A 144,179-nucleotide genomic window follows, 5' to 3' on the forward strand; every position below is an offset into this window, starting at 1 on the left:
AATAGGTAGGCAGCAAGGAAAGCTGAGGAAAGCTGAAGAAAACTAAAATGATTAATTGAAGGAACAAATTTAAGCTCCATCCTCATTGTTTATAGTGCACATGACCCCAATTTATAAGAACCACTTATATAATTTACACTCTTAATTTCACAAATCCTCAGAGAATTTGCCTGTATGACTAAACCAATGTATTATTGTTTATGGATACTCAGTTCCAGTGTGGAAATTAATCACTTTAGAGTTAGTTTGCAAACACATTCTTTGTCCGTTGTAGAATAACCTCCACAGACGACTAGTGCAAAGTGGCTTCTGTAATATATATTCTCTGCTTACCTTACGGCACGCTGTTTTTTCTATCCGAGCAAGTCTACAGTTACCTGCACCTCAACTCCTAACAAAACAGTCCAGCATACATTAGCAACAGCCACTAATATCCTCTTGCATGCTTCAGTTGTTCTTGCACTATCCTTTGGCAAGAAGTTGCAGAAGTCATTAGATCAAGGCAGTTTCTGAAATTATGGACCTTATATAGCTCCACAATTATGAAACTTGGGCAGCTCTAGGAAATTACTCAGTAATATCTCTTTTAATACATATTTTTATACTGATATTAATAACTTCAAAGTAATTGGATGAATACTACTGTAAACGAGAATGATAGAAAAAATAATTTTCTTGTTCTCTGAATTTTATTGTTCATTCAGTTTTTCAAAAGAAGAATTATATAACCTCTAAAATAAACAAATAAAAATCCTGTACTAGAGTTGGGGTTTTTTTATTTAATTTTAATATATCATTACATATCATAAGGTTTTTCTGGCATTTTTTTCTTTATATTTTCCATGTGATCTTTTTTCACAGGAGTGAGGGCAATTCAGTTAATGAATTACTTAGATGTTTTTTATGCTCTTTAAAAAAATACTTTTCTATAATATTTTTATGTAAAAATTTTATGTATAATGACATTAAACACAGACATTTCAAAATATAATAAGCACCAAAGACAAAATGTTTGTGAAGGACTTGATCTTCAGCTTCAGAGTGTATTTGTATATAATGCATTTCCTGGTTCTGCTTATGGCTTATGTGTGCAAGATTTGAACAAACTCTTGTGACTCAAAATAGAGTTCCACCTGATACAAACATAGTCCATCATTAGAGAAGAAAGGTATAGTCATGGGAGTGTATAATGCTTAGAGAAACTGTATAGGTCTCAAGAAGGCAATAATTTAAACCAGTTAAAAGCTGCCTACTTTATAGACTTTTTTGAACAATAAGAATTTGCAGGTTTCCTGCCTAAGATTAATATATTCTCGATGTATACACAAAAGACAAACAGACAATGTTCTATGAAGCAGCTGAGATTATAAAAAAAAGCCAGATTCCTATTAAATATCAACATAGATTTTAGAAATGTAAAGAAAATTTTTACTTATGTTTCAGTAGAAAAGTGTATGGAAACATGAAGCAGAAAGCTTTGAATGTGTGATCAAATAAAAGCACTTCAACTTTGAATCTATAGAACATTAAAATGTGGTTATTAGAAACATAATTTTTAATTACAATCAGATTATTTTAAAGTGAGTAGACAACAGTTTCCTATAATGTTAAATATCAACATTTAAATTCTAAGTACTTTTTAAAAAGTGCTAATATGCATTTTGTCAAGTATAGACAGACACAAATACAGCTTTGAAAAAGATGTTAAAATTACTTCCGTAGAAAATGTATAGAAAATATATCTATACTGCAGCCTACATGAATCTTCTAGAACTTAGAGAATGTAAATGTAGTAAGTCAGTCTGGCTTTTGTATTTTTTTCTATTTATTTAACATCATGGTTACGCATTGCCTATTATATAGGTAAAAATTGGAAAGAAGTAGACAGGTATGTCTACTAGGAAGGATTATATTTAATTGCAGGTTGCTAAACGCAGAAATCCATGGAGGCACTGTAGCAAGAATTGACAGAAATCATACTAACTCATAGCTGGTGCAGAGACTTAACTGACACTTTCTGGGTCAATAAAGTGTATTTTGTCATGATTTTTGTGAAAATAACAAATAATTAAACCTACTTTTTCTGTATCACTATAGAAATAAGAAGAGATGGACCTCAAGAGGTCATCTGAGCCATTCTCAATCATAGTCCATTGTCAGCAGTATCAAGTGGGTCTGCCCAAAATAGCATACACTGTAATAGAAGTAGTTAGTACCTTGTAAGTTATTTAATGTATTATTCTCTTAAACTACAGTTTCTGCAATAGTAATGAACCTATACGAATAGTCTATCTTTACTATAAATTACTGATATCACAATTGTTTAGCGCACACTGCTGTGCTACCGTCCACTAAAATTTGAATGCTATAAGAGAATGCGTATTGTTTCTGTTACATGGATGAAATCATATTGATCCCCCTCAAATAGAATCGTATCATTGACTTCAACAGAAATGGCAGCTAGTTTTGACTGTGTTCTTCATGTCCTAGCATTTATTCTCTTGTGTAGCAAATAATATTAGGTAATTTTAACTGGTAGATGGAAATTTAAATTGGTGCAGGCCACAGGAAGAAAGAAAAACAAACAACAAATCCTAAAAAAAATATTTTAAGAAGCAAAATACAATAAACAATGTTAAAAAACCACAAACAGATAAGCTTCAAGAAGCTGTTTGTCAGCCCTAAAGTGTGATGATGGACCATTCTTTCCAGTTCATATATGTAAAAAAGTTCTCCTTACTTTTTTTAAACTATCTTTTCAAAGTTCCAAAACATTTTAGAAGCTCATTAGTCCTGCACTGCTCACCAGCTGCTGTCGTCTCCAACATCAGATGGACAAACCACCAGCTGACATAATAAGATGATATTACATAATGCATTATGAGATGATGTGAATAGTGTATTATGCCCATTGGAAGATAATACCTACCCTTGTTGAAGACATAAAACATCTGATGCATGCTATAAAAGTAGCCATAAGTCTTTCTCTTCACATAGATGTCTATGTAATGTGAAATTCTACAAGCTACTGAGGCAATAATGATAGACACCCCATAGATTTCCCTATTCATATTCAGTAAGAGAAACGAGCAAGGCTAGTAAAGCTGATTCCCAGAAGGACAATGTGCTTCTGAAACACAGATTTTCTCAATGTGCTGTGTATGTTTCTGTAGTAATGGGGATTTTTCAGGTTTCTTTGTGTGGGCAGATCACATCTTGTTCACTTATTGCTAACATTGAAAAGTGCACTTCTAATTTATTTTTATTCTTATTTCACAATTATATAAGTCAATGATTGATAGGAGGAAAATATGGAAAACTGACCTTTGATACAAAAACTTCAAAGAAGGCTTATGCTTCTTTGATCATGGAAAATTTTTAAGGTAAAACATTGATCCTGTGGTATGCAATTTCATTTAATTTCTGTGAGAGAATTCTTTTTCACTGTTCTTTGCCCAAAATAGACATTGCACAGTCGCATCACTACCATATTGTCTTTGTATAATCTCTTTCTTCTCTCATTTTTTTTTGGACACTGACTGCCTAATTAGATTCATGAGGCCTTAATATTTTCAATTTTAGATGTCAAAAACGTGCTGCCAAATAAAGCAGGCTAGAGATTAGGCTTCAGCACACAACACCTCATAACTAGTGTGATTTCTTTATTTTTTACTTACTATGACAATATTTAAGTTTGAGAAAATATTTAAGATATGAGAAAAAGTTGAATTTGGACTGCTGCTTCTAGAAAAGGAGGCTGAGGGGAGACCTCATTGCTCTCTACAACTACCTGAAAGGAGGTTGTGGGGAGGAGGGTGCTGGGCTCTTCTCCCAAGGGACAGGGGACAGGACGAGAGGGAATGGCCTCAAGCTCCACCAGGGGAGGTTCAGGCTGGACATTAGGAAAAAATTTTCACAGAGAGGGTCATTGGGCACTGGCAGAGGCTGCCCAGGGAGGGGGTTGATTCCCCTTCCCTGGAGGGGCTTAAGGGACGGGTGGATGAGGTGCTGAGGGACATGGGTTAGTGATTGATGGGAATGGTTGGACTCGATGATCCGGTGGGTCTCTTCCAACCTGGTGATTCTATGATTCTATGAATAGGGTAAGTGACCCTAAACTGACCAAAAGAATATTCCATCCCACATACATCATATTTAGTATAAGACTGAGAGATTAAGAGGATCTCGCTCTCTTCTGCAGTGGCTGACATTCAGTGAGGACATTGTTTGTCTGGTTGCCTCTGATCCTGAATCTGTGTATTCCTGAATTGATTTCCTGAGTTGAGCTCCCTCCTGCCCGTGGATCCATCCCCTCATGTCTGCTATGCAGCATTTGTGGTGATTTATAGTCACTGAGGGGTGGGCTGGGAGCGTGATCTCATACATTTGTTTACATTTATCATTTCGGTTGTCATTATTATAATTTCATTAAAACTGTAATTCTAGTTATCAACCTGTAAGTCTTTTTCCTCTCATTTCCCTCTCCTCTTTCCCTGCGGGGCTAGAGGTAAAGGGATTTTGGAGGCTCAGCTGCATGGTTTTAGCTGCTGAGTTTGGCTGGGTGGGAGCAAACCATGACACAGAAAAGGTGTGTGCTGTTATTTAGTATAATTTAGGCAGTTAAGCATTGAGAAAGTCTGAAGACATAACAATTAAATGCATTGTGCATGTGAAGCATATTCTTCTTAAGAAAAAATACAAAGAAGACAAAAGAGAGAAGACACTTTCGTTTAGCAGTGGGAGTGTCTTAGGGAGAATAAAGCAGTCTCTAGAACAGGTATATGCTTGCAAGATAGAGAAACATAAGAATTGATCCCAGAATTTTCCTGTCTGCCAAGTCCTCCTTTGATTTTAATTAACACAAGATATAGTTCTCGTGCTCACTCACACTAGGAAGAAAAATTGATGGTAACTCTTCCAAAGAAGTTTGAATAGAGATGAACAGAATCCATGAAAACAAGTTCTTCAAATTCTGGGATCTTAACAGGTTCTGAAATAGGTCAGGGAATTTTCTCAAAACTAATGAGACTAATTTACTGATGCTTCTCTGACTGTAATTTCCACAAAACTATTTCATGAATCTTGGAATATCTTCAGTTTTATGGTATCCTTGTTAGCCTGCCAAGAGATGTGGTGTTTAAAACATAAGGCTTCTAACTGATCTTCAGCTTCTTGTTATCAGCTAGAAAATGACAATCTGGTTAAAATTAAATTGATTCATAAACCTGTCTCCACATGAAGGAGAGAAAGGGGCTGCTAGAGGAGTAGGCTGAGTAGGCATCGTGGCATCAGCATGTGTGCTGTGCTGCAAACTGTGGACAGTCCATGCTAGGGTATGATTATCCTGAAGAATGCAACCCATCATAAGGACCCATGCTGGAGCAGGGTGAAAGTGTGAAGAGGAAGGAGCAGCAGTGAAAACTTGTTATGAACTGAGCACAACCCCCGCTCCCCATCACCTTGCACCACTTGGGTGGAAGGTAGAGGAGTCAGGGATGAAGGACGGAGGTCAAGCCTGGATGGAAGGATATGGTGGTGCTTTGGGTTTTGTCTTTGTTTCTCGCCATCTGAATTAGCAAAACTTTAAATTCATTTTCCCTAAGTGCATTACTATTTTTTTCTGTAATAGAAATTGGTAAATGATCTCTCTGTATTTATCTTGAATTATTTCACCCTGTCCCATTGAAGAGGATTGAGGGAGCAGCTGGATGGCTGTCTGGCAGCCCGCCAAGGTCAACCACCACATCATATGTTTACTTGTCAATCTTCAAACTCTTTGTTTCCTTGAAGGGAGCCAGATGACAAGACTCATCTGTATAAGTAAAAAGAAGAGTTAGACAGGAGGAGACAAATGTACAGAGGCAATTTAAGGTGGACAGCAATGTTAGTTGCCATCCAAAATAACAGATTTTTCTTTTTTCAAATGTTATTCAGAGGCAAGTAGAAACTATGAACTTCATAGGGGCAGATTTTCATCAGCGCAAATCATCATATTTCTTCTTCTGTAAAGCCTATACCAATTTGTGACAGATAAAGATGTATCACGCCTTGAAATGATCTTGCAGTCTGAAGTAGCTGAGAAAAATCTGTCTTTTAGGATAGTAAAAGAGACTGTCTAATGTTTACTGTCTGATTTGTTTTGTTTTTTTTTTTTTCAAAGGGTTTCACTATGCCCAGCATTTCAGAAATAAGAACATATTTTTGAAATCCTAAAGGTACTGTTAAATTTCCAGAGGATTCAACAAAGACTCAGCCATGAACAAGAGAGGCGACAGTGAAGGACGTGGATGTGTAAAGCAGTGTATGGATATTTATAACTTGGATCTCTAATGCATAACTAGAATCTAACTTCCCTATTGATCATGAAAGTTTTGACACAACTTGCTCTTTGCCTAGTGCCTTTTTCCTGTAATTTTTCAATATTTCTATGCTTTCTTATTTTCTGCTCCAGATGTTCTGTTTTTTTAATCTACTCGTCTCCCTCCCACCCTCATTACTTTTTAATACTATTATTTTACAAGCCTTTCCAAATCCAGCAGTTAAGACATATGGCTTTCAAATTAATTTCCAATGGATTTGTTTCAAGCAAGACAAAATGAGTGTGTCCATTCTTGAATGATTAGGCATGATATTTTTCCGTTTTCCAGCAATTTCTTTGTGAAATATCCAAAGAACATTAAGAAGTAGATCAAAGTTCCTGATAACAAAGACAAATTAAGGAGCCCACAACAAACTACGAAAAGGCTCCAGACTTGAAGAATCTTGTTCCAGACCTCATATCTAGTAAAAGCCTGACCCTGTCAGACGTTCTGCTCAGTTACCATGAGAAATGTTAATATTAGAAAAAGCCCTCTTAAGTACCATACATCCTTTACATGAAAGTATGAAGTCTGGAGGTATTGTACAGAACATCACTTATCACATGTTAACTAGATCATAATTAAATCATGTTTATATACAGAAAATATTAACAACACAGTATGAAATCATTAAAATGATGTTTTAAAATAAATTGAATTTAAAAAAGAGATTTCTGTCTAATTAAGCTTTTCCATTGTGTGGTGTGATTCTTCCCCTAAACAATAAAGATAAATCTACGGTTTTTTGAAACATAAATTTCCTGGTCTCTTTTGCAGCACCTTGTATCAATAACCTGCAATGTAATCCAGCTGCAGCTGGCTGATTTTGGATTATTCTCCCTGTGGCAGGGAAATCTTTAGTGCTGCTAAACCCGAGAACGTGTTCAGAACACAAAGCCCCTGACCCTGAGACAGACTTCTCTCCCTGAGATAAGAAAAAGAGGGGAATGCTTCTTTGTACATCTTGACAAAACTGTTAGCTTTGTGGATAGATTTTTAGAGCCACAGTGTGCTGCAAGGAGACAAATGTAAGTTGAGAATCAGAGCAGGTACCTGTGTCTCTGATTTCACCCTTCTCACCCATAGTGACAAGGGAGGCTTTGATGTAAGTCTCGGCAGCAGGGAGGATGCCAAGAAAGCTCAACACTCTGATGCCATCTTATACACCTCTAAAACTACTTTGAGGTGCAGAGGAGAGTCTATTGCACTTCTGCTCCTCTGTGGACCTTGTGACACATGTATGGCATCAGACAAGCATACAAGGGTAATATTCAATTCCACACAGGATAGTCTGCACTACAGACACAACTTCACTGTATCATTTAAGTGCTGAGCAAATACTTTAGCAATGCCAGGACTTAAGCTAATATTCTTCTCAAGATAACAATGTCACATGTAAAAATCTGACTGTCCTTCCGAAGGGTATGTTTGTAAGTAGGACAGAACAACATACACATAAGATGTTTTCCTATGTGTTTCTCTGTTTCTTAGTCCTCCATCCTTCACTTGACACGCCCTCCTTTTCGGTGTTCTAGCTCTCATTCTCCTTTGACTTATATCAATTTATACTGAAAGCAAAGGGGATTTTATTAAGCTTTATTTCTGAGTTGTATGATCAAGAGCAATATCTAGACTGCAGAATAAGATTGTCCAACTCTACTCCACACTGGTGCAATCCCACCTTGAGTACTCTGTGCTCTTTTGGGTGCTACAGTATAAAAAAGATACTGGAGTGTTCAGAGGAGGGAAACAGTGTTGGTGGAGCGTCTGCAGGAGAAGTTGTATGACCTCCAACTCAGGTCATTCTGTGATTCGGTGAGTGTAACCAACCAGTCAATTCCTTATCAACAAAATGGTCCATCCATCAAATCCATATCTTTCCAATTTATAGACAAGAATGTCATCAGGGACAGTGTTGAATATTTTACGCAATCCAGGTAGATGATGTCAGTTACTCTTCACTTACCCACCAGTGCTGTAGATCCATCATAGGCAGCTAACAGATCTGTCAGGAATGATTTGCCCTCAGTGAAGCCAGGCTGGTTGTCACCAATCACTTCTTAATTTTCTATGTTCCTCAGCAGAGTTTCCAGCAGGATTTGCTCCATAATCATGCAGGGCACAGAGGTGTGAATAACTGGCCTGTAGTTCCCCAGGTCTTCCTTTTCTCCTTTTTAAAAAATATGAGTTATTTTTCCCCTTTTCCAGTCAGTGGGAACTCTACTGGACTACCATGACTTCTCAAATACGATGCAAAGTGGCTTTGCAGCTTCCTCTGCCAGTTTCCCCAGGGCCTATGGATGCGTGACATCAGTTTCCATGGAATTGTAAACCTCCAGCTTCCTTAGATGGACTCGCATCTGATCTTATCATATAGTGGGGGGCTCTTTGATATCCCAGGCCCTGCCTTGGCTTTCTATGACTTGGTTGTGGCTTGAGCCCTTGCCAGGGAAGGCTGAGGCAAAAAAGTCATTGAGCAACTACCTCAGCCTTCTCCATATCCTGCGTAATTAGGTCTCTCATTTCCTTCCAGTGAGGGTCCGTGTTCTCCCTGGTCTTCCTTTCATTACCAACGTCCTTATCGAAGCTTTTCTTGTTGCCCTTGATGTTCATGACTTAATTCTATCAGGGCTTTAGCTTTCTTAGCCTAATGCCTATCTGCTTGGATAATTTCTCTGTATTGCCTGACATATAGCAGGATGTCTGAGTTCTCTTCAAGACAGTAAAGAATAACACCGGTACAATGCCTATTGTCAATTTCTGTTAGTATAAAAATCTGAGGTGCCTTTTTTTTCTGAGATGGCCTCATTCAATTTCATCTCATTTATTTTTTTATCTGCTCGGAGTATAGATTGAAATATAGACTTAAAAAAATATAAAGGTGTTAGGTTTGTGTAGAGACATTGTATTTCCTATTTCTATTAGTTCTTCCAATGTTTTTACTTTGTCTTTTTTTGTAGAAGCTCCATAAGACATTATAGAATGCTGAAAAAAAAATGTTAGCAAAAAGTCCTTGGCTTAATTCAAAGCTGAACAAAAACTTTCCAGAAGAAAAGCAAAGCAGAAACCAAGCAGAACTTTACTGATGTAATTGATTTCAACTAGACTTTTCTAATTTACATAAATGAAATCTGCCCAGTATTTTTTTTTCTATTTTTTTATAATGCAGGGTATATTTTTTGTCCAGAGCTCCTTCTGATATATTTGTGGGAATCCTCAAAGTCCTCTGGGAGTAAAATCTGAAATGAATTCACTTATCTGAGAAAAAATATACCACTGATATCATTGCCTAGAGAAATATTAGGAAAAACAAATAAATCACAATAGCAGAATCATTCCAAAGGGGAAAGACACTCCAGACACATAGTGTTTTCTTGCATATACAGTATATTAGAGATGCAAGTTACCTCAAGGCCTTCAATTGATTTGATCTTTCTGCGGTTAGTTTAACTCAATACTTCAAGGTCCTTGCTTCTTTATTTTGTTGTTCTTTGCTTTTTTTTGTTATGTTTTTATTTTGAAACATTATGATGAGAAGCACTGTTTTGAGCATCATATGAATACACAGGAATACATAGTGGCACTTGCATTTTCATATGACCTTGTTATTCCCTGGTTTAAATTGTTCTTTGATCACTTATTTTCCTCCCCATCCTCTCTCCTCTCCTGTTTATCTTATAAACATATATTTAAGGCTTCTGGAAAAACAGAATGCAAAAAATTACCTACTATGCTAAAATAAGTGACAATATTCAGGATTCTTGTGATTTTAAGTCAATTATTAGAAATGAAATCTGTGATCAGCTTCTTATGAGTAACACACTGAGCAACTTTCTTAGAGAATGGGAAGGACAGCAATTGACTGAAAAAGCACTTGGTTTCTCTTTGCAACTCTGTGATTTTTGACTGCTAGTCTCTTGCATGGACATAAGATACACCGTAGATTCATCTTAACTACATTGACCATCATGATACTTTTCCAATAATTGGGGTGTGTCTTTATTTAAAGATGGATGTAGAATGAGATGCTGAAGTAGCTTTTCTCCTGCCATCTAAGGAAACTTTACAGTGTGAGGCCAGAACAGTTTTTCCTTAGCTTTTTTTTTTGCTTTTAGTTTTGGCAAGATGTCACCAGTTGCCAATCAGATAGAACCCTATGCAGCTTTTCTGGAAACAAGAAAAAGTAATTAGTACATTTCTGTTGCATTCATTTAGCTGTCATATAAAGTATTAGAGGTTATAGGGTATTAGAGGTCTCTAAACTGTATTGAGTTTGTGTGCCGATGTTTTAGTAGTGTCCAATAGAGCCAATTCCAGCGTGGTCCAAGCTGGGTAAACTGCAGGCCAAAGCTGAGCTGGTCAGTGACAGTGGTAGCACCTCTACGGTAACATATTTAACAAGGGGGGAAAAAACCCTTCTGCAGATCAGGAGCCAGAAAAATAGTGAGAATATGTGAGAGAAGCAACTCTATAGACACCAAGGTCAGTGAGGAAGGAGTGGGACAATGGGGTCCAGGCAAAAGAGCAAAGATTCCCCTGCAGACCATGGAGGACAAAGATGCTCATATGCCACGATCTATTATCTTACTTTCTTTCTCCCTGTTTTGAATGACTGCAGATTAGAGAAACCTGAGTGATTATTTTCATTTTATTTTCTCTGACCTTTCCCTCTCTTTCCTATTACAGATTTTATAATTCTCTCTTGAACTTATTTTTTAAATTTCTACTTCCCTTTCTCTTACTCATTTCCATTTGTTATGCTATTCTCATTCCATTTTTTAACTCTTTTTGTATTACCTTATGTAACTTATACCCACACACATATCCCTTACTTTTTTTTCTGGACAAGAACATTTTCTCTTATGCTTCCTTTTGTCCATCAGCTAAAAGAGGCATTTTAACTTGAACATCAAAGAGCTGGAAGCATCAGAAAGTGCTCCCCTCCCCCTTTCCCTACTCCCCCGTGCCTACTGTCTATACTAGGTTTTTTTTTACAGAACACAAGGTAAAGCATTAGCTGGTAGAGTGGATTAACATCGGCTATGGTTGGATGGTTTCTCTTAACAGGCCTTTCTCTTCCTATTGCCTGTTTCTCTAGCTCAGTAAGAACAAGAAACCTTGCTCCCCTTATTTCTACCCCTTTTGCTCAGTATGATATCTGTGTCTTATTGCAAGGAGTAGACCACCCGTAGTATAGTTTCTCCGTGCAATCGCAAAACTAATTTTGCACATTGTCCTTGATTCAGCTTCTCTATCTTGATTTTAGCCTGTTCAGGATTCTGTTTTGTGTATTTGACATCCAAGAATTCCTGTGTTCCCTGTTCAACTCTATAACTAGAATTGTGCCACCGCTCTTTATCTCCACATCTTCCTCCCCTCCATGGAGATGTGTGGTAGGATTAAGAGGAGGATGAGTTAGGAATCAATGTCTCTCCCTAATTCACCTCTAAAAAGAAGAGTATTAACTCCAGGTACTCCTGCTCTTGCTGAAGTTGAGCTGATACACAGTAGGAGGGACTGTGAATGGCAGCTCCCATCTCAAACCAAAGTTTGCTTTTTGCCCTTTCCTCCCCCTTCCTCCTCATCCAAAAATGATGAATAAATGAAACCCTGTCACTCTGAAAAGTGTGTGCAGTTTCAAAGTTTGTCTTCTACACATGCAAATAAGATGGAAATGTAAATATATACAAGGCTTTGAAAACATGAAGTCCTCTGCAAGCAATAAGTATGATTATGACTATTAGTGACCCTAAGTACTGCATCATTTTAAGGCAGAACTGAGACTAGTGCACGTATCTAAAGGAATTGAGCCTAGATTTGAAGCTCTGCTTTAACTAAGTCAATTTCACACCTGCTCCCTTTGTCAGTCCATATGTTTGTCATCAATGAAAAATCCTCTCCACATGAGCATTTGCAGTGGGAATGATTATGACACATTTCATTATCTTCAGTAAATTTGATGATTCAGTCCTTGAAATGCTGAATACCCCACACAGGTCTTGTTCGCATTGCAGACTTTGCTCAGTTATAGCATAATTGAGCTGAATTCATCATAGACAGCCCATACTTCAAACTCTTCTGCAGAAAGGGAAGTTTTCAGACATAGTTCAGAGTGTAGAGGGATTATTTTTTCCCAAATCCAAATCAGAAAAGTACCCATTTTGATACCACTTAAAGTCAGTAGAATTGAACAATTTGACTAAGTAATAAATGAGTCCTTATTTATTCATGATTTCTTAAGTTTCTTGGAATTTCTGAAGGTATATATTGACTATTTGTTTTCAACATCCAGAAGATTCCCTTCTTGATTGAGTCTATTTCTGTTGTACCTTGGGATATTTATTGCCTTGTTTGTTCCTGTTCGAGAATGATAATTGCACCTGACAAAATTTTTACTCAATTATGAAACACTTTCTGGTTAAAACACATCTAGGGCTTCTGTGTAATGGAGCTAAATGGTTTTGAATCAAAGTAAACAGCCTTTTCCTGCATTTCATTGTTCATTTTCTCCAGCAAAGGTCATAATTCTATATTTTTATGGTGTTTCAGAAAGCTAGAGTTCTACCTGGGGTTACTGCACACAACCATCTAAGAAGCAGCTGTTCATAGTTTCCACCCTCTTAGCAGAAATAATACGATACATATCCTTGGCATAGTGAACATTTAGTACATACTCTTATAAAGCATTAGAAATCATGAACAGAATAACATACAAAATAAAATTTTAACAAATGCTGTTTTATTGTGTTAATTTTCCTCACACAATTTTTTCCTTTGTAAGTGGAAAAAAATCACACAGATGTAAGTTTTAAACTCAAGGTTTAAATCTGTTTAAACACATTTCTTACTGATCTTTCAGAGGAGACTTGACAGTCTCTGGAGTGTGACCACAACACATAGGGCATGTGTCACCTTTTGACACTTGCTGGGTTGATTCCTTCCAGTGAGATATCTTGAGGAATTCCTATTTCACAGTTCTCAGTGGAGTTTAGAGATGAGAGAGTGGCCAGTGCCAAAGGCAGGAGCAGAACTTTATGTTTCAAGTGAATTTTTACATAGGAATGCATACATGCATAAATTTATAAGTGCCTCCAGATGGTTAAGTCTTCAGATAATTGCACAGATAACTACAGAAAAATAAAGTAAAGATAGAGTATTCACTCACTTTTGGCAGAAGCTGCCAGCAAGCAATTATGAAATGGCTTAAAAATAAAAGGAGGAGATTACTTGTTTAGGTTTTAATTTTAGGGGTTGTATTTTTGGTTTTTTTGTCTTACAAGTATGAAGGAGTCTCCAGACAAGAAGGGTCCAAGGAAACAGCTGATTATTTCCTGCTTGCAGAAAATAGTTGCTTTATATTTATGTTAACTTTTCCACCTTAAATATTATGTGACACAAACACTGAAAAAAAGACTTCTTTTTATTTAGAGGAATATTAACCACAACAATCGAAGCAATATGATTCAGTTTGGGTCTTGGCTGAGACAGAGAAAGAGAAGTGATTTTAAAGGAAACTTTCAGCCTTTGAACAGCAACTTGTTTATCACAAGATCTGCAGTGATTTGAACTGGTTTTCAAGAACGTGCATTCTTTTCTCAAGCATCAGTAAGTAAAACAAGGAGTGACGTCTCATGTGAAGCAATATTGTCTTGCAGAAATCCAGGGTCTCTCCATCAGATCTTGATTTATAAAGTAAGTGAAACAGCAGTAGTTCCAACCCCCATATCACAAAAACCAAAACCAACCAAACAAAAACAACAAAAGAAACCTAATTAAGAAATTGAATGAAACCATCAAAAAAGAGTTGTTCTGCCTACTTTGATAGGTGACTGCAGATAGTTCAGATTCCATTAAGAATGTCAGTTCTTCTTATTAGCCCTTCCTCTGCCAGTGAGGCTTACCAGAAAATAATACATTTAAATACAGACTCAAGGCAAAGAGAAGAAATGCATGATTTGTAATGATCTGCATGACTTAGCTTATGAAGAAATAATTTTGTTCACAATTCTATGTCTCCAATGACATTTCCACTGAACAAAGTTCCCAGAACACTCCTGACTTTTTTTAGAGAATTTTAGGTAAAACGGTATTACCATTTTCATGAGTAGACATACTATTTTCTTTATTGCTTTTTATTTACTTCTTGAAAAAGATTAAAGTTATGCCAGGTCTAGGAAAGACATAAAGTATAATTAATATGGCCCAAAAAACCCAGTGAAAATACAGCTAGGGAAAGCTAAAAGAGAATTATATCATCAGAACTGAAATTGTTAGATGGGATGGGAGGAGGAAGAATGTTAGTTCTATATGTAAACTACTCCCATGCCAAACCCATTAATCTGTCTTAGTTTCCATTTTATAAATGCAGCAAAAGTGTTTCATGGGAAGCAAAGAAAGGAGGATTTCGGTTTTATATGTATGTTCAGAGTTGCCATGGAATTAAATGCACTTAAGGACCCCTCAGGTGCACACACTTAACTCTTAATAACTGTAATTTATTGACATCTTGTAGGAATGCATCTCCATTATGAAAGCTGAAAAGTTTGTTGAAGGGTTAGTGTTTTAATTCCAGAAATCTTCTATAGTTTTCCTTCTTAAAACTCATTGTGATGATATTTAAAGCTTACTAATTATAAAGTCCTTTTTTACTAATTTTTAATTTATTTGTCAATTTTTTTGATAAAATTAATCATGATCAATTGACTTCGCAATAATGACGTTGTGATAAGTGCTTATAGAGAATTTACAGTGTAAAATCAGCTCCAAAGGGATCTAAACAAGCTGGATCAATGGGCTGAGACCAATGGCATGAGGTTTAACAAGATTATTGGAAAGACAAATTCAGGCTCTTCGCCACCATTCATGCTATTGTAATAAGAGGCAATATACATAAATTGAAAGAAGAAATGTGTTTTTCATGAAGACAGTCAGGCAGTGAAGCCATGCCCAGAAAGGCTGTGTCCTTGCTGTTCTTTAAGGTTTCCAAAACCTGACTGTGTAAGGCTCTAAGCAACCTCATCTGACCTCACATGTGGCCATGCTCAGAGCTATCAGCTGGACTAGTTGTCCATTGAACCTAATTATACTCTGCTCCAATGACAAAAAGCAGGGATAGACTTTTTGTAGATTGATCCATTAGGTTATGCAACATTTTTCACAGATAATATTCCAGAAACCCCAATCCTGGGACATTTTACCATAATATAATATTCTAGCCTTTAAAGAAAGCATCTGATTTTCAAGCAGCATTCCCCAGAAGTCATTTGCAAAGTGTGTTTCAGGTGCCTTTTTGTTCACTAAGCCTGAAATATGGATTTTATTTAATTTTAGCTCTCTGATCTTGATGTAGTTCTTATAATAGCCTAAAAAAAGTAATGCAAGCAAGCTTAATCTAAAGCTAATTTATTGTTTGTGAAATGGGGTTGGAATTAGATGATCTTTAAGGTCCCTTCCAACTCAAATCATTCTAAGATTCTATGAATTCTGCTAGCAGTTGTTAGTCTGTCTTTACTGAACCTAAAAGGGACCAGCAAATGCATTTAATTTAAGCAGGGAAAAAATGCAAGGGGTTGGGTGAAGAGAAAAGAAAATAAATTAGGCTTGTCTTGTCACAGTCTTCTGTAGTAATTTCACTTAGTGAAAATTTGAGTTGCAGTTCTTCAATTAAATGGAAACCCATTCTGATAGAAGACCTACAACATTAAGAAATATTTAATTCATATATACAATAAATTGTGGCATTTCTTTTAGCACTTTCCAATTGTCTCCTGCCATTACACAGGAACCTATTCAAATGGATTACCAAAGGTAACATCAAGGTCAAGGAAACAAATTCTGCACACTCCTCCTGAACATCCCATTGATTTCCACGTTGCAGCTAAATTTCTCATTTATAGTTTTAATTCATTGTGTTTAAAAAAAAAATAGAGACCTGAAGATAGTTTAGTAAATCAATGCAGAGCCTTTTATTCCTTGCCAAACTCTCTGGACTGCAGATTGATTCCTTTGGGATTAAATTGTCACAAATGCCTTTCTTCTTATTGCAATAAATCAGACCCTCATAGTTCATTCATGCAGCATTGCCTTAGTTTTACTATGAAACTACATAGTCCTTTAAAAATTACATTTTCCTTTTTTATTTGTAATATACAAACTAAATTATTGATGTGTTATTTCCTTTCTAAGCAATTCATGGGTTTGGTTTGGTTTATTGTGGTTTTTTTTTAGTTCAGCTAGGTATAAATTTATAACTTAAGATATGACAAAGTAGAAAATATTTAAAGTTACAGCACGTTTGTCGCAAAGCACTCATTTTAACAAGGAATTAGGAAAAAACTCAGTGAACAAGGTCTTTCAGGTTGTTCCGTTTATTCTTCTAACTTTTCAAAATTAACGTCTATAATCAGACAGTACACTGTAGTAGACAGTACACAGTAGAAATAAACTAAATACTAGAGCTGCTATTACACAATCTGCTTTTAGTACAACATGTCTGATAATGCACCGTGTCTGAATCACATTGCATCAAAACTTTCCTGGCACCTTTACAGCTGTTTGTTGCTCTATCTTCTTCATCCCTGTAACTTTGTGAGTGATGGTCATATACAGAGTTGCAGCCTTGAGTAAGAACTGGCTTTGCTGACTTCTCCAGAGAGCATGTGGAACTTGTTTTTTTACAAGTGAGACAAAGGAACTACTATATCATTGTTGAGATCTACTATGGACTTTATCCAGAAAAGGACAATACAAAAGATACATAACCACAAATGCAGATGTTTTGATTTTTTAGGACCCAAGTTGACTATGTGCACTAAGATCTTGTAGAACACAAATATGTTAAAACATTTTTTAACATGTTTGATTATAATAGCATTGAATTTTCAAAAAGATTTTGAAGTGGTACTTTATGTGTTATATGTATTATTTTATATATTGGAGCTTTACAGTTTATATGTAATACTATACATACTATTTATTCAAGATTAAATAAATTTTGTAAAATTATTTCTTCTGTGACTTGTTTCAAAAAGTTTATAGGAATGCAGCATGCAAGATACTAAACTCTTCTCCAGTGACAGAGCTAAATTCTGCAATAAAAAAAGGCTGTTTCTGTGAGTCAAATTGTCAAACCAGTGAGTCAAATTGTCACACTCTTTTGGTCTGCTACAGCTTACAGTGGTTATTTATGGTTTTCATCTAAGCCCTTTAACTTAGTACTAACCTTCTGCATGCTCAGCAGGATCCCAAACTCCACGCTATTGTGAACACTGCAACCAAGTTTATCACTCTTATATTACAAATCACGTTTTCTTGGTCTGTTAGTAGCAAGTCCAGCAGTGCCTCATTCTTGGTTGACACATCTAACATTTGTGTGAGGAATCAGTCATCTATGTATTCCAGAAACTTGATGGATGACGTTTGAACTCCTATATATTTCTTTCAACAAATGTCAGGGTAGTTGAATCATGCATAAGAACCAGATTCTGTTGACTCTAAGCTTGTTTAAGTAACCCATGTATTGTTTATTTGACCTTAGCGTCTTCGTTTGAAGGTTAGTAGCAGATGCCTAGTATAAGATCACCCCTTGGACAATTCCTGCTCTTGACCCAGAGATATTCAATAAGGCTTCCACTACCATCACAGTTGACCTCTATGCATCAAGCTTCTCCTTAAGACAGACTGTGATGAATCCTCCTCTCTTACCTGTCTTTATGAAACAGCCCGTAGCAATGCATTGTGATCCTCTAGTCGTGTGTGTTGTCCTACCATGTTTCACCTAATCCTATGATACCATAACTGTCTGACAGGACACAGAACTCCTGTTCCCCTGCATATTCCCTAGGTTACTTACATCGGTAAAAATACACTTGATTTGATTTGTCTTCTGGTTCTTATCTTGGGAGGTAGCTAAGGATTACTTGTCATTGTTCTGCTTGGCCTGGTTTATTCCTCAGCTAAATACAATTGTAGAATCATATAATCATTGAATCACCAAGTTGGAGAAGAGTTCTTGGATCATAGAGTCTAACCATTCCTATCTGCCACTAAACCATGTCAAAGACTTCACTGAAGTCCAAGAAGGACCTTGTCTTCTGAGTCCTTTAAAGTCTTCCTTATCAAGTTGACCAGAAGGTCAGACTGCCGCATTGCCTTGGTAGGGCCCAATTTCTTGTAGCTTCTGATGATTTCTGTTGCTCATACTTGGAGTCTCTGTCTGCTGAAATAGTTTTTCAGATGGTGAAGATTATCCTGTCAGAAAGTGCTCACAGTTTCAGAATTACCGTGTTTCATTGCAAAGTTTTTCTTTTATGCCTAGATGAACTTTCACATCAATGCAATCGCTGAGCTTTGGGAAACTCTTTCTTTAACGTCTCCTAAAAGCACCTGTGATCACAAGAGAAAGGTTGTTTTAAGAAATGATTACCTTTGTTCTAGTCCTTGTTCCTTGTTAATGCTTTGTGAGAGTGGATTCATTTTGTGCCATCTTCTACCCTCGTTAGAGTTTGCCAGTTGGGAAAAAGAGCTAGGAAACAAGTACATTTTAGCTTGTAAGTTACACAAAAAAGGCAACGGTCAAGTGGTCCCATAATGTATGCCAAACTGTTGAAGATAAATGCATGCAAAGGTTCTTAGAAATCATGTACTTAGTGTTCAAATCACCATGGGTCTTATTTTTGGATGCTGGTCTTTTTCAGCAATAAAACATAACTCAGTAAATCTGAGACATGCAAAAGACCAAATAGAAAATCTAAATAAAAAAAGAAAATATTAAAAGATTGAATGAGCGTGCGAGAGTAATATGGACTCAAAAATACACATATAACTGTAAAAATATTTCTTTACTCTTACTATCTGGCATTAATAGCTGAATAATTTTCCTTACAAGTATATAGTTAGCATAACAGGATTCCATTTTTTAAGTAGACATACCAAGAACTAGTGACATACAGTATTAAAAAAGTAATAACAAAAAGAAAACAGTAATTATACTCGAATATGAGCATTATATCTGTTCACTTCATTTGGTTTGCAAGTTAGAAAACATCAAGAAGAATCATATTTTGGAAATCAAGACATCTTCCTCAACAGAACGAGACTTTTAGCTTGGGATTCTCATAGACATTGTTCTTTATGCCATTAAACATACTTATCTGTAAGTGGTTGAAGAGTGAGTTGTAAAAAAAGGTATGTGACAGATACTGTAAATAGCAAGAGAGAATTTAACTAAGGTGTTTAATGTTTAACTAAAGCCTCCTATATTATATATTCAGGCTTTCTATTTCCAGTGAAATAAAAAGATTGTGTAAATTCAGCATGAGTGTTTTATGTCAGAAGAGAGTGTCTGGGCTGGAAGGAAGAACAGAAGAAATTCTGAGGAACAATGCCATGAGGACAAAGCTACATGTCCTGATGGCTGAAGAAAATGAAGATAAAAAGGATACAGTGAAATAGTAAAGTAAAACTTGAGGAGCAGCTGAGTGTGGGAAATAAGGCTGAATGTGGGAATAAAAGATTAGTGTGGGAATGAGGCTGAATGTGGGGAGAAATGGGACTGGGTGCTTCCACCTCTCTTCTCTCCCCCTATCCCAGGTAACCTCCAAAAAGATATATTCTAATTCAGAACATGTCATATGCAGCTTACAACTTATATTTTCTCTGCAGGCTCATACTTCCTTTATGGAATGAAAAGTACAGCTCGATTAGTTTAATTTCTATGAAACATATTAGAAAGGCAAGAAGGAAGACTCAGAGAACTACAGGATGGTCAGATTCATCTCAGTTATTAGGAAGATGATGGAACATCTAATCCTGGAAACCATTTCCACGCACATAAAGGACAAGAAAGTCAGCAGGATTCAGAAAGGGGAAGTCATGCACCATTTGAGGTGGTTTGGACTAGATGACCCTTAAAGGTCCCTTCCAACCCAAACTATTCTACTCTTCTATGATTCTGTGACTTTATGATTCTATATTCTTATTAAATGAAACTAACGTTCTAAAGTAAGTTATCCACACTTACATAAAATGATGCTTATCTTGCTCAAGAGAACATGAAATGAAAAACTAGCCCAGAAAACTATCACTTTGTTTTAACTTAGTCCCTCTAGTCTGAAATTTCCCACTGAAGCCAATCAGTCAGAACTGTTCTCATATGAGAACTTAATGAATACTGAATATGAGCCTCAATTTTATTTACAATATACCTTTTCAAAAAGATGCAGCTCTGCTTGAAATGAGCTGTTGTCATCGTAAAATACAGACACTGGCATGAAAATTACTGACCAAACTGATTTGCCTTTCATTTCTTGCACAAAAATTTCCATAAAGAAGTGATGGAAATCCCTGAAACCAACCGTGCTACCAAACTTCATCAAGGTAGTTTCCTACTGTAGGATAATGACAAATAAATGAAGCCCCTCAGAGAAGCATATTGAAATATACTCAAAATACTGGCACCACTTTCTTTAATATCTAGGAAAAGAAAAAAAAAAAGAAATAAAAGGAAAGCAAGAGCTCTTCACCTTCTCTTGGTATCATTACTCACCTCCAGTGAAGATGGGAACTCATATGTCACATAAGAGTGAGACGATTACCTTCCAAATACCTTCCTGTGGTGCTTCTAACACAATGAATTTTCACAACACAAGGTTATGCCTAAGTGGTATGGCTGAGCTCTGGATTAATTTCCTGCAAGAGTTCTAAAGTGAGAGAATCTCATTTGTGGAATTTATCATGAGTTTCCCATACACCTTCTAAAAGATGTAATTTCCCATCTGATTATGTCTAAGAAGAACTTCCCAGATGTATAAAGCAAAAATGTCACATCTTAATAATCATGTAAAGCTCAGTTACATGATATAGCAGTAAAGAATTACTTAAATGTTGCTTGTACAGGCTTTGTCTGGACACAAATAGGTTGTTGTTGGCTACTTGGTTGGTTGACAAGACTGTTCTTTCCTAGATAGGTGCACCATTGCTTCATTGCTGTACACAAAGTTTTGGGTGCTATAAATAGCAATGTTTATCCCCAGTAAAACCATGCAGATGTAAAGAGATTAATGAATTTTATAGAAGCTGTCTCATTTTTAATTGTTTATTTAGGTTGGCCAATTTTCCATGTACTATTAGAATGCCAAAGACCAGATTCCTTGTTGAAATGTATACCAGAAATTGTGATCAAACAAGGATTACATAGAAAAAGTTGACAGCTCTAATCCCACTGATTTCAGGAAATTAGAAAACTTGGTACTACTATGCATAATATGAATAACTCACCTTAGTCCAAAATTAATTGTTTATATCTTCTGCTTAGAAAATGACATACGGACATCGACCTGAAGAAATAATGTGAAAGGATGTGTAACAATAAAAGGAAATGAATGTGGTAATCATGTAAGATATGACTTATTTATGTTCTACATTTAATTCTTCTGCTTCCCTACACTCCATCCTTGTCTTCTCAGTGCATATTGAAGAGACTGGCATGTGTTGTATACAGCAGATGGACGTGTCATGGCATACACAAATTCTCAGTGCAGTTCTGGCACACACACTTTCTGCTGATTTTGCTAGCTAGCAAGGACTCAAGCAGCAGCTGTTTCACAGGAAACGTTCACTGTCACTATATTAAAAATAATTATGTCAGTATGAATTAATTAAACCAAATAACTGAATCAACCTTAGATTAAGCTGGATGAATGTTTTTTTTTATGCATTTCCACACTTTGTCTTTTTGGTTTTTTTAAATGGAAGATGTATTAGCAAAAGGAAGACATTCAGTTCTTATCCTGAACCCTCTACTAATATACTTATCCAACAACTTATTCTCTCAGTAGATTGTAACATTTGTTTGGTGACAGAAAAAAGTGATACCTGACATGAAGATTTCATCATCAAATGCAATATACCCACGTGTATTTAAACTTGAAATTCATTCCCATTGTGATTCTTCACTTCAACATGTCAGGTTTTGACCCTTAGTTTGAGTCTATTACATTGATAATTGTCCAGATAATTGGCAGTCATATAGGATCTTCTTGTAAGTAACAGATAGTAATATGCCAAGTGAGACTACTGATTCTTGTTGAATAATATCTCCTTATTAACTACATACATTTCATCTTTAATTTAATACTGAAAACCAACAGCTCAAAAGCAAATAATGAAAATGATAACGCAAGTACCATGAATTTGAGACTAAAGCATTTCAGCAGCTCAGCATTAAAAATATTGCTATTAGTGGGTGTCATTTCTGTAGATTCTGAGGGGTTTGCAGGTTTGTTACCTGGAGAACTACTGATTACCTTATTGGAGAGAGTATTTAGTGCAACTGATACTCTCTTCTGCTCTCCCATGATAGGATTAAGCTCGTAGCTCTTATTGGAATTTGACCTAGTGACCTCTCCCTTCTTTATGCACAGCATGTACTGTTACCTGTGTAAGGATCTGCTAGCAAGTCTTGTTCTTTGTCACATTAAACCCCAAATGAAAAAGCCCACTGCGTAGATTTGTCTTTGTGGAGCCTGCTTTTATTTTAGTTCTGTACAGGCAGGTCTCTCAGGTTTGGATGTGACATTTTTTTATGTTGAGGACGCTTCACATCATGTATTCCTTTATGGAATACATATACTCAATATGTGTCTTTTCTTACAGAGTCATATGGATAAGAATGTGATTATTGATTTGCTTTAGAACAGTGATTATAAAAAATAATTTCTGAGCCGCACAAACTGCATCATACATTTTAGTTCCATATTTCATCTGTGAATACAAATTTCTTCCTTTTTAGATGACTCTCCACTTAAAAGATTTGCCAATACTTTGCTGTCTTGTTTATTCCTACCTTAAGTGAAATTATAAGATATCGTAATATTTCTAATTTATTTTTTAATATGAACATCTGTTCATTTGACACAAATTACTGGGCTGCCTTTTTGTAAAGTTATGCAAAAGTAATTGCATTGATTAGCACTAGCAGAATAGATACTTCTCACCTAAATTAACATGATCATTGGAAACACATTAGCACAAAGACCAAAAGATGGAAGAGGGTAGTTCAGTAGGACTTAGTAGAGCAATAACTTGATTTGCAGTCCTAAACTTGACCTGATTCAATGATTGACCTGACTTTGAAGAGGATAGAGGAAGCAGGTGCGTGCAGACTGGGAAAGGGGAGAAATAAAAATCAATTATCACAGGTCAAAAGTAAATTATTCTCTGTAATTAATAGGACATGTTATTGTTATCCCAATCATAGAATTGTAGAATCATAGAATCACCAGGTTGGAAAAGACCCACTGGATCATCGAGTCCAACCATTCCCATCAATCACTAACCCATGTCCCTCAGCAGCTCATCCACCCATCCCTTAAACCCTCCAGGGAATGTGACTCAACCCCCTCCCTGGGCAGCCTGTTCCAGTGCCCAATGACCCTTTCCATGAATATTTTTTTCCTAATATTCAGTCTAAACCTCCCCTGGTAGAGCTTGAGGCCATTCCCTCTTGTCCTGTCCCCTGTCACTTGGGAGAAGAGCCCAGCTCCCTCCTCTCCACAACCTCCTTTCAGGTAGTTGGAGAGAGCAATGAGGTCTCCCCTCAGCCTCCTCTTCTCCAGGCTAAACACCCCCAGCTCTCTCAGCTGCTCCTCATAAGGCCTGTTCTCCAGCCCCTTCACCAGCCTCGTTGCTCTTCTCTGGACTCGCTCCAGAGCCTCAACATCCTTCTTGTGGTGAGGGGCCCAGAACTGAACACAGGATTCGAGGAGCGGTCTCACCAGTGCCGAGTACAGAGGGAGAAGAACCTCCCTGGCCCTGCTGGTCACGCCGTTTCTGATCCAAGCCAAGATGCCATTGGCCTTCTTGGCCACCTGGGCCACTGCTGGCTCGTGGTCAGTTGCTGTCAACCAACACCCCCAGGTCCTTCTCCTCCAGGTAGTTTCCAGCCAGACTTCTCCTAGTCTGTAGCTGCTCAGGGTTGTTGTGCCCCAAGTGCAGGACCCAGCATTTGGCCTTGTTAAACCTCATCCCTTTGGACTCAGCCCAGCGGTCCAGCCTGTTCAGATCCCTTTGGAGCCTCCCGACCCTCCAGCAGATCCACACTTCCACCCAGCTTAGTGTCGTCCGCAAACTTGCTAAGGGTGCACTCGATGCCTTCATCCAGGTCATTGATGAAGACATTGAACAGGGCTGGACCCAGCACTGAGCCCTGGGGAACCCCACTTGTCACTGGCCTCCAGCTGGATTTCACTCCATCTCCCACCACTCTCTGGGCCCTCCAGCCAACCAGTTTTCCACCCAGGAGAGTGTGCGCCTGTCCAGGCCAGAGGCTGACAATTTCCCAAGCAGAATGCTGTGAGAAACTGTGTCAAAGGCTTTGCTGAAGTCCAGGAAGATCCATCCACAGCCTTTCCCTCATCCCGCAGCCGAGTCACTTTGTCATAGAAGGCGATCAGGTTAGTCTGGCAAGACCTGCCTTTTGTGAACCCATGTTGACTGGGCCTGATCACCCGGTTCTCTTGCATGTGCTTCATGATCGCACTCAAGATCACCTGTTCCATGACTTTCCCTGGCACTGAGGTCAGACTGACAGGCCTGGAGTTCCCTGGATCCTCCCTGTGACCCTTCTTGTAGATGGGCACAACATCAGCCTCCAGTCCAGTGGGACTTCCCCAGTCTTCCAGGGCTGCTGGAAGATGATGGAAAGGGGTTTGGCCAGCACATCCGCCAGCTCCTTCAATACCCTAGGGTGAATCCCGTCCGGCCCCATAGACTTGTGGGTGTCTAGCTGGGCAATCACTTTGCTTGGTATGGTATTTTTATAGCGAATCTTTGGATTTTTTCATCCTTTTTTCTTTTTGGACAGAATGAAGAATGTCACCATAGGTGAAGTGACTCCCTCACACTTTACCAGTTTTCTCTTACAAATCCTTTTTCTAGGTCTTGATTGTACAGCAACATTGCAGGCACTATTGCAATTGTACTAGTAATTTGCCTTGGAGTTATAATTTTATTTATGTCAACTGGTGTACAACTGAACTACTAATGTAGTTCCCTTCTCTAAGAGTGATTCAGAGTTTCAAGAAGGCTTTGCAAGGAAGATTTATGCCTTATGACAAAGGACACCATCTTTTCCTAGGAGTTCTGTAAGCATAACTAAGTGTTGCAGCATTAAAGATAAATAAAAATACAGCTAGGTAGGCCCAAGTGTAATGACAGCTACATCTCTCAAGAAATAAATTACCCAAATGACATGGCGTACTATGTGAAATGAATAAGAGAAAATATATATCAATAAATCATCTGTAGTTCAAAAGGCATTATGATACACATCTAGCTGAAAGGAAATTCTGAGTAGTATCTGACAGACTATCTTTTACTCTCATTCATTGCCAGCTGGTTTTATGTTCTTTCACAAGAAAACAGTTCATCTTACGGCAGGAGAATGAGTTAGTGAAAAAGTAAATAGCATTAGAGAGAAGTAAAGATATGAAGAAGTTTATTCCTAGCCCTGCAAGACTCTTCACGCATAACCTCTGAAAAATTCCTTAATTGTTCCATGCGTCAGTGTGTCACTAAAATTCTTACCTATGATCTATGGATGACTATGATAAATTAATATTGTCAAGATTGCCAATGTCATCCACAGTTAAGTTCACTTTCAGTGAGGACATTCTTACAGCTTTTCTTGCTTTTTCCAATTTTTTTTTTGTTATTTTTTAAATTCCTAATTATAAGCTTGTAATTTGGTTGGGTTTGTCAGTTTTATCTAACAGTGACTTGTGCAATCCTTGATTAATAAGTTTTTGGGGAAGTAATATATATTGTCCTAGTTTTAAACCATTTAGAACCATTATCTTGTATAGTATTGGAAATACTACAAATTTCATGTTTTTGGCCTGTAGTAAAATCTGTTTCCAAACGAATATATTTGTTACCCAAGAGACTATTGCCACCCTTTTCCTGTGATCCTTGCTGCAACTTTTCAAATAAAAGGTCAGACAATGGGTCTGTATCTCATTTAATGCAACTCAGAGTAATACCACTGATTTTAATATAACTGTAGAGTTATTGAGTTGCCAGAGACTTAGGAAAAAAAATAAATCCATTGATGTAATTCAAAATATCTACGCAAAATAGTCCAGAAACACAAACCAACGTTTTCAATAGGAAACATTTGATAAATCCAGTAATCTGATACAAACTGACCATTTCAGATTAAGAAAAAAAACACATGAACCAAAATCCAGATTAAAATAGCCTGGTTCTCAAAAAGTAGTTTTTAGAACTATCTCTGGAGAAATAATTTGAAAAGTATCTCTACGGTGATTGATTGCAACAGAATAGGAAAACAATTCTCTAGTTTGCAAATGCTTTTTAATAAAGAATATCTGGGAACTCACGAGCACATCACTCCATCCCTTGATAGTCCCATCACATCAGTAAGGATAAGAAAAGGGAATGCAATGGTATCATCTATTTAAAATCCAGCTGTGTCAGTTGTGTGTACATAGTAAATCTACCAATGTAAACTTCAGTTTATAGGTTAGACTCTTATCATATTTAATTCTCTGATGTTTCTGAGAAAATATTGCAGCTACTCCAACTTTGGCAAAATGTTACAGACGGAATTTTCCTCTCACTAAGTGGCCTCAGCATGTCAGTTGTATCCTGAAGGGAATACACTGGCTCCCTGTCAAACATCAAATTGATTTTCAAATTGCTTTGATGGCTTATAAGGTAGTTTGAGAAGTCTGTATTTATCAGAATTGCTTTCTCTGCATGAGCCCAGCCTCTCTTTGAGATCATAAACAGCAAGTAAATTGGCAAGTCTGGAATGTACTATAGGGCAAAATCTCAGGAAAACCTATTTAGCTGTTTTACAACTCAAATATGTAAATTGATTCTCTGACCAGGGTCTGTAATGTGACTTGATCCATTCATAAGTAGCATTCCAGACACCTGTGAATGTTGAGCAGTATTTCTGTCTTTGCATCCATGTAATCACCTAGATCAGGACACCAGCACTGCCCTTCCAACACCCATTTGAGAGAAGGAATCTGGTTTGAAGTATGTCTCAGCTGAAAAGGAAAGGATGTGTTGAAATTTCTGTGCTTAAAGTTGATCTATGAGTGTAGAGAGAACTTTATATCATGTCAGTAGGAAAGCTGTAACCAGTGCACACACACCGTACAGTCTTCTATATACATTCACACTTTTGTGTGTGCGGATGCTAAGCTGTATGGACCCAGCAAAACAAGATTTGATGGCTCAAAGCAGGTGATGCCCTCCAGCATCCAAGGGCAAGACCAGAAGAGGTGGAGAGCATGTCTAGGGAAAAGGGGCATGCATGAACCTGTTACCTGTCCTTTCCCTGCCTGATCTGGTGAGGAGTGGAGACAGAGAGCTTAAAAATCCCCAGGAAAGCCTGAAATATGGTCTCATCTGATCTTGTCCTGCGCCTTGTCTTGTGTGTGTTGTCTGGTGTCTTGTGTCTGTGTTGTGCGTGGATGCCAACTGTCTTCTGGACCTGCTGCTCAAAGAAATGCATGTTGCTACATTCAGAGTTCCTAAGGTGCTGACTATCTCTCATCTTTCCCATTTCTTTTGTAACTATTTCTTTCTTTTCTCCTTTCCTCTCTTTCCTCCTTTCCTCTCTTTCCTCCTTTCCTCTCTTTCCTCACTTTTCCCCTTTTTGCTCTTTCTCTCCCTATTCCCTTTGCGACACATGCAGCTGCAGTTGGCTGTAGCTGGCAGTTTTGATTTCAGGTTTGATTCCAGGAAGCATTAGGTCTCTCCCTGCTGTTTTCCTGGTTTGGTCAAGCAGATTCTTACGATGCTGCCAGTTGTTGCTGAGTGACGGGCTGCTCCAGGAACTTTCCACCGCTGCGGGTTTTGTTGTTGATGCTCTGTCACGTACGGGTTTGTTCATTTGAATCCAGTGTTTTAAGGACATGTATCTCGTTTAGAAAAAGTATTGTTTACACCCTCCTCTTGAGTGATTTTGGATCTCTCTGGCTCTGTGCCAGGATAAAGAGCTCATTTTCTTTTATACAGTGGGGTTGTGACATAAGCCCAGAGCAAAAGATGACCCTGCTCTAAATAAAATCCGTTTTGGTACCCTTCAACCCACAGGCCTAAAGGCAAAGTCAATAATTTTAAATCTTAAGCACATTTGAGTGAGGAACTGAGCAGATATTTCCTGCTTCAAAAAATTCCCAAATAAAAGTCTTTGTAATTTAATTTTAACATTGTTGTAGAAAATGAACAGCTATACTCCTTTATTTTGTTGTTCTAGAAATTCTTGGTAGAATAATAAATGAAAAAAAATAAATTCTGAGATTTTGAAAAAAAATCCAGAGTCTAGCAGCACTTTCTGAGCGTATTTCTCCCTTTCGATGGGAAAAGGTTGTAAGGAGGAGATCTGCCAAGCTTTTATCAAATCAATTACTCTGCTTAAGACGTGAGAGGACCCCAGCTTCTTTCAATATAACGATGAAATTCTGTGGCTAGTATTATTTTTCATTCATCTCTATCTATTACTGATCACCGATATTTAATATCTTTTGTCTACAAAATTCATGCCCATAAATTGAACAGGATTTGGAATTAAATTAGACACTAACTTTACCTGCTTTAAACTGTTATCCCTATGTTTCCAACTTCTGAAATTAAGAGAACGAATTTTGATGTGAAGAGCTGATGTCATCTGTTGCTTAAAGGATTATGAGGTGAGTTAGAGACATGCAAAAAAGAAAACCAGAAAAGAAGATTTGTTCAGTTTGGATATATATTTGAATTTTTTTCCTATAATAGGATCCATCTCTACTCTGCTTTCATTTTCATGGCACTGTAATTCAGGAGAACCCCAGAATGTACAAAATGAGATTAATTTATTCTCTCATTATTACAACTCGTCTTCTGTGTGTGTGAGAGAGAAAATATAATTTTTCAAATTTCATGGGGTTTTTTTAAAAAGGTTTATCTTACACTAACATTTTATTTAATTTTTTGAAAATAACTCTCATCAATTGCAAGCTATCAGAACCGTGTTTTCTAAGGCAGCTTAGAAATCTGTTTCCATAGAAAATACGACAAGTTATTTTACGGTATGCAAAACAAAATTATGAAAGCAAAGAGCATTCTCAGTTGAAATGACCTATTTGTAGATAAGATAGAGTTAAATAGTGAGAACTGCATAAAATAAAAAAAGGTTTTCACATACTGGAGAAAAAATCAAGGTATTGTAGAATTCAATCAAATCTAGTCTAATTCAATATTTTTTTTGCCAGGCTATGATGTACAATGTAGTCTTTTTCTGACTATCCCCAGCTATGCAAAGGTTTTGAGGAATACAATTTGCCTGTTTTTCTCTGACTGACTTTTGTTTCATCAAAATAAATTGTGAGCTTTCATTATATATTTTTTTAATAGTTACCACAATAAGTCGATCTCAGATGAAGGAGCTCAATAAATATGACAAATATTTTTCAGTGTTTCAAATGAAAGATCTTGCTGACAATGTGAAATTCCTTTTAAATTGTATTTTTTAAATAAAAATTACAAATATTCATGCTGACATTTTCAATATGACTATCAATGTCCTTCATTAAAATTATTTGAAGTGCTTTGAACTTTAAAATAAGGCGAGGTGGCTGCAATTTCAATGAAATTAGTCTGTATGATTTCTTAACAAGCTTCTTCAAAATTCAAAAAAAGTGGGTTTTTTTTCTGTTAAAGAACATAAAACCCAATTAAAATATCAGAGAAGTGTTTAAATTAGATAAAAATAACAATAAGCATTTTTGACAACTTCCTGAAGTAAAAATATGTGAAAAATTTAAAGCTTATATACTTCTCAACTGAATTTTCTTGCATGTAAAATATTTTAAAATTGTGATTCATATTCTTTGATTACTACAGATGTTTTGTTTTAGCCTTTAACAACACAAGGATTTGGTGTGTAGTAAGATATATCTGTGGCATATTACCAGTTTTTCTTGGCAAATATAGAATTCCCTATTTGTTTACATGTATTGCCCCCAGAGTACTGCAGATGTAACCCCTATAGTCATAATTAAAACCTATTTATTTGTTCAAGACACTGTCAGTCAGTTCCACCTGCTGCATATATAAAGATAAAGCATAAGCACGTTAAATGAAAATCAGACAATTTATTGTGTAATGATGTGCCCATTGACCTGGTGGGCACGCAGGTCAAGTATATGATGAAAAAAGGGTGAAAGTAGTTATGTTCACTCATAGTGCTACAAAGTAATTAGTAAACATTATGAACAGATTGAGTCTAATTCTTCAAGTTTGTTGTTTGATTTGGACAAATTGTAACCTTGGAAACAGCTTCTGTACTTTTTTAAAATAAGTCTTCACAGCGAGTATCCATTAATCTATTTATTCTTTTTTATTTTATTTTTTGCTCAGCTAGCAATCATGTTAGTTAGGAACAGCAGTTGCAGAAAGCAAATCAGAATGAGTAAATGCACATGTATTTTATAATACACTAGACAACAACAGCAAAGTGTTTTGGAGATGTTATTGCTGTACCTCTGCAATTAGTTTCACTTAAAATAGTTATTCTGTAGTTTTTTTGTTTTATAAAGCATAAAAAGCTCTCAGCTGAGATTAGTCTCTTCTTTTGAGAGAGAACATACAAGTATATAGAAGAAATTATTCATACTCAGTGAACATGAATCCAACCTTGTATATGGAAAAACAAATGCAAGAAGTAACAAAAGGACTTGACAAAGTATATAGAAGATTTGTCTCTAAATAAGACCTAAAGCAACGCTCCAAGCTCCAGCATGAAGTTTTGTGCCACACTGAGGGACAACTTTGGGTAATAGAAAGTAAAACACTTCATTATTTTTTTGTAGAAATAAAAGGGAATCTGAAACTACCCGGGTGAGATAAACAGGACTTTCATCAGGTTAATAAGATTTGTCTTCTGCTTCTGTGTGCTAGAAAAGCAGTAAATCAATGTATCAGCCAGAAATAGGATCCAGATTTATAGACTCTCTGTCCTTACCTTCTAAACTACGGTGTGACATCCATGTAAGATAACGCAATATAATATTTTCATAAGCGTGGGTTATAACCTGTGGGCTCAGAAGTTCATTTCCACAGCCTACTGAGGTAGCTGGTAAGACCTTTTTTCTCCTAACTAGCTCTGATTTCAGTGGAAGGTACTCAACATTTTACAAGAATGAAACTAGAAAGATAAGCCTATAGGGCACAACTCCATATGACATAAATCAGCGTTGTTCCAGTAGAACTGTCCTGATTTATACCTACTGAACTACAGTCTCATAAAAGTTCCTAACAAGGTAGTAGGTATTTCTTAAAATTAATGAAAACTTGTCAGACTTCAATATCTATAATTTATTGTGATAAAGTATGTTTTGGGGAAGTCTCTTCAGTATAGACACCTACATGCTTGATTTATAATGCCAAAGTAAAGCTCTCGAAGTTGAAAACCTCATGATAAGTATTTGAAATGTATTTAAATATCTAACAATAAAATGATTTAATTAAACTTAAATAACTCATAAAAACCCTAAAATGATAGATCTATGAATGAGAGGAGGCAGGTCACTTCAGCGTCTATTCTTTCAACAGCATGAATTTAATATGACAAAAATACTTTGAATTCTGGCGTTTTTGCCCCTGGATATCATTGATTTATTATTTCTTCTTCCATCTTCATCTACAACAGGATCTTCACCAATATAACCTAAAAGCATCTTAACAACAAGATTTACTTTTCTTCTCAAAATATATTTCCCAAACTGTTCCCTCATAGATATCAAACTTTAGTGAAGAATAAAGATATTCTGGTTTATCATATCTCCTGTCACATCTGTTTTCAGTAATACTGTCAGCCATATATATATTGTGTATATATATAGTTATAGATATATATAATTTTTTAAATATTTTTTTTACTTTTTGCAGCCAACTTTCTTCAGGAATTCAGTAGAAGTATGTGTGTCACTCCAAGTGTCTTATTCCCAGACTATGATGAAGAGGAGATACCATCCGTGCAATCTAGAGCCTTGGATGATGAGGGAAAAAGCCCTGCAGCACTGGCAAAGGTGGAAGAACCACAGGTGCTCTCACTGCATGGCAGCTCTTCAGTCCTGTTGTCCATTCAACAGAACACTCAGAAGACTACACAGCTGGCTTTATAGCACTTGTCAATACCACAGCCCTGTGAAAGGAGAAGAGGATGGAGGCGGGGAGCTACATCTTCTTTTTTTTTTAACTATTCGGACTATTTTTGAGTGTTGAAAGATGAATACTTTTCTCTTACTGATTTTTAAAATTTTTCTCAAAAACTTCCTTAACTATTAGGCTAATTTTCTTAAAGCTACAACTGAAAGTGTTTTTGAAAGGAACACAAAGAGCCAAGAAATATGAATTTCTGCAATAGATTTTGATTAAAACCCCATATTTTATTTTCTTTGTGTTGCTTTGTTCTTCCTTTCTGAACAAATCAACCCAGGTCCAGATGACGCACAGTCTCACTTTTCCCATTTTCTCAGAGCTTTCTGTTTTGACAAGTGTCAAAACTTCTGCCCATCACTTCCTAACAACAAAAACCAACACAAGGTATATGTTTCATATAATATATGCCAAAATAAATATTTTCAGAAAAATATTATTCATCTAGCAATGCAAGTACAAGTAACTCTGTTTTCATAAGCAGGTTTCTATGATTCTATGATTCCCTATCCTGAAAAGGGTTAAAATAGTGATAAACAGTTAGAAAAGACTTCTTTTTCACATTGCTGTACTTTTTCGGTGTTTCTTGAGGATGGCAGAGAGACTTAAAGACCCAGGAGCAGCCCCTCAGTGTGAGATGGCGTCCAGTAAAGAACATGAAGAGTTAGGGTGTGTTATTCAGGAAAACACTACAAGATATCGAGAAGACTATTTTTATTGCACATAATTTTCTGTGAACAGCTGCAGCCTCTGAAGCAATCCAGAACTGGGACTGGGGAAAACGAGGGGCCGGGGGTGGAGGGGCAGGGATAGGGAGTGAGGGGGAGAATGATGCTTAATGCTCCAGATTTTTTTTTTTTGCTGAAAATCTGTAAATTTCAATCTGTACCTGTTGATCTGAACTAGAGGAGGTTACAGAACCGTCTCACTATAAATATGTGCTCTGCAGCAAAAGATACATGAAGCAGCAGCAAAGTTTTAATAATCTTACACATAACTATTGTAGATTGCAGAAAAGCACTATACTGATACCCCTCAGAAAATGTTTCAAAAATAGTGGTATATATTTACCTTCAGAGAGTTAATTATCCAGGCTTTTATTACTCTTTTACAATGAGTATTTCTTTAAATATCTCAGTCAATTTCTATTTTACAAAATAGAAGAAAATTAATTGCACTAAAATTTAAACAAAAATGTCTTCTCTTGATGCAAATCTTTAAAGTCTTAGGAAATACTTATTTGTTATAACTGTCTATAATCAAAATATAAAAATAGCTAAAAATGCCCTATTGCCACAAAAACAAGGAAGCATTAAATTTCAGATACTGAACAGCATGGACGAGTAGAAGAAAAATATTATATACCTTTTAAATTTATTCTCAGTAAACGTTCATTGTAGAAGTGTTAAAGTGGATTAGCAGTATATTAAAATATCCTTTGAAAATATTATATAACAAGGTTTTGTCCTTGCAGTCCTAAAATACATTAATAATGCTTACATCTGGAGGAAGAACATAGACAATTTTACTGATACAGTACTTATTTCTCAGAAAATACTATATGCATGTGTATCATCCCTAAAAATACACGAATATTATTTTTTCCTGCCATAGATGGACATCACCTGCTCATTAATTCAGAATAACACATGGCAGTTCATGGAATTATGTTTGAGGGTGACATATCTAGGACATTTTTGAAAACCATAGTATTACCAGCAGTGTAGGCGTATGTAAAACGCTATGAAGGTTGAAAATCCCCATTTCAGGCATAACACAGGTCATAAAATTTCCTGGATAAATAATGAAAAGTAAGATTTTTCTCTGGATATGTACACTTGTTTCTTTCTCCCATCAAAGAATGTGTAAATATTTGATGACAAAAGACAGAACATGCAACTCTACTTTCATGTACTCTGGTAATAAAACCTCCCTTGACTTTATTTGGGCTGGCTTTCATGGCACATATAAGAAATTAATTTAACTTATAATTTATTACAAAGATTATACTGCAGCTACATCAAAATACATCAAAATACAATCACAATACACTTTCTGTTTCTTGGGTTTAGTTTAGGTTTTAGATGCTTTCTAAAATCCTAAACTGTAGTTGTTATTTTCTTCATCATAGCAGCAGATGTCTTTCAGATATCTTGCAGTCTCCTATATCCGTAGTTCTGAGTAAACATTCCTAGTTTCTGATGTAGTTTCTGAGGAAGGTCAATTGCCTTGAAACAGAAGAAACAAAGGCCAGTCGCTTTACCCAAAGAGTAAGCTGCAGTGAGGAAATATCTGTAAATAGAGGAAATCCCTTAACAAAGTTAAAAAGGATGATAAATCAGGTTAAAAATAGGTATGAAAGAAATCTGGACACCTGTAAATTCACAGGCCTCACACAATGCACTCATAAAAGCACTTTCAATAAGCTTTGAATGATGAGTGGGAGAATCCTTTAATAAATCAAGGCTCAAAGGTATTTTTTGAGTTTTAAGGGGCCTAAAAAAATATCTGTATTGGTTTATCTAGCATGCTTTGTTACTATACTTAACAATATATGAGTTCTTGCATATGTTATCACTCTGAGTGGATATTTTTTTTATGTAAGTTTATAGTTTAGATAGGCTGGAATGAGATATCTAATTTTATTTTATTGTTGAAGATCCTCAGATCCTGAAAGTAAGTCTGGATTTCATGAAGCCGTGCAAATTTATACCAGCTAAGACATAACCTATTGGCACTAAAATCCTGCTTCCTTCATGTTTCCATATACTGTGGAGTGAAGAAGTTTAACTTGTCATTTTCTGGTTCATTAACTTTTTGGAGAGAGAATTTTGAATGCTGTCAGACATAAATTTACAAGCCAAGAAAAAATTTTAACTCTATAAATAAACATTTTGATTAGCAGAATATTTTTCAGAATGTGCTTTCTAAATAGCACTGGGATACTGTTACTGAGGTATAGGGATGATAGAGGAAAATTTCTCTTTGTTTTCTTCAATAAAATGTTTGCATTCGCCAGAGTCAAATTTGTTTAACACTTGTGGAACAACAATTTGATACGATGGCTATTAGGCTACAAATAGCTTCCTATTTTGATTCTGTGATTTTTGAAAGACAAGTATAATGAAGAGAATAATGAAATCTTACCGCATCAATTTTACTATTCAAATAATGTTATAGAAACTTATGAATTTTTCACAGGTATCTGGCATTCCATCTAATTTATCCTAGTGTTACCTGCTGACTTGTAAACTGCAACAGCATTATGCATCTGCATCTACACACACTTTCTTTCTGACAACAATTAAAATTGGCATGTAGAGATGAACTCCTGTAACCGACAGGCTGAGATACTAGCCAAGGGGGGATACATTTGGGTAGTCCCTGGGCTGAAACACTGCTGGTCGGTCAGTCTTGGAAATTATTGGCAATCTCATAGCCCACATCTAGCAGCTGAGAGTGAGCTGTGCCAGCCTGTGGCAGGCTTCAATTGGTTTAGGAAAGCTTTCAGTGTAATTGTCATTTTTAACACTGGAAAGTGCTTAGATGCCATTGAGACAAGTGTGATAGAAACTGTGTAAGTAGAAAAGAGCCAGCAGAGTCCTAGAAAAGGCATTCTGCCCTTGCTATCCCCCACTACTTTGAACTGACTGAACAGAAAGTTTAAAGAAACAGAACAAGTGATACATCCCATCAAGTTCAAAGCATTATGAGAACATCGTTAGGGAATTGCTCTGATTCTTTCTGCTGTGCCTCATCATGTATTGGGAGGGAGGCCAAGACGTGACAGAAGTTCCCCAGATCAGGTGGCTGCAGGATGGGACAGTTTCCATGTTCCTGACACTGGAAACGGCAAGAAGCAAAAGGAGCAGATTACACTTATTCAAGCTCTTTGTGTTATGAGTATCTTCATTCTGGACAGGACAAAAAAATCATCATATTCTCAATGTTTTACGTGCTTCAGTGCAAAATCCTTCAAACTAGCATGGAAGTAGAAAAGCCATTCCAATCATGCTGGATATTATGAGATTAATATGATATTTTAGATTTTTTTAACAGCAAACCAATCAACCTACCATCCAGATACCTCTGTGGCATTTTCATTGTACCAAGGTGATTGCATGTTGATAGAAAAAGATTGTCCAGCCATCACCCGAAAGCCCAGAAGTGCTAAGGCATGATATTAGAAAACATTCTGGATAAGTATGAACTTATTTCATTGCTCAGTGACACAGCACTAAATAGAATGAATACAAGAGAGAATTGTGTGAAAGGTTTTCTGCAGCAAAGTATCTGGAAGAAGTTGTTCTTGTGTATAAACTATTTATTTTAAACAGCCAAATTGGAAACACGGGAAAGAGGATTTATTCTGAGCTGATGATAAAGTAATTGCTCTGCTTTTTGCAAATAATATAACACACACGCTTTTGTACCCACACAAAGGAGGAACACTAGTAGCTGTCAAACAGAATTGTGTGTAATGCCTTTCAGTCTCACTTGCCCCAGTGCTTTCCTTGCAGAAAGGCAAACCCAGTTAGGTTACACGGGTTATTAAATCTGTAGGTATTAAATCTGCATACAGTCTTTGCACACGCTTATCTTTAAGTAGCAAATTCTGCTTACGTGATCCTCAGATCAGAAGCTGGACTTTTCCTTTCCTAACCTAAAAATTAAGTACCCAATCTGGGGTACTGCTCATTATTATTTAAGAAAAATAACAGAGAAACCCAAATTTTCTTATTAGCTTCCTGTACAGGATAGGATCAAGTTAGAGATCACAGAGGCAAACTGGATGCTCAAATCATAGAATCATAGAATCACAGAATGGTTTGGGCTGGAAGGGACATTAATGATCACCTAGTTCAAATCCCTCTGCCAAGGGCAATGACACCTTCCTCTAGATCAGGTTGCTCAAAGCCTCATCCAATCGGACTGAACTCCACCAGGTATGGTGCATCCATGACTTCTCTGGACAACTTATTCCAGTGCCTCATCACCCTTGCTTTAGCAGGGGCTTTGGACTAGATCTCCAGAGATCCCTTTCCACACCAATCATTCTGTCATTCTGTGATTCTATCTTCATTAAAACACCTAGTGAATTACTTACAAATTCACATTATTAAAATAAATTATTAAAAACCCACGAGTATTCCTTTTTAGCATATTTTCTTCTCTGCTAAGTGAAGGGTAAATAATGAGCATCTGAAGCACAGGGAATACCCTGAACTGTTATTAAGACTGCAGACAGCAGTAGGGTCATTTTAGATCTGTTCAATAAGAATAAAGCTCTTCCTTTGTACACATAATGCTCTGCCATGTATTTACACAATAAATATAGAAGAAGAAATGTTTTACTCAAACATCTCATTCATAAAATAACAATTCAGATGCATCTGCTTATGCTTCCTCATTTAGTAAATATGATGCATTCTGGTGACTTGTGCAGATATAGCACATATGAAATAGCACCTGTGGTGTTCCCATGTTTTAGTGATTTACATAAAAGGACATGATTTGTTGCTGCATAACGCTGAAATTGTTCTAATGCAACTCCAAGTAAATATGCTCCTTTCTGAATTTCTGTAAGATTATGGTTCATTTCCGTAAGATATACTTCATGCAAATAAGGCTAATGATGTTCACTTATTTAGTAACAGCTTTTTCTGATTTCAGGAGTAATTGCTGTAAACCACTTAATGTAGATTGGTCATTTGGTGTATATTTGATGAAAACAAAATGTCTATGCTAATGAATATGTAATTGGTAGTCTTCATCTGTATTCTCTCATAGGAGGTACCTGAGATGTTTGTTTTCTGGTTTTTTTTTATTGAACAAAGTGGATCAATGAAGATTAAATTAGCCACAGGAAAAAACTTAAAAAAAAAAATCCCATAAATTACATCACACTGCTCCTGGCCAGTCTTGACTGCTTTTGGTCCACTGCTGCTCATCAAGCTAAATACAGTGTCATGGAACTCATTCATTGGAAAGTTAAAGAGTGAGTCTAATATTTCAAATTTTATTCAAGCTACTGGTACAAGGATAACCGTCTCTATGTTCAGAGCAAGACTAAAAATGTGCTGTAGATAGTGGAACCTACACACTAAAAACCTGAATGTTTTTGTGGCAGGTAAAGATTCACTAACAGAATATGGTCCAAGCTCTCTTAGTTGATTTGGAGGTTTTTTTTGTTTGTTAGATTTTCTGACCTCACTATACTGTTTTTTTTCACCGAAGAGAGTTGTTCTTAACTTAGATATTTCTCAATGGTGGAAAGAAGCTCTGATCTTCTATTGAAAATTCTGTGGGATTATATGGCCAAAACTTTCTGCTAAAGATTTAAAAAGCTTAAAAATCTCCAAAGAAGGGATGTAACTTTCAGTGCATTTTTTCCATAAACTTCCACCACATTATTTTCTCTTTGCTAACTTTTCTACACTTTTTGTAGTGGATAATTGAGCCCTTTCCCTCATATGATTCTCTTAAGGAAAAAAATACCAAAATATAATTTAAATATTAATATAAAGCAACGATGTTAACATTGCTCTAATTTCTCTTCTGTTATGTTCCAAATGTTTATCATCCCTTCAAATAGAGATATAAAAGTCCTCCTTTTTTTCAGTAGTAATTTGAAACCAAATATTTATAAGGGAAGACCTTAATACCCTATATTACTATAAATTTAGAAAGATACTTGCCATTCCACAGTTCTATTAATAACTAGTATTTCATTTGGAATTATATTGCAAAAATACTTAAAATGCATATAAATGTACTTGCGTGGTTAATATTGTTCATGGGTGAAGTCCTCAGGTTTATGAGGAGTGTAAAAGAGCAAATTATTTTAGAAGGATTCTGAAGATTAAGTCTTCAATAAAAAAAAAAAAAAGACTTAAGACTTTGAAAGCATAAAATGTGATCTTCATTTAGAAGCCCTAATTCTTTGGACATTTTACTGGTTTTCCACATTTGAATAATAGCTCTCTAATGTCTTCAAAATTCTTGTTCCACCCTGAAATTCACTGCTGAGTTTATGTTCTGGTGAAATCTTTACTACCAGGAGTCTTTTTTGTCATTCAAGAAAGACTGTTCCTGTTCACAGCTGTCAGCTAGACCCTACAAGTAGCACAATGAAGGATGTGTCCTTGGGTTTCCTGAATTATGGAATATACTTACTTTCTTTCAAATCAAAAGGGTTGCTATTGAGGATTTCTCTTTGTAAGATATTCTTTTGAATAAGTAAATGGTTGAATTAAACATCTGTCAAAGGCACAGACTTTTCTCAGGTAGACTCTCAAACAGATCCTAGGAAATCATTCGTTTTGGAAATTGAAAGCAAATCCTATGGGGAAAAATATCTATAGCAATTACATAATCAGAAACTATGCAAAACATCATTAAAAGAAAAAAATACCAAGCCTCTCTTGGAATCCAGTTTATTTTGTAAACCCTGCTGATTTTCATGCTGGGTAGAAATACATGGGTAAAATACCTAGAAGAGTCAGATGACTCAAAATGGCTTAGCATTTAGTGAAGACAAAAATAAAACAAATAAACTTGAAAAGAAAACTGGAAGATCAATTTTCTGTGAGCATTAAATTGCAATTATTTTTTAAGTATAAACTCAGAAAAGAAAGCATAATAAATAACAACAGATTATTAAGAACAGTGACAGGACAGCATGATTATAGTCTTTTGAAAACTGATTTCCTGCATTTTCTGTTGGAAGAAAGAAACCATAATTTTTTTGCCAATAGACTGGGAAACAGCAATTTTCAGACATATGACACTAAACCTCTTGATAAGAAAAAAACCGTTCTGAATGAAGATGAGAAGTTACATCATAGTATTTTATAATTTTGGGGTGATTCATTAAACATGTGTATATACCACATATAATTGAATAAAAAATATTGCTACACAGATAATAGAAAAAAAGTCTTGTTATTCCTGTTATTATTTTCCAAAGAACTGATGAATAGGTATGAAATTATACAAAATGCTTTGAACAAATCTCCGTTAAATGTTGACCTATCCTGGGTTATTTTTTCCACCCCCAATACATTACAGGCAAACATTCCAGATAGAAATGGACCTTGTTAACAAATATCGTTTTACTATTTTTTATGGTAATTAGGAGCTATGGCTCTCACTTCATGACAACTAGGAACTTATAATTAACTTTGTTGAAGTGGAAACTCATGATGAAATCAATCAAAGGAACGTGAGTTCTATTAAATCATGAGGTACTGTTGAATCTCTGCTTCTCAGCTTTATCTGCCTTGTAAAGTATGTTTGGCTTGAATTCATCAAATCTGATTTCATCTACATGTCATCATTCCACATCAACTGAGGGGTTATGAATGCAACATTCCTACATTTCTATCCTGTTAATTCCATTTCCATGCAAATAAAGCATAGTTTAGAGAACTTGTGATGATCTATCAGGTTTTTTTTCCATTTGATAGATTTAAATAGAGTTTTTGTTCAATCAACATACTTTTCATTAATGTGCTGGACCTGAGAAATTCAGAGAGCATTTGTTGAGACATTGGCAAGGAAATTGTCTTTGGGAAAAGATGATGGGAGTGAAGATGAGAGGGACAGAGTTCTAAGCTCACTTCTACATTTCACACGTACTGTCCCAGGGTCTCAGGTGCCTGCAGCAGAGTGCAGAGGGTTCTCAGATATCTTGTGCCATAGGAGAGAGTCTGGTTAACTTATAAATTTTCACACAACAGACAATTCAGCCAGCCTTGGGGATATCTCATAGAATAAGTTTTCCTTTTGTCCGAGCTATGATGCCATGAGGCATTTTCTAGCTGTTAGTGTGTGGTAAAATCCCTACATTTTTATCCAGTAATGAAAGGAGTGTCATATGAAGTGGTAGAAATATTCCAAGACTTAATCGTTATGGGGAAAACCAAGTTTGTTTCAAGTTGAGAGGCATTAACTTCAAATTACCAAGTGTTGTCTAAATTTTTTAGATGATAATGTGTTTCAGCTACACAACGTTTAGCACATCTGAACTGGATGGAGATATGTAGCCAAGAGCCTTTGAACAGTTAAAAATTACATGCTATTATCTTGAATTTTTGCTATCACAATACAGACTTTTGATGAAGATGTGTAATGCATCTAAGAGGTTAGTCTGCAAATATCAGTGTAGCATAAAAATGTAGGAACTTCAGCACAAACACTGCAAGTAATTTGTCAAAGGCCACCTAGCAAGCCAGGCAGATCCAGAACTAAAAATCAAATATGCCTACAAATCTTTATTTCCCTTTCTAAGGGAAAGCATTTTCCTCTGATGTCCTTTTCTAGTCAAGTAATGTACTCCTCATTAATTTTAAATAAAAGATAAAATCTCTATGTCGCTTCACACTGTGGCACAAAAGAAAGCATTAATAAAATACAATCTAGAAAGGGAACATAACATTAAAAGTAATGTTTCAGCCACAGGGGCTTCTTTGAGATGTAGCAAAATATTGAACAACATTAGATTAGTGTTCCTTCTAATCTTTTAATTTCGTTCCCCCCCCCATAACTAGTTAAATTCCAAATTCAAAGGGTTTAGGATTTGGTCTCCTGAGTCCAAAAAAGAATTATGATTCTATTGATAATACTACACCTCTAGCCTTCTCAAAAACAGTTTTAGTTTACGTTTATGTATTTCTACCCATAAATCACTTCCATCTTTTATCTCAGTTTTTATTCATTCACCCCTGGGAAAAGAACATAAGCATACACTGAAATTTGAAATCAATTCAGTGTTTGTTTGCTTATTTTGTTGGGTTTTGGAGTCCTTTTTGTCTTCTTCATTTTGTTTCCAGTGAAACTGGTAGCAGGGTACACTGTTGGAATAAAGTAAGACAAAGTGCTATAACAGACACAAGATAGCAGCTCTTATTTTAAAAAGTTAAATGTCGTACACCTAGCTCTACCTGGAAAAAAAGTCAATGAAAATTGAATGTAACTGAAAACAAGAAAACATTGCCTGGCTATGGTTTATTCAGATGTATTTACCACCCCTTCCCCTCTGCCATGGTCTCATTCTTCTTCAGATTTTTGAAATACACCCATATGGATTATTAGTTTGTTTATGAAAGTCAGATCGATGTTACCTTCAAGATTATGCTTGAGGTCAAGTTTACATTTACCAACTCTGACTGGAGAAATAAGGCTTAAGTGACAGACTTAGGGAAAAACTCCAGCCACAGAGCAGAGAACACAGAAGAGTAATTTTGTATGAAACCAAACAATTTTTTTTCAGTCCTGCTAAATGAGTCATACCTCATCACCATGGTTAAGTCATTATGCACCTATTATGCCTTGTAGCCTTGTTACACGACCAGTTTCAAGCAGAAGAATCCCATAAAATTCTGGTGTTAATGCCTCAAGATGCTACAGATCATATATATGTGGAGCATTTTATCAGTTAAGTTTACACCTCTGAGATATAGATAGTCTGATACAGACAAAGAAATTGTAAATCTCAGTGGAAGTTTTGTCCTCTCTTTTTGTCTAACTCTATTCAGGCTTGAAACCCACATGATGAGAGGCCTATTTCCCATATTTTGTATCATTTTGGAGATGTGTGAAGAGGATTTTTCTCTTCACAAACAACTGAAGACAAATCACCTTTTCTCCTAAAATCTGTGTTGACAAAGTTCTGAGGAGAGCTTGAAGAATGAGAAGGCAGCAAAGTGGCATCTCTACAAAGAGACAGAGTCTCTAAATGATCAAACCAAATCCTGGTAGTGGTAATGCATAATCTGATTCACAGAATAACCTCTGTCAAGGAGACTAGATAAATTTGCCTGTCTCAAACTATTTTTTCCCCTTGGAGACTGGAATTTGGATTAAGAAATCTGTAATAACTGTATGCTACTTATTTCTCTATCAGTTTGGAAAGCCTGAATTCTCATATGTACCAGTATTGCTGAAAGTAAATTTTTTTTTTCCAAACATAACTTATTTTCATAGGGAAAGATGCACATACTCCTCCTGGTCTCTAATGATGCACTACTACGTAAACCCCAGGAAGCGAGACTGTACTTGCAAATCTTTAGCTTTCTTCTTGCTCCAGTTTTGCTAGATTTCATTTGTTCTCAGAATATAATCGAGGTCTGGATCAAAGGACAAGACCACTCCTAGCAGAACATGTGACAAAAAAGGCTCAGAAGATAGATCCAGCATTTTGTCTCCTTGTTTCCCTGAAGGCCAGAGTTTGTTGGTGTTTTTTCTTTTTTTAATGCTGTTAGCATGTGAAGTTGTTGAAGCAGATATTGTCATTTGGATTACAATTTCTTTACTAGTAAGTACACTAGGAACTCAGCCACGGCTGGTCTTATAGGAGCTATGATAATGCATTTTAAAGTGCATGTATAAAATGGAAATTTATCTCTGCACATGTATCATACAACTGCTGCTGCTGCTGAGAACAAACTTAATTGCATACAGATTGAGAACAGAATGTTGAAGGTAATACCAAAAGCATATTAGGTCTCACAGCTCTGTAACTGCAACACATGCTTTTTTCTCTAAAAGAAAAAAAATAGTATGGGTTCAAGTTTGGTGTGGTGAGTGTCAACTGGCTGATTCTGCAAATAAGAAGATAAACAGTTTTCCTGATTTTATTATTTGTTTTGTTTTTTTTTTTGCAAAGTTGGAGAAAAAAGGAAGATTTTTTTTTCTTTCAATTAAACTGTACTATAAAACCATGGAAATAATATTAAAGGAAAAAAGCACAAGAATTTTAACAGGACAATGTTGAATATACTGAAGAGTAAATTTAGGTTTAGATTCATCACAACATAACCTCAAGTTTTAAAAGTCTATCTTAGTGGAGAAAACCAGTAAGTAGTAAGTCAGAGAAGATAAACAGCTGAAAGTGAAGTAAATAAAATAATCTCTTTAGGTCTACTAGAGTGTTTGCAATAGTGGTTATTACTGTATTATTCGAGAGCTGTGTTCACTCTTTAAACTGATTTCTTTACAATGAATAAAAGAAGCAAAAGCAGCAGGAAAGAATCCTAGAGTCAAAGAAGAGTCTACTACTGAAAATGTACTAATGATAGTAGACAAGTGGGCTTTTCACATGTTGAATAATTAGTTCTTGTATAGCTACAGAGAGCATATTTCAGGTGGCATAATCTCTCTCATTTAGAAGCCATTTCAGACATTCATGGAATAAAAAAGACAGAAAACACTGAAAAAAAAAAAAGATATTTTTGAGTTCCACATTAAATTTTTTCTTTGATTTGTGTACTAGATTTCATCAGTCAGAAGTTTTTTCATTTTGCTTCCTCTAAACATCAGATACATATGTGCCACCAGGCATATGAAATTCAAGCTATATATTCTCTAACTTCTAAAAAATTCCAAGCACTATGCAGTAAACTGATAGTTCTGCCAACCACAAAAATAGTTTTTTAATAACTGTTTTACTTTTTAAGGAGATGCATAAAAAAATACCGTGACTTAAAAAATAACACATGTACCTAAAAACCACTTGAACTGAGAAAAAATGGAGAGGAGAGGCAATAATACATGACATTTTATTCCTAAAATAGTTATATTATTAGTAATTGCATGCTAATTTCAGAGATGCCAATGAAGTTATCATTAGAGTAATAGCTACTGCAGCTTACAAGTGTCAGGAGTTATTTACTGGAAGCCAAGAGAGGAAAAAAACCAACAAAACCCCCCACCCTCCACCCACTTACTTCCAGACAAAAAACCCTCTCTCTGTCCTCATTATTTGTGATGATTGATAGGCAAAAAATGGAGCACTTTAAAAAAATAATTTTAATAGAAGCCAGCATTTGATACGAAAAGTGATCGCTGACAAGCCTTCCATCAAATTAATTATCTGAAATTAATAAATAAACTACTGGAAATTGCCCAGCTTCTCTGTAGATTAGTGATGCCACCGCTTGGTTCTCATCCTTAGAATTTGGTGCTAACAATTTACTGCCAATATGAATTTGAAACCTAGTCTGAAAAATCAATGCCTTTAAAAATGACTGCAAAGATATTTAAATGAATACCAAGCTAGAGACAATCATTTTATTCCTTTGAAATCCCAGATAATTTCCCAGAATTCTGTTAAGCTTGAGATACCATACTTCTACAGTCTAGCTAGTACAGAAAAGTGCACTCTAAATGTACTAGTTTTTACATTATGCAAACAAATCGTACAATAATTTAATAATTTAATAATTTAATAATTTAATATTGGCTGTTGCGGGAACTACCAGGTCCTGGTGAGTCTCTCCACTGCCAGGTACTTCCCGGCCTCAGGAAAAATCCCCGTGCACCAAGATCTGCCAAGATCTGCTGCTCTGCTGTGGATCAGGGAGCTCCCTCCAGCAACTCTCTGCTAATGGCAGTTTTCTCATCAGCGGCTCCCACGAGATGCTTTGTGTTTGGGGAATAGTCCAAAATATGTTTCTGTAGAAAACACAGCCAAGGCTTTTTCATATAGAACATAGATGTAGAAAATTAACCCTGCCATGGTTTCTCCTCCTGCAGGTTTCTCCTCCCTTCCCTCCTCACAAACAAGTATGCTTAGTTTATGAAGTCTATTGCTTCATAGGATGAGGCTGATAACAAACTGCTGTTTTGTGGGGTAGGAATGTGTATCTGCATTCCTTATGATAATCCCTCCTCAGAGCAAGGTGATTCACGTAAGCTTCAACTTCATAGCAATGAGTAGGATGAGATGGGTACTTCTTGCCACTCCTAAGCTCTGTGTCCTTTAAGAGAAAGCTCAAACCACATCCCCTTTTGTTCTCCCCTCCCTTTTTTCTTAAGAATCCTTTCTTTATTCTTTTTTTAGAGTTTAAAGGTCCATTTCAGAAGTTTGCAGTGTTGTTGGAAGCAGTTAACTCACAAAGTACTAATCCTTGTTCCCCCTAGAAGCAGCTCTTTTGAATTTTACCTCTAAGAGTATAATAATCTTGCAGAATAAGTCAGGTCTTGGTTAATATTAGAATCTCAGAATCATAGAATCGTTTGGATGGAAAAGACCTTTGAGGTTAAGTCCAGCCATACCTGTCTACTACTAAACTATATCCCTGACCACTTCATCTACCCATTTCTTAAATACCTCCAGGGCTGGTGACTCAACCACCTCATTGAACATCCTTTCCAGTGCCCAACAACGTTTCCAGTGAATAAATTTTTCCTAATGTCTAATCTGAACCTCCGCTGGGACAACTCGAGGCTATTTCCTCATATCCTATTCCCTATGACTTAGGAAAAGAGACCAATATCCGCCTTGCTACAGCGTCCTTCCAGGTAGTTGTAGACAGTGATAAGGTCTCTCCTCAGCTAGACTTTTTCTCTAGGCTAAACCATCCCAGTTCCCTCAGCTGCTCCTCATACGATTTGTGCTCCAGCCCCTTCACCAGAGAGATAGACTCATACAGATAAGCTGCAAACAAGCCTGATTTGTTTAACAGTGGATGATGCATTAACAGTCATGTGTGATTCAACAGAAAAAACACTTGGAAAAGAAAATAACTGAGATATTAACATTTTAAAGCCTATTTTGAAATGAATCCTCTAAGAAAGAATAAGAATTGTTAGCAGAATTGGTTTATGAGAAGCTGAAAAAGGAAGATATAGAATAAAGTTATTTTATAAGAGAATAGTGTATTTCTAACCATAGCATTCAGCTGATAACTGACATAAATATTAAAACCTAAAGTTAAAAATCCCATCCTGCTGCCACTGAAAAGTTAATCACAGTGTGCAGCTAATCCTGGGTATCAGGATTTTCCCACCAATAAGCATTATGGTATATAAAGTAGACTCTATAGTAGCACGTCGATGCTTTACATGCTAAGGCTTGAACCCGTATGAACCATCTTGAGTTGAAAAAAAAAAGAAAAAAGAAAATGAAAAAGAACCACAATAATCAGCATTTGAGTTAATATAGGAGCATGAAAGGATGTGTATAATCATCTACTTAGTGGAAGCTGCTTGTGCAGTAATTCTCAGTAAGCACTGGCTCTTCAGGCCTCTTGTAAAGCAATAAGAATTCAGTACTTAAACAGATGAAAAACTATTTTCTGCAATCAGCAGAATAAATAAATAAATTAAGGCAGCAGCCAGCATACCTAGCTGTAGTTCATTAAGGTTGTTTCAATAAGTTCAGTTGATGAAAGCTTCTGATGCTGCGAAGAGCATCCTGAAACAATGAAGATGTATTAGAGCAGCGGTTCAAAAACCAAGAACTTAGTCCTACAGCTTTAACCTGATGTTTTACGATGAGGTGCGGAAGCCTAATAGGCAATTGGTAAGGTTTTTAATAAAGTTTTTAGGTTAGTCCAGCAGTGCAGAATAATACTAATATAAAAGTGTTATGCAAACGTTTTTAGAATTTTTTCAACATAAAACAGTCTGTAAAAGTGCTCAGAGTTAAAGCATATGAGTAGAGTCTTAATGAGCCCATGTGTTTCTACAGACACTCAGAATATCCAGCAGTGCAACTGCTTAGTGATTCTTTTCCCATCCATTAGTCTAAGCAAACCTGCGTGAAACTTTACCACCAGTAAATAGCTCCAAACTTAAAAAAAAAACAACACACCATAAATGTTCCCATAATGACATTAATTTAAGGGATTTTCTAATATGGTTTCTCAATGTATGCATGACTGATTGCTCTGAGTGGAGAATCCTATTTCAGTACAAAGAAAAATGCCTTTGAAGAAAATCAGTAGACACTTTTTTATTTTCTACTTGTTTTGCATAGGAGAGGGTAAAGCAGACACAGGGGCTTCAGCATATCAGTTTCAGGTAGTAGGGATTTAGAATATGTGTTGTAAATTGAATAATTACCTTTTTTTATGAGGAAGCATGCAGTAAAAAAAGGCATCTGAGACCTGAAGAAGGCAGTTTTTGATAGCAAAAACATCACATTGAGCTGGACTGTTGCCTGGAATGTACTCAAAGATTAACTTAAAAACTTGGGGTGTAGGTAGCATTGAAGAAAATAGTTGTTCTATCAAAAAATGTTTTCCTGTATTTACACTGTTGCCATGTATGTATTTTTGACAGCTCAGAGGATGGATCGAGATGTAGTTTCACTTTAAAACAATCACAGAACAAAATTGTCATTTGTATCTCAGATTCAACTTTAAATCTTATCTTATTGGCTTTTCAAGATCTGTAAAAGATATTTTTGTTTCTTTCTTTGTTTTTACTTGTTTCTTTCTTTGTTTTTACAGCTACAGTGAAATATTTATAACCTTCCACACCAAATGAAAAAGATAATGGAAAGCATCTCTGTTGTCCTAGGCCTCTGCAGTAGCAGGAATGTTGTTAGATGTCTATAAGGATATTTTGCACCCAGCAAAGGGAAAATAAAGTTCCAAATTCTTCTTTTATGACAGCTTAAGCTGTAGAACTTTTAATGAAATCCATTTCTGATTGCATTTCAAACTGCGTTCCACAGTGGCATTTCTACCTGCTTCTCAGGTTTTTGGTTCCCTCCTGCTCTTTTCCTTTTCGTCTCAACAGGAACATCAAGAAAATGCTTAGAGCCAAAAGCACACTACTCTCTGAATCCTACAAGCTAGTACATTAATAAGGAGGAGAAACCTGGATAGCTAAAATAGTTTTAGATTTGCTGTCTAATCATCAGGTCCTTCTTGTCTCTACCAGTTTCCAATAACAATGGGAAATAAACATTACAATCCTGTTCAATAATTATTGCAGACTGATCGTGTATTGTTGGGTGGGTGGATATTTTTTAGTTAATCTGAACCATCTAGTACATAGGAGCCTTTATACAGCAGAAGGTTGAGGAACTTTTCAGCTGGGGGCAAAGATCAAGGAACCAAAACATGTGGTGGACAGTCAGGAATTTTGTATTGCAATGTACCCTGAAGAAATAGCAAGGATGAAAATACATTTCTGGCAAATACTTGCAATTTGTAATAGGTTTAAGGTTGGTTACTCTTTCTCTGGTCACTCTGACCCACAGAAAGCTTAGGATTGCTCTCTTCTTTCAGAGCATGAGCATAAACCAAGGAAAAAAAAAAGTAGAAAGGCAAAAAGTTGATTACATAGTACTTTAACTGTATACAAATTGAACTATGATTTTTAACAAGTGAACTATGAATTTTAACAAGTTAAATAATAACTTTAATCAGACCAACGGTAAATTCTTACCTTCGAATATAAGAGTTTCTTTATAACACTATATTATGACTATGAAATTACTGTATATTCAAGCAACCTACTCTGCAACTTGGCTACAGATAATTGGTCTAATTGGTTAGTAGTCAATAGTGATTCCCTTAAACATTTCAACTTTCTTTTATTTCATTTCCTTTTGCTTCTCCACAATTAACTGTGAATCTTAGTCATAGACTGTTATTTACACAGTTGCTACATTAACTAAACTTTCTTTTAAGGCACAACAGAGCTAAGATGGATCTAGAAATGTTGCATATCAAGGAGAAAACAATATAAAGCATTCCCCTGAGCTGTAGCCTTACCTTGTTTTGGTTTTTTTTAAAGCTACTCATGCACTTTCAGTCCAGTTTATATTGGGAAAAAGCACCATAAACAAGAAACTAGCAGCTGCATTACTTTCGCCTGGTTTGACAATGGTCACATGTAAAAATTACTTGAAAGTGACCTACATAACCAGAACAGACTAACTCAAGCAAATGTAACATTTTTATTTTAAATGACTTTATTATTCACCAAGAAAACACAAGCAGAGATGGAAAAAATTAACTGTAGGCCAGGGAGCTGGGCAGTAGACTGAATATTTCAGGATCTACAATTTGTTTCCAGCACAGGAGCTGACCAGCTACATGAATCTTTTGACCTCCCTTGGCATCTTTCTCCACGTGTCCTGAAATTCATGATTGCAAAATAGTTATATCCACAAGGGGCTGACTCAGAAACCTGTAGATGTTAGTAGAATACTGTACAACAAAAATAATCACTCAAGACTGATAGAAACTATTGCCAAATACAATTTATTAGTATTTTTTTAAAAAATAAACCCAAATGTATTGAAAGCAAGAAGGCAAAGCAGAATCCTTCATCAGGCTGAGAGAAGCAGATGGAGCTTTGGGGGTGATTCATCCATCAGTGAGTTAGGGTCCTTAGTGACATGAAAGAGATAAACTAGCAGAAGTTCTTTGCTGTGGAAGGTCTACCGTGTGTAGGTTTGCCTCATAAGGAAGGATGCCTCTCTAATTTTGTGGTCTTCGATAGTGTTTAGCCTTCTTTAAACTTCCAGGATGTCAGAGGAAGTGGAAACACAGGATGGGAAAGAAGCTGAATTAACTTACATCAATTTTCAGGTGTCTAAGATGGTGTGAGATGAACTGCAGTGGATGCAAATGCTTTTAGAAGTGAACTAGAATGTTTTTATGTTCAGTGACAGCAAAACCAGGTTAAGATATTTGTGAGAATAAGCTGCTTTGATGACAGAAACTTGGATAAAGTATTACTTAATTCACTGTAATCTTTAAGAATTCTCATAAAATATTTGTAAACACATTTTAATTTTGAATTTAAGGAAATTGGCATTTGTAACCAATGAAATTAGGTTCACTAAATATATAATGAAATGTGTGCATATTGAGTTAGACTACTGAAATTATAAAAAGAGATGATCAAGAGATGATAACTCCTTTTATCACCTATTTTACATGTTGGCCACGTTGTCTGGCCTTTCTAAAGAGTTTCTAAGTATAGAATAAATAAGAAAGTGTTACTATTATTTCTTATTATTGTTTATAACAAGAAAATGCTTTGATAATAATTACTGCTGGAACTACCTTTGCATTAGTGTTTAAAGGAATGTATGACTTTCAGGAACAACATTAGTGCAATTAGGGCTAAGTCTTATTGGCAGGTCATATTATTTTTGCAGCTAGAATATCCTTGTCCTGTTTAATTACTCTACTGGATAAGTGCCCAGTATAATAGCACCTTTTTTTAAAGAGCTATTTCCAGAATGAACATTTATTTTGGTTTGCTATTACATTTTATCCATTTTCTGTTCTCCAGTCTTCAAGGCCATCCAAATCTTTCTAATATCTCAGGTAGCCCCACAATTAATCATGGAGGATATTTTTGACATTTGTAAGTCCAAGATACAGAGTCAGTATATAAAAAAATTCTTCTTTCTGTTCCTAAGCTACTAAATCAGTTCTTCAAGATGCGCCTTTTAAAATCTTTTTTCAGAGGCATTTGTGATGGTAGAGATTAATTAACTCATAACAATGTCAAAAAGATACATAATATATCTGTGGATAGGTTTGGATTCTTTTAAGCTTTAATCCAACAATTCCTGTTGTATCCTTTCAGTTAGACATACGTTTCTAGATGTTATTGTTTTTCTACAAATCAATACTGCTCAAACCTTCACATGCAGAATCTTCTTTAAAATATAGATTTTAATATTATTAAAGCATTACCTAAATGACCCAAGACTCCATAAAACCTATCCCTGAACACTTCCAGGGGGGGACATCTACAACTTCCACAATGTGCTCCAGTGCTTCACAACTCTCATGGTGAAGAAATTCTTCCTAATATCTAGTCTAAATATTCCCCCTTCCAATTTAAAGGAAGGAAATTTGAAATAAATTCCAAATTTATTTCCATTCACACAGCCACACTTATCCAGCTTATCCATGTCCCTCTGGATGACATCACGTCATTCTGGTGTGACAACTGCACCACTCAGCTTGGTATCATCTGCAAACTTGCTGAGGATGCACTGGATCTCGCTTTCTTTATCATTGATGGAGATTACTATCTATTTCTTGTGGGTAAAGTGTTTCATGCTGGTCTAAGTCATCACTCTGGATGTGTATTTTACCATTCTGTGTGCTGGATTCAAATCTTACTGTTCCTTGGGCTCTGTGCATGAAACATAAGGAAGATATAGACCTGTACAAGAAGAATTATTTTTTTCTGGCTAAATATGAAAGCATCCAAATTAATTCTGCAAAATGTGTCAACTTTTTAAATAAATGATAATCCACTCTATTTTTCTTTATAAAATACAGGCTTACCAATTTTCTGCTCGAGAAATCCTACAGAATTTACTAATAACTACTGACTTTCTTCATATAACTTCTATTCTATTTGTTCATATTCTGGATCAAGGGTAAGATGTATTCTTTTTCAGAATGTAAAATGATACAATCTCCTTCAACTTCTACTCCTCAGAAAGCATATATTAGATCTGACTTTGAAGCATAAAATGCACATCTTCTTTTCAAAAATATTTTACTCTCATCTGACAGGGTTACTCCATACAGCTAAGAATGAGTGTTAAAACAACCACATTTCCAATGCAAATTTTGAAAGCAAAGCTAGGAGTGTAATGACAGTATCTGTGAGAAAATGTAGTAGGAAAATTATGTGAATTAAAGACTAAAATTCCTCAGTGGTAAGCAGGATTGCTTCTCAGTGTTATGATAATAAAAAACCTACATCATGATATACAAAACTAAACTCAAATTAAAACATTTTATTTTTGGTGAGCTGATAAGCAAAATACTCTATTTCAGTCACAACAATAAGTCTTCATCTGCAAAGTGCTATCAAATTATTTTGTTCTTTTGTTTTTAACTTCAAATATCTGAATATTAAGCATTTATTAATGCACACATACTCTTTATTTCCTTGGCTTTTCAATGATAAAACCCATTACACAACACTGAATACCTATCAGGAGGGACTGAACGAAGCAGCTAAGCTTCTCTCAGGTATTTTACCAGTTCTTAACCTGTCTCATTGCCATGTTACAGAAAAAGAAATAGACGGGAACATCTCTTCAAAACATTCATACAGGAAAACACTGTTTATGATCATACTTCGTAAGTCAATAAGTCTCCCTTACATTCCCTAAGGCAGACCATGCACAGCTGAATATATATTTACTATTTGGTGTTATACTTGCACTTTTCACCTTAGCCAATAATACAGCTAATTCTAGCTACTAAACATTTTTTTAAACAGAAGCAATGGAAGATTCTCTTGGGAAACACATTCCACAATTTAATAGATATAGTCATAAAGAATTCTAGCTTATAACTTATCCTTCATTAATTTCATACTATTAATTATTGTGATATTGCCTATGTATTTAATTTTGGCTTGCTCAGAATGTTTGTTTTCTTCAGCAGACACTCCTACAAAACCTTTTTGCAGGCATTATTCAGCTATATTAAGTACAGTGCATTAAAAGAAGTGTGAAGGTACTAGGCCAGTTCAGTGGTTCAGTGATTCTTTTCTCACATGGGGAAATAAATTGACAGGTTTGACTTAGATTGAAGAGCAGGAATCTAATAAGATGTGGTCCAGTAACAGCTAAGAATAACTTCTTTAGAGCAAAGCATTCCCTTTCTCTACTGTGCAAACATGGTCTTATGCCTTTTCAGCTAAAGATAATTTAACATCCATTGTATACCATGGTTCTTCTTCATACAGTGGTTACTGACAATGGCATAAATTGATTACAAAACCTACGTGATGGTGGTATGCACTGCTTACAAAATTATTTATTGTTAAAGTTCTTTACAGTAAAAAGAGGAAATTGTAGGTGCAAATACAGTGGAGCGTTCAAGGCAATTTTCCAACATGCGTGGACAAAAACTCTGTTATGAGAAAGGATCAGACACTGTAATCCTTTTGTGCTAAACACAAGCATGAGGTATTCTATTAATGCCACTGGGACCATCTGTGGAATAAGGATTTGTTTAGGGTATAACTCACATAAATCTCTAGACCTAATCCTAAAAACGTACTTTGCACCATCCCCAACAACAAATGCATGTATAGTTATTCTCTCTCTGTTGCTCTCCAGGGAGCTAATTCCTATTATGTAAAATATTATCTCAAAAAAAAAAAGTTTTTTTGCCTTGTGTGTTTGATAGTCAATGAAAACAAACGTGAGAGTCATTTTGTTAGGAATGGTTGGACTCGATGATCCGGTGGGTCTCTTCCAACCTGGTTATTCTATGATTCTAATGCAGTGTTTTAATCTCTGCATCTTTTAAAGCTATTTTGTAGCTCCTCATTCATGATGGCTCCCTAGCATGAGACTGGTGAAAACCAGTTTTTCCGTATGAAACAGATGTTACTTCATCTGCACCTGGTCAGATGGCACATCCCTCTCTGCTCTCCCTATATTTTTCCAGATACAAATATCATGAATAATATTTCAAAGCTTACCGGACCTCACCTTGGAAATCTCTCCTGATTTTCAAACCCCTCCACATCTTTTATTTTTACCTGACAGGAATTTAAACTCTGCACTGGCCCCTTTCAACTAAGCCTGCATGCCTTGGTTTTCCTCAAAGAAGAGCAAATGTAGCAAACATTGCAGAGCCTGCATGTTGCTTTCTTTTTATTGCTTGTTGTGGGGTTTTGTTTGTGCTTTTCTTTTTTTTTTCTTTGCATAAGCTTTGTCTGGCTCTCTGGAATTCCATACGTAAAAGCTGGCATCTGGATAGAGAAAATTATACCACATATTAAGGGTTTTTTAATAGCTTTTGGCCATGGAAATTTGTCAGTCGATTACATGATGCAATTTCTTTAAATTAAGTATTTGACAGAAGACAGCTGAATGAAAAACAGGCAGATTGCTTTTTCCAGACAGGCCATTTTAAACATATATAATAACTCTCAGAGCGAGAAATGCTGCTGGGTAGTGCAAGTAAGAGTTAAAAAAAATATTCTGAGGCAGCTTTATATTCATTATGCAATGTTTAGAAAAAAATACAGTGAGAAATTAATTTTGAAATCTGAGTTGAGTCTCGCAAAGTGATTCAGAATCATTTTCAGAAGTGGATTAACACTAAAGCATTTTATTATCTTATTATCTAATTTTACACATGAAGTTTTATAACTATCATCTTAGCATTTTAAAGATTCTTAATATTGTTATAATAAAACTGACTACTGTAGATAATTTTATATTCCATAATAAAAAAATAAATCTGTGCTGGCAAATCAGTCATCCTTTAAACTCTTAATACAAGGAAAAATGCCTGCATTCTTATAGTATTTTTTTCTAAATATAGTAATATGTAATATGGTTGACTGCAGTATTTATGTTGGATATTGATTCTAACTTGAACTGGTTTCTTTTTTTCCTGTCTTATTTGCTGAATTAAGTATTGGTTTATACATTTTCCAATAGCCCCATTAAAAACTAAAGTGGTAGCAAGTTCTTGCTGATGTTGTAATGGGTCTTTATTTTTACACCAGTAGGAAAATACATTTGTTTTAGCTTTATCATCCTAAGAACAATAAATAGATGAATCTCTGAATTCTTCTAACAATTGTATTGGGATATCTAGTGTCTACAACTTCACATCGATATATTTGTATAACAAAGTGTACAAATTTGTATGTTTAACTTTGGTTAATGAATATATTCAATTGCAACAGTAAAAGTCTGAGTTTTGGAACAGTTTAAAGCTTATGGATGACAGAATATTTACAACATGCATTTATGGCTGCTATTCCTTCTAGGACCTAGATTTTCAGTATCCAGATGGGGACCTAGGTCTCCAAAGCAGCATAGTTTGCATTTGGACACCTAAATAGCCACAAGATTCTCAAACAGGAGTCTCCATCCCCTCATCTCACCTCTGGTGTGATTTTTCAAAAGATCTCTATATCCAAGACTTTTCAGAAAGAAACCTAGGGCTTTTTTTTTTGTTATGTTTGTGAGGGATGATCTCATTTTAAAAAACCCACAGTCATTCTTTGTTGCTGCTACTTAGAAGAAAGATAAACAAAAGAGCAATTAATCCCCCACACTCGTACGGGAAGTGTACATGCCTGCAAGCTCTTTAAAGTGAGGTCCCCAGTCTGGAAGGTGGTCATAGCTCTGATCTGCATCCGAAACGTTTGAACCTAAAGAGCTGAGAGATCCTGCCAAAGAGCCAGTGCCCTCGAACGCGTAGGTCTGAAGAGAGTCATATGGAGGAGCACTGGGATCTGTATCTGCTTCTTCGAGCTTTTCTGAAATGAATTGCCTGAAGATTGTGCTGTCGGGGCCAACCTGCAGAGACTGCCTGTAGAGGCTGTGGATTTCTGAGGTGATCTTCTTCCGAGGTTTGTGTGCTCGCAGGACAGTGCGGGTCCTCAGGGCTGAAATGTCAAAGGCTTCTGTGTCCTCTTCGCCACCTCCTTCATCATCGTACCTGACAATGTTTTCTCTGAATTCTTCTATTTTCTCTGAAGAGAGAGACTTCTTCCTCTGATGCTTTATGGCTACAGTTACCAAAAAGAACACTGATGGAGAGGAGGGGAGAGGAGAGGAGAGGAGAGGAGAGGAGAGGAGAGGAGAGGAGAGGAGAGGAGAGGAGAGGAGAGGAGAGGAGAGGAGAGGAGAGGAGAGGAGAGGAGAGGAGAGGAGAGGAGAGGAGAGGAGAGGAGAGGAGAGGAGAGGAGAGGAGAGGAGAGGAGAGGAGAGGAGAGGAGAGGAGAGGAGAGGAGAGGAGAGGAGAGGAGAGGAGAGGAGAGGAGAGGAGAGGAGAGGAGAGGAGAGGAGAGGAGAGGAGAGGAGAGGAGAGGAGAGGAGAGGAGAGGAGAGGAGAGGAGAGGAGAGGAGAGGAGAGGAGAGGAGAGGAGAGGAGAGGAGAGGAGAGGAGAGGAGAGGAGAGGAGAGGAGAGGAGAGGAGAGGGAAAAAAATAATGATTCTTAGTATCAATGGTATTGCAAAGTGAAACTATCTTAACAAATTTATAGAGATGTAATTTTATGAATTTTACAGTTTTGAGATGAGCATAATATATGGGAGAGTAGAAAAGAAGAAAGTTCTTCACTTAGATAGACTTCATATAGAAAAAAAATTGCTTAAAATTGTTTTGTATTTCTTTCAGTGTTGTAAGAGTTTAAAAATACTATTAGTATGTTGATTCTCACTAACAAATACACAGAGAGAATAATTTTCAGTGATTTTTTTGTTTCTTAAGGCAATCTAATTTCTGTTATTATAATGTCTTTCATTTCAGGCATTATATTTGAGTGGCTAGATATTATGCTATTGTTTTCTTTGTTTGATTCTGATTATATTTATCTTTATTTTTTTTTAATGCTGTTGAAAAACAAATTATGCCAGGTTTCCACAATTTAGAATGGCAATTTGATATCACTCTGCTTAGTGAAATTCTGATTTTTATCTTCATTTTCTTGTTTCAGAGTTATTTGCAATGTCATTAGTGGAAAAAATGTTTTTACTAGCATAATTCATCAATAGCTTTGTGGTATTTTTAGATATCACATTTTATGAAATACATGGGAATATGGCATAATGTGGTATGCCATATTATTACACAAGCAACACAAATTTGGAAGTTTTTCTTGGTTGCCAGATCTGAGTGGTTGGTTTTGAGTACCGTGTGCCAGCTATTCATCACCCCTTTCAGGGGTACAAGCACAACTCCTGTGCATTGAAAACAATCATAAATCCACATTTCACATGCACAAGCTTCTGAATGTAATAGAGGTCAATTTGGTGCCCTGTGAGAGGAAAAAAATGAGATGCCTAATGTTTGGGGAAAAGGCTGTCTGGAGATACAATCCTATTAGTTGATAGAGAAATTACTTTTTTGGTTCTGGATTTGCTTTCTGAGAGTATAAGCTTCTCTTTTTCTTTTCTTCTTTTGTATTGGTCTTACCTCTCCATTTGGCATACATAAGGCAGAATAAGTAGAGTGCTAACCCTTCTAATATATTCTTATACTAGCCAATTTCCTTGTTTAATGCTGTCCTCAGTTTTCCCTGGGATCAATATGGACTTTAGACCAATACAGACTAGCAGGATCATGCCTCAACTAATATCAACTTTTAGGACATTGTGTTAGAATTCAGATTTTCCTGAAAAATGAGGGTGGAAGTTGGGGAAGAATTACAGTTAATAAAAATGATGATAAATTTGCCTTATTGCATTTTTTCCTCAATAGCACTGTACTTTCAGTCTTCCAGTAGAGGGAACATCTTTGTCACTTAATCACTCTTACTGTAAAAAGAAAAAACAGTCATTTCTGTTACTCGTACTTACCTAGGATTATTAGTATGCAAGCCAAAATAGCAACTAAAGCTTCTGTGCTGAGGCCAATGTTGTACAGGAAAGCTCCATATCGACAGTAGAAGGTGTTAACTTCGATATCGCAGTCACAGACAGTGACAGTAAGAGTATTTGTGCTTGTTAGTGGTGGCATTCCATTATCCAGAATTAAGATTGGCAAGTAGAAATAAAACTGTTCTTGCCTCCTGAATCCACTTTTTACTGTGAAAATTCCAGCTGTGTTATCTAGAAGATAAATTATTACGCATGAAATGCATTTATAATTTTTTAAAAACAACTGTAAGGCTCCAGTGGAATCTGAGCTATTTAAAAATAATGGTACGGTGCAAAGCTACATATTGACAAGGTTAAGAAAGGTAAAATCAGGCCCTGACATGAGGTGGAAATTTTCAGTCAATTGTGAATAATTGCATTAATTTTTGACATATGTCTTCCAGGGGCTATAATAAAATTTGACTTAGGAGCTCTCTTTTTAATGTTAAGAGCTAAAAAAATCCCACTGTGTTCAGTACTTGACACCTGCCCAGGCTAACTAATTGATTCTTAAAATGGTTCTATGTAACCAGCTAGTACTAATCCAGCAGTTCAGAGATAAAATACAGATAGTTTACTAATCAAAAAGCTTCAAAAGTGTGACTGGCAGCACAGAGCAAAAACAGGTGGCAAGGAAAAGAAGAGAAAGCAAAGAAAAAGTCCACTAAAACAGTCTTTTATTTCTTTCCCTGACTCAAAAACTGGAGCTAACTGAGCTCTTACTGTCTAAATAAGGGAAAAAATTGCTGGAGGCTCTCCCCTTGCTTTGTACTTGAATAATGGTATTTAGAAATTAGATCTGTACAAAACTCAGTAAGCAGCTTAAATTCAGCTCCTGCTGCATTTCACCTAATTCAAATATGAACCTTAGAATGCTGCAAAACAAATTAGCTTTGCCTAAATCTGTGTATAATGGAAAGAAGAAAAATCTATAAATATCTACGTCACAATTTTATATTTTGGCAGGTGAATTACTGTGTGTGTGCACTCTGTCCCAATGTGCCTTGCCATTTCTGTGAAATGGAGGAGACAGGGAGAGGCTGAGGGCAGACCCTACCATGTTATATAAAGCTGTTTTTTTCCCCATCAATAGCCACCAAAAGGGACTGGATGCATTGCCCTGCACGTAGCTCTGCCTCGACTTTGTAGAATGAGCTGAGGAAAGAAAGTCTTGGGGCTTGCACACAGTTTGACCTTAACGTAACAAGTTATCTCTTCCTGGCACTGAGTGAGAGGTTAATGAAGCTGGGAAATGAAACATATTAATGCATTAACTAACTTTGGAGATATTGAGATAAGTAGTTTGCATTTAACAGTCTGAACTTTCCAAAACTTATTTCCATTGATTTATTCACCTAGCCAGAACATTCAAATAATTAGCAAAGTCAATAAGAGCAATGTGCACTTTAGCTGAATCTAAAGAAGCTCCTCTTCTTAGAGTCAGCAGACTGACTGTAAGTGGCCATCTCCCTGCATTTCCATCAGATATTATGTGTTCACCTCAAATAGATTCTGTTTGATATCCCTCTATATCACTCTTTGTATGAGTTTCAATCAATATTAAATCTGAATGACAATAAAACACACTGAGAAGACATTTAGTGATGTGTTAATTAGTGTATGCAGTTTAAAATATACTAGGAAATAAAATTATATTTTATTTATCAGTGTTTATAATTTTGCTTATGCTGAAGTGCTGAAGTAGCAGATATTTAACAGCAGTCTACTCTTTCTGGCAGTCTTGTTTCCCAGACAAATAGATAATTTTATCGGAAAGTTGTTGTTTCCCACCATATCCAACATTAAGAAAATAAATTTTAATTAATAACAGTGTATTGTTCATTTCAGATTTTTTTTCTTTGACATAAAACTTTTTTTTTTTGCTGTCTGTTACTTGGCTGAAAATGTAAAATAAACTGCTTAGTATTACTGAATGGCTGTTTGAAATGCAACTCATGACACGTTCATATCTTATAACAGCAATTTCTATTTAAGTGGAAATTTTTATAAAATTGCATGCTTTGAGGATCACCAGAAGCATAAATCTATTATTAGGATAGTATTAAAGAGCTACAGCAATGACATCACCTTGATTATCTTTGACAGTAAAATGTGAGTTGTTTGTGGCCTCCTGAGCCAATGAGAAATAAAAATGCTGCTCTTCTGCTGAGTCATCTTGATCCACTGCACTGATGCTTTGAATTAGCTGGAAACAGATAAACAGAATTGTTTAACAATAAAAGTATTTACTTTTAAAACAATAAAAACATATCAAGTATATTAAACTGTTGATATGAGATGTAATTGTGAATATGTCTTGAATGCATGCTGTGCAATGACAAATAGGCACCTCCCACACTCAAACAGTATAATTGAGACTCATATTCTGCAAATATTCTACTTTGATTTTTCATCTGTTTGAAGAGGCAGACATTAAAATCTTGGAAAAGATTTTCGTGTCTAAAAGACAAGGGGTAAATGAAGTTTCCATAAAAGAAAAAAGTAACCATGTATATAGTGTTTTGTCCTTGATAAAGGTGAAAAGTACAGCATTCTACATGTGAACAAATCCCTCTATGCAAAATCCATTTCCTTCAGACCCACAGAAATACTGACCTCAATTCACTGAATATTGTTACTCTGGTAAGTAAGATATGGTGACAAATTCATGTGCTGAATTTTTGATTCTGCATATTGTAATAGATTGGTTATGGAACTTCTTGACTACTTTTTCTCAAGAAATCAGAATAACCTTCATTTACAGATGTGTCAAACCAGGCAGTCAGAAAAAAAAAATAACAGTTGTAATTCCAAGTAATATTTGTTGCTTTTATCAGTAATATTTAATGACCTAGTCATCAGCATGTATTATTGAGTATCCTCGTCGATCAGGAGGAAAGTAAACTGAGGGAAGCTCACTGACTTTTAGAAAAGTATCCAATTTGAACTTGGTCTCTCTTTTATCAGTCATCTCGTAGCTTGTAGATATTTGTACCCAAAAGACTGGAAGCCTCAGCTTTCCCAAAACCAGACAGTATCTGGATGCTGTATCTGAGTGCTTTAAAAGCAAAGCAGTAAGTCAATGGAAGTAACTACAGAATTCCATTCGTACCTTTGAAAACTCTTTCTTAATGAAACCATTTTTCGGTCAAAGGTCTAAGAGTCTGGCATACATTCTTTTTCTTTTCAAGCAAACTCTTTGATGAAATCATCACAGCAGAGCGCAAAATGTGGCTCAACCCCAGAAGCTTTCTTAGCACTCTGCCCTATTTATATTTATTTCAATCCGTGTTTTCTCTCTATGGAAAAATGAAAATCCTTGAGATTTATTTTTTTTGTTGGCACTAATGAGAGGAGTGATTGTTCAGTGATATACCTGGTGACAGTGCAGAAAGGATGAAGCTTCTTAAGGAAATTTCCTCAAAGCAAACGAAATAGATAAGGTGATCCAAATACAGGTATAGGCATGAAGGTCAAGGAATCAGTGAAGAGCAGTAACTGATCCCTAATATTAACTAATAATAAATCATAGAATTCATTTATATAAGGGAGTATAGTTCTCAGAATATGCTCAATATGAACAACAGTAGAGAACAAAACTATATATCCAGTCTAAAATATGAACAATGACACATTTTTATGATAATACTATGCCATATAACTGAAAAAATGTAAAAAGATTCTACTGCCCTTTGCTGATGATTTTCTAGTAAAATCTGCATGGCTGCAGCTGAGAAAAAGCTTTCTATGGATGTGCATTTGTGCATACAATTCAGGGACTCTCAAGCTAGACACACGTACAGTGGTAGAGTAATCTACAAAGATAGCATAGCTACATCTAACTTTTTAAAAATTATTTTTTAGTTTAGTTACTTAGCAGAGAATTGCTTACCTAACTACAAAAAAAAAAAGTTTAATGTTATATGTTAATTTGATTTTTATACTTCCAGTGTTTATTCTGGTTAATGGTTACTTAACCAGATATTAGTAATATCTTTAGAAAGTATATTTGTAGCAGTCTATTATGTTTGAAAAATCATAAAATTATTACTGTTGTGAATTAGATACTGTTTTAATATTTCCTCACTGACTTATACTAGTTCACATACAGAATGTATTTGTCCATATAAATTTTACCTGTATGTGATCCTATCTTTATAATTCTGAGTAGAATGTATCTAGCTGGGAAAAAAACCCACCTTCCCTTGTTTTGGTTTGTACTGTGCTCTTCTACACAAACCTAAGATTCATGTGGGTATTCTAGGTGTATTCACATACCTTTAAGGCTTCATCCTAGAAGCAGGAAAATACTGAGAACATAAGATAAACCATTATTGCGTATATATTACTGTATCACTTCCACTAAGATTCAGCAAAACCCAGATGATTCTATAAAATATTCAGAAAGCAATTGGCAGCTCTGATTTTCCTGACTTTAAAGGAAAAATCAACCAGAGAGAAGGAAACACTTTTTTTTCTGGTTTCCTAGGCTTTGGTTCATAACCTAGGAGCTTCTAGCCTTTTGCTGGGGAAACTGGCACTACAGACTGAAAAAACAGCTCTTACTGCTTGTGAGACAAGTTTTAAAAAACACCTATATTTTAGTGTGTAAACAAAGAAAATAGAGTGAACGATGTGTTGTTTTTGCAAGTTTAGAACAGTTTAAATTTAATTGCTGTAAAATTTCTTATTTCAGGCCTCATTAATCTAGAAGTTTAATAATCCCGCAGTCCACTTAAAATGTGCATTTCTTTAAAACTGAGTTAAATTCACTCAGTTTCTCTGGAAAAATAATCAGTTCATAATGAGTGGGCCTCATTTACCTTCTCTTTCCAAGCAGACTGAGATCACTTCTGGAAACATCGAAGGCTTTGATCAAAGGATAGAAAAAGATGTGGCCTGGAATAGTCAACTTACCCATCCACCTAACTAGTGAGCAATTTCAAGAAATAAAAACCACCAGTGGTGGATTCTAAGATATTGGCATCAGCTCTAACCTGTCAGTGATTTATTATATCAGGGAGGGGGTTGAGTCCCCATCCCTGGAGGGGTTTAGGGATGGGTGGACGAGGTGCTGAGGGACATGGGTTAGTGATTGATGGGAATGGTTGGACTCGATGATCCAGTGGGTCTCTTCCAACCTGGTGATTCTATGATTCTATATTGTGTAGAAGGGAATTTCTGTAAACCATTCTGAACTGAATGTCTAGCTTAATGTTTGTCTTGCAAATAACAAGCTATGGGGTATGGAGCAGCTGACTGCCTGGTAGTCTTGATGGAAATTCTGAACATTTATTTCCTTCCACCCCAAGCAGCCTCACTGAATTAGAATTATGGAGATGTCCAGGAGGAAGAAGAAAGATTCTCTGTTACAGTCCTTTCTGCTTCCAAGGGCTTTGTCTCTACCAGGTTGATATTATGGAATAGATTATCCATCTGAAAAAGCATCAGCACCACTAATTGCTATACTACAGTACTCTGAGTCTATAATTTGAGCTCTTTTCTGCATGATCCCATATCCAGCTAAAGACTTACTGTTCCTGTGAGGAAGATGGAAGGAAATAACAACAGTTTTGCCACCTTTCTTTGCTTTACTTGCTTTTGTTTTGTTTTTCTCTGATGTCCTTCAATAGGAGCTCTGCATCGTTTTATAGCACGTAAAAGATCTGATCATCCACCTGGTTTGGGATTACAGAACAGTTGTTTGTTTGTTTGTTTTTTTCTTGTATCTTAATAATGTTTGATGACCATCAGGATTTAGTGGAGGTAAAAATTTAAATAGTCATTACTATAGTCACCAGGATTTTCAAGGTGGACCTTCTACCTCAAGACCAAGATTCTCCTTTTGACTATTTCTGTTTCTTTTTTTTGAAACACAAATCAGCACAACATTGATCTGATTTCTCTGCGTCTACTGTTAGATGTTTCTGCTCATCTATAAAAAAATAGTGTACATCTTAGCAAAAGAATGATTTCTTTTGCTCATACCATGCACCTAGTTTCCTTTTTTTTCTGTTTGTTTGTATATACTCTTCTTAACTCTCCCATTCTGCTATGAGGTAGTGTTATTGAATCACAGTCCATATAAAACAGAAAAAGGAATTTTCCATGGGCCACTGTGCCCACTGCTTCAAAATGTCAAACTTGCACTCAGTGCATCTGCAGATGTAGCTTAGAGTAAAGGTCTTACAGAATATTTGGTGTTTTCACAGCTTCGCCACATTTTTATAGTATAAAGAATGCCCTCACTACTTTTTTCCTTTTTAACTTTAAAAAAAATTCTCAGATGCCTTTTGTAAATGATGAAGAGAACACAGAAGGGTGAAATAATAAGCATTGGCTTATTTACCCATCACTGTAATTTCTCTAATATCAAAAATCATTTAAAGTCATGATTTGCTGGAAAGGATCTGTTTTAGCAAACTCCTTATTTTTGTCATTAATTGTATACCACTAAAATTGCTTTAAACATTACTTATCTTTTCTTCTGTCAACATTTAATTCAGTGGAGAAGCAATATCCAATGGCTAATTTTTAGTTTCCCTGAAACAGATGATTATTTTCTTACAAACTAAGTAGTGAGTAAATCAGTTTGGGTTGGTTTTTTGTTTTTGTTTTTTTTTTTTTCTTATCTCTGACTCAAAGTTCCCTGTAAACATAGTCACTTCTTTGGATTTAATCAAAATTACTAAACAACCAGCAACATCAAAGTCACTTCATGCATGATCCCCAAATTACAGGAACATAGAGTTGCCAGAATAAATATGCAGTAGAAAAAACTGGATTAATTCTGAATGTAGATGTATCCAGTGTGGCCTATCTTCAGCTGAAATGTTTCCTGCGTGATGTGAAGAAAGATCAATATCCACAAAAAAAGGTTGAAATTACTTCACATAAAAATAGATACGTTCTGGATAGTCAGCTTACTCACACATAATCTAAGACATTTGATATAACTTACTTCACATTTTCAAGTTTCTGTTTCAGTCTGAGTTAATTTATTAATGCCTTGGGAATTAAACTGAGATATCTCCAGTATTACCATTGAGACAGGTTTGATCCATTTTTTGTCCTGATTATTTTTATAAAATATTGCTTCTAGAATTCAAAATTTTGTGGTTACTCTACACACACAGAAAGGATAATTATAAACAATACTGCATTGTGGTCATCATTTACTGTATCTAAACACAGTTGTAAAATAAAAAGATCCAATTAAAGAAGAATCCTGGGTTTGGAAGTCTAATTAATATTGTTCTATTCAATTTCATACTAGCTATAGCTGTAGGAAGATAGAATTCTATTCTTCACAACAACTTTTGTGTTTCAGTTATTTTGGAAATGCACTTAATACAGGTGGTGCAGTGAAAGTGGTTATTCAATGTGTGAGAGAAAACTTTAGCTATATTTAGTATACAGCTGACTTGGATTATAGGGTAGTACGGAACCGCAACATGAAATGGATAGTGAAAAATCCATTCAAAATGTCTAATAATGATGAATAGATTTCAAATGATGTTAAAAAACCTATCTATCTTCTTTACTTCCATCTTTATTGTCCAATTTCAAATTACAATCCCACAGGATGAAATGTAGTCCTTTTGTCTGAGTGTTTTCCAGACACAAGGCTAAACATGTCTGAAACTTTCACAAAACCACCATACAGGGACACGAAGGTCAACACTCATTGAATAAAAGCAGCCAAATAGTTTTTAATATTTTTTTCAGAAAATCTAAAACTTCAAAACAAGCATTCTTTCCCAGATTAATGCTACTGTTAGCATTAATCTGTTAGCTCTGAGTTTTGATCATTATGACAAAAATTATTTTATTCATGATGTGTTTCACACTCTATATCTTAGCCTAGTATGCTCTAAGGCAATGTAAACATAACTTATTTGCCACATGATTCTATGTTATTTTTATTGTAAACCAGGCAGACACCAGAATAAAGTAATCAAAATAAGAAAATAATTTTTTTGACATTATCCTTCCTTCTGCAGTGTTTTTCCCTCCTTCCTTTCACCCAGACACTCTAAGCTGCGAGATGCAAATTTATTTTGGCATATCCCATGAAAGTAGGTACAAGTCAGCTGAGATGAGGGAAGCAAATGACTTTGAGAGGTGCAGAATGTCTCTGAGGATAACTCTCAGCATATTTTTTTCAGCTAGCTAGATAGATAGAGATAGCTACTTTAGAATCTAAAATGTGGTAGAATTTCTATATAAGCTATTTCTATATCAGGTTTGATCTCAACTCATAACACGTAAGTATATTGCTTGGCTGTTTGGAATTGAGATTGTATCTTCAGCAAGTTTGCTGTTGATATAAAACTGGCAGGAATGGTTGATAAGCTGGAAGGCTCTGCTGCCGTTCAGTGAGACACGGATAGGCTGGAAAGTTGAGTGGAGAGGAACCTAATGAAGTTCAACGAAGGCAAGCATAGGGTTCTGCACCTCAGGAGGAATAAACCCCTACACCTGTGCAGGTTAGGGGTTGACCTGCTGGAAATCAGCTCTGTAAAGAAGGAGCTGGGAGACCTGGAGCATCTGGGAGACAATAAGTTGATGATGAGCCAGCAATGTGCCCTTGTGGCCAAGAAGGCCAATGGTGTCCTGGGGTGCATCAAGAGGATTGTAGCAAACGGGTCAAGCAGGGGTTATCTGCCCCCTCTACTCTGCCCTAGTGAGGCCACATCTTGAGTACTGTGTCCAGTTCTGGGGTCTCCATTTCAAGAAAGACAAGGAACTACAGGAGAGAGTCCATCAGCAGGCCACAAAAATGAGCAGGGGACTGGAACATCCTATGAGGAACTGCTGAGTGAGCTTGGTTTGTTTAACCTGGAAAAGAGAAGGCTGAGAGCGGATCTTATCGATGCTTACAAATATCTAAGGGGCAGATGTCAAGAGGATGAGGCCACTTTCTTCTCAGTGGTGCCCAGTGACAAGACAAGGGGCAGTGTGTACAAACTGGAATACCAGAAGTTCCATCTTAACAAGAGGAAAAACTTCTTTACCGTGAGGGTGATGGGGCACTAGAACAGGCTGCCCAGAGAGATTGTGAAACCTCCTTCTCTGGAGTTATTCAAGACCTGCCAGGACATATTCCTGTGCAACCTACTCTAGGTAAATCTACTTTAGCAAAAGGCTTGGACTAGGTGATCTCCAGATCTCCTTCCAATCGTGACCATTCTATGATTCTATTAAATGATTGAAGAAATATGGCTAAGATAAAAAGTTACATAACGTCCTGATTAAGACCTTCAACTACTTAATCTGATTCTTCTGAAAAATAAATTTTGTTATTCAGTGGACAGCCAAGTCTTCTATAAAATCATTTTTTGAACCTTTTGGCTTCTTGCTGAGGAGAATAAAATACCTTTTCTTTCTCAGTATGAAGTAAAAAAAAAATCAAAGAAGAACGTTGAAGGTGATATATTAGCTTTCAATTTTGTTTCAAATCATGAACACTGAATAAGATATCATAAACATTGACTGTGATAATTATGCACTTTAGTGTAATTTGCCGTTGTTCTTCCTAAGATAATTTGTTGATGAGATTATTTAACACTACAGTCATGATTTCCAAAGGCTACATTAAAGATGCCTGTGGCTCTAAAAAACCTATAGCAATGAAATAAAGGTTAAAAAAATCCAAATCAACCTAAAGCAACTACTTGTCTGCCTGTAAAGTGGGGAAAATAACCTGCTTATTCCTCATTCAGATATTACAATCTTAACCATGAACAATTCTGAATTTTATGCTGAAAAAGTTTATTATTATTATTGTTACTAGTAATATTCTTTACACTTTAATATTTTCTCCAGCAATTTTGAAAATACTTTGCGTGTATATCGTTATTTTGTTAGTGAAGCACAGCCATTAATGGGCTAGTACACAGACATTGTTTATCAGTAAGAAACTATGGAATAATATAAACCTTGGGAAATAAATCACTCGAGTTTTTTTGTATTCTACACAAGTCCAAGACACAGATTAAAAATATCCATTGTATAAGCTTCCATATTTAAGTCACGGTGTCTCAAAACCGAGGAATGTGAAGTGGAATTTGACTTAATGCCTGCACTTTGATCTGTCAATGAGTTGCCCAAAGACCAAAATAAACGGCTTGCTCCAAGCTCCTCTGAGCCAGAGGTAACCTTTACAGAGTGGAAGACAACCAAACACATAACAAACAAACCAGCTGCTGATACAGGAATACATAAATGTATGTAAGGAAATACAAAGAAATCACTTTTGCTCAAAGAAAGCTTTATTCAACTGTGAACTAATCAAGGTCAAAGTACTCCAAGCTGGTGTAAAAAGGAAGGCTCTGTGATTCAGAAATCAAAACATAGCAAAATGTTTGAATGGAACCATCACAGAAATCCCAAAGGCCTCTTTCTTGTGACCAAAGAATTCTTTAAAGTGGTGAAAACACATATAGATTTTTCTGTCTAAAGCTTTTTTTGTTGCTTAGTTCCTACTTTTTTAATTTTTTAAAGCTTTGGATATCCTTTTTTTTTTTTGCTTTTTGCAGTTTTCTTTTAGAATCCTGTGTGGAATCTAGCAGCACATTTATTACATAGTTAGGAGCTTAGGCTGTAGAACTGGATCACTTAAAAAAAATAAATAAAGCTGTAGAGGAAAGTGGGTGGAGGAAAATGGAGAGTCAGCAGTGTTCTTGGAGGGTACTGACTGATGTGACTCCATTCACGTGGGGAATGAGTGGGAAATGAAAAATCTTTCCAGGGACAGTTACTTAATATGACAATTCTATAAGTTTCCAGCTATGGCAGGTGTTGCAAGGGATATAACTTCAAGATCTTTTGCTGAACATGACAGGGTTTTAATTTAGTTCACAATAAGTGATTTCTAACTGAAAAACACCATGAATCTACTTGGAATATGTCTAAGTCTGGTTCTTCCAGACTACATTATGCTGTCGCTGTAAATATCAGGCCTAGTTTTAAATTCTGTGAGATAAACACAAATCAAATCTGTGGGGGTTTTTCAAAAGTTTCTGTCTGTACTTCCCTATTACCTGTTCTAGCAGGCAAACAAGGAGAAGTAATGATTTCTTTTAAAGGGGGAAAATACATATCAGTCTTCTGAAATCTATATTTCAACCTATATCTATATCAACAGAACTAACCTTGGAAATAGACAGCAGACAGTATGTACTCACAACACCAAAATGGGCAGTATTGAAAAATAACAACATCTTGAACCAAATCTTCATTGTAATTAGAAAATTGATGGCTAACTTCTTCAGACTTACCTGGCCAGGAACTGCATTTTCACAGACAAATGTTTCATAATATTTAGCAAATTCTGGTGCGTGATCGTTAACATTGAGAACTTGGATATACACTTTTGCTTCTGATTTTTTTTCAGGATTTCCTAATGGTTTAAAAAAAAAAAAGTCAGAAATCAAAAATTGTAATCTACTATGGACATTAGAAAAATTTCACTTACATTCCACAGAGAAGAAAATAGGCACTGAGACCTACTGACATCTACCCTCACCACAAGAAGGATGTTGAGGCTCTGGAGCGAGTCCAGAGAAGAGCAACAAAGCTGGTGAGGGGGCTGGAGAACAGGCCTTATGAGGAGCGGCTGAGAGAGCTGGGGGTGTTTAGCCTGGAGAAGAGGAGGCTGAGGGGAGACCTCATTGCTCTCTACAACTACCTGAAAGGAGGTTGTGGAGAGGAGGGAGCTGGGCTCTTCTCCCAAGTGACAGGGGACAGGACAAGAGGGAATGGCCTCAAGCTCCGCCAGGGGAGGTTTAGGCTGGACATTAGGAAAAAATTCTTCAAAGAAAGGGTCACTGGGCACTGGCAGAGGCTGCCCAGGGAGGGGGTTGAGTCCCCTTCCCTGGAGGGGTTTAAGGGCCGGGTGGACGAGGTGCTGAGGGACATGGGTTAGTGATTGATGGGAATGGTTGGACTCGATGATCTGGTGGGTCTCTTCCAACCTGGTTATTCTATGTTTCTATGATTTTATGTTAATACTTTTTAATGAATTCAAATATATCCTGTACATATTTAAAAAAAAAAGGAATTTCTTTTCTTTTCTGAAGTTCTGTTTAAAAAAGGTGATAGGGGTTTGGCTTTGCTTTTGCTTTTTTACCAATCCAGCACATAGTTATAATAGTACATCTTTAAATATATAAGGATATTTCACATAAATACTTGGATTTGTTCACTCCCATTTACCAAAGTGAAAACTGATTTAGATGTAAAAAATAAAATATGACCTGAAGAAATTAGATGAGGTTTTGTTCACTCAGAACAACTTACTGTACTACTCATGTATAAGTGCACATGGTGGAGAGTCTGCTCCTCTAAGGGTATTTGGTCAAGGTCTTATTCAATTCAACAAGAGTTATTAAGAAAAGGAGGAATCCATAAACAAATGCATACAGGGACACAAATCTAAAGGACAAATGATAAGGGGGGTAGTAGTGGTGGTGACGAGAACCAAACCTTCTCAGACACACTAACTGATGAGGGCAAATGAGACTGTGAGAAAATTTATTTCTGTGAGGTTATCAGATTGGGAATTGTCAATTGGGAAGCAGAGGGAGAAAAAGGGGAAAATAGGAACATTTCCTTTGGCAAAAGGAAAGTCCCTAAGGCATTTTCTTTAACTAGTCAAATGTATTTTTAAGAGAAAATTGAAACATAGTCCATTCTGCCTCACTGCAAATTTTATGGGTTTGTTTGGTTATTCTATTACTTATTTAATGTGTAATTCTCTAGTTGCTTGGAGCCAACTTTTGTATTTTTGGCATCTTATGGAATGTATACTGATAGCTTTGAGTCTTTTGCCAAAGGAAATGTCAGGAGAAGCTACTACCACAGAGAAAAAAGGCTAGATGCTCTACCATTTCTCATTGCTATTCCTCCTGCGTAATCATGAGAGCCGTGCTAATTTACTGAAGCTTATGATCTGTCAGTCATCTCAAAAATACTTCTTTTAGGAATGATATTTCTCTTGTTGAATTCCAACATCCTTAATAATGTAATAGGCAGTGAAACAGTGCTCAGTTTATTTTTAAAATAAATATAGAAAGTAGCACACAGATTTTTTAGAAATAATACTGAGAGTGTAGGCCTTACTTAACCTAAAATTAGACTTAAGTCAGAATTGGATATGCAGAGATTTGGTTGGATTGGCATTGAAAGAGAAACCTTTGGTGTCTTCAACCATATACAAAGTGGCCTGGGAAGGATCTAGCTACCTTGGTCTATTCATAACTTGCTTGTTTATAAGATTCATGAATACTATATTGGCTTTAAATCCTACCCCTTGCTTGCACATTTATACAGCACTTTTCATCCTACAGCTATTGTTCACATCTGTTTTCTTTCATTACATAACACTAGTTTTGGGGCTTTTATTTAAATAACCTTGTTTCTATTCCTTTACTGTATCTGGGCTGCTGTGTTTTGGTTGTTTTTTTCTTTGTTTTCCCTCAGCATCTAGTTAACTGAAAAGGAAGGGCATTTCTCACATTTCTGTTGGAAGATAACAGTACTAAAGGGTTTTTTTTTTCTGAAATCACAAATTTGGGACGTAGGAACACTCTCAAAATCAGTGTCTGATAAATATTTATCAAAGATTTAAGGTGAAGCAGAGTGACTCCTTTGCTTGCAATTTAGGAAGATGGTAGGCAACACTTATTTTTGCATTTATACCTTACATGGGAAAATAGCTCTCAGAGCTTGATTGTTACTACTGTACTTGTATCCTACATTAGTCTAAAGATCTTTTAAAGAGCAGAAAAACTCTTTGTCATAATCTCCATGAGAGAGGACAGAACTTGAAAAACAAAGTCTGAGGGAGCAATATATCAAGTGCAATAGGCTGGAGCAACGCAAAGAAGGAAGTTTATGCTTAAATAATTAGGGAAGAAATCGTTAACTTGCTTAATTTGGAGCTGTGTGAAAAGAAAAGTGGTGACCATCTCTAAAGACAAAGCAGAACTCAATACTCGCAAGGGATTAAAGAAATCTTGACATTGTGATCATCCAGTAAAAGGAAAATTGCAGTAATAACAACAATAACAATAATAATAATAACAATTACGCTAAAGCAAATTTCTTTACTTCCTAAAGGAAATGGACATTTATTTTTAAATAGAGGACTAATCTACACATTTAGAAGTCTGTCAACAAAAGAACAAAAGTATATATAATCAAAGTGGAGTGACAAATATTGAATTAATTATATGATCCGTGACTGAAAACTTTAAAGAGCTGTTAAGTTCTTTAGTTGTGTAGTACATCTGGAACCCACTACAAAAGGACCTCTGCAAGACTCATTGAGTAAATGACCATTGTCTGTTGGGGGTAAGTTTTCTTATGACAGATAGTGCTTTTTTCCAATGGATGTGCAGAAAAATGAGGATCAAAGTATGCTAAAGCCAGATGCTATCATTGAAAATTTTTGTTGGTTGTTTGTAGTTGAATAGAGAGAAAGATGAAGCAGATAGTCATCTTCTAAATTAATTAACTGGCAATCATCATCTAACTCAGTAGATCAGTGTTAAGTAAAGCTGATGATTTGAAGATTTCTTCCTCTGGCCTCAAGGTCCGCCAGGGGAGGTTCAGGCTGGACATTAGGAAAAAATATTTCATGGCAAGGGTCATTGGGCACTGACAGAGGCTGCCCAGGGAGGGGGTTGAGTCACCTTCCCTGGAGGGGTTTAAGAGACGGGTCGACGAGGTGGTGAGGGACATGGGTTAGTGACTGATGGGAATGGTTGGACTCAATGATCCCATGGGTCTCTTCCAACCTGGTTGTTCTATGATTCTATAATTCATGAATGGTTAACATGCTGTCATTTATGCATCAGCCTTGTGCTAGGTGGAAGCTGACTGATTACAACCAAGTAAAAACTGTTCAAAGGAAACTATTTCTCTTGACCTAGAACTTTCTTAGGAATAATGTGGAATAAGACTCAAAAGACTGCATGTTCGAACTGCTCACATTTAAGGCTCAATGAATTAAATCTACTTCTGGGTACCTTTAAAACATGCTATCTTAATGGCATGAGGATAAGATGACCCATATCACAAGTCTGCATTAACAGAGACAAGCTTCTCTTACTAATCTCTGACTCCTGTCATTGCAACAGAGGCAAAAGTCTTGTCCCCTCTGTGAATACTACAACATCAATAGACCCCAAAGGAGGGTAGTGTTGTAATGCATTTTCAATATCTGTTTAAGCTGCAATGAGTATCTTGTGAGGATGAACACTAATGGCATTTTGATTCGTCTTCAGCGAGCCACAATGCCATCCACCAAATGTTTCATACACACAGTGTATCTTACAACTATATTTCAAGGAAGAAAATGTGACTCGTTCCTATTTTACATTGTTTCAGGTATGCCCAGACCAAGGTGACCTAACTTCAATGCTTCTGAATATGGTGTTATAGACACTGACCTTATCATCATTAAAGAAATAAAGAATACGAATACATGGACAATGACGACTTGGCTTCTCAACAATAATTTTCATTATTTTAAAAGAATCACTTGCTTTTTCTGCAGGAAACATTTATTCATTTGTAACATTCGATTCTTTCTTATTTTATTGTTTAACTAAACAGAAAAGTTCAGATCAAAGTAATCCTGCTGTGTTTCCATAGCACTATTCAAGACATGAAAAAATATGCCAGAGATCAATTTTACCAACACCTGCCAGCTGCCCAACAACAAGAAACGTAAAATACATTCATGTTTAAACCTCACAGAGAAGCTGAAAAAGACTACATTATCAATCCCCAAACACAAAATAAAGACTGCAATAAAAATGTCTACTGACTATCTTCTTAAACTTCTAACATTAATTTTCTATATACATGCAGGGAGTGATTCCTTTTGGGAAGAGTGCAGTTTATGACTGCGTGTTTTAACACGGTCTTAGGCAATAAATACTGTTTAACTGAGATTCAGGATTAAAAATACATGCTAAAAGGGTTTGGCAAAACCTATCTGATTTATTGATTGGATTCTAGTTTCATATGGTTTTTTTCTCTTTCTTGATGATATATGTGATTAGTTCTTAAACAAATATCAATAATTGTGTTAAACTGCCTTATAAATCATTTCCTGTTAATTTTCTAGAGTGTTTTCCCAGAGTTAGGGCAACCAGATCACCAAAAGCACAAACCGAGGTGATTTGAATTTGACTTTCAAACAAAACTGACAGTTGAAATCTATATAAAGGATGCTTCCCAGATTTAATTGTCACTGAAGAGAAGTTTAGCTGATTTGGGCCTTACATTCAGAATTAATTTGAGCCACAGATTTCTGACTGGTGTTAAATTAGACCCTGGCTAATTTCACACTAGTCAAAAATCTGGTGTGAAATTAACCAGGGTCTAATTTAACATAAGATCTCGCACTGCAGGAGTAATTCATATGCTTCAGTGTAACTTGAAAGTGTTATAGTCTTGATCCTATTACAATTTCCTTTCTTTTTTTTTTTTTCATAAGGTCATCTTTTATGAAGGAGCACAAGACCTTGGAGCTCAAATACATTCTGCTTCTATTTAGCTAATCACTTTAATAATGCTCCTTAATGTAGCAAGCAACCGCAATATAATGAGAAAAAAGCATGTATTCTCCACTTAAAATAAGGCACATTCAGAGGATAATTACAGTTCATAGTATATAAAACATAGCATTCCTTAAATTTCTCACTCACTTATTTCTGTGGCTTTAACAGTTATGTTGTGCCAAGAAGCTATCTCTCGGTCCAGAGGTTTAGTTGTAATGATTGTTCCATTGTGTTCATTGATGCTGAACAATCTCTTTAAATGTGTGCCATGGACAATAGAGTACCTGCATCAAAAGAAGTAGAGAGATTCCCTAATGCCAAAATGGTCCATCAGAGGCAGACATCGAAAGCTATTTTCATGTGAGAAAACAGAGCTGTGCATATATACATATAAATGTGTGCTGCAACTATTCGGAAATCATGAAAAACGTACACTCATAAACATTTAAAATTCACTGCTGCCAAGATCAAAGCTCTTCTTTTTATAAAACTAAATATGTCTCAGATCTATATTAATGTGAACTGAATGTGAAATGCATTATTCATTCTTACTTCTAAGTCAGGCACAGAGCAGGTGAACGTCTTTGTTGAAAAGAAACAGCAAAAGTGCCACTTCTGAAATGAGTAACACTAACAGCTCAGTGGAGGTATAATGGCAAATCTATTTTATCATTGCTGACATGCTCTGATGTCAAGGGAACGGGCATTAGAAAGGAAGACAGACAACTATCTGTAATGAGAGGACACCTAGGCAGAATACAAAATTACAATGCAGGAGACGATTGCAAATGAGCCCAGTGTTGTTGAGCCTTTACTGAAAAGGCTCCAGATGCTATGTCCATATGTGGACATGCACATGCACAGGTAAATACATACATACCATTCTGTTAAAGTATAACCACTGGTCACAGGCCAGACACTGGACTGAAAAAGACACCAAAGATATTGGTTCAAATAGAAAGGATATTTACTAATATTTTCATGTCATATGAAAAAAAGATCATATGTCACAGTTCCTAATAGAGTCTATTTCATGGAAATAAAACCTGTTTGAAGAGTTAAAAGGTTATCGCTGCTCCATCTTAGAATTCCTACATGCAAATATTTCCGCTTTTATTGAACCTTCAATTGTGCTTGACAAATTCTTTCTAGCTCCTGTTGGCACATAGGATTCCAGCTCATCTTAGGTACCAGCAGTTGGATGACTCTCTAACTTGTTGTTTATTATTGTCTGGGATAGAATTAATATTCATGGTAGCTTGGATGAGGCTGTGTTTTGGATTGGTGCTAAAAACAGTGTTGATAATACAGGGATGTTTTAGTTACTGCTAAGCAATGCTCATACAGCATCAAGGCCTTTTTTGCTTCTCACACCACCCCGCTTGTGAGTAGGCTGGAGTGCACAAGAAATTGGAAGGGGATACAGCGGGGACAGCTGATTTGCCAAAGAGATATCCCATATCATACTACTTAACGCTCAGCAATAAAATTGAGAGGGGTTGCTGTTGATCAGAGACTGGCTGGGTATCAGTCAGATAGTGGTAAAAAATTGTTTGGGATTCTTTTGCATCACTTGTTTTTCTTGGGGTTTGATTGTGGGTTTTTTGTTTTTTTTTTGTCTTTGGTGTTTTCTTTGTTTCTTCTTCATTTTTTAATTATTAAGTTGTCTTTATCTCATGCTTCTACCTTTCTGATTCTCTCCTGTGTCCCAATAGGTAAGGGAGTAAGCGAAGGGCTCTGTGGTCCTTCTCTACTCACCAGGGTTAAACCTTGATGCCTTGAATATCCTACGCTATCACAATGAAAGCACGATTAACCGTAATTATGAACCAAAGTAATGAACAGAAATAGCCTTCAGAAATCCTAACTATATATGTATCTGAGATCTGTTCATATTTGAAGTTAGGTACCTGACAGGGGAATCATCGTTGTCCGGATCTCTAGCAGTTACAATGCCCACCAGTGAGCCACTCACAGCCCCTTCAGCAATCTCCATCACGTAGTTCTCCAAGGTGAAAACTGGAGGTTCATCAACATCTTCCACATTGATTTTGACAATGGTTTTGTCTTCGAATGGTCCTTCTTTCAGAAAATTGTCATCAATATACCTGTTTACAACTTTTGCTTCAATACTGTATCTCCTTTTGCTCTCATAATCCACTGTCTGTTTAGAAAGAGAGTGAGATGTGGAATATTTTTTTTTCACATTTGGGTTAAAGGTAGTTAAATAAGTAGTGTGAGATAAAAGACAAAACAATACTATGCTTCGTTTGGGAATGTTTTAAAAGTACTTATTTTTCAGATTTCTTTTTTATATTAGAAACACTTTAAAATTAAACTGTTCTATGCTGTTATCTTCTTATATAAATAGACTAGCTTTAACGTTACAGTTTAGCAGAACTGTAAAAGAAGTTTCCCCACTGAGTGTTAGCCTGACAAAAAATAACTTCCTCTATTAGTACTTGTATTTCCAATTTACATAAAACATTAGTGAACACTATTGTTTACTGTTACACAGATAATATGTGTCAGTTACTCGGAAAGGGTTAAGATGAGTATATCAAAATTTAGTCTTTAAAGGAAATAAATTCTGGAAGACAAAAACAATGAAAAAAATAAATACTAAATAAATACTAAAGAAATACTAAATAAATACCTTCCTGAATTGCAATAAATCCAAATAGAAAAAAATAAATAAACAAGCAAAAAAAACCCACAAAAAATTCCAACATACCAAACAAATTTATAGCATTCAGTTTCAGATTTCACTAGATTACCAAACGCCATCATCATTTCAGATGATGACTCAGATAACTCAGTAATATTCCTATGTGATTATATATAATCACATATAATAATAATAAAACAGACTGTATCAAAGCCTCTCAAAGATCTTAATTCATAAACTGATTATCTTTTCTGCTGTATTTAGTATCTTTTCAAAACTACATCATAACAAGAACTCTACTGCCTATCAAATATTGTAGTAGATCCTGGCTTCAGTTAAGTTTAACAGGAAGGGTTGGAAGTAAGGAAATACTGTGTACAATTTATTGATAAAGATTTACAGATGATACACAGAAGAAATGGAACATTTTCTCACAGTGGGATACAGTGTGTTGCACAGCTAAGAACAGCATTAAGTTACTTTGACTGACCCTATTGTATTCAGCAATAACAGGAATGAAATAATGTAAACAGAAAGAAAACTGTATTTTTTTCTATTCCCCTAATATTCCAATCAAATCATAAAGCCTGAAGAAAGAAAAAAATAGAATCCAAAGCAATAGGACTTTTTTAAACATCCAACTTGATTGAGGAGGGTTTTTTTTCCAGCATCTATTGTTGGTTTTTTAGAAAGCTTCTGAAATCTCACCTCTTTTAACAAGATAATTCCTTCTTGAGTCTCATTGTTAGTAATGATGTTGAAAACATCTGAGCTGTCTCCTTCAATGAAGTAATTCATGGCTGCATTCTTCCCTATGTCTCTGTCTTCTGCAAAGAGTTTGCCTATGGTGGTGCCCACAGGAGCATCTTCAGAGATGTTCATATAGTAGAGTCCTAAAGAAACAAATACCGGCACAATTTAGTGATCTGCGTTGGTTAATAGCTACTCTAGTTATAATGGCCTGAGGGTCTCAGAAAGTTGTGGAAAGCCCCCAGCTTTTATTTTATTAGAGCAGTGGATCTAATCCAGTGACGAGTAGACCTTGGGGGTGGGGCACGTTAAAATAAAATGTGGAGAGCAGCAATTCCCAACTGCATCTTATTAGTTCTTCCCAACAGCTCAGACAGCAGCTCCCATACCTGCTAGAAGGTCCCTGGAAAGAGAAGGTCACATCATTTGCCAAAAAGCTTACAGTACACATCAGCAAAAAAAATGAATATAGGAAATAACGAAAGAAGGTGAGTGAAAATTATACTAAATATACTGTTGCCCAGATTTACAGGTCTAGGCAGAGCAAACTGTACAGAAAGCAGTTTAGTAAGTCATTTTTCTCCAAAATCTAATCATAAAACCAGCAGGCTTGAAATCTTTTGTTAGGTTTTCCTTTCCTCTTAATTTCTGAGCTTTTATTTGGGATATTTTTAAAATTTTATTTTTTATTTAAATCTTTATCTTGAAAACAAAGCACAGACCTGATCTGAAAAGACCTACCAGAGAAACTGAGAGCTATAGTAGACCTGCATTTCCTCAAGACTTCAACTACCATAAGTGGCCAATACTCACGCTGTTGAAATTTAGGTGGATTATCATTGACATCTGAGAGGTTGATGGTAACAGTGGCAGTTGCTGAAAATGCCCCTGTTTGCCCAACCATATCTTTGGCTTGGATGATGACCAAATACTGATCTTTTGTTTCTCTATCCATTTGGGAAGCCATTCTGATGACCCCTAAAAAATGAAAATGTAATAACATATAATGGTACCATTTTCCCCCAACATCTGACCATTTAATATAGGTTTAAAATGCATCATTGGACACAGTTGTGAATTTGCAATCTAAACTGCACACAGCATAACTGTTCTGATGCTGGAAATTTGCTAAATAGTTAATTTTCTAGATAGAAAGAATTTCACCTTCCTATAGGAAAGAAAAAAATGTTGGTTTTTTTTTTTAAACATCTAGGAAGTATGAAAAAATGTACAATTACAGGATATTATCAGTTGATCTTTGCTTTAAAATTAAAAAAGACATTTTTGCTTGCATTCATTTTATATTAGTTTATGAATGTTTTCAATTTTTAAGTTCATTTATAGTACCTGACTTTGGCTCCACAGAGAAATAGGGCTGTCCCTGAAGTAGACTGTAAAGCAGACGGGCACTGTTCCCATAAGAAGGATCATCACCATCTGTAGCTGTTACCTGTGTAACTGAAGTACCTCAAGATAAAAATAAAATAGATGTTTATTTTCTTCTTCTATAAATTGTCCCATAATTACAAAACATAAACTCTTTAAAAATCAGTTATCTTAACAGTTATGTCAGCAAACAGTCCTGAAAATTAACAGAAGCAAATGGTACCTTCTAAAGTTTATCTTTAAAAAAGGGAAAATATTTTGTGAACAACTATTCTTGTTGCATTCAAATTTAAAATTAAAATTAAAATAAATGGCATATGACTTTTCAGTACTATATTTATGTTTCTTAAAATACTGCACATTTTATGCTCTTTTCCCTAATTTCTGATATATGAACGGAGCACAGTAAATAGTTTGTCCTTCTCTTGCATATTCTTTGAAGCATCTTATGGAAGTTTCCCACGGGAATAGAAAAACATTGCCAATATATTGCAGCAAAAAGTGTAACAGCATAATATCTGATAATATTTTTTATCCTTAAGTCTTTAAAGAACCTGTCCCAGTGCAAGAATAACGAGAGAATCCCCAGTGCAAAAGCCCAGCAGAATCAATCTGCAGAGCTTGATTTATTCTCAGGATGGAAGTTGGTTATATTCTAGATGCAAGATTGACATCAATCTCATGGCACCGTCAGTGATGACTGTCCTTTAAAAGAAAATATTCACAATATCATCATTTTGTAAAATAATCACTATTTTTGTCTTTTTTTTCCTCACCTAGGTTCTGTGTATGAACACAAATATGACTTCTCATGAGGAACAGCAGGAAATCAAGCTACTTTCTAAAACTTTCTGGCATACGTTCACATGGTTGCACCTGCTTACCAATATAGATGTATATTATGCTGGAGGAGACAAGAAGAAGAAACGATGGAGTGCAAGGAGTTAGACCAGAAACACTTTTTTTTAATTTTAATGACAAAGTCAAAGTTGTTATTTCTTTCTAAGAAAACAAATATATTAATTTCTGATTTTTCTAAAAGTTCAGAACTTTTGGTTTGTATTTGTTTTGGTTATTTTAAATAGAAATGAAGAATATTTTCTAACATAAGGATATGCTGGATTAAGTATTTTGATTATTAAAAAAAATGGGGTTTGCATTTTCTGTCAATTTATTGAGCAGCACTTCCAGTGATTCCATAGTGCCTGTTTGTCTTTTCTCACAGTGGAGGTATGCTGAAATATTATTAGTTGCCACCAACTTTTTGAGTTGTATGTCCTTCGAAACATACCTACAATACCAAACTTCTGACATTCAGGTGTGCATTAGGTCTGCACATAGATGTATAGACATAAGATAAAACAAAATGAGAAATAAAATGACATATTCGGGGTCATTCATTTAATCAGGGCGCATATATGTTTCAGAAATAACAGTATTCTTTAATAAAACTGAAAGACAAAGGAAAACTTCAGCTACACAACTGTTAACTTCTTATCAGCTGTAGACTGTGGAAACTGTTCTAATACAGAAAATTAATAATCTAAGACAATTTATCATGACTAGAATGCAGTTACTTAAAAAAAAATGTAGTGCTAGCTAAGAAGGGATCTAGAACTATGAATGATCCCATAGGCAGAGTCTGTTATAGATGCTGCTTTCTAGTAAATAAAGCTAAGTGCCCACAGCGATGGAAATGGACTTGTTTACAGCACCATATTTAATAAATCAGGAATAAAATCCAACTTATATAGGACTTCAGCATTATTATTACAGCTGTTTTCATCTCAGTCATTTAAAGGTAGTTTTTTTTTCTGCACAGTTTCTAACCATTAGAAAGAAATATTGAATCTAAACCAGCATCTGTTTTTTTTCTCTAAGCCCCAGCATAATTTTCTACTTGCCTGTAAAGAGAAGGCTATGATTTGTTATGTTTTTTTGGATGAAAGTTTCATGATCATTATATGAACCTCTACATTAAATATGAACTATGTAGTAAGCAGAAGAAAAATACTGTCCTGGATTTAGAATATTTTTTTTTTAATTTTTTAATTTTTTACTGCCCTGAAGCCTGCATTTTGTTATGCATTTAACCTTCAGGAAACAAACAAACAAACAATAAAACTATTTGCTGAATAGACTCATGTTTACTTAGACACTGGTATTTGAGTGACAGAAATTACAATGCTTGCACAATTTTTTTTTCCTGTTTGTTAGCTTTATTTAGGGAAAACTATATTTTTCTGATTGCTGTATAAGTTTTTTCGTTATTTCTGCAGCCTTGTATTTTTGCCTTCCTCCGGCAAAACATGGTCATGCTATTTATGTATTGGCTATTAGGTAAATTATAGGACCTTCATATGGCAAATAGTTATTGATTTTCTAACTAGAGCTTGAAATCTATAAAAACATTAAGTCCTGATATATTATTGCATCTGACACTCAACCGTCCCATCAGGTAAACTGCATTTGTACAAACTTAACAGCTGTATGGAAGACACTTAATATAAAACTGTACTGCTTGAGGGAAAGAAAACAGTCCAGCATTCTCAGAATGGAGTCCATTTACTGACATGATTTTCATTTACTCTGACACTTGCATATAATATCCTAATAAAATTTAGTACTGAAGATAAAAGAGAACTAAGGAAGAGGTAAAATGTATTCTGTTTTCCTGGCACATTCGTGTGCATATATTGATATCTGTACCTAACATTGGACGAGACTGTTTGTATCATTTTTCTGTGGGTCTCTGAGGCAAGTAGCTGTCTGTGAATTATTCTCTCTTTACTTTCTTAGTTCCAGACTAACTGTTGAGTAACAGTGAAATGCTTTCCCAAGTATTGATCACACCTTCTCAGCCTGTTTTCTGTGTGAAAACTACTAGGAGATCTGGGGTCCAGCATCAGTGATCTGAACTGCTGCTAGACAGCTCTGAAACAGAGCAAAGGCCAAGTTTATCTACTGAATTGTATTGTGTAAACTATTTCTGATCTCCATCCCTTATTATGCAACAGGATGTTCTGTTTTACTGGCAGAAAAGCACTGGTAGAGCAAACCCGTATGATATCAATGCTAAAAAATTTAGTCAGTTAATCTTTCTATCTACTGTGAGGTTAGAAATTTCCTTGTAAGGATTAATGCACCCTGAAACTGGTTTCACCTCAGAAGTACAGTCTCTACCCTTTGAGAAGCAAGGTAAGTAAGTGCAGAAGAGTCTTCATAGTGTGTGGCTCGGCAGTTTCATGTGCTTGAGCTGACTGCTATTAAGATATATACTATTATATAACATTCCACTTATATTCTGTTATGCCTTATATACACATTAGCATGCCAGGAGTGTAGTAGTGTCTGTGTGGAAGAAGTAGGTGAAAGAATGATCTTTGAAATATCTATGGTATTATGTTAGAGAGGTCAAACAGCGAAGCAGCAATACAGAAAATATTTCAAGATCCATAAGACAAGACTTAGATTCATTGGATAATGGCAAACTGAGTTTACTACTTCAACTATCTTGTGTCTAACAGAGGAGGCACATAGGGTTCTGGTGTTGCTTCTAATTATTATTTTTTTATTATTTTAATTTAATTTATCTCTTAATTTTACTGCAATATTTTGTTATTATCTTACAGGAAGATCACAAAATAAATTAAGATGTTTGCAGTTTTATTAATCTTATGCTGAAGTGATATGGTATTTTAGGAATTTAAATATATAGAGGATGATGTGGGAGCCTGAATAAAGATTGTTGAGCTTTTCATTTTTAGGGTGTCAATTTATAGAAAATTCAGGTCAATATAGATTGAAACTTCTCATCTGTCAACTGCTTTCTGATGATTTCAGGTGAGAAAGAGGTACATGGGAAAAAAAATACTACTGTTGATTTTGACCATAAGTACCATCTCACCTAATATTTTTATTTTGTTTTCCATGGAGCCATAATTAAGACAGAAGCTTATCTTTAAGACAGGGGGATAAAATAAAGAGAATCCAAAAGTCTGTTCTTTATAAAATAAAGTCTGTTCTCTGTTATAAGTCTATGTGAGTATTAATCAAGCCTTATAAACTCTCAGTTACTTCAAAGCTATTATAAGACACCAAGTTCTTCAAAAACAATGCTTTACTGGAGGGAGAGGGAGAATAAAAAAAAAGGAAAAAGAGCATTCTCAAAGTCCTAAATCTGTATAATCCCAGACAAAAATTTCCCAGATAATTCTAGGAAATTAACTGTACCTATTATTACCCTAAGCACATGAAAAGTTATGCAAAGGTCCTTAACAAGGCACCTGTCTTCTCATCTACATATTTGAGTGAAGGAGCAAGATTAAAGGTCTAGAATCACCCTCTGAACGAGCAACAATTCATGTTAGAAAAAGCTGTTTGACCAAGAGTTTAGATGCAGAAGACTTGACACAAATAAGTTGGTCTGTATGGAAGAAAGTGACAGTGAAGAAGAAATCATACACCCCAAAGTTGTTTCCCTGGTGGAAGGTGATATAGCCAGGGTGACTAGGAAATAAGTTGATTAAATGGATGTCTTTTGTAGCTGTTTCTGACAGTGATGGTGATCTGCTTCCTGGCAAAAATTACAGTACAAACCACACTTTTTATTAAACTCCAGGTACAAATATCTTTTTCTTGCAACCGCTCTCCAGGCTGGCAGAAGATGATAAAGTTTACAGCTCCCTGTGAAAGATTCACAGAGACTGCCCTAAAAGTCAAATGGGTAAATGTTTAATGAAACATAGTTTTTATTATCTTTTACGATCTCTGATGCTATCAAGTTAATGACCTCGTTAATTGATACAGTTTTAAGTAGCAAAATATTTAAATTTCTCTTCAATAATACTTGCAGCAGAAACAACCAAAATGGATAGGTTTAGGAATTAAAAACCTTGCTGGGGTTCTTTCTGTAAGATTTAAAAATGCAGTTTTCCTTTCATTTTGAAGATAGTTATTTGGAGATAATATTTGTAACATGTTTGGGTTTGTCAGCTGCATTCATACTTTTTTCAGGATTTAAATGCCTATGTATACTTTATGTATGCATATGTGTGTGTACACATATAAGTATCCACGCACCTATGTTTATTGGATGTTAACTTTGCTTCATATTTGTTCTGTTAAGTTTCCAGATACGTGACAGAATCTATTATAAGTGCAATGGAGAATCTATTATAAGCGGAAAGAAGAGGTGCAAGAATAAAATTGATCTTCTTGATAGATAGAATACAGTTTATGTGCTTAGGAAATTGGAAAATGGTCCTTCACTGCACATCATCTAATCCAAACAAAGAGAAGCTGACTGATGGGAAAGAGGCTGGGCTATATGGATAGGGAGGCATCATGAATGGAGTGGGGACACCCATCGTGTCAGCCCAACATCAGTTTCATACCATTGCTGTTCTGAGCCCATTATAGGAAGGAAAGTATCCCTGTCTCTGAGTTGAAATTGTAAGTGCCTGTGGTGTGAATGTGACTCTTTTCCAGTTACAGTACAATATAATGTATACTACACAGGCTATAATAAAGACGTACTGTTTAGAATCATAGAATAACCAGGTTGGAAGAGATCCACTGGATCATCGAGTCCAAAAATTGTTAATTGTTAAACAGAATCAGAGTAGGCTAAAGAATGCTGTTAAGCAAGATTCAGTTCAACCAACCTTATATTCATGACCTTGAAAGAGTCAACTGAGCTCAGAGGACTTCAAAGTTTTGTACTTTATGCTTTTCTTTCAGACTGGTAGAACCTTGAAGAGTTGACAGGTTGTAACAAAAATCATACACCAAATATGTTTTCTAGAGACTACGGTGCTACACTGATTGAAAAAGTAGTGAAATCTGTCAGCCCCAAATCTCCTCTGCAGTGTCAACTGGCTATAGTCCTCCACCCATTGCAAATGGTAATGTTATATTTTTAAACAAGTACTAATTTCAAGGCTGAGTCACTGACAGGAAAGGCAACGCTCTATAATCACTAAAAGCATGTATCTGGATTCTATAAATGCACCTGGATATGTGTAGGTACCTAAATATTTAAAGGCAAGAATGTTAAGTACAGGTATTCACAGTTTCAGTTTAAGCGTTTGCAAATTTTCAAGCTTTTAAAACAGTTTTCTTCCTTCACACTGAAAGGCTGTCCATACAATATGCTATTAAGATTTTATATCAACATAGTTATCTAGAAAAAAAGTCAGGGAAAAAAATAGTTTGATTCACAGCATGCTATACCTTCAGGTGACATCTCTGGAACAGTGGCCACATAAGGTCCATCCAAGAACTGTGGTTCATGATCATTGACATCTCGAACCTTGATAATAAATTCTGATTCAGGTTCAACAGGAAGATCAGTGTTCCTGTTAACTGCTTGTGCTCTTAGAGTGTAGAAGGGTTTCTTTTCTCGATCCAGCTTTTGTGTCACGTAAATTTTGCCGTCATTTTCATCAATGACAAAAATGCTTCCAGCTCCCTCCCCAGTCAAAATGTATTTTAGGTTGTCACCATGCTTGTCTAAATCTGATTTCAGCTGCAAGTACAAACCAGAAAAACAAGACATATTTTGGGAGGAATAGAATCTTGGAATATTCATTTTAGACTTCTTTTCATTCTATGGTGAACCACATTACTAGTGATCCTTCTTGAACACTAATATTTAAGAGCGTACTGTCACATTTTCAGCCAATCATGTCTCAGTTTTAAAGTACTTATATAACAGACATATTAATATATGAGAAACATGAAAAAGAAATGCTTCAGCCACTTTAAAGTCAAGAGAATATATGTAAGTACCTGCTTTAAATCATTGCTTTATTAACTCCCATAAACTTCTGCTGAAAATGATGCAAAGGCCATTAATCATTATCAGTTTTTTTATTAGTGTGAATTATAAGTTTGCTCTGTAGGTTTTATATAGTTTTTGTACTCAGCAATACTAAGTGTAAATATGAGAGAGACAGTGGTGTTCTACTTCTGTTGAAATATTAAAAAGATGAAAAGCCATTCTGTAGTAGAAGTCTGTATTATTTATTCTGAAATAAATGGATAGACATTTTCCATTTCCGTTCAAGATGATCTGTATCTTCTGTTCTTTCTAAGATGAACTTTATGATGATGATTTGATTTCTCTGATGAGGATGAGCCCTGGAGACCATTGCAGTCCTGCTGCATTTGTTCATGCCAGTAGAATAGTTCTGTTAACAACGTGTAACTGTACGTTTTAATACCAGTAACTTTATTTCTTAACATGTCAAGTATCTAAAGTTGAATTTCATGGGAACAGAAATTTCTATTGTGTCATTAATCCTCTAATTTGCACTTTATTTACTTTGGAATAGAACAAAAAATGTCAAAATCTCTAAGAGCCAGGAGAATAACTGAAAAATCCTGTGTTTAAACAAATATATATATTCACCCTGCTTCTTCTACAAAGCAGCAGGTTTTAATGCAAATAATACATCTACCTGCTTTGCTTCATGCTTGTTGACTGTACAGCTCAGTGTAGGATATGAGGTCACAGAACAGGAAAGAAATAACTACGCAGTGCACAGGACACTTTTCTCTATTGGATCTACTCAACATATTTTGTGATATCTTGTGAAACTGCAAAAATCTGTTTAGCTTTTCTTTGAAACAGTGTCTGTGCCTTTTGAATATTTTCGTGATACATAATTATTTGTATTCATCAAATGGATAGTTTATCCGGAACGTGACTGGGATACTCCTCTGGCATATGAGGAACAGTTTGGAGTTCGTGTTCTGAATTCTGTCAAGAGTACTTAAACCCTAAATTATACAGGGTTAATTTTCTTGAGAGTACAAAAGAGAGAATTTTCAAGGCTATGGAGTTCAGAGCCATTTGAAAAACAATCATCAGAAAGTCAAATGTTTTCAATATAAGTCATTGTGTGCAAAACATGGGGCAGGTTCACCCATTTATGTATGGTCTGGTCAAACAAATATCTGAATTTGACATCTGGGTAAGAGGCATCACAGACTCTTGTTGATCCACTAATTTTGATTTCCTTCTCATGAACGCCAGGGCATGGGAAAAGTGATAAGTATTTAGAACTTGAACCTAAGATGGGACTCAGATGTGGTCACAGAGTGCATCAAACTCTTAGAGACTGGAAGCATGCCTTGGGTGGGCTCTTTAGATACAATCTGTGTTGTACCACCTCGTTCAGAATCATTAATTCCCAAAGGAATTGGACCATCTTAAATGAGAATTCTCTTGTAGATGACATTTGCTGACAATGCATACTGAAGGTTCTTAGCTTATCTGTTCTATTAAGATAGACACAAAGGAATAAACAGTTTTTTTGCTGTAGGTGAGAACTCTGACTTTCATTTATCTGTCATTGCATTGATGATGGACACACTACTTTTTTGTAAACATTTTAAAGGAAAAGGATTCATGAGTCTATGTTAAATGACATTTGAAGATTGAGATCTCGATGTGACTGAGAAAAGAAGATTATACGGAATAGTGACTTAAAAACAAAGACGGTCTATATTTTTTTGAAGAACTTTCCTTGAGGATCTTATATACTAAAAATTCATGTGTTGATCGTGGGCTGTTACTTTATTAACTGAAAGTGGAATATACTCTACTCAATAAAAAGTAATTATGTCTGATTAGATAATGTTTAGACTGCAATAAATTAATCATAATATTCAATAAAAATTCCTCATAGTTTACCTGTGAGAAATACAAAAGCAAGATTATACATTTTTTTCTAAAACTATATGAAAATACATGACATGTATGAAGTTTCTTTTACAATAAATACTTTTCTAGCAATGGGAAAAGTAAAAATAATTAAAAAATTAGTATGATATGCTTGTTCATTCAGAAGTGAGATATCACACTTCCATAATAGTTAACTTTGAAAGGGCTGTGAAAAAGTAACTAATGAATTTTAAGCACTTCACCCTTTGGGCCCAATTAAATTTTAGTGCTTGTTAATTAGTAATTAAACTTATTTTAGTTTATTCATTTAGAAAGTGCCTTAAAGAAAACAAAAGAAAACTAGATCTCAAGATTAAAATTACTTCGACTTAAATAAAAATAAATAATAATAAAAACAATAATAAGCAGAGAGAGAAGAAAGGGGCAAATAAATTCTCTTTAAGACAATTATCTTGAATCACATTTTTAAAAGAGTGTTAAAAATAATTGCTCTTCCTGCTAAACCTACATTAATCTAATGAAGCATGCAGATCCCTGTAGTTTCTCAGTGGTAAAAGGGTTTATTATTAATCTGCTTCTTTAAAAATTAATGAGGGGTAAATCAGCTGCTACTTACTGCAAGAGAAAATCATGCTAAATTCTGTTTGTAAACTACACTGTACTCAGTATGGTTACTTTGACGAATTGTCAAAAACAGCACAAGCAAATTGCCCAATGTCAATAAATGAGTCCCTAACTTTCATTCAGAAGACAGAAAGGAAACTTTCTGCTTGATACCTGCACCTACTGCACAGGGAACTAGTTTTAGTAACAGAGCGAATATAGAGTTTTTTCACAGCAAACCTAGGTGAAGGCAAGTCCTTGGTACAGTTGTGGCCTCAACTCTTTGAGTTTTCTGAAGCTAAAGTGAAGTCACAGGAAAGCAGAGATATACCACCTAATTATAGTTCCCTGAGCTCCTCTACTTTTCTGATGTCTCTAAGTCACAGAGAAGCTGGGTCTTCCAACTTAAGGTGGTAAGCTGGTAACAAACATATTAAATCCAAATTTGTACCATCATTTAATCATTACATCATACCTGTCCAACATACAGAGGCGCCACTGGAATTTGTTCCTCGGTTACAAAAAGTGGTTCCCATACCCAGCCACGTTTCACTCTTCGATCCGCTGTGAAAGTCCGATGTGTATTTTGAGCACTGTGGTTCTGGACTCTCAGAGAGCAAGGACAAAGCTGAAACAACATCAGCACAAGCGAGAGAAATGTGGAGCAATTCATGTTGAACTTTTTCTTTCAATCAATTTTCATCTGTGGAAGAGAATAAAAAAAGAATAAAAACCCAAAACTTTGTCAAAACACTGCTTTTGTCTTTCTACTTTTACGTATCGATTCTATGCTAATATAAGAGCTGATTTGCAGTTTTAAAACCTCCTTCTCTGCCTAAGAGGCAAGAGCTGAAAAAAAGTCTGTCATGATTAAAATATAAATACTTTTAGAGACTTTGGCATGAAAGTCAAGGGTTCAATTTTCCTTTAGGAATATCCTGCACAGGGACATTCTATACAAAAAAAAGAAAATCATCCTTCAATTAATTCATCTCCCATATTAAGCCGGGTAATTGTTTTGTGTAGCCTAGGAATAATTTGATTGGGATAATTGTATGTTTCTGCTCAGACAGAGCTCGGTTTGAGCTGCAGTTGCAGAACAGCCTGAAGGCTCAACATGTAGCCTTGGTGGCCCTGATGACTGACAGATGAAACAGAGTAGTGTAGATATTTTTTCTAACTTTTCCTTTCCCTCACCCTTTTTCCCAGCTCAGTAAAATGCACATAAAAATGTCAAAAGTGGTAGAGTACCATGAAGAAGCAGCAAAAATGTACAACTTTCATATTCCTGGTCAACAGAAATTGTCCAAACTGATTTTATCTCCTCTGACTTTCTTGCCTTCAATTAAACAAAGGGCAAATTCAAATGCATCTTGAACATGTTTCTGCAGCTAGTGTCATTGGAAGAAAAAGTATTCTTTCATAAAACAAAGGTTTTACACAAACTATATGCTATTACTGAATTTTCAGTTCCTTTTGGTACAACAAATGAAACACGATGCTCAGTTAATAATGGCCATCTATAAGACAAAAAGTAACATTTTGAAAATCCTTATCACACTTCTTTAAAGTCTTAAAGTTGAGGAATAACATTTTATCCTTGAGAAGAGGAGGCTTAGTGGAGACCTTATAGCTCTCTACAGCTACCTGAAAGGAGGTTGTAGAGAGGAGGGAGCTGGGCTCTTCTCCCAAGTGGCAGGGGACAGGACAAGAGGGAATGGCCTCAAGCTGCACCAGGGGTGGTTCAGACTGGATATCAGAAAAAAAAAAATCACAGAAAGGGTCACTGGGCGCTGGAACAAGCTGCCCAGGGAGGTGATTGAGTCACCATCCCTGGAGGTATCTAAAGGACGAGTAGGCAAGGTGCTCAGGGACATGGTTAGTGGCAGATAGGAATGGTCAGACTTGACCCAAGAGGTCTTTTCCAACCTAGCGATTCTATTTTATGTAGGAGCAGTTTGGTTTATGAATTTATCATGTGTCAGCCAGTTTGTGCCACGCACTGGAAAAAAGTATTTACCTGTATTTAGTTAAGGCCAGAAAAATCCATGAGTACTTTATCTGTTCAGGATAAACTGTGAAGTTATGTATTTTAAGTTTGTGATTTAAGTAATAATAATATAAACCCCGTTCCTTATACAAAGGGAAATGCCGTAATTGCTTAAACAGACACACAGGTCATATAGACAACCGTTTATTTCATCCTAGCAATTGTACTCATCATTCAATATTTTTCTGCTAAAATGTAATCTACATATATATATTTGCTAAGAAAAAGATAAAGCAGTTCTTATAGTAAGACATAGAACTCTAGATGTTAAAAGTAGGTTCCAATTCCTTAACATTGTTTGGTTTTTAACTGTAAAGCTAAAACAGTGCAAGACCAGACTTGAATGGAAGGAATGTGGCTTAGGTATTCTCTCGTTTCAGTTTTCTGTCGCAAATGACTTATTTTCCTAGAGCTGCAAGAACAATATTTGTGACATGGAACACAAGGCCAACAAAGCTCAACGTGGCTGTCAGATAAAGCTTGAGTGAAGTTTAGAAGGCGTAAAGGCCTTGGAGACTCTCTCTGTAGAACTGGTGTATTTAACACTAAGCAGTAATTTGCACAGAAACCAGTCTTGAAAATTAACTTTCTTTTTTTTTTTTTTTTCCACAGAACACAGTAAAGGAAAGACTAGTCAAAATATGAAAGCTTAATGTCAAAGAGACCTTTCAGAGGAATCACAAGGAAAATTATTTCAGTCACTGTTTAAATGAGGAGACAGGTGTTCAGTCTGGGCCACAGCAAATGCTTCTGGCTACCTATTATCTGGTGTTTTGGCCACTTCTTCTGACAGTTCCTACCGTAGCCACCAACAATAAACAGCTTAGAGAGCATAATTAATATTTTGCCCCATTTCAATGCCCTCTTTACTAGATTATGCTAATAACCTATGATACATGGATTCAAGTGTCACATCTCATACAAATTGCAGGGGAATAAACATTTTTAGATTTTGGCATGTTGCACAGTGCTATATGTATAAAAGGACTTTAACTTGAAAATACAAACAGCAGGCCAGTTATTGTACAAACCCATAAAGTTATCTAATTGAACTGAGAGTATATGTATTTCTGGTTTTCTCTTTGCTACATCAGACATACTCGTCTTTACTTTCAGTATCTTTGAAAGCATATTTAACTCCAACATCTTCCTTCTTATTTGGCAATGAGACCACTGCTTCTAGCCTCTGGCCAGCACATCTTGCCTTTCTTTATAAATTCACTTGTTCCCTTGTGAAACAATCACCTTCTTTCTGTTCCATAGACTCACTCTGAGAAGAAGCTCTTGTAAAATATCCAGAAAGTAATTTCTTACTCCTTCCCCTATTTCTCTCCTTTCCTTAAAAAAAAAAAAATCTAAAATTTAGTGTTAATTACTTAAAGTAAAAACAAAGTATTCACAGCGTTTATGGTGATTCTGTGCTGAATCTGCTGCCTATCACAGTGACTAGCACTGTCTTGTAATTCCCTTGTAATCCTCTGTCTTTTCCCATCCATTGTCTTTTATTTTACACTCAATTTGTAAGGTCTTTGTAAATGAAGTGACCTTGTACTTTGTGTTATAATATGTGGCAGAAGGGAGGATTGTAAAAACGCAGAGCTTTTAGGTGCTATAATAATATGCACTAATTTTTAATAGAATAAAAAAAAGACAAATATATTTTCAGAGATGAGCAAATGAGCTTTCACTAATAATTTCCCAAGGGAACAAGAGAAATGGGGATCATTGTTCTGCTCCTGTCCTGTTCTTCAGGAAGTGCATCTCTACTCTTTCTCACTTGCACTGGATTGCAATAATAAAGACTGATACTTAAAACAGAGTAATGAGAATATCTATTGCAGTTGTAATAAGCAGGCTGCAGCTTTTAAAGCAGAATCTTCCTTTTTTATGCAATGAAAATCACAAGTTACCTGTAGACTAGGAACAGATTCACCTTCTTAGCACAAAGTGGCCAAGTCCTTTGTTAGGTTTGTTCTATAACCATGACCAAGTGACATATTATCATCATTTGAAACAGGATATTATTTTTAGGTCTGCTGGTATTCCAACTTGGGTTTGAAGTCCCTTTTTTTTTAACTATAGTAATTTATTGTAAAAAATAGCCACAGCATTACACTACAAAACAATACCTGTTATTGTCTAGCATTGCAAGAATAGCAACAGGAAGAATAACAAGTTTGAAAAATACAGCCTCTGGGATACAGTGAATTTATCTATTTGTTGGTGGAAAAATAAAAAACTAAGGGTGAACAAATCAACAGCTTCTAAAGAATTAAAAAAATCCCAAACAACAGATTACAGTGAAGGGGAGAATAAGTTCTCTTCTGAATAAACACAATAAGAACGTGATTTCATTAAAAACCCCTCATGATTTAAATAAAGACTTTTAATTAAGAAGTAACAAAACACTGGTAACAAGGGTCATGGTAGATACCCCTTTTACAGGAGACCATTAGAACCATCCTGTATATATACTTTATTCAACTTTACAGCAGGATTTTAAAGCAGTGACTTCTGAGAAAAACAAACTCTGTCCTTGGAAGTACTTAGCAGAATCAAAAATGCTAGACTGAAAGACATACATTTTGTGGAATTTGGTGTCATCCTTGCCTGTTTCAATAACACCAAGCAAACAACAACATGGAAAAATTAATCTAAGTCAATCTAATTCATTAATATGCAGCTGAAACATATTTCTTATCTCAAAACCAGACCTAACGTGGTGTTGTTTTAGAAATATTTTTTTCTAGTGTATTATAGTGCTGCTTCTCTTTTTTCTTCCAGAAAAGACTCATTTTCATTGACCAGTTTGGATTTCATAGAATATGGTAGACACCTAGGTTATACTGTTTCTAGAATTCCCAAAAGATTAACCATATAGATTTCACCTGTTTTAATTAATGTATATATTTTGAGATTATATTTTTTAATTTATATAGAATATTGAATAGTGAAAATTTGACTTTATTTTGCTATTTGAACTTCATTTTTTACTGAGTATCAGAATTTTCCTATGCCACAAATACACATTGTGGGAATGACTCGTTGAGTGATATATTGTGAATGGGTAACTTTTATACTATTCCTGCTGTAGCTCAGTTCACCTTTTGTATAAGGCTCCTCAGATTATGTTTATCTTCCTGATGTCTTTTATTTATGGTTAGTTTAGAATTATATATTATGTGAATTTTAGCTAATATTTGTATTGAGTCCAAATATTTTTTGGTTTTCTGATCTTTCACACACTGCTTTTTTTTTAAGTAAATTTAGACTCTTACAACTACCAAGTATGCTAAATGTAATTATACTGTGGCTATCAGAACTAACATCTGAAATGTAATAATGTCTTCATTCAATCACTTAGAGTGATGTCAACAATAATCTTGTTAATATGTTGCACAACTATTTTAAAACCTACTGCTTAATCTTGAGCAGTTTAGGTTTTAACACGTGTCTTGGTGTGACATTTGACTGAAATATATTGCCTGGTAGTGCATATTAACACAATAAGGTGCATGTGTCTCAACTACTCAACAAGCCCTTCGCTTCCATGGATAGCAATTGCTTAGAGGTTATGAATATGATAGAAATTTCACTTAATTCTACTTGTTACACTTTTTCTTCATTTTGTAAATAGACAATTGTAACATCAGGAAAGGCCTTCAAACTATTGTGTAGAGTTGCCAGAGTAATTATCTCTTGGCTACACATACACAAAATAGCTTTAGAGAAATTAATTTGTTGGCTGATTAACGCCTTTAAACCTGTGGATTTTAATCAGTGTAGAACTGACTGACTAGAAATTCTGTCATTCTGTCATTCTGTCATTGTTTCATAATTGTTTGCTGATTGTCTTTCTGGGTAGTATATTAGCACATGTTACCTGAACCCAGTAGTTTACGAGAATATCTGTGGCACTGTTGAAAAAACCCAGATGCCATTTCAGGAAACAAAAAACAGTCTTCAAATCATGACAAGTAGTAGCCATAAATCTAGTAGCCATACTAGAGATTCAAAAAATCTTTTACAGTATCCAACTCTGATATATATCTCTTCAAATCTTACGTCTCCTATTAAAAAGCTAGAGGAACTGTAGGGAAAAGTAGGAATTTGTTTTAAATTAGGGGAATATGGGTCAAAGCTGAAGGATGAGATTTCCTGCAGTAACTGAAGAAATAAGTGGAAGAGTTGTTTCCCATATATCCCACAAGCCAAAGGAAAGAGTATAGAGGATAGGGTGACATACTCTCTGCTTCACAACCTTACACAACAGTATGGTCATTCCATACCCTTTGTGGAGCTACATTCATCATCAAAAGATATGAATAAACCAACACAGAAGAGAGCATTTTTCTGCATTAAAGCTACTGACTATTGGTGTTATTCTGTTCTGTTTGAACTTTGTCATATAAAACTGGCTGCACAAGATCTATTTCCTAATGATTGTCAGCATACAATATGACATAACCAGTCTCTTGCTTGCCTTTTTCAGCCCTGACCCCTCAGTATTTTTAGAACTGAGAAATTGGTTGCTGATCTGCAGTATGCTGGAGATATATGTAGCTGGAATCAGCTCAATATTTCTTTATCTGATTCAGCAGTCCTATGTTTGATATCCTTTAAGTAACTGCTGCCACTGGGGTGACAAAAAAAAAGATTCTCATGATTTTGGAAACATGAAATCATTCTTTTACACTCTGTTATCAATCATACTACACAGAGCAGGATGTGCAGCCTCAGACACTTCAGTCATACCCAAGGCAGAAGGAGACCCAAGTCTTCTCATTGCAATCGCTTTGAGCTAATTAAGAAACAGCCTGGTAAAAATGATACAATCCATTTAAAAAGTCTCTGATTTTTTAAAAAAAGAGTCAAGCACACTGTTCCCATGAACAATAGAGTATTTGGGGAATGATAACCTTCTCATGGATAAGACTTTGCCAGATTGCTCTTGTTCTGCACCAGTGACCTTTGGGGCAGCTGATAAAGTAAATACTGCATAGGGGTGGAGCCAAAGGCAATCTGATATTGCTGAAAATTTTCCCTATGTGTGCTTGTGGTTTTTTCAGCTGAAACTAATATAATTACATCTGGAACATCAGAAAGTAATAAAGAAAAAAAAATTGTTTCTGAATTTACTGAAATCCCCCAAAGGGACCAGCAGGTATCACTGAGTGTTACAGTGACATACACACAAGTCTCCAGCAAATTCCAGAGAGGTATTTGAATTTCTAGGTTTTCTCCCAGGTTGGTGTAGCATCATGTCTTCTTTTGGAAGCATAGGTTTTCCACTTGTTATTAACTGAAGAACATAAGTTATTGGGTGAATAGTTTAATAGACAAGAGGCACAGATACTCCTACTTCACCTAAGTGTAAGGAAGCAAAAGAAGCAAAACAAATTATGTAGGAATATCTACACATTGGTAAAATGATTATTATATTTAGTTTTTTTTTTTTTTCACAGACTATTCTGCCATATAGATACATCCTACCTCAGTCAAAATGCTTCCTATCTAAATAAAAAACTTAACATTGTGAAATAATACGTCAAATTTCCAACGAAAAAATAAATCTAGTAAACACATGCTGAGATGCCAAAATATTGAGTTATGGCAGTAGTTGTGGTACACTGCACTTTCTACACTAAAAATAAGTAATTGTTTAGTTTTAATTGTAGCTTCCCATAACTTTTATTATGGTTATTTATTTTTAAAATAGTTTGCGCTAAAGTATGACTAAACCCATGTCTTTTAGCATAAATATTTTGCTGATTAAAAAGACATGTGTGCAGTAAAACCAGAAATTCTTCCCTTCTGGCATCTGTTTGTTATTACATAGAAGTAGCAAGTCCAATTACAAGATGTTTGATTCACTGGGAAAAACCTGCTGGAATATTTTTGGCTCTGCAAGACACCACTCTACTGAAGAACCACTCGTCAGGATAATGATGTAAAGGACCACATTCTGTGAATCATACTTGAATCTGTTTGCCAAATGATTTTCAGGAAGGCACTTCATGAAATGCTCCAAAACTCTCATTAGGATTCAGGTTCCATTTTTTGCTTTCATATATAATTATTCTTTGCATACATTAAATCTAATAGCAGAATGAACTTACCTTTCCCATGGTTTTTTAGGAGATTTAATTCCTCCAAATATGGAGGAATTTCAAGGATGAAAAGAAGCTTATTCATTTCAGTTGAGCAGGTGCTTTTTGCTATAATTTGGCTTATTGTTAAACTACTGGGTTTGGTTTTAGAGTCAATTTTCCACAGAATATTAGGTAAATCAGAAATACCCTTAAATTAAATCATCCAGTCTATGTCAACAGGAAACTGAACCAAAATCAGATTCAAAAGCTTATATTTGAAGAAATTAGTCAGGGATCAGATGTAAAGTAAATAAATAATTGTAAAAATAGTCTTTTACAAGTAGATAAAGAAACCATAATTTCACATTAAAAAAATATGTATTTTCATCAACTCACTTTGTGCTCTGTTCATAATAAAGCACACTAAGGTAAATAAAGGAAGGAACAGTTTTAACATTATTAAGATGTCATTATAAACTAGACAATTTGGTCTACTACATAATATAATATAAAGATACAATTTATATTCATGATCATTGTCTCTTGTATACATAAATACAGGCACTCTATGCACTATCACAGTGGGAAAATTTCTAGCTATTATATGCTGCCTTGAACATCCACAAATATTTCTATTAAAATGTTGCCTTTTTAACATACTTTTGTCTCACATCCTATAAATTTTGGCCATTCTTCAAGTGTCTTACATTATTTTAAAACAGAGAACTAAAAAAACCCCAAACAGTGAGAGCAGTGGAGAATTGGATTGAAAATTCAGTATTGCTTAAGACTTCAAATCAGCCCCCAAAATTCAGCTGATGTTATTTCAAGTAATTGTTGTTGTTAATTGATAAAAATTCTTTTCTTCTGTACTAATACTCTTGGTGGAATAAAGCCAGACATCTAATTCTCTTTGAAGCTGGTGAAATATTTTGTTATCTTTCCATATTTTCTGGTTTTTTTTGTTTGTTCCTTTCTTTGTTTTGTTTGGTTTTTTCCAACCAGTTTTTACCTTACTACAACGTGATTCTTCCTGTTCCTAGCCTACATGGAATTCTCCTTTCTCACTGAGAACTTGAAGCACTGAGAGTCCCTCACCACCTTTTTTCCTATTCTTAATTTAAATACTGTTTTCCAGTTTGCATGTAAGGTTGATGAATTGCCTACTCAGTCATAAATTCTGTTCTCACCACAGTAACTCATCTGTAATAACAGTTTATTGCATCTTTATCCAAGTTTTTTACCTCTGTTTAATCCTTGTGCATCATTATCCTTTGTTACCTGTGTGAGCATCTATTGCTTCTCTGTTCAATGTTATCTCTCATTCAGACCTCTCTGTACAGATTTCTTCTGATGTTTTACTTCATAGAAACATATTGTAAAATAGAAATTGTGCTGCATTATATTGTGGAGCCAGAGTGCCTGTGAGTCATTCAGAGGGTAGTTTTGCTTATTCTAAGAACACTTACAAGCTTTGCAGCTTTAGCCTTTTTATCCCCAGCTAAGCAGGTATCCTCAGTATTTTATATAATTACTAAAGTGTTAAAATGCACAATCAAGCTTAATATTTTTATACTTTATTATCTACTTTTTTTTCACTCAAAGAAGTTTCTTGAACTAAGAAGCAACAGGGGACAAGAGGCAGAAATAGGAGGGGTTCACACTATGAGTAAAGCCTGGCTAGGATGACTTTAATAGGGTAGGAATCATGATGAGTGTTAAAATGACAAGGACTGAGAGACTAGACAAGCTCAGCATTTAAAATGCAAGACTTGATTTTCCTGCAATGATTAGGAAAGAACGAAGCCAGCTGTGGACTCTGATCTTCACTAGAAAGGCGCATCAAGTATGCTGGGCAAGGGGTCTTTCTGCCCATGGGGAATATTTAACAAGATGAATTGTGTCCTGGACTGTGCACGCTGTTGTAAATACGTTGCTTCTCTCTAGACATGCTCCAGGACTTTCTTATAATGAGGGGTCCAAAACTCAATACAGGATTCAGGTGCAGCCTCACCGGTGCTGAATACCTGGAGAGAATCACTTCTCTGGTCCTACTGGCCACACCATTTCTCCTACAAGCAAAGATGCTATTAGCTTTCTTGACCACCTGAGCACACTGTTGTCTCATGTGCAGTTGGCTGTCAATGAACATCTCCAGGTTCTTCTCTGCCAGGCAGCTTTCCAGCCACTCTTCCCCAAGCCTGTAGTGCTACACGGGGGTTTTGTGTCCCAAGTACAGGGACACCTGGTCTTGCTAAACCTCATCCCATTGGGCTCAGCCCATCAATCCAGCTTGATCAGATCCCTCTGCAGAGTCTCTCTACGCCTCAGCAGATCAACACGTCCTCCCAGTTTAGTGTCATCTGAAGAAATTACAGTTCTAAGTCCATTGAAATGAGTGGATATTTTCAAGTCAATTCTTGGCCTTGGACTTCACCATCAGCATCCCTGCTTTACAGGCATTTCCTTTCCTTTGTAGGCTTGAGAGCGTTCTGTGGTTCCTACACAGCCAAATGCATAACTTCAATGCACATAAACTTATGAATATGCATGAGCTCTCAAAGACGCAGTGATTCACTGAATCAGATTCCTTAAATTTGCCCCTAAAATAAGTCCTTATAAATGAAATTACTGAAATAATTTTCTATCTCACTCCTTTAAAGCTATTTTTTCCACACAATTCCCCTTTTTTCAGGCGTCTGTCATTAATTTAATTTATTGCAAGCCAGCTGAAACTGGGAAGTCCATAAAGTTGCCATAGTAACTGAATGGACAAAGATTTAATTCACTAGTTTATATAAGTTAGAACTAATATCCTGCGCACAGTAATAGTCTTAAATTATTTAGGTCCATAAAGTCCACTATTAATGGACTATATATATATTTCATAAATAGGTGCCAGCTCCTTATTTAGTGAAATATGGGCTTTGATTTCCCCGTGCTGTCTCAAAAATAGTTGTTGGATAGTAAGCCAATCAAGAAGTCAAGGGGAATGAAAAGGAACAAGAAACTGGGCTATGGTAACTGTAGTGATTCCCATGTTAAGAGAGGCTATAGGTTATGTATTAATTTACTAAGTGTTAATTTCAATAGAATTCCCCAAACTGACCTGTAAAACTCCGTAAAAGCCATGTAAATTTATCAGTAACAGAGCACAGAACACTCTGGGTCTGGAGTCTATTGTTATTGATATTGTTCCCAGCACACAGATGTAATTTGCAGTGACATATTTCAGGGAACAAGAATGGTGTGGAAGAGCAAGACTGAAGGAGAAATCTCATGAAAAATGTGTTATGAATCTCAGAATTTTGTCATGGGCAGCATGATTTATTTGTGGGTACTGTATTCTCCTGAATTATAAATAAGAGTGCAGCATAGTCAATATGCTGAGTGGGGTCAAGACGTGACACCCAAATAAAGCAACAGAAAATAATTACATATTTTCTTAGTTCATTTCCCTGCTTCTCTGCTTCTTGATCACACACTGAATTAGTTTAAATTACTGAAATTATTTTGAATTTATTGGAAAACACCCAGTGGCTCTGAGAACAATTACAGTCTTCTTCTTCTGTCTCCTTAATTTTATCCTTCTCCCTCACACCTTTTGCTTTATGCAACATTAAGCAATTGGGCAGATTAAATTTTAAACCAGGCCTGCTGCACTGCAACTTTCCTAAATAACATTGGTAACTATTATAAATATAAACTTTGCGAACTTTGCACTAGTAAACACATAGGGACATTTTAATCATTGAATCTACCTCTAACTTCAACATGTAAAGGACAAATTCTATATAATTTAATTCCCTAGATTAATGAATCTCTTCTTCATGAGATTCCTGAATGCATCACTTAGTCATTTTAATTCTTCAAGTGTGCAAAGGACAGCCCAGATAGGAATTGCCACTATAGCTTTATTGTATTTTATGTTCCTTTTTTTCATTATTTTCTTACATTTTAATTCTAGTGCCAGCTTTCAGCAGGATATTGAACCTGAATGTTTCCCCTGTACACTTCATTCAAAGAGCAGTCTGACACGTATATTTCTTCTTGGTTGGAATTCCACTGCTTATCATACTATCAGACTATATCATTAGGTTTAAACTTTGTGTCATGCCAGTTGTCTCCCATCATTCTGGGTGGTTTGAGTCCTTTACAGATTCTTGTCCAAGGCTTGTAAACACTAGATAAATGGCATAAGAGGCAATGGGATGTTGAGAGCTATTCAGAGAAATAAAAAGAAGACAGTTAACCAAAGTGAAAGAAAACAGGGAACAGTTAGATATGCCACTACAGTAAGTTTCTTTTGTTGTCCCATACAATAATAAAAGGGTTGGGGTGTTTTTTTTGTGATTATAGGCAAGTTTTACTTTGTCCAAGGAGCTCTCATGAGCTGTGAGATAACACAGGGAGATTCCTTAATGACAGGTTTCCACTCATCTCCCTTTTCCAGCCTCCACTAACATTCACTGCATTTTGAGTTTTTGAAGGTCTCTTACAGAATTATTTTTTTTATTAGAAGATGTCATATTAATCAGGACTTCTTATATAAATCTAGTTTTTTTATGAAGGTTTTTTTAGTTACTTTTTTCCTCCCTCAAACCCTATTGAGTATATGAAATTTTTATTTTGCACACTATGGGCTATTTAACCTTCAACAGTAAGTGTTAATTTTAAATAAAATGTCTATCCTCTGGACAAACAGAATTAAACGGGCACTTTACAGATCAGTGCCTAAATCCCAGAAATATATGTAACTGTTTTCACAAAGGACGTCCTCTGTTAATGCAATGAATGGAAGGGTATTTTCCCGCATAGGGTATTTGGAAAATACAGAGTTGTTTTCATTTACAAAATTCATTCAGTGATGCATCAGGATTTCACTAGTGTTTTGTTTAAAAAAACTAAGTATTTAGACAACTGGTTGAAAATTTGTGTAGAGATAAACTGGAGTTGTTCCCTTGTCGCACAGTTTTGCTGTAAAAACATCAACAAAGCACTACAAATATTTCAGTCCTGAGTTCTTGCTTACCAAGTTGTTATTACCAACAACTGTCAACAGGAAAGCACATCCCTTACATTTTCCCTCTCATTTTTCTTCAAATTATTTTGTGACCTCCTTGCCCTTCACTGAAATATGACTCAAAATGTACGTTGCTAATGCTGATTATGTTATTACACTACTTCACACTCTCAGTTGTGTGGTAACAAAGGAGAGGAAACAGAGACAGGATAGTAATGTGGTGTCTTAAGCACTGCACAGAAGTCCTCCTTTCTGGGACAGGGTCAGGCTGCTATCTACGCTGAGACCATTAACATAGCAACATGAAAACAAAACAAAAATTCTCCAATAGAGAGAAAATAAAATTTTCCTAACAAATTAATAGAAGAGTTTCAAACTTTCTCAGTAGAACAGGAAAATAAGCTCTACCCTGTAGAGTAACTAAGAAATCTAATGTGTTAACTCTACTCATTGCTGAAATAGTGTCAAGAAGGATGAGGTAAAATTAAAAGAATCAGATATATGACACATTCACACACAAACTCCAAAAGAAAAGAGGTAACATGCCAGCTAGAACAGGGAGTGGATAAGGGATTTTATATTTTCTGAAATCGCCTTTTGGGATGTTTTGTCATTTTCTCCAATTGATATCAGATGAGTTTTACAGACTGTGTACAAAAATATTTAAATATTGTAGTTAAATAATAAATAAATAGAACAGCGCTACTGTTTAAAATTGCTATTTGCTTAAAAAGAAAATATTTTACCCTGTGGAAATTGTTCAGTTCTGAGCTGTTTCAAAGTTGAAAAATTCCACACTGATCAAATTCTCTGAAATGTCTCAATGGAATATCTTTCTCTGTTTGAGAGAATCAGAAGCTAAAAATAAAAAGCTACTTCATAGAATTCCAGTTGATTCATATAAACAGGAAAAGGAGGCATACTTATCCCGGGATGAATCATGCCACTTGATTTATTTTTTTTTTAAAGTATTAAAATCACACTGGATATTGAAAAAATTTGTGGCTAGAATCAAATAAAAACCATGTAGGCTTTGTGAAAAGGTAATCTTAAAGCAAAATATGACCTATTATCATTATTCTCGCAATTCAATCTATTTGGATTTACAATACCACATTTGTAGAAATAACTGATTCAATATACAGCCACATTATTCATCTGCAATGAAAGCACTTCAATTTGAAGATCACTTCCTCCACTGGCTCTCAGTAGAACATTGTTCTGTATTAAAAATTCAGTTCTTTTTGTGCTAAATGGTAAATGAATTGTAAGAAGAGCCCTTTTTGCCTTCTCAGAGGACTACCTTGCTATTCTACATTCCTCCTGAAGGATAGTTCATTGTTCATATTTTATAGCTTAACATAAGTTTTTCCCCTAGCTCTGTGACTTTAGGCTGTCTTTTATTTCTCTAATAACACTAGCCACTTTGCCACCCCTGGTCAACACTTCTTGCTTGTTGTTTGAACAGAGAGATTGTATGCTATGAATTGAAAAAATTAAAAGCAAAACCAGATATGTTATTTATTACTTGTACAATATAGGAGAAGGTTTGTTAGGATAAAATTCCTGGTAAGGTAGGAAAGTGACTGAGATGCTTACGGAATGTTTATGGCTTCAGCTTCGTAGTAAAGAAGGCACTGTATCTTTACAAAGTTAAGCTTAACTTAGAATCATAGAATCATAGAATCATAGAATAACCAGGTTGGAAGAGACCCACCGGATCATCGAGTCCAACCATTCCCATCAATCACTAAACCATGCCCCTTAGCACCTCAACTTCTTCAGGCCACATGGATTTTTCTTGTATAGCATTCAGTTTGTTTATCATGTTGATTCAATATCTAAGAACTACTTCCAGCTACCCTACATCTTAATCCAAAAAGCTTGTTCCTCTTTAGAATGCTTAGTCAATATCCCCAAAATAAAGAGGTTTTTTTCCTTGTAGGAGGCATAGGTATGAAAAAAATGAAAGAAAAATAAAATTTCAGGATAAAACCAGAAAATAGTCTTTGCCTAGGTTTAATTTAATGGAGTAAATTGAAATATATGAAAACAAAACATAAACTGAATATATAGACAGAGTTACTGCATTTTTAGCAGTATTTCAGAATTTCAAACTGTAAAATAATTTCCAGTGCTAAAAAGGCTGGGGTTTTAACACACCACTAGTATCATTAGTGGTCTATTACTGTACAGCCAAGTTGTAGCCTTGTAAACGATCAGAAATCAACCCCAACTTACGTTTACAATTTAAGGAACTTGTATGTGATGTAATGAACATGCTAGCAAATTGTATGCTTTCTTATCTATATGTATTTTATTTTTTAATTAAATGGTAAATATGGATAAATACACTGACCTTTATGCAAACTTACCAAGCTTATCTATAGCTTGGTGTCTAATGGAGAAGCCTTGAAGATCTACAGGAAATACTGTTGAAGTATGCCCTCTAATAATCTTTAAGTCATTGTGACTTTAGTGCAAGATACTTCAATAAAACTTTTCTTTTAAAACAAAATATTTCCAAGGCGTCTTCTGACAACTGTTTATAAAGTTGTTGGTATTTAAAAGTAAAAATGGTGGGGTTTGCATGTAAAAACCATACATTTTGTTTTTTTCAAAACTTGGAAAGGGTTGTTTCTTTTCCTTAAATGAATTTTCACTCTTGAGAGAGGGTTGTGAGAATATTTAACTTTAATTTGATATTTTTTTGAACTGACTTTTAACTGATTGTGAGCTAATTTTGAACTGATTTTTAGCTGTTAAATTCATGAAGCACTATAGGGCAAGATCAAACAGGCTGTGACTAATAAGCCTGTGATTTGTCAGCGGTTCAGTTGCAGCCTGTACAGCTAATTGTGGTGGTGGGGTTGGCAGCAGGGCTGGGCTGGCTCAGCATCCCCCGTTTATCTCCTTCCCCTGTCACCTATGGTTCTCCTGTGCATCAAGCAATCGATATGTCTGATGGGCAAATACCTTTCATTGTCTTTTACACAGATGATCCTGTCAACACTTGACAAAGTTCCAACCTTTTACACCTATTAAGGAAGGAAACAATAATGCTGCCCTCTCCTCTCTAGGGTTTTCTATATGCTACCTCTGACTGTGTCCTAAATGAATCAAGAAATCAATTTGCAGCCTCTCTGCCTCAGTTAAATCAAACTTATTCACAGTTTCTGCTGTGTAAAAACCATCCAGTGCTTCTCCACAGGTAACCACTGTCATTTTGATAAGAAATACTGGAGCCCTGGCCAAACGTAATATGCCCAAAATTTTCCTTTTTTTTTGTTATAGCTTTATTTTTTTATTTTATTATTTTTTTGGGGTTTGTTATTTTGTTATAGCTTTATTATAGTTTTTCTATTTTTTTTAAATTAGCTTTATTAGCGTTATTTATGTGAATTAATTCTATACCAGGAATTATTGCCTGCTATGTACAATTGCTAAATGAAGTAGAAAATTTTATTCAATTTTATTTATTTTATTTATTTAATTTTATTTAATTTTATTACCAGAAGAACAGAACATACTACGAAACAGAGTATCTTTTAATCGAAAAACTGGGACTATAAGTTGAAATATCACAGTGTTTATCATGGGTTCATAGGTATTATAAGCCTGTTAATAACCTATGAGTTTATCTATTTTCTTCCACGCATGTTAATGATTATTCTTTATGGCATAGATAGAATTTTTGGTTTTAATAATTCAAAGCTTGAGTCTCCCATGTTTTCTAAAGACTGCATTTATTAATTTAAGCACCTGAAAGTTAAAGACCTAACGTAATGTGCTTATGCAGACTCCCTAGATAGTCAATGGAAAGAGAAAGTCAATTGTACTTTACTGCATTGTAGAAAAGGTAAATAACATAGGAAATCAAGCAAGGTTTGGCCTAGAAAGGATCTTGAAAACCTAAGCAAATATATTACTTAAAAGACACATAAAACAGGTCATTTGAGCTGCATTCTTAATCTTATTTTCATCTCCACAGAAATATTCCATTTTTGAGCAAGTTCTTTCACGTTTGAGTGTTTATTAGTATTAGTGAAGGTCAAAGTACATCTTGTTCAATATGTTAGTGCCATTTTACATTTAGGAATACAGCTCACAGTTCCTCTATTGGATGTATTTTCCATTTTAGGTAGAGATAGATGGTTCTAGTTAAGGAAATAAGACCAGAAGAAAGATGTTTCATACATTATTAGCTTAAAATAATGTTTGACATTTTTATAAAACACTGCTTATCTTCTTGGTACGAATTACTCTGACTCATAACTTTTGGAAACAGGTATCTAAATAATGTTGTCTAAAGGAGTTGACATTTCTTCCTATTTTCCAGTAAATATATTTTAAAAAAAATCTTCAGGAAACTTTTTCTCAAACATTTTGAATCCTTACTTAGAACAGCTGATTGCCAGAATTCTTTTCCTTTATATGATTACTATGATTTATGAACAATAGGACTACTATCATAATATTGTACTACCACTGTATCATACTGTCAGTGTTAAATCATAAATACTAGTCATAGTGTAGAAAGAAATTAAATGTTTCTTTTGGATGTGAAAAAATGCAACACAAAAATAAGGAAGCCCATGCAGAGCAATTAAAAATCCATAGAAATGTAGTGTTGCTGTCTGTAAAAGGCCACTGAAATTGTTCCAGCAGAGTTTATCTTCAGATATCCTACTGGAATAGTTATTTTTTTACTTTTTCTGACATTTATGATTAGTAATACTCAGGAATACATCTATCATTTTTATGATATCACACTTTTTGCTGTGCTGCCTTGTTTTCATTAGAAACAAAATGAACTGAATCAGGCTATAGCAGATGAGACTTAAGCAGTATTTCTCCACTTGAAAATCAATGATTATTCTGAAGAGACTATCAGAAAAAAAAAAAAAGAAAAGAAAAAGAGTAAAAAAAAGGCAAATCATGCAAGAAATAAACCAATGGACAGAAAAACATGATTTATGAGAACTTACCCATTATTCATATCTTTGAGTTATTTACATTTCCAGTTTGAATAATATATCTGGAAAATGTGATTGTAAATTTTTATTTCAGGGTTTCTTTGAATGCGTCATACATGCAACAAACGTATGCTTTTAGACACTGTATTTGGGATAAGTTCTTGCTTTAAACTTTCTTTTCTCCTGAGAAAATATTTTCATTTGCAGGAAATAATATTATCTAATGAGAAAAAGTTTTTTTTTGTGTAACTTAATACTTAGGTTTGGTGTAATAAGAACTTTCTGTTTTGTTTTGTTAATGCTGGGTTGCTAAGACCAGGCAGTTAGTTGCCCATGGAACTAGTAATTGGTGGGGTTGGAATTGCTCAGCAAGAGGCCTAGAGCTACGTGTCTGAAGGAACTCAGGGGTCTGTGGGGGGAGAAACTATTTGGGTACGTGTGACGAGACTCAAAGAGGGAACCAGAGACACCTCAGGGATCTCCACAGACCATATGGTGGGGACTGCTGTGCTGACCTGTCTCATCTTGCTCCTGGACGGCACCATCTGCTCGTGCATAGGTCAGGGGAGTTGTGTAATTTGTAAGCATTTTGTGTAGCTGTGATTAAAATATTAAAGTAACTGAGACCATTTAGTCTCCATACTGTCAAGCTGGTCTTGAACTGTGACTGTTTTTGAGTCTAGGCTTTTTCTTCCCATAAATTTTAAGTGGGGAAAAAAAAAATCTTTTCATAAGATGATTGCTTAAAAAAATAGCTCAGATAAAGAACGGAGTCAAATTACATGTAAGACACTGGAAAATAGGTCTAATTTTATAGCATTTGCACACTCCTGAAAGTGTGATATGAAAAGCTGAGCAATCAGCACAGTTTATCTCTATGTGACATTTCCAAATGCTATTTATACATTTCATGGGTCAGTCTTTTATGAAAAGGCAGCTATCTAATGATTTGGCATTTGAAACCAATTCAATTTATATGTTAAATTCGATGTTAGGGGAAAAACGCAGCACTTACCACATTTTCGTACTTTGATTCTGGCTATCATCTTAATTTGTCTGGAAACATTATTTTATTTTCCAGGGGTGCCTCATGGGATATAAAGTAACATAAATAATTCTAGCTCATCTACCACTGGGAATTTCTTTTAAGCGTAAATTTTGGCCCAGCCAATATATATCACAGTGATACACAAAAAGAGCAACAATAATGTCCTTAATCTTCTCTGATGTCTGTCTGCCTCACACAGAGAAAGACAGAGCGAGAGATCAGCTGTTTGAAGATGAACAAGTCAGTAATTTTAACTAGTATTCTTTAACAAAGATGAGGGTTTTATAGTTTGCACTGTATTGCTACACATCCTCTTCTTCCTTCATTCTTCCCCTCAAGTTTTCTGCAGGCACTGCCAGAAGTCGTGGCACCTGGGAAGGGTATTATGAGTGTGACCCATTGTCATGGCTCATGGACTTACTTACTTACTGAGTTAATTTGTAAAATATTCTACATTTTAGTAGTCCTGATTGCAAAATATGCATTATAATTTCTATCACCTAACACAATGTTAAAGTAGTTACACTTTGGTTCTAAAAATGCATAAGTTTCCATAGCAGATTTGTAATTCTGTTTTTCAGTTTCAAGCTACTTAGAGTATTCTGCAGGTAAGTCCTTCTTTCTTCCTCCTTCCTTTACCTAAAAATGAATTTCAAGAATGGATTTCCATTTTCTGCTAGCTCTTAGACCAATGCATTTTTTAGTCAGTCAGATTGCAGGTGGTCTAAACACTAGACATAACTCAACATTCATTTCAAGTAAGTGCTTGGTTCAACACTTCTAACAGAAAAATGCTAAACACTGAAACGTATCATTATAACTCCTAAAATTGAGTCCACAGATCATTTTTTTGCATCTTAGTGCAAATTTATCCTGGTGTAAATTAAAAGTAGTTTATCTGGACTGCCTTTGCAACCACAACTGATTCTAAATTAAAATCTATGAAAAAATGATTATATAATCCAGAAGCCATGTAATTCATTCCAGTTTCATGCCAAAATAATTTGTAGAAATGAATGAGCTGACAGACTTTCAGCATTTTAGTAACCAATCAACAACTATTAATTATTTCTGGTCTATATTCTACAAGCTGTTTCTTGACTACTGTCTAATCAGAGACTTTGAACATGAAAAATAAATTGCAGCTATAACTCGTGATAGAAGGCTTATGAAATAAACAAGTGACACTAATATTTTGATAGTATATATACTGTATTGTTCCTTGAACATTTTACTTATTAAGGAATTATCATTTTACACTTAAGTTCCAGCAGAAGTAGAGGCATCCAATATTTTTGTGGTCTGAAAGATTTTGCACTTGATAGATATGGGATTATAAAGAGAAATGGGAATAGAAATGTGGATGTAAAACTAAGACTAAATAATAAAAATAATAACATTAACAATGCTATTGCTCCAGTAGAAAGTAGAGCAATAAGCCAAGGAGTATTTCTAAGTGTTCCTGTAATATAAGACACTTCTCACTCTTTTGATGTCACTCTCAGAACTTGTAAGCACATTTAAATGAGAATCACTTGCTCGAGTGCAGGAGAAGGAAACAGAAGTGATCTGTCAGAGCTGGGGGTCTTGCAAAAACCGATCGATAATCAGCATGGAAATTTTAATGTACAAGTTGAACATAAAACAGGTGTAGTTTTCCTCCGGAAATATTTTATTTTTTAATATTTTTTTTTGTGGGTCTTTTTTATTTTTTTTTGCACTAGGGATACTCAGCTAAATGATTTAAAATCCCTTTTCAGAAATAATAAAGAAAAAAAAGATGGAGATCTTACCTGTGTAACCTCAAGGCCTTGTAGGTTTAAAGAAACGAGTATAGTAAAAGTTGAATTAAATGTCTGATGCAGAGAAATAAGCAGTTGTCTTTTACTTCACAGATCCTCAGAAAGATTTAGGAGTCACAGCTTCCTGCAGTATAAGTCACTTCAGCTTTTAGTTTTGAAAACTCAGAATATGGCCCTGCTCACTGCGGCTATTTCGGGGGCTCCAAGTACAACTGTGAACACAGGCGCTTTTGTGCAAACATCATAAGGGCTCTGATGTTCATTCAGAGTTCAGAATTAAAATGCAGAAGGCTCCAGCAAGCAAAATACAAGCTGATTTTCTATTTCAGGGTGGAAAAGTAAAGTACTCCCTGGCAAGTCACCAAGGTAGCGGGGAGGTAATCCATGTTGAGTGAGAGTATTTTGCAAGTGAAAGGGATTTGCCTTCTGTTTACAGAATGATCAGGGAAAGAAGTGATCAATTTGGAGTAGTCACAAAAGTTAGTCAAAGAAGTGGGTTTCTGCAGTCTGTTTTTTTGCCTCCAGCCTTTTTTTCCCCCACAATAATCTAGAATCATAGAATCATAGAATAACCAGGTTGGAAGAGACCCACTGGATCATCGAGTCCAACCATTCCTATCTAGTTCCAAGAATCATAATATCTTCACATTAAAAAAACCCACATGCACAAAGCATTGGTTTATGTGTTTATGTATTTTGAGAAATTTATGAACTGAATGCTTTATCTTTTTATACAACTGTCCAAAAAAGTTTGTTTTGTGTTATACTCAACAGAAAATACAATAAAAATATCTTCCTCATTAAAAACAACAACAAACAAACACCTTAAAATCTTGTGGAATAATTATACATCAGCTTATAATGCTTTTCATAGAGATTAAATTCTATTTTACATCAATTTAGGAAATTTTGAACAATAATTCAAATGTTCATTCTGTATTCCTTGGGTTCTCAGAATTAAATAAGGATATTTTGGAAATAAAAAAGAGCTGTGGATTAAGTAATACCTCTCTAATGATTGTGGAAGGCATGTATATAGTGAGTTAATTTAGAGCTGAGTGCTACATCAGTATTAGCTCCAGGCCAAGAAGATTTCTGAGATGTCCTAAATGGTAAAACAACAAACACAATGTACAGTCAGATTTAATGTATCCTGTTAATAATAAGATCTTTAAAAGAAGTCCACTCCAAAACTTATAAGACTATTTTAGATTTCCCACTATGTAATTAATAGCTTAAGGAATAAAGTTCCTTCAGTTGACAAGTTTTTTCCTCCTGAAATTGTCTTCTTTATAGGGAAAATTTTGACATCTGAAGAAAAGTCACCTCTCCCTTTTTTTTCTTCCTCATGCAGTCTAAGAAAATTTAGCAACTTCTTTTATGGAAACTGAAAGCTCTTGTCTGTACTTTTATTGTGTATTTTTAACTTTTTTTTTTTCTAGCAGATAAGGAAAGTAGATTCTGACCATGCCTGCAGATCTTAGATATCCAAGAATCTCATGGTCAGAACACAAATGATGGTGAATGAGGAAAGGTTATTCTTCACTATGTGTAATATTATAAGAAAACACTTTTAGATAATGTGGCCCTGTCAGAGGACAATAGCAGAGCAGAAAAAGTTCTGCAAAGGGAGTAGTTCTTTGTTGATGCATCTGCGAGCTCTTACACTGGCTAAAAAGGAATAACTGTTTAGTGTGTTTATGTTTAAATGTCAGGGGCAAACCAGCTGCTTCCAAATAAATGCAAAAGCACCTAATATGACAGACGTTAAAACTTGAAATGGATGGGCTTGAAGTAACACAGGAAAACTGTCCTTCCATCATATCCATCTTGACAAAGTCAGAAAATGTTATACTCTATAGAAAAGTATTGTATACACAATCTGAGCAGCTGGATCTTTGTTTATTTATCAGAATATGTTTATTTATTTCTCAGAATCTTTGTTTATTATTCAGAATTACTTCTCAGTCTTTTGAAGATGATCTCCTGATAATTTCATGAGGGTTCTCCTCCTAAATAATTCAGTAAAAGTAATATGCTTTCTGCATCTGAATGGAAATTAACTCACAACTTATGAGTTTGTCTACAGGATCAACTCTGAGAAGTAGATAGATTAGTTCATTTGGTTTTTTTTCTCAGAATAGAGTGAAAATTATAATACTATACTACTTAAGGTTTTTTGATAATACTGTTTTCTTAGTAATGGCTATATAATTATTTAAAAAAAAGATATCAAAAACATTTGACAATGATTTCTTACAGTACAAATTTTTGACTGTGCTAGGTATAATTTCATTTCTTTGCCTACACCTTGATATTAGATTTGAATAATGGAACTAATATAAACTAAGATCACATTTTAATGTCTTTTGCACTTTTTGTCATTCTTGTCTGTTGTTTGGGTTTTTTAAAGAAACAGGAATATTTGGGGAGAGCTGCTATTTGTTATAGGAAGAATGATTACATATTGCTTCTGGTAGTAGGAGAAGGATGCTTTCCTAAAATCTGTGGAAACTGAAGAAGAGTAATTTGAATTCAGAGACATGCTACATTTACCACTTAGAACAGCAGCTTTTTTTAATGTTGCTTGTTCACACGGGCTTTCTAGCAATACAGAAGAGGAGATGTTTAATTTATCAAGTTAGAATTAACTAGGCATCGGTGTAGGAAAAGGGTAAAATCATTGACAGTTGCCAAGCAAGACATGCTCATTTACTGAGAACGCTGAATCTTGTCATAGCATGTAGTATAAGATGTGATTCATAAGGGAACAGAAATGAGCAGCAGGAAAAAAATACAAATGAAAGTTTCTTGGAAACCTTTCTGTAAAGTCTGATGAGAACTGTCCAGAGTAAGAGGGACTTTTGACAAGGTACAGGTAGTATGCAGCTACAAGGAGAAAAAGAAATTATTTAAGTAGTCTGCACTCTGTTCTGAGGGAACACATGAGGAACTCTGCTCATCACCTGAGCAAAACTTTACTGGAGGTTTGAAAGAGGTAAATATTTCTTTGTTTTACCTGAATAAATAAATGAGTTCTCATATAGAGAGTGGGGACTGAGAGAGAAACTTTGGAATTCCAGTTAACCGGTTTGGAGTCGTATCCTTTTCCACTGTGTCTGTTGTCATTTAAAGTAGGAATTTTATCCATCCATAGGCTATAGCTTAAATTAAGTGTTTGCTTAGGGGCAAGAACATGATAATAAAATTGTAATTAAAATGTCTATGCAATTTAAAACTTTGTTAATGATCAATCAATTTAATGTGCTATCTATTAATTTATTTTAAAGTTAAATTTCTGTTCAGTTCTCTTTTGTGGATACTTACGTATGTGCTATAATGACTTATAGAAAGGCAGTCCTAAGAATGCAGTAGAGTTAATTAACTCTTTTTTTAAGGAAAATCTATTAAATTATTTGAGAAACTAAAGGAAAAATAAAGATGGGAAACCCTAGGAGCACTGTTTACTTTTAAATAGAATAAAGGACACTGTTTTTTTAAAAAATGAAATTAAAAGGGGCCATTTCTCATTAAAGAAGATTAATAAGACTGTATCCTCATCTTTGACACTTGCTTAATTGGACTGATCTTAGATTTCACTCCCTTCAGTTCACTCAGTGAACTCACTTCATTCTTCTCTTAATCACTTTCCAGTATAAGGATAATTAAAAATACAGAGAGATTATCGGGCAAGCGCAAAATGTTTTCTTGAACAATACTGGAAAATCAAAAAGAGACATTTTTCCCCACAAAAAGAGACTTTTTCCCCCCACATTATTTTGTGTTGCTTTAATTTTTTGGTGATGGTTTTTTGTTTTGCTTGCTTTGGTTTTTTTTCCCAGGGGGAAATAACTTCAATGAATTGCAACAAAGTACAATTACTTAAAGAGTGTACTTAGTAGTATGTGTGAAAAGTCTGTGGAAATGGTGCATAAACTTCTTAATTAAAAGAAATTGAATATCACACTGTAATCTGACCTTTCCAAAGATGATCCTTTTCTTCTCTACTTTCCTTTCCACTTCCCTTTTTTTTTCCCAGTGAATATTGTTATGAGAGAATGCATTGTGTTTGGAAAATAATATGCAGAGATCTTATTATCTTCCCTGTTTCTGTTCCATCACAAGGTACATTCAATATGAGCAAATTCAGGGTAGGAAAACTTCAGTATGACCTCCTGAAGGAGCAGAGCTCCCTCATCCTGTTACTGCTGCACACTTATTAGATATAGATTGAACAAAATTAGTGATGTTGTCTCATCTCTGTCTTTAGCCCAAGGTCTCATGGTGGTGATCACATCCTAAGAAGAGTCTGAATGCAACTTATTTCTGTAAATAACTAGTTCATATTCTCACACCTGTTTCTTGCAGAACGGGCGACTTCTCATGTTAGATACTGGTCGTATATTGCACAAGTCAGAATTCAGTCATGAGTTACTATAAAATATGTTGAAGGATAGCAAGACAAATATTTATTTCCGTTTGGTTAACTATGTAACCTGCATAGACTTTTCATATTTATGGTGAGTCTGCTACTAATATTGGAAGGCTACCCTCTGTGGTACACAGAAAAGTAAATATTATTGTACCCATTTATAGGAAGAAAAAAAATCATTACCGTAAAGGAAGAAGAAATATTAGAAATATTAAAGGCAAGTTCATGAAGATCAAATCTATAGCTATGACTGATCAGCCCAATGTTCTTCTTCATTATAAACTCTCAGTATAAAAACTTGTGCAGAGATTAGAATGAGAACCGGTATAGAGACAACATGGTCAGGTTAGGCTAATTTGGAAGAGACATTTATGCATAAACTTCAGTGGCAGAAAAATAACCCTGCTCGATTAGTTCAACAAAACTAAATGGAATATTCCAATTTCAAAAGTGTCAATACTTTTGTGTTGGTTTTTTTCTTTTAGTTAATCCCCACAACACTAACATTTCAAAAATTAATGAAATTAAATAGAACAAAATAAAATGAAACTAAGGATTTATATCTGAAGAATTTCATAATGTTAACTTTTCATTCCTTGCCCTACCAGTATAGTCTGAGTGATACCTCAAAAAACAATTAAGAAAAGTTAAAAGCTTTTGAGGTGAGCTTCTAGGTAAGGAAATGATCCAAATTTCATACTTGCTACCAAGAGAAGGAGAAAAGAAGGCCATTTTTTTTCTTAATAGGTGCTAAGAAGATGACAAAGGGCAAAGTGCCCTCACTCTGTGCTCCATGGACTACCCTTCATCTCTACATCTTTTTTGATTTCTAGGTACAGGATAGAGAAAGGCAGTAAAACAATTTTTTAACCTCAAATATCATAATAATGACCTTATTCCCAAGTTGTTTCTTTTTTTTTATACTTAGAGGGTATGTGACTGCTTGCACCACATTAATACCCATCATAGTCCAAAAGGATTGCTGGTTTAGTTAAATTAAATAATTCTACTTCAAAAGTAAAAAAAAAAAAAATCTGATTTGAAAGCTTTTTACTCTCCCAGAAAGAGGGCTTGGCTGAACACTTCATTCTAAATTCTGTAAAACAGTTGAAATAAAGATTACAGTGTGACTTATTTTTCTGTATTTCCCACTGTAATATCTACAATGAGATTCTCTTATCTGGTATCAGTGGACAACTGCAAGTATTAACAACATTTTTTGTCTAAAAATATTTGAAGTTGCACTAAAATAAATGGAAGCACTAAAACAACCAGTGGATCAGTTTGTGTGGGCTAAACGTAAGAATCCTGAACTGCTCATGAATAACATCAAATTTCATATGGGGCTTTTTGTTTTTGTGGTTTTTTTTTAATGTTTCCATAGTTCTTATTAAGGAGTTAAGGATATGCATTGAACTATTAGAGTCAGAAGCACAGTCAAACAACAAACAAGATCTTGTGATAAAATGTGAGGAGAAAAATTAGCCTAGTTGCATTGATGAATTTTGTATGACACTAGATGTATTTACATATGCTCTTGCTTTTAATATCATCATCTGTTTATGAGTTTTACCATTTAATTCTAAGGATTTAAGATGTTCATGTGGTATTATTTTATATGAATGTGTGTTATTAAAGGGATATAATCACCAGAGAAAGAATAAAGGATATATATGTGTAGTTTATATTGGCATATCAAGGAGGCAGTGAAAATACAGCAAAAATACAAGGTTTTGAGTTGTTTTGGTTTTGGGGGATGTGAATTGTTTTAACAAAACAGCAGAGAGTAAACAGGAAAGCTGTGTGGAGATGAAGAAGTGATCTTGTGAGTGGCAGTTTCACAGTATTTAAGAAACTTTCTGCCAGCTACTGGAGAAAAGAAGTAAAGGATTAAAAAAAAGAGAGAGAAATTAAGAGAGAGATAGAGAGAAAAAAAGCTGCCAGATTTTCTCTCCACAGTTATGCAGAAGTCTAGCCAAATTAAATCATGTTGTAGATGCAGTAAGTAGGCAGGGGAGAGAGAATGAGGAGAGACTGGCTATTCTAAATTAAGAACATGCAGTTCATCTTTTCCACAAATAAACCAGATGGAGAAACTGTGACTGGATAGGCTGGAAAAGAGCCAAACGGGGGACCAGTTTTTCTGGCAGTCAGGAGAAGGGGATGGTGACCATGAGAGGCACAGCAAGGTCCCAGACAGATGAAGATGTAGGTAGCCCTGGAGCAAGGTCAGCTCTGCCCTGGGCTCTAGCCAGCTCCCTCACAGCCAGAGAGGGAACAGCTCATGCAGTGGTCAAGCCACTGTCTTCAGGAGCCATCCTACATCCTACCTCCTAGGCAAACAACAAGGTTGTTTCACACAGGAAAAGAAGCTGATAGGAGAAAGAACTCATTACCTCTGGATGATTCTAATTTTTAGGAAGGGTTTTGGGATTCAGGAAGATAAACCTAGCAAGGATGCAATGGAGGCAGTTGCATTCTGGGGTGCGGTACAAAACACTGAAGCTCTGCTATCTGGTTTTGACCTTGGCATTGCTTCCTGAAGTGCAAAAGAAATGCAGTATTATTGCCTCAAATTACCCAGTATTTTCACTGGTAACACTTATTATATGCCAGTCTCCAATATGAACGCTCCTTAGAGAATTTAAAAGTAACATTCCCATTAATCTCCATGATAAGGGCTGCATGTCCTAGACAGCTAAACATATCCTAGTGTGCAGGGCCCCCGTATGCTGCAGGGATTCTCTGGTGATGGGTGTTGCCTTGTTAAAATATGGAAGATCACTCAAACTGGTCGGAAGGGGAATATGACACCTAAACTAGTACCCATAGCTGTATAGTTCAGAGCTGCATTATACCGACTTGCCACGTCGTTGCTTCTAGCATCAGTATCTATTTTGCCATCTCTATAGAATCCTAGTTTCCCAGTGAAGTAAATTTTTAAATCCAAATATTGCATCAAATTGTTGCTGCTATCAGTCTGGACTGTATTTGTTATGAAGAAAGTAATTTCAAGATTTACAGCTCATTAGTTTAGACACGTTACAGAAAACAAAATCAAATGGCGTATACCATTGGAACTTTTGTCTTACAAATTTTGGCTCCAGGCCTGACCTGGAGAGAATAATTTTTGCAATAATCTCATATGGCTCTGTATTAGTTGAAAAAAATATGTATTATTCTGGAGTCTAATAAGACAATCAGTTAATCAGATTTCTGTTGTCAATGACCTCTTGGCTGACTTTAGAAAAATTAATCAGTAAGTCTGTGATCCTATAAATCGACTTCAGGCAATTTGTTAGGACCATTTCTTTCAAGAAAGTTAGCACAGCCTTCTAGCTCAGTAGAATTATGTTATTGCTTGTAACAAGCTACAGACTTTACATGATAAAACAGTACATGCTCTGGGACTTAGCAAGCTATTTCTGGACTCATGTCTAAAGAGAATTTTAGTTTGTTTAACCATAAAAACAATGATCAGGCTGATAATTATCTGATTTTATTTTATGTTAACTTTAGATGTGTAATATTTTCTAGGTATGTATAAACATGCATATGTATTTATGTGTATAGTTTTATACAGTTTTGTAGCTGCTTGATATTCATAATCAGGAGCTTTTTGGTGTATATTCTATATGTGACACTGGAGTCAAATGCTGCAGAGAGGAGGAAGGCACTGGATAAGAGTTGAGGCCTTAAAATCAAACAATCTCTGATACATATGCCAAAGATTAATTTTTCTCAATTATTTTTTCTGACTAACCTACTACAGTGGATATATGAAGTATTATATGCCAGCAGGACTATTTCAAAAAGGCCATGTTCAACAAAAGCAGAAACAAAATATTCAGAATAATTTTCCAAGGTTCATCAAACAAGGTATTTCAGATTTCTCATCTTCTTTTTATAACACTACATAACTCAGAATTTACATATTATAGCTTAGCAATTTTTCAACCTAAAATTTGACAATTATTCTTGAAATAAGCAATATAGAAAATATATTCAAATTATAATTTGTAAGCAATAAAATTAACATTCCCTGTTACAAGGTATAGTACTAATTATCTAAAAGTCAATGATATTTCATTTTTAGTTGTATTTGGCTTTCTGTCCTTTTTACTTCCAAGGTGAATTCATTGTCACAAACCAACTCACTCTTTCCTATTACAAGTTTACAATTTGATTTTATTTCATAAATCCTTCAAACTACCTGAAATGTAATTCTATAAAAAATAAGAGAACAGCTCAAGAAATAAATTTATTCTGAAGTAATACCCTACTAGTTTAATTTTTTTTATTACATGCAGTAATGTCTAGAAGACCCTAACAAAAATCATTTTCAGTGTGCTATTTGCTGTACATACAGAGAAAAAGGTAACTTATCAAACAAACCCCAAAGCCTGCAGTCTAAATATTTCAATGAAAAATGAGAGTTTCTGCTGATCTGTTTAAAGGTTAATTCTAATATTCATAAATTAAACAAATAACTCATCATCTATCTATGATCTACTCATTTTAAGCACAATCAGGAAAATATTAGAAGACAGATTTTTTTATCAGCAGTAAAAATAAAGCTTGCCAAAGCTTGTCTATTCAGAGCAGAACACTTCCAATGCAACAGACTTGTCACCTTTGAGTTGTCCAGTATCTGTGAGTCTGAAAAGCTGGAGATTTTCCAAGAGCGTATGTTTGTAAAACTTTGAATTTTCTACTCTGTGACTCCAGCAGATCAGAAACAGGAAAAAAGTTGTGTGATCTCAGCTTCTGTGTCTTGCCGTTCAGGAATTATAGCTAGAAGTACAAATGAAAACTAAAAGTTAAGATCTCTGTGGATATTTTTAAAAGGAAAAAAAATTGTATCTATGTATTCAGTTCTTCATTGATTCAAATTACTTTCCTTATCTATAAGAAAAAAAATAAAAGTTACCTAAGCCTTTTATACATATGAAATGCATTTTGACTGCATTTGACTATATTTTTACAATATGGGTCACTTTTACAGGTTTACAAGTAATGTTATTCATAACTGTCCAGGTTGTGACTACAACTTAATGTAATTTCCATCCCTCTTTATCTAAATTGTAATTAAACTAAGATAACCACTTACAACTATCCTTAAAAGATATCTGTGCATGAACATATCTCACCCTGAAAATGTTTATGTTGGTGATGTTCAAGGTTACGTAAGTTACGTTCAGCAGAAAATTGGAATAGATTCAGTATCATTACAGAAATCATTGTAGAAATGTTGGAATAAACACACTGGAAGAGCCCAAGGTCTAGACAGTCTTCAGCTAAACCATATTTTTTATGTTTTAGAAAACATAGCTGAAAATAAATTATAGAAATAATAAAAAAAGGAATATTCAACTCTATGTGAAAGAGTAGTTGCTAGGAAAGAACAAAACCATCAGATATACAGGGAAGATATGTCCAGATTCTAGTATATCCAAATTCCTACTGAGGATAATGTGGTAATGGGATTGTTTTGTTTTTGCCAGGCTTGTAAGTAAGTTGTTGGTGGAAGTAGATATTAAGGAGTACTGTTCAATCCATCAAATTTTTTGTCCAGGATGAGAGATGTAGTAATTTGTTGTAAACAAAGAATAAACTGTACAACAAAAAAAAACAAACCCAAATCAGCTACCAAGTGAAATATAATGATACAAAATATAACTTAATGTCAAATTGGAAGGCTGAAAGTAGGTAATTATTTTTAAATATGGCACCAAATTAAGGAACAGTTGGTATTTGCAAAGAACAGATGTTAAAGATCATTATTTTAACTACTGGCAATATTGTGTCTTATAATAAGTAATATATTAGCACAAAATAGTGTGGGAGCCAAAGGAAACCAATGTTGAAAATGCTCACTGCTTTAAGGGTAAAAAATATTCTTGAATAATGTTAATTGAAATCTTAAAAATACTGTATGTACCATTAATAATCTAAGGAAGGCATTTTTTCCTAGTAAAAAAGAGAAAATAGAAATAAAGTACACAAAACTCACTGAATAAATAAAGAAGCATAAATAACTGTGAGAGTGACACCTTATTATCTAGTGCTAAATGGGAAAGAGCTTCTCAAATCTGCAATGGAGCAGATGACAAACATCATTACTGTGAACATTCAATATCAGCATCTAAGTTATACACAGATTTACACAGCACAAAGATAGTGCTTCCAGGGAGAGTTGTCACTGCCTGCTGATAGCCAACCAAGAAAAAGAATGATGTTTCTGTTGAAAATATACCATTTTGGACTCAATAGTCCATTCAGTGGTGATGTTAAAGGAAGGATATGAAAATCAGTAAAGAATCTAGCTCACATCACAGGTAGCTAAAATACGAACCAGGAAGAAATTGTTTGACAGATAAAAAAATTAAAGAAACAAAACCTCCACAAGAGTTTCTATGAAATAATACCCTTCAAAGATAGAATGTGTCCTAGCTTCAGTAATTCCAGGGTAGATTCAGGAGTTGGAAGCCCGGTGTTGTTTTGTTCTAGTCTTTATTTTACTTATTTTCCTAGAATTAGAGACTGTCAGAAGGTAGATGCATAGAAATACTGGTAATGGTCTGCCTTGATCCTCTCTCTTTTCCTCTGCTTCCCCCTGCCCTCAGTGGTTTTCATTTCAAAGACATTTCCTTGAGAAGGTATCACCTTCTTTGTCGATGACTGCAGCAGCAACTTCAATGCACAGATTAGGAAGACAGATGAACAAAAGGCCTGGGATTACAAATTTCAAAACTATAGGGTACTGTTTGGGAAAAACATAGCAAAAAACCCCAAACCAAACATATCCATGTGAATTAGAATAAAGGCACTGGCATTTTCCCAGTTTGCATGGGACAACTTCCCTTACTTGCACCTTTTTGCAAAGTTTTGGACCATTTTTTTCAGGTGCTTTAAATTTCTTCTGCAGCTTGAACTTGACTTGGTAGTCCAAAATTTCTATTTTAATATTGCTGCTTATTACATTTTATTTTTTTTCCTTTCCTACCAATAAAGAAATTGAATCTGCAAAGATATAAAAAGGACAGAAGGAAAAAGACTTACAGAATGTAAATAATACAGCACAGAAGTGCTGTATTTGGCTCATTTAGATACAGTTTTGACATATGGACTAAATTAAGACTTTAAATAGTGCAATACATCTTTTAATGCAAAAGAAGGAGTATTAATGGTACTCAATGAGCGGAAAATGTAAAAGACATTCTGGAAAAGCTATAAATTGGTTACTAAAATAAACCAGCAAAATTAATAGATAATGACTCTCGCAGCTCACTGTCATGTCCTCTTAACCACAATATCCATCAGAAAAAAAAACATGCTTATACACAGCTATTTTAGTTGTTGAGGTTGCACGGGTGAACACTCAGATGAGGATAATTGAACGTCTCTTAAATTGGCAATACAGAGGCAAACCAGGGCTTTAGCTAAAACACTGTTCATCCTTCCAGCCCCATGTGTTCACACGTGGCTCCCTACTTCTGAACTAACAGCAGCATCTGTCAGCATCCTCTTAACTCCTCAACATGAGGGGATGTTTTCTGGTCCCTCCTCCTTCTCCAGTGAGAATCTATCTTCCTTCCAGGCTGCAAGGTCTCTGCTGCAGTTCAGTAGCACTGATGTGACAGTTTTTCTTCAGCAGGGACAGGGAGGAGGGACACAAAACAACAGGACACATTGCTGTGTGTTTAGCTGCATAATGATGATGACAACAGGTTTAACTTCCTATGTTATAACTATTGGTGCTATTGCTAATACCGTTGTGACATAAATCACTTCAGGCTTCAGTAGTTTTACTTCATGCTTGTAGAGGAAAAATCTGATGAGGTGTTACAATTATTTATATAATTCTATATTTTAATATACTTATGTTTAAATATATTCTATATTTATATAGTTCTTCTGCTTTACATGGTACAGAAGCTACATGTGATAGCTATCATCTCATCTTTTATTACCAATTACCTCCTTAAAGAACTGCAGATTTTATTATTGTAAAATATTAAGAATATTTATGTTCTTTCATCTGTTTGTATAAATATTATTTTTTGTTGCAGTATTTTTAATTTCTTCTAAGGCAAGCAGTGCCTTAGATTTCAAAGAACCTTTTTGTTTCATTGTTTATTTTCTCTGTTTTCTGCTCTAGCTAGAATTCCAAAGTGGTTTTTTTTCTTCCTGTTTTCTTTCTTGATGTTTATCACACACATGGTACTTTTTGATTATCATTTTATATGACATTTACTATTACACTGTATCCAAGGTTGCTGGAATGCTCTTGTTTATCATCTACAGATTAGCTTCTCTGTGTCTTTAAACATTTCTGACTTCTTTTCTCCATTAATTCTTTTTCCAGTTCCATTTTGCACACTGTTGGAAATGATTATTCACTGATATTTCAAAAAGTGACAGAAGAAGACAGAAATTACATCAACAGAAATACAACAGGCACTCCACACCCTACCTTCAGACTGTGAATTATGATCTGAAGCGTCCTTAGTCTGAAATTTAAGAAGTGATAGAGGAAGCCTCTTTGGAGAGGAAACGTAGGCTCCATCCTTCAGTAAGTTTCCAATGACAATAAGCATCACTATCTTTTTTCAAAGCATTTCAGATTTGGCAAACTCATCTTTTCACTAAATTTCTCTTAAGCAGAAATATTTACATAATTTTAGTAATTTCATAAGCCCTGTGGTTCAGCTACAGTGGGACTTGCTGTTATTTTACAGTGATGGTGTCCTTGTCAGGGAACAAAAAAGGTGTTTTGGGGAAGGCAGGGGGTACAGTCTTCCTCAGTGACATGAGGCAAGCTTCCAGATTTAGAGAGAAACATAGCAAACTATTAGTCTGTATTGACATTATCGGATACATCATCTGGAGACAGAACTATCAGAAATCAAACCACTTATTATAAGACTACAGAAACATGGATATATGGGGGATTTTACACGTTCATACTGTTTCTATGTGCTATGGATATACAAATTTTGGGTTTTTTCCTCCTGCACCTTTTTCTCCAGAGAAAACACTGAGAAATCTGGTCACTTAGATGTGTTTGCTTTCTTACAACTGCATATATTCACAGGCCTGAACCTTTCTATCTTAGTTTATCATAATGTGTTTAATTGTGTTATTTGCTTTGAATAACGTTTAATCGTTTTATATATGAAGCAAAGATGCAGTTCTCTGTTTATTATGGGAGATTTACACCTCTGTCTAGTATCAATACTGTTTGGTCATTCACACAATCCCAGGGATAAACAGTGTAATGACTTAGATATAAGTTGGTAGTGAGACAAAATGTTATTGAGTCAGGAGTCAGACTCCTGAATGTAGAGGAAATGCAAAATGGTTTAAAAGAAATTAAAATATCATGAGGGTAACATTTCAAGCAAGTAGAGAGAGATGCATAAAGAATACTATATCTGAATGCCATTGAACTACTATGGCCATGATTGTGATGTTTATTTTTAATATGCAGGTTTATCCATTTTAAATAAAAGACCTTATACAACTCCCAAATACTTTTTCTTTTTTTTCTTCTCATAGATAAATAACCTACAGTCTCTTACAGTATATCCTAAAGTGCTCTACATACACAAAAGTTACTCTCATAGGTATTTGAGTGAATTTACACTTCACATTCATGATATCAATCATATTTGCTGAGTTTACTTTCTTTTTTTGGTATGTGTGTATGTGCAGTTTCACGAAACTTCGTTCTCATGCCAAAAACTATTTCACATTTATGTACAGCCTATCATGCTTTCTGAATTGTAAAAATAAGAATGATTCTGATGAAAGAATGATTGAATTCAGTATTTAAAACACAGAAGTTAAACAAGTAAATAGCTTAGCAACTCACAGTAATGCTCTGCAAAGTAAAGAAAACTTGCATTGCTAATTAACAAAAGATCATATCAGATATATGATGCTTTGTTCTGGGTTTCGGTAGGCTGGGGTTTTTTTGAACTCCAGTATTGTCAGGGAGATGAGTGAAGCTTTGTCAAAAGATCCTTTGTTGTCTAATCTATCAGTTCTAGATTTGATCCAAACCAGAAACCTTGTAATTGCAGCAATTTATATCTGCATTCTATTTTAAAACTGGAACAGCAACTGAAAAACAGCTCAGGAGGTGAATATTTAAGTGTTCCTTCTGTATAACTTAAAAGCGATCCCAAAATTACTGATCTAGTTTAGTGGAGTATTCAGTGATGACAAAATACGTTAAAAAGATGCAATGATATAGACATAAAGATTAAATATATGAAGATATATTATATATAATGATAGAAATAAAGACATACAAAAAGATAAAGATGTAAAATAAAACCAATGTTTCTTCTGTAGTAGAGAGTTTTAACCTCCCATGCTGACCTACATGAAATCTCATAGGGCAGATCAGAAGAGCTCAACAGTCACTACTGAAGCATATTTTAATGTCCAAGAGAGGTTCTAATGCTAAGATTCTAAAATATTTAATATTCTCAGCCCACTTTAAATTTAGTCTATAATGTCTGTCTTGCTTTTCACTCTCTTGAACATGATACACAAAAATTATATTTTATTTCAGCATAAAGAAAATCTTCCTACTTGAATGCTTTACATCGAACAAAATACCTGTCTGTGTGATTCTGCCTGCTGAATATAATCATAAAACAATGCACATGCTTGTTGCATTTCTCTAATTGAGCAAATAAGAATTAGCGTGAACAAGGGCTGTAGTCTGGCTCTAAAATGTTCTTATGGGTGATTTGAACATTATATCTTTGGCTGTCACTTGCTCTTTTATCTAGTGGTTATTCCTTCTTTCTCTGTACTTGCTTATCCAATACCAGCAGACTCATGCAGGGCTGGTAGATTTTACCCTCTGTCAAGCAGCATTTCTCTGTCCAGGAAGATGCTGAATAGTGATCCAGTCAGGAGGACAAATCAAAATCTAGGCTTTCGTTGGGTTTCCAAGGGTACTTACACCATCACCAAGTGGACAATGGTTTTGAATATTTTCTTTTATTTTACCTTTGATTACCCTTTCTCTGCCTGGGAGAGAGATGACTATGTCTTATTCTGTATTCACTTTTTATAGAATATTTAACAAAATATATGATCTAAAGACTAAGACACTGAATCGTGGAAGCTGACTGCTTTTATCATGAAATTGGCCTGTTATATATACAAGCAGGCATCTGGCTGTATTCGCTCTGATTTACTCTGCTGAGCTTTTTTACAGATGTAAAACCATTTCAGCAAGACAAATGGAGTTAATAAATATAATGAACTAAATGTTCATTGTATAAGAAATTAAATGATGTCAGAGTTTTGCTGAAGAAGTCAAAGTCCCTTAAGACACAACTTTCACCTCTCCTAAAAGGGAAAATAAAAGTCTTTTTAGATAAAAGAAGCAGTGAGAAAGGTTTAAGGATAGGGGGAGAGGGCCAGCCCTGCTGGGGTGAAGATTCATTTCCCTCCCCCTGCCCCAGAAAGCAGCTCAGCAAACGGTGGCAGATGTCACTCTGACAGTGAATATGGCAAGCAGCCACCTCAGCTCTGCTTGTAACTTCTTTCACAAGACTCAAGCTGCTCTTTCCACTCCATTCAGCATGTTTGTGAGTGCTGGGTTTGTTCCGAAGACAAAAAAAAAAAGGCAAGAGCTCTAGAATTCAATAAAAGGTCAAAGTGGCAATCTTTTTTGCCGGGTCGGGCTTCCTTTTATACCGTGACATCTGGCACCATTACAAAGTGAGGCAATTCAAACCACCAGCAGGGGAAAGTGGGTTTGCTGTTTTTCGTACAGCAGAGCTACAAATTTGACAACAGGAACTAAGGCTCCCGAGCACTTAGCACAGCAATAGATTTGCTACACTTGTTTGACAGGTTCACGCAGCAGCAAATGTAATCGATGATTAAGTTAAAGATGTCCATCCTTCAGTACAGCCACCATAAAAGGAAGAGAAGAAATAATTACACTGATGAGTTTGCACGTCATTTTCAGCCTGTTACAGCATGAAACACTAACAGTTCCAAGGAGGCATGGTACAGAATACACAGCACGCCTCCCCTTCACACATCGGGCATTTTAATATCCGTGGCTAATGTAATTGTCTTTTTTTCTGCATTCCAGCATATTTTACTTATAGATAAGGGTGCAACCTTCTTAGACTATTTATAATACTAAGGCAGTTACTGCTATTAAACATTTTTGTATATTTGGCCATTCTTAAGCTTTACTATTCACATTCTTCTCCATTTCCCACTATACTTAAATAAAGCCTAATTTTTCTACTGCCTGCAAATGGGAGAGCTGCACAGTTAATACATCTTTTAGATACATTAGCTGCAGGCAAAACTAGGTCTCACACATGTAATCTATACTTGTTAGTGGGACTCTGCTCAACAGTGAAACAATTTATTGTGCCAAATTGGAGTGAATCTCACTTTCAGGGGACTTTTACAGCTTTTGTTTTTAAAATCTTTCCTCTCTAAGAATTCAGTTTTCATTTTGATTGTATAAGCTTTCTTTACAAAATATACCTGGCTGTGATCTTTCATTCAAATACAAAAAATGAGTCTTGACGAGGTTAAACAGAATTGTGTGATCAATATCAAGGTCCCTGCTCCATTAATTATAATAATCATCTTCTTAATATCGCAGATATTATGCTGCCCTCTGTTAACTCAACATTTGGAAAAATATCCCCTTCAGGCATAAATCTCACCTTCAGCCTGGGAGACTATTCTAACATGTCTCTGACACCTTGCTATTGCACTGATTTTCAGCAGATGATGCCTTTCACTCGTAGTCCTGAGATATGGGGACTTAATATCTATGGAACTGTTTCTTCAGACTGCAGGTTGTTTAACTGACTACTATATTCTTATGGAGGGCTTCTGGATAGATTTATAATATAAAATATAAGCCCTTGAATATATATTAATACCACATATACTCCTTATACAGAGATGAGCCATTTGTTCATGCTTTGATGCGTAAAGACTGCACACAGTCTAGACTGAGTTGGATTAAAGGACCTAAAAGTTGAGTTCCTGTGACACTGTAAAATTAGTCCATCACCAAACATCAGAATCCTAACTCTACCAATAATAGCAACAATTTTTTTTTCTTTCTTTCATAGCCTAAATTGCAATTTTTAATTTTCCAGAATTGTAATCTCATGAAAATAACATGTGTTACTAACTTAGTTCATAGGGACATGTGCAAAGGTTTCACCCTGCTGTGTTAGCTGTTGTCTGACAGTGTTTTCTTATTATATCATCTGCAAGAAGACGTGATGCTGTTTTCTCAACACAGCTCTAGATACTAAAGGACATCAGTTGTCCAGTAGATCAACAGTGCCTTAAAAAAGCTGTTAGAAGACTTGCAAATGCTTCTCTGTGGTCTAGATTGTTACTAAGAAACCCCATATTTCCTTACTGTTTATCTAGAAAACTTCATACACCCTTTCAGGAAGAAGAGATCATTATGGAGGGGTTATTGCTTATATAACCTGCAACTCGAATCACTGTAACTAGGGTTTTAGTTCTCTCTTTTTTTTTTGGTTTATTTTTTTGTAGAGCTGGGTACAACCTCAATAAAGTTGAATACAAGTTTGTTCTGGTGGAATTTTACTGTAAATCCACCCACTATACAGCACTATTTTAGGTGCTAATACATAAAACTGCCACAGCTGATACGAGACCGAGTTCACAGAGATTGCAGAGATTGCATCACTTATTTGAGAAAAAAATTGAATTTACCCAGATATGATCTGTTTTTCCATTCATCTGATGCAAAAGGTCACATTGTCAGGAGATGTTAACAAGTCCATATATGGCTACATTTGGCCCTTCCTAACACGGGATTAGTAGGATGGGCCATGGGAATTATCAACAAAAGTCTATGAATGCTTTTTATTCAGAATTATGCAAGCATTGATAGATTAATGGGTTTAAAAGGGACACTATGACTTCAGCTAGATAAATCAATTAGCAAGTTGAGGAGTTTACATTTTATTTAGTACAAGCCATAGCACAACTAGTTTGTAATAACCAAAAGTCTTAATTTCAAATGACACCTAAAAGTAAATGCTGTGTGCTCTAATGATCTGCTTAATCTAAGAAAAAAACAGTTTCAGGTAATGGATATGCTATTTTTATTTATTAACATATACCTTACCTCCTTGAAGGTACTCATGTAATCTCAATTTAGGATCAGCATCAGCACAAGCATGTACTGGACTTTGAGAGATTTGCATTTCACAGAGATATTTTTCCCCTGAGGTATCTACCTGATGGAAGTTTTTATTTCAGAGTCAATATTCATTGCTTTTATTGTTTCATTATACAAGAACATAATAATTCTTGCAAATAATTAATGTCAGTGAGCCGTGAGAAGAGGATTAAAACTATCTAGGTTCTCCCTTACGATAAATCGTTTCATGACTTTTGATAGTGACAACTTCCTTAGAGAAATGAAGCTTCAGGATACTTGTTTTGTGCACTTATTTCACATTCAAGATGACATTCATTTTGCTTTTGCTACAAAGAAGGCTACCACTTCCTGAAAATGCTGACAGAATGTGAATCATATTCCAGGCTGATAACACACTTTACTGTTCAATTCAAACTGCGTGTTAACCAAGATAGCACTTTATTATGTTCTTTCATCAAGCCTTCCTCCTAGCTATTCCCCTTTAAACAGATGCCTTTTAAATGTTCTGTAATTAATGTTAAACTGGTCTGGTTAGAGCAGAAGAAGAGTTCCTGACATGATCAATAGCCCAACACTCTTTTTTCCAAAGCTGAATCAAATGATCTGTGAAAAGTACTTTCTTTTACAGCCTTTCACATTCAGATCAAAGACAGTGAGCAGAAAGTGTAACCTGGACCTCAACCAAAATGAACCTCAATATCCAAAATTAAGATTACCTGAGCAGTTATTCGAAACAGTAAAGCAGAAATACTGTTCAGCAGATGAATCACATTCAGATGCTAATGCTAAAATGTAGGGATTGAAAGAAATGCATTTAGTTTATGAAAATAAATTTATTTTGAATGAACTTTTACAATTATCTCTTACTCACCCTTATGAGGACAGGGTACCACAGAGGTTTTCTAGGTGTGGGATCATAAGATATTTCAGATACATAATTATTCCCATTGTTTATTACTAAATATATTTCTGAAAGCATTTTCCTCTGCCTCCCTCACCCCTCTTAATTATACACTTACAGTGCTTTGGTTCTTTCAGGGAAAACCAAAGCTATGTGCTTTCACATACAGAAATCTTTTCCTTATTCACCAGGTTAGCTAGCTAGGGTTATTGTGGGGGTGAAGGGAATGGTTTGTAGAAAACCAAGGCAGAACATCTCAGCTCAGATGTTCAGGGGCAGGTAACATTCTAAGGGTAGGAGCAACTCTTCTCTCACCCTCAGGATAGAGACAGCCAAGGTTTCCCTTCTTTAGTATGCAAGAAACACACCTGCCTGAACACGAGTTTTTTCCTACTGATTTGTTGTAGAAAAATACAATAATGATTGTTAAGCTGACTTTCACTGAGAAGGAAAAAAAAAATCTGTACTTCTTTGTTCTGCATGTGCAGAGTCGCAGTCATACACTGTCCTCATAACAGAAATCTGAGACAAAAAAAAGCCTAGTTTCACTGTGGGCTTACAGCCAAACATTTTGTGCAGGCTAACAATAGAAGATTATTTCATAGGCACAGGGTTTGCCCTGACCTCACCCAGAGGCTTGAAGTCATTCACATGAGCTCCCTGTTCCACTCCGTCCTTTCCCTCATGTGCCCTTCATTGACATTCAGAACACAAACATTCTTGACTAAATCTGATATTTATATGAACCTCTCTCTTGCTGCCAACTGACAGATTTCCAGTGCCTTCAAGTGCTTAGCCAAAACCTCAGTACAAAAAGTTGGAATTCTGAAACTCAACATAACCAACATACCATGAATTTGCCAAATGGAATAAAAATATTATAGCATCTTTGAAATGGACTAATCGATTTTCTGCATTTAAGGGCATATTGCTCTTAAACGAGGTGTAGCCTTTAAATTTCTCGTTAATTTAGCGAAAGTCTTTGGTGCCATGAAAAACTCCCCTAAAATTTTAGCTCCCACCTCTCACACAAACACAGATGCAAGTCACACAGGTTGCATTTCTCAGACCTAACAGGGAGGATGTTAATGAAAGAGACTTACTTTTCTCACGCCAGGAAAAATAACATGAAAAGTAGGATTTCCCAGCTGCTAAAGAAATAGCCTAGGACACAGGCACTTAGGCATAAAATCTGATACTTGATGTAAACATCCTCTTTCATGTATCATATAACCCTTCTTTCACTTCTCTTAACTCTCCAGGAGCTGCACAGTTCCTGGATGGAGCCACAGCTCCAAGGGAAATTTCTTATGGGTATCTTTGGAATTCCAACAACCACTGACTATATTCCTCTAAAGGAAAAGGAGAATCCTGTTCCATCACAGTCCTTTTATGTGTTTGAATTCTGCGTGTCAGGATTGTAGTAATAGTGCTCTATGTAAGTTTTACACAGCAAATGATAAAATAAAGATTCAAAATATTTATAAAGAGGGTGAGGCAATCTTTTTCAAGATTGCCTATCATATCCAAGGGTAACTTAATGAAGCTTTTCTTCAAAATTTTGTGTTGTTGAGGTTTGCTTGCTTGTTTTAGATGATTTTAGTTTGTTTACATTTTAAATCTCCCTATTTCAATGAACTTGGAAAATCCTGAAGTATGACAGCTTCCTCTTTAAGGGACAAATTTGCCTTACAAAATAGTTCCATTTTTAGTAGATAAGGGTATCATTTTTATGATAATATTTCATAGGTATTATTTTCTTTCCAATAAAGTTAATTTGGCTAAACCTGTAGAAGCACAGAACAGTTAGAAATCAACTGTATCCCAGCATGGCACAGTTAAATTGCTTCCTGCGTGGTTCATTGACAAAGAAAGACTGAAAGGATAATTAGATATCTTAAAAGTATTTCTAACATAGATTTAAGATTTATCTTAATAAGTGGGTATGTTTTATCTCCCTAGATTTCTATAAGTAATCCGTAAGGCATAGTTGGAGATTTTTATGTACTGTCCTATCCCTTTTTCCTTATATTTCAGTTAAAGGAAGGAAAAGGTTGAATTCCATAGAACATTAGCTTTTCTTTTATAAATTTTCCTCTTAGCATGCTGGTTGTTTTTACCTCACCTCCATTTCTAGTTTTATTTAGATTCTCTTCAATGAAAAGGTCTTAATTTCATGGGGCAAAAATGGATCAGTGAATTGGTGACTATTGTGTGTTGCAAGTTTTCTTCTGTTTTGAGTTATCCAGCATGGGTTTTTTGCATATTAACATTGCCTTTTACACAGCATCAGTACAGTAATTCAAACACATTTGTAATACATTCCACAGCATTTTCAGAAAACACTGCTACTTGTAGTGATAGTTGATGCTAAGCTTTCAGAATTACTGTGAAAAAAAAATATTGTGCTTTTTCAAATACTGCTTGGAGTGATCGTTATTTTCTACTGAAACTGGAACATCTAAATCAGATATCATTTCCCATTTTCCTCAATCATATTGAACGCTATCAGGAGGGATCATTGATGAACATATAAAATGGAAGGCAAATACTGTACTAATTTGCTCTATGGACTGAGATACACTCCTTACAGCTGCAGAATCGCGCCTGTGGTGTAATTTGTTGGGAAAAGACTAGATTCCAAGTGAAAAAGGAGAGATATATATAGGTCTTACTATTTACACCCATGTGACATGTGATGAAAAAGTAAAAGATGTCTATGTTATATTTGCACACAGAAAATTAATTTGATTTGGATGCATTGGATGTGATTTTTTTTTTCTCAAATTGGGTTAAATTCTCAGATGTGAATATCTAATTAAGTACCTTTGCTTGAACTTTTCAGGACTGCTGTGAGAGCTATAATAGACTCTGAATCACGTAAGTCATGAGTTTATTGGTGATGTAGAGGGATATTCTCTGTCACTGCCAGAGGTACATAAGATATGAGCTTCCCCTAGTGACTCTGATAATCCTTTGTGCCCAGACCTACTAGTTCTTGGAAATAAGATTTGCCTTCTCCTGGCATTTCCAGCATCTCTGGCTGAAGAAGGAATTCTTTTAGATTTATATTTAATGATTTCAAGAATTTGTGACAGGTATGACTATTACACATATAGCACTTTAGTCCTATAATGAAGCCAGAGTAGCTTTCTACCTCCTCTCTACCTTAATTTCCCAAATCTGTCAATCATAAAATCAATAATTTTCCTTTCTTTTGCAAAGCTTTCTCTGTGAGATTGTAGATTTTGCCCATTTAGTCTTATTTACCCAGAAATATGTTTGCCATTCTGTCTTACAAATTTTCACTGCTCAGGTTCTAGCCCCACAGAAATTGCAGTTGCTGCATTTTGCAGATTTTCAGCAAGACTGAGTAACTGTAATGCTGAGATATCATCACTGAAAATATGGTATATTTAAGAAGGAAGATTTAAAATTCTTCCAGATTTCTTCTCACTATAGATTTTTAGCTAGTTATTTTTGTTCGCTGTATAAATTTATTTTTATTCTGTCTGACTTCCATATGTATACATTTTTAAGTACCTGAATAGTTATTTCTTCCTTCAGGAAAGCGTCACACTCTTTTGTGTGTGTGTGTGCATGCGCCTGTGGTTGGTTGGTAGTTTTTTTTATACCTAACAGAGTTCTCATGCAGGAGTAGCAAACTCCAAAGTTCCTTTCTAAATTAGATATTGTATGCAGGAGAAAATATTTTTACAATGGAAGAAAAAATCAAGACTGTACTTGGTTTCCCTATCACTGCTTCTGCTGTTTATTTTAGCAATGAAGGATCTTGGCTTTTGTTTACATGAAAGACAGAGGCCCCCAGAAATATTCCAATTAATTATCTAACTGCAGCAGACCTTTTAGGAACCCTGACATCCCTGAACTTGACAAAAGTAGTTGTTAATGTGAACATTGTCCTTTAGCAGATTCAAAGAAAAATGATTGGATGTTCATGATTCATATGTTAGAAATTATTAGTCTTTAAGAACAACATGGTATCTGGCAAACTGGTATCACAGTATTTGAAAAATGCTATTTAGAAAGTGGAGCATAGTTAGTTTGAAATTCAGTTTTTAATTCTGAGGTTGTTGTCTATCATGCAGCTGCTGCTGCTTCAATACTGTACACTCAAGTGCTTTAAAAAACACAAGATATTCCTATGCTGAGTTAGTATTATTATCAAGATTAAACAAGTAAGAGGGAAAAATGAAAGAGCAGTTGATGCGGTTGCAACACTGTCAAAGGAAAATGCAAATCTGCTTCTTGTATAACTTATTTTGTATTCAGGGTTTAGAATTTACTGATGAATCTTTTTGTCACATCATCCATCACAGCCTGGCACTAGAGAGAAGGAAGATAGAAAAATTAAAAACCTGCTTGTTACTGTAAACTAAAGACCATGAACAACATCCATCAAAGAAATACAGATGGAAGATAAAAAAGTGTTAGCCAGAGCCGAGTAATCTATGCTGATTTTCTTTTAAACATTTATTAAAATACTCTAAATGCCGATTCACTTTCATTTGCTAAATATTTATTGCTATCTTTTTGCTATCAACTGGAAACTGTAAACAGTGATAAATTAATTATAAAGGTCTGTAATTTTATTCTTGATTTTATAAATAAATTTACATCTTCTGCTAAAGTTTTACTTTTTAACTCTGAATTAGCAAACGTGCATCCTGTGGGAACTGTTAATAAAGATATTCTTTTATTGCTGAAAGAGTCACAGAACGAGACATTTATCATTAGTGGAGGATAAATACTGCACAAGGGATCTGATAACAAGCTAGCTGCTTCCAGTGGAAGAATTTTCATTGATCAGTAGGTTTTGGATCCAGCTGAAGATCAAATCCTGTATTGTCTCAAACAATAAATATCTGAGATTTTACTTACAAAGAAATACAGCTATTTACTTCTTAAAAGGTGGTCTGAATGTCAATTTATTTCCAAACTGCAGGCAATTCAAGCATAACCTCAGATTATACAGTAGCAAAATATACACCAGGATTATTTGTATTTCTTTGTGCATAAAATTGCATGATATAATATTTATGATGGCAGTGGCACTGGGCCTTAGACAGCAAGTGCAAGGAAGGGAGGAGAGTGTAAAGTCTGTGCTCTGACACATAATGCACAGCAGGAAAACCTCTAACAGAAAAAACCCAAATGTGCACAAAAATAAAATTCAGAGGACCTTGCTGAGAGGCAACTCGAGCAGCTCTACACAGCAGTTGCACCAATAAAACTGAAGGGTCTGCATACGATCTCTTTTAGCTACAGGGAAAAGGAGAAAGAAGTGGTTTTGAGATACTTCACAACTGAAGTAGAGAAGAAAAGAAGTTAGGAATTTTGAGGAGGGTGACTTGAAGTCAAAGAAGGAGTCATGGAGTCTTGAGCTTAGCACATGCACATGTTAATGAAAGGCAGGGGGACTATTGGAAAATAAAATAAAGACACATGCCAGGAAATTATATTCATTGTAGCCTAAAGCAATCTGATACACCCAATACACCTACCAGGGAAGAAAACAAATCCATGTAAATTCATGGATTTGGAATTATTTTTAACCTAGCAGGAAAAGTTCTATGTATCAACAAAGGGAACATGTTGAACTTGATTTCTCAATGCAAAGAAGTCATCTGAAAAGCTAATAATTTTCCTATTACATTACAAGAAGGTAGAGAATAATATGAAAAGTGTGTTACTATAAATTAACCCTTATTTTGAGTACAGGACTGATTTGTACTATATTATTCCAGTTTTGTGTCAGCAAAGCTCCATTAAAACCCTATGCTATCACAGAGTACATATAGCCAGCTGGCTGCATTACATTTTGTTTGCAGCAAAAGAGTTCATATCTCAGCAAAAGCTGGTTGCTGGCATAGCATTCTCTGTAAAAGACTCCTAACTCTGCAGTTGTCTGCTCTGCAAGGTCAAAAATAATCCCTTCAGCTTCTTCACAGACTACAAAGCATGGACCATGTGAGAAACTTCAAGATCCCTGTTTCTGCTCAGGGATAGAATGGGGATTCATGTATTAACCCAATTTAACTTCGGGCATCTGAGTTAGAAGTTGGCAGGCTCTTAAATTCTTTACTGAGAGTTGAATCATTCTCTGAGAAATCTGTTAACTTAGTAGTGCAGTTTCACAAGAAATTGGGATGACTTAATAGCTTGCTACCTCCAAAAGCGAGATAGAAATATCCTCCTCCCCTACCTCTGCTGATTCCAAGTTTCTCCCTGTACAACCCTTCCCAACCTTGAGTCATATCAAGCATTGTCTGTGCAGTAAATCAATTCAATAAAGTAAATGTGGCAGAAAAAAAAATAACACGAGAAACAAGTAATTTTGTATAGTTATGGCATGTCAAATGGATTTATCGACCCCTTGCTTTCACAGACTCTGAGCAGACGTGTCAGAGTGGGCACAGAAGAAATGGGATTGCTGCACAGAGATGGGGACAAGTGTGAGGTGAGAAGCAGAAACTGGAGAGGGCAGAGAGAAGATTAAGGGAGGAAAAAGAGGTAGATACCTCAACCCCTTGCAGCAGCAGAGCAGTTAGGTTGTATCTGTGGTCTCAGTGAGCTGTATTCAGATAACAGATTCATTTGTTGTATGTCCTAGCCAATGACTGTATTTTCCCTCACTTTTAATATGGGCTGGTTTGGGTTAAATAACTGAACAGGTAACTTCTTATTTACTATGCCAGTTCCCATTTCCTAGTTTTTAACACTCATGCACCAACAGAAGGAAGCCTGAATTGTGCTTATGTTTAGTCACTAATCCCAAACAATAAAATTTAAAGATCGATATCTGCACTGTCTCCCAGAATGAATGGCATATGCTAGTTTACTTAAGAACTTTTATTTTAGTTGTGCTGCTGGGTTTAGAGACACTACACTGCAGTAAGAGACACTTAACCCAACAAGACTGACACAGACAGAATCTTGTAGCAAACTTATTCAAATACCAATAAAATAGAAGAAATCTACTTTTCTCTGCCTAAACTTGCTTCCCTTCTCTGTGTTAGATTTGATTTGTTGGTTTCCCTTGTGACTTTAAAAGATAAACAGAAAAAAAAAATATTTTTCAACTGAAGTGTGAACTCTGGCTTTAACTTCCAGTTTGATCTTAACTTTGTGCATATTCACAGCTAGAGACTTCTCACTAGATTTAATGAGCACTTCCAGTCTGAGCTAGCTGGCCCACATGGTGTTCCAGGTTCTAAATCATGAGCTTGGTTGTTGTGTGCTTCTATAGCAATCGCTCTGTGTAGTAACTTCACAAAGGATTTTGCTTAGGAGTTGAAAACCTTAGTTAACATCATTGTGAAAGCAAACCAAGAGTGTGCATAAAGGACCAATCTTGAGGTTGTCCTGAACCATACCAGCTGCTGTGGGCCTCAGCAGGGCTTTGGAATAGCCAAAGATCAGTAAACACAAAATTACAAAAATACCTTAATGCAGATCTAAGTCTAACTCCAGAAGAATATTATCTTTCTGAATCCATTTAATTCTCAGTCATTTTGATGAATTTTTCAAACATTGTTAATTCTGATGATGGATTTCCTGATAGAAACTTGCCTTCCAGGAAATGAGCAATTACAATTACTGAGGTCATTCAACATATATTATGGAAGAGGTACTGGACTGTGAAAAGCATATCTCTTGGTCTGAGTTAGACAGGGATCAATGAACTACAGATCAGTTTTTTCCATACATTAGAGTCCAGTGGAATCTTCAGTCCCAAAACATTATTTTTTTTAAAAATTGCTAGCATATTTAGAGCATGATTGATTCTGCAAATGCATTTCAAAAGACTAGTAAGGAATTTTTGTCTTGCATACAACTAATAGCCTCTTTTCTATTTGCTTCATATGTTGAAATATAAAAAATCTGTATAAAATGGGGACAGGATATCAGGCAGTTCACTGTTTATGGTTTTAACTCACTAGGTTATCCAGTTAGAAAGGTGAATCTATGGGAATACAGTTGACAAAACATGTTTCTGCTTTCAAATATTGTTTATGAATATCTGATGAAAACATAAAATGTACCTACATGACTGCAGACCATTCTTTGAATTTCAAGAGGTGAATCAAAATTGTGCTTTCCAGTGCATAAAAGGAACCGATACATGTTAGTGACAGATTTCAGATCTAAAGAACATTTGATAGCGTTAAGGATAGAGGTGTAAATAGAAAATTGTAGCATGGCTCATACAAATGGTAATAAAGTCATAGAACAAAGTTCAAGGAAATGAGAATAAAGAAATTATAAATGAGTTCAAGAGATTCCTAGGACACGATTGTTTCTCAACAAGGAAGAAATTGATGGACACGATGAAAAGATGAAAAGATGAATTGTGGGAATAATATAAACCTAAGGGGGCTCAAAAAAGTGTACACATGCTGAGCTGCTTGGGCACTTTGTATTTCAAAAGTGTCTCATGTTCACTAACCTCTGATAGAATTCTTTATCAGTTTGATTTGATCGTACTGCAGGGTGCACTGTGCCAGACTTCTGCCAGAGCTGCCCATTGCTTCAATGAGAGCTGTTAGCTAGAAAGTGTGTTGCTGTCTTTAATTATTTCCCTTGAAATATGGAGCCCTATTGTGTGTATTGTGTATTATTTTTGTATAAGATTCAAGTTTTTGAGAAATGGCCAATTTTACTGAGGCAGTCCTAGGTTTTTGTATTCCATTTTAGGGGATAATTTCTCTTTTTGTTTTTATGTGAAGCTTAATGTGCCTTCCTTTTAGATTTTGGAAGTCTAGATGTCCAGGATGTAGCAACTGCTACATGGTTGTTCAAGTCAGGTCGTCACTCTGATAACTTTGTATTGCACAGTCCATTTAGAATCATAGAATCATAGAATCATAGAATAACCAGGTTATAACCAACTTTGTGTGGTTGTTGTGACAGTTACTGTTCAAAGAGAAGCTTGCGGGTTTGATATTAACCTAACAAGTTGGCAACCTGGCCTGAAAGTAAATTACAAGAAAAAAATTGTGCAAAACCTTCCCTTCTGTCCATCAAGAGTCAGTGAGTAGTGGAAATGTATATGCGATTTGTTCTTTCTTTCCTTGCTTCCTTCACTTTTTGAAAGCCAACAGATCTTTCAGCAAGCCCCAGGTCCACTTTACACTGCTGCAAGCCACAGAAAGTTCAAAACTTGCAAACCAAATCATAGAATCATAGAATCATAGAATAACCAGGTTGGAAGAGACCCACCGGATCATCGAGTCCAACCATTCCCATCAAACACTAACCCATGTCCCTCAGCACCTCGTCCACCCGTCCCTTAAACCCCTCCAGGGAAGGTGAATCAACCCCCTCCCTGGGCAGCCTCTGCCAGGGACCAATCACCCTTTCTGAGAAAAATTTTTTCCTTATGTCCAGCCTGACCTTCCCCTGGCAGAGCTTGCGGCCATTCCCTCTTGACCTGTCCCCTGTCACTTAATTTTAATATATAATGCTGAAAGGTATAGTCTTGCTTTTTGATTTTGAAATATTCTTTGTTGCCTAAGTTCACTTTCCTGCTGTTTTTGTCTGGAACATCATTGGAACCTTAAGAATGTCATTGATGTTTTATTATTTTATTGCCTGGTTTCACTTGACATGTATTCTGTGGGGATATTCACACACACATAGACTTAGAGACTTGTTCTTTTCAGTTACAGAAGTAGCAGAGGCCACATTTAAAAGCAAGAGAGAAATTTGGCACAGGAAAATAGGGAACACTGCCTGTGTCTCTACTCTTTCACTTGGTTTCTTCTGCTTTATCTACACCCCTGACCAGACATAACCATTACTTTAAATGATTAAATGAACACGGGAAAGTCAAAGGGCTTTGTCTCTTTGTTTGTTTCTCTGTCTGAGCACAAGCATCCCAAAGTTTTCAAATCATTCCACCCTTCAGAACCTATTCAGTCTGGCTATCACATGAACTCTCTTTCCCGAAAGGAGCTTTGTATGTATTTCTTGAGATCTCTCTGGAAACATAGAGAGGAGAAAGCCCCTCTCAGGTTGGATTTGTATTCACTCAGTGCTGAGCAGTGTGGCTGTGATCCAGTAAAGCATTTAAGGTTAGTTTATATCTAAGCATAATCTTGTTGAAGTTAGTGGTGTGATGCATGTACTTAAATTTAAACTCATAGGGGAGTACTTTGCTGGATCACAGCCAGAGAATTCAGTAATTTACAGGACCGAGCTCCCTCTCTTCTTTGACACTGGCCTAAGGCAAGATATGCAGAAACGCATAATTATACATTCTTTATAGTATAGAGGTTAAATACAGTATTATACTCAGGATTACTTCATATTCCATTCAATAAAATATATTATCCAGTTCCTTAAAGCTCTTGACAGTTGTGCTGATAGTGAGGACGTTACAATTCCAAAGGAGTCAAACCTAGCCTGTCATTTTCTTCTTTTGATCATGCTGAATTTTATGACTCAGGAGATTCAGGTCAAGTTGGTGTTGTGAATGAAGATAATTTGTTAACATATTTTTAAATCCCTGCAATGTTCTGCTGACAAAGGCTAATTTAATACGCAATGGATTCAACACATCTCCACTGCTGGTATACCTTTTAAATGAAAGTGTATTTCACAGTTTAGACTAACTTGAGCCATTTAATTAAATGTCAAGTGCTTCAGGCAGCCAAAGTTAAATATTTCAATAGCTATGCAAGTTTTTTCAAAGCTGGTTTGGATAGTGAGCACTACTGTTTCTGTTGAAATAGCAACATGTCTTGAAAACTTCTGTATCAGAAAATACATAATCTGTTATAGAAGTAATAGTTGACTTCTGCTGAGTGTGTTATTGACCTGGTGAGATATTTAGTACGTGGAATATTCACTGCTGTAGGACTTATGAAATTCATTTGGTTAGATGAGGAGAAAATTGCTTAGAATTTTTGCAAAATCTGGGGGGGATGGGAGTTTTGTGGTTTTTTTTTGTTGTGTTTCTTTTTCTGGTTTTTGTGGTTTTCCAAAAAATTTTCAAACATATGTTAGAAGTACCCAGTGCACTGTCTCCTTCAGATTAAACCGACTATAATGCCTATAAATTAAATAAATTTATTACTAGAAAATATAGGGGTTTTATTGACTGTTTCACAGAATATTTAAAAGTGATCTCAAAATGCTCCATCGTGAATATGTTCAGCTACAAACATAGATTCACTTGAGATACATTCCACTCATTATTTACTTGATTATAAAGCCTGGTTTGATGAGATACAATCATTTTGCTTTTCTCAATGGCCCATTGAATGATGACATTATACAGAATTCCATTTAGATGATGCAAGTGACCTAATCGGCTTGTCTCCTGCCATGTCAATAACTGAATTGAAATGTCAAAGCAAACTTAGTAAACAAAATCTCCCTTTTATGTAGCTGAAATTATGCTATGAGAAACTTAGGGATATTAGTTATGGAAACTGTTTTGTTTCTTTCACTTATGAAACAGAAGTATACACAACCTTACACATGTCATATACTAGCATTTCAGATTTTGTATTCTAAGCAAAGAAGAAAGAAAAAATGCATAGCCAGTAAGTAAAATAATAGTGAATTAAAACCACAGCACAGCCATTTTGTTTTGATTTCTATAATAAACTATACCATTATTCAGAATTTGGGCAAAGTTTTCAATGAAGAAAATATTTCTTTTCTTCTTTTTCAAGTGCTTATCATACTTGCTCTCTTTTCTCTATTTTTTTTTACCTTCATAAAAATCCTGATTCAAGCAAGCTACGAATTAGCATCAGTATTGTATTAGAAATAACTACAGTAGCTCACATTTATTAGTATCATATTCTGTGATATGGGTCATGCAGATGCATCAACATTAACTTTAAACTGTATGGCTTGGTAGCTTATGAAGCCTGTGTGAGTATCACTTAACTTGCTTTTTGAGGTACTTTATTCCATGTTCAAGGCATCTAATGAAAAATAGACAAATAATAATTACATGCCCTGCTCTAATGTCTTGGTTAAAATGAAGTCTTGATAAGTAGTGGCGAAATGTTGCCTGGTAAACTTTCCCACTAATCTACTTGTCTTCTCAATATCATTCTTAGTTAACCATAAATGTAGAACTATGTTAGCTTGGGCATTCATTGCATCAGAGCAGTGATGTCAAATCTCCATTTTATCATACAGTTATAAAATTTTAAATATCAAAGGGTTAATAGACTGATGCTTAATTTTGCTATAAAAGCTGTCCACAAAAACATTATGAAAAATATTTTCTATACTGTGGAATTATTCCATAGTTTTAGAAGCTGTATACTAACTGAAGCACTGCATTTATATCTCTGATCTGCCCATATCTTCCAGTTGCAGTTCTTAGTCCAGTTTATTAACTTCTACTAGTGGTCAGCAGCCAAAGTTCATGAAGCATATTTTATTGTTATGTATGTAAATTTTTAAGCACGTACACGAAATAATATTTGTTGTCTTTACTATAAAAAACATTCTGAAACAGTCAAACCACAATAAAATCTATTACATAAAATTCACTTAAAATGCAGCTTCTGAATGGTTTATTGTGTCTGTTTTCTTCTGACATATTTTTGCTATTTCTAGTCCCTCTTCTCTCTCAATTTTACCTGAAATAAGAGCAATTAATTTTAAGATGCCAATAGGTTTACAAAAGCAATCTTAGGAATTAGATAAGAAATCACCTGCAACAGCCAAGCTGTGTCATCAAAACTTTTTTACTGCAGACTAATGCGCCTTTTACCATAAATCTCTGTTTCACATACTTAAAATTCTCTGGATAGACAATCCTACACACTCCAACCTTTTACCTCCAGTTTTTCCTCCTTCTGTAACATACTTCTGCACTGTCAGTCAGATATTCTATATTTCCTTGGTGTTGTTTTTAAGAGGAGTAGTGAAATTTTCAAACAAATCCTTAAACACATAACAAATTAGTTAGGTTTTGTAGCTGAATTTTCTACAACATTAGTAATAACTTCATGAACGTTTGGACTTCATCTGTCATTGATTTTGGTTATTAGTTTTTTATTTGATACTGGAAAGGAGAAGATAATAGGAGTATAAGGAGTATATTTTTCATTACTGAAATACATATGTATTAGTGTCCTCAAGAGTATTCCATTCCCTGGTTTTGGCAACTAAGTGACATATGAAAAATTAAATCATGATGAGACAATTTCTCAAGCCAGTGTAGCAGGGAATGCCTAAACCAAGAGCTCCTTTGAAACCCAGAATCTGAGAAAGGTTTCAATCATCAGTCTGGTAAAACTGGATAAACTCAAGTGGCAAATCTGCAGACGTTCCTGCGTTAGGATTTGATTGATTTCTTTGCAGAAAAAATATTTTAATACAGGTTCGTTATTACCATTGTACTGGAACAAGATGTGAGGAGATAAAGATAGTATTTAAACTAAAGCATTTACACACTTTTCAGAAAAAGAAATTCTAGTAAACATACTAATGCTGCAGAATTTTTTTTTTCCTGTTGAGCCTCAAAGAAAGTACTTTTATTAGATTTCACAGAAGGAAAATTTGTCTTGGAAAATAAAAGATTGCTTCCTTTGCTAAAGGAATTGTTCCCCATGCAAATTGCTTTATTCATTATCACCTCATCGGTATCTGTGCTGGGTATTCAAAGACTTGGTGTCTCACTGTTTAGCATAACTTAGTGGTTTTGCTTTTGTGTTTTCTGACAGAAACTTCATTAATTTTATGAAAAAAACAAATCCAAGTAATTTATATTTGTTCTCCTTGAAGTTTAATGAGACAGATGCTTAGACAAAATTGTTGACTCAAAAATTAAAGCTCGAAAGGATAGAACAAGCTGGGAGAGGCAGCAGCGCCTTCCTTTTCCCTGTAACATCAGAATGTAAACAGTACTGTACTGCCTGAATATGAGTTGAATACTGTTAAAATTAAACAGCGGGTGCACACATGTTGCATGTACATGCATATTTACACTGGTTAGAAAAATCAAACAAAACCAATATTCCCTAAGCATTACTTCAGGTGACACATCAAAAATTCAGTTTATTGGCTAAGCAATAAGTATTTCAAGCTAATAAGGAGATCTTTCAAGAAATTTCATTTGCTACTTAACTTGGAAAAGGTACTTAGTTCTATTAAATCAAAATAATTTTGGTCTTCTGTGCACTTTTTGTTGGATATGCCACATTACTTCCAGAGAATCTATATGAATTAAGAATG

General features: G+C 35.4%; 1 protein-coding gene across 1 annotated transcript; it reads right to left on the reverse strand.

Moving 5' to 3' along the window:
• Positions 1 to 52,470: 52,470 nt before the first annotated feature.
• LOC138718733 (cadherin-19-like) lies at positions 52,471 to 110,593 on the reverse strand. The gene is made up of 12 exons (XM_069853258.1): positions 110,385 to 110,593; positions 89,878 to 90,105; positions 86,342 to 86,636; positions 80,069 to 80,188; positions 79,535 to 79,699; positions 78,680 to 78,864; positions 77,214 to 77,467; positions 75,451 to 75,587; positions 70,009 to 70,130; positions 60,815 to 60,932; positions 58,667 to 58,918; positions 52,471 to 56,894 (listed from the first exon to the last, which is right to left on the reverse strand). Exons 2-12 carry the CDS (start codon positions 90,073 to 90,075, stop codon positions 56,404 to 56,406), a joined length of 2,337 nt encoding a protein of 778 aa, XP_069709359.1. The 5' UTR covers positions 90,076 to 90,105; positions 110,385 to 110,593; the 3' UTR covers positions 52,471 to 56,403.
• Positions 110,594 to 144,179: the final 33,586 nt, after the last annotated feature.

The sequence above is a fragment of the Phaenicophaeus curvirostris genome, chromosome 3 (genome assembly GCF_032191515.1).
Source record: "Phaenicophaeus curvirostris isolate KB17595 chromosome 3, BPBGC_Pcur_1.0, whole genome shotgun sequence".
NCBI lineage: Eukaryota > Metazoa > Chordata > Aves > Cuculiformes > Cuculidae > Phaenicophaeus > Phaenicophaeus curvirostris.

Coding starts and splice junctions, on each gene's coding strand:
- LOC138718733 (XM_069853258.1), bottom strand. CDS start 90,075: ATGAATTGCTCCACATTTCTCTCGCTTGTGCTGATGTTGTTTCAGCTT. Junction 78,865..79,534: donor TCCACCTAAATTTCAACAGC/GTGAGTATTGGC, acceptor TTGTTTCTTTAG/GACTCTACTATATGAACATC. Junction 58,919..60,814: donor TACTGTCAAAGATAATCAAG/GTGATGTCATTG, acceptor TTTATCTTCTAG/ATAACACAGCTGGAATTTTC.